General features: G+C 45.0%; 2 protein-coding genes, 1 long non-coding RNA gene and 2 pseudogenes across 6 annotated transcripts in view; 4 read left to right on the forward strand and 1 right to left on the reverse strand.

Annotated features, from left to right (window-relative positions):
• The window catches only part of LOC146187969 (retinol dehydrogenase 13-like), a 14,764-nt pseudogene extending 8,556 nt beyond the window's left edge, over window positions 1–6,208 (forward strand). The window contains exons 4-6 of the transcript XR_014707717.1: window positions 1,561–1,740; window positions 3,594–3,703; window positions 6,041–6,208. The product of XR_014707717.1 is annotated as a retinol dehydrogenase 13-like (transcript). The remainder of the gene's footprint in view (window positions 1–1,560; window positions 1,741–3,593; window positions 3,704–6,040) is intronic.
• A 30,760-nt stretch (window positions 6,209–36,968) lies between these two features.
• Window positions 36,969–43,658, forward strand: LOC146187970 (uncharacterized). Its single transcript, XM_084604966.1, has 7 exons — window positions 36,969–37,040; window positions 39,910–40,104; window positions 40,498–40,869; window positions 41,217–41,436; window positions 41,513–41,673; window positions 42,082–42,178; window positions 43,347–43,658. The coding sequence occupies exons 1-7, from the start codon at window positions 37,007–37,009 to the stop codon at window positions 43,372–43,374; spliced, it is 1,107 nt and encodes a 368-aa protein (XP_084461092.1). The 5' UTR covers window positions 36,969–37,006; the 3' UTR covers window positions 43,375–43,658.
• On the forward strand, window positions 37,035–39,292 carry LOC146187971 (uncharacterized; annotated as a pseudogene).
• A 15,375-nt stretch (window positions 43,659–59,033) lies between the features above and the next one.
• On the reverse strand, window positions 59,034–79,199 carry LOC146187972 (uncharacterized). 3 transcript variants are annotated; one of them, XR_014707168.1, is made up of 4 exons: window positions 79,021–79,199; window positions 78,561–78,670; window positions 71,713–71,824; window positions 59,034–59,239 (listed from the first exon to the last, which is right to left on the reverse strand). It is a non-coding gene; the product is annotated as an uncharacterized LOC146187972 (long non-coding RNA). The 3 variants fall into 3 exon arrangements; XR_014707169.1 differs by having other exon boundaries at window positions 71,713–71,876; XR_014707167.1 differs by lacking the exon at window positions 71,713–71,824.
• Window positions 79,200–115,294: 36,095 nt separating this feature from the next.
• Window positions 115,295–140,067, forward strand: LOC146187973 (uncharacterized). The gene is made up of 7 exons (XM_084604967.1): window positions 115,295–115,491; window positions 126,973–127,173; window positions 128,205–128,405; window positions 130,029–130,292; window positions 131,120–131,245; window positions 138,375–138,846; window positions 139,666–140,067. The coding sequence occupies exons 1-7, from the start codon at window positions 115,310–115,312 to the stop codon at window positions 140,065–140,067; spliced, it is 1,848 nt and encodes a 615-aa protein (XP_084461093.1). The 5' UTR covers window positions 115,295–115,309.
• The last annotated feature ends 4,112 nt before the right edge of the window (window positions 140,068–144,179 follow it).

Genomic DNA, 144,179 nt, shown 5'->3' on the forward strand with positions numbered 1-144,179 from the left:
ACTAGGGATATCGATAAGAAAAGACTGAATGTTGTCTTTAACTGCGATTAATACTCCACCACCTTTTTTGTTCGTTCTATCTTCACGGTAAATTTGAAATTTATTGCTATCTGGCAGAACTTCTTCGCTACTAACGTCAGGGCGCAACCAATTCTCTGTTAAAAGCAGTACGTCGCAGTTGCTATTATCGAGATATGAACATAGTTCAGTGCGTTTAGGGAAAAGCCTACGTATGTTAGTAAATGAGAAAAGGAGCGGAGGACATGGAATGATATCGCTAGTTGGCTGGACTGGGGTATTGATAACTCGATTGGTTTTACGTCGTGGCTAACTTGAAACTTCGGTTACTTGGTTAACATCAGCGTCATAAATATAGACTAAATCGCCCATGCGAAGTTTATCAACACTTAACTTGTAGGCGGTTTTTTTGGACTTCGCAAATTCTAGCAGTTTTTTCCTGGCAGGAGTGTAGGAGAGACTTCCCGGGGGCTCGAAAGGCCACCAAATCTCGTGAAATCAGGCAAATGCTACCCCGTGTTCCAAAGATTTAAAGGGTAATAAGTGTCATGGCACAAATTTAGTTTCCAGGTTACAACTACTATAGCCAGAAAATAGAAAAACGGCTTATCAGTTAATGAGGGCTGAAAGTCGTCACTGCCAAAGCAGTTGATTTGTCCACAGACGCGCTTCAAGAGTTACAAGAAATTGACACAATCGTAGGAGGCAGGCTAGAAAGTACTTTTCCGTCCTGCTGTTTTTATATATCATGCTCTTTCTAAAAAAGAATTGGTTGCTCTTTATACCACAGTAAGACAAGATGGCTATAACAGAAGCTGTCGTGTTGCTTCATATGTATTATCCAGGATAGAATTTCGTTTATTATGTTATGACCGAAGGACCAGTGTTACTGTCATTAAATGATCACTTAACTTATGGCCACGGCCTTATCGCCACTGTCTTTTTGTCATACAATTGCCCAAATCTGCCTTTTTTACAAGATATACTACAAATTTCCTTACTTGCTTGTACACTTCTACCTCCTTCCTATAGAACATCGCGTCGTCATTATAACAGTCTAAGCCTAAGCTTCTACACGGCTCCACTAATGATTTTCATTAATCTTTCCTGCCATCCGCCATTGAACAATGAAATGAGCTGTCTGAAAGGATTGCATCTGAGCGCGATCCGGTTAAATTCAAGAACCTTCTTTTATGTTATTTTACATTTATTCCGACATACAGAGTACGTAGTGCCCGTCACTTTTTAAGAACTGTCTCGCAATTGTGACATATTTCCTAATTGATGAACCCTTAGCTGCAATACAGTGTTCACGTTTTGCTCGTCATATTGCGTGATGGCCAGAGTGTACCTATGATTGTCCACTGTTATGTTGTGCCTTTCCAACATTTGTGTTCGACTTCTTGACTGTCACATACCAAATGTTCCTATTGTTCGTTTTCTGCTCCCCCTTATGTATTGACGCGTGTTAGGGATCATTAAGAGAAGAGAAATGATGATGATGAAAAGTTTTAAATTTTAATAGTATTCAAACATTCCCAGGGCTTATGAAGAGGAGTGCTCCGAGCCGTATTATCAACGTAGGCTCCGCTGCACACTGGTTCGGCACATTTGATGGAGATGTCAGCTTCAAGCGGTATAACCGAAATAGGGTGTACGCGAGCGCAAAGCTGTACTGCATGCTCTTCACAAAGGAGCTGGCTCAGCAACTCGCAGGAAGCGGTAAGCTGATTGTGCTTAATGATTGGATTTCAGAGCATAAAATTGGTTGCATTTTTAAATTATTAAGGAAAGAATTTTTCAGGAACATACGGAATAAGAATTTCTGCTGCTATTCGCATAAAAATAAATTTGTGAAATGTTTGACAAATCTTCGCAAAGGAAAAAGAAAAATAGCCATTCACATTAAAATAAATTTGTGAAATGTTTGACAAATCTTCGCAAAGGAAAAAGAAAAATTGCCATTCACATAAAAATAAATTTGTGAAATGTTTGACAAATCTTCGCAAATGAAAAAGAAAAATAGCCATTCACATTAAAATAAATTTGTGAAATGTTTGACAAATCTTTGCAAAGGAGAAATAAAAAAAAAATAAAACACATGCATGGTCCCTAGAAATATGCGTGGCTGATCAGCCCCGCTATTGGCAGACCGTCATCTTGTTTTTGCTATCCTATCGTTTATTACGCAGAAGGCGCGGTGGCCGGTCATTTACAGGAAACGTAGAGTGTGACTATTTTAAAGCGTGAAAATTGCCGCAAAACTATGACAGTACATTTGCAAGAGAAATCATAACAAAATAAAAAAGCGCACAACCCGGCCCGCACCGAAGGACATAAAAACGGGTTGGCAATTGTGCCTTCTAGCGTGTGGGTAATGTCTGGAGGAAAGCTGCGCCGGCTAGAAAAAGCGCTCTGCGCTTTGGGTGACGCACACACATCGTCAAAGCAGTTATTCCCCGTGCCCACGTCAAGGGCACTGAGCGAGCGTCGGAGGTCAATATCACAGCGCTCTTAGGTGTGAAGAGAAAGAGCGGTTATGTTATTTCCTCGAGTTCATTCCATTTTCTCTTCTCCCACTGCAGGTAGGTTGCCCACCGTTAGTGATCTTGTCGCAGCAGTCTTGTCGATTACTCTCTTGTTTACTGTGTCTGCTGTCGTGTTCATTGCCTTGATCACGATTACTGTCTTTTTTGCTGTTTTTGTTCAGTGTGCTTCCGTCATAGTGCCCTTAGTAGTTGGGGTCTAGCGAGATCAACATGAAATAAAATAATCAAATAGAAAAAGGTCAATATTACTGCATGTGGACGAAACGAAAAACGAATAAAAATACTGGTGTTTACGTGGTGGCAGCTGGCCGCTGCACCCACAATCTGTCGTCATATACCGGGTGGACGCAAACATCGCGTCATCGTTCACTCCTGGACTTTACATCAATTAACCCCTTTTTTGCATTTATTTTACCATACACTTCATCCTCCGTATACTATGATTTTATGGTCCGAGGTAATAAACATCGCAAAAAAAAAAAAAAAAACTCGTTTGTTTTACTTCGAGAAAACGTTCGCGGTGACATCCTTCCCTGTTTAGATCTTTGATTTTTCAACATTGAGACGGCGCGAAACTGCACATGTGCGCATGTGCGAGCGCACATCTAGAATTTATCTGATAGCTGCATCTTGGAAACCTTAAAATCATCAAGATTTTTAACAAGGAAGTTTTTTGCCCAACTTTAATTCTCTTCTAAACTTTCGCATAATCGAACCGCACTGCAATAATATATTATGCACCACTTCTTACTACTGCCTTTGTATCTCAGCTGTTGTCTGAATCGCGCGCTGCTAAAATTACATGAATAAAGCTCTAGCCATCAGCTACAAATATTGGTTGAAAGTCGCTTTCTTGAATTACACTTCTGGATATGAAGCATATAAGTCCTGTCACATTTTTCCGCTGTCTGTATGTTAAAGAACGATAAATTGCCGATATTTGCCTTATTTTTCTGCGTATAATTTTCCTACATATTAACAAAACATTTATGTAATTTTATTTCTTCTTTCAATCCACTGATATAGGAGTGACAGCAAACTGTTGTCATCCAGGAGTCGTGAAGTCCTCTTTTGCGGACCGTTATGGCGACCTCTACACAAGAATGATGAACATTTTCTTGCATGTATTTGGAAAGGTGAGCATCAAAGTGAAATCACAGAATGTGAGGCCACTTTAACATGCCTGATTTGACAGAGGTGATAACAGCCCTAACCGAGAAATTGTCCAAGGGATTGCTGTTGATGGTTAGCGGAAAGAATTGGGATTTGAGCTAAAGCCTTCTTCCCGTCATTTTTTTTTTTTTTTTTGTTGGGGAGTGAAGGGGGTGGCTAACAAAAATTTTCTCTCTCTCTCTATTGAGTTTAGTTAGCAATTTGAAAATGCCTTAAAAGTTTTCCTTAATATTTTGCATGTGCTTTTTCTTATCCGTTACCGTTTTGCGATGTGTGCGTGTGTGCGTGTGCGTGTGTGTGTGTGCGTGTGCGTGTGCGTGTGCGTGTGCGTGTGCGTGTGCGTGTGCGTGTGTGTGTGTGTGTGTGTGTGTGTGTGTGTGTGTGTGTGTGTGTGTGTGTGTGTGTGTGTGTGTGTGTGTGTGCGTGCGTGCGTGCGTGCGTGCGTGCGTGCGCCTACGCGTGGCTCTTTGTGTATGTGCCTGTACGTGCGCTGGTCTCCTATTCTCTGTCCAGTTCCTGGCTTGCTGTTTCCTTTGAAACAGTTGTATCAAACACATGCGAAAAGCTGGCCGCCATTGCTACCTATATCTGCATGTTCAATTAAAGATATTTATAAATACAGGCTTTTTCAGTCACATTGCATTTTGCATTCGACAAAGAGGAAGAATTCGAGTAAATAACTGGCATGAACTTCAATGTCGCTCGTTAACTTAGCGCTCAGGGTGCACGATTACCGTATCTTGTTACAAATTGTTTGATTCATCACTTGCACTGACAATCTAACTTCGGAAAATATAATCTGAACTTGAACTATCGAATGTGCCGTCAACGGTAGCTCCACCCACACATTCGCTATTAAGATCAGCAGAGCTATACCGCACCGTGTCTCATAAAGCCATCTCCTGTGAACTGCGCCAAGGATGCAGTGCTGCATTTGTGCCAGCTCAAAGAGCAGGCTTATTTTGTTCTTTTAGTGTGCTGTAAGCAATCTAATTGTTATTTCTATACGGTGATCTGGGGCACTTCTCCAAATGTGGGAACAACCAAGATATCTTGGAAGCCTAGGTGCCAAACCGTCGCTTGCTAATGTGCACTTAAAATCTGAATCACATGTCGCCATTTCAAACATGATCCTCGATATCACAACACAGGAAATCTCATTCATCAGCTGGAATGCTGTGTAGGTGTCTGCAGCGAATAAGGATATTCATGGCAGTCCTAACAAAACAAACAGCGGTAATTGTAGCGTGATGTAGGACAGTAAGCGGGCGTACCTTTCTCGTGGCCCTTCGAGAAAAAGAGGGGCGCATGAACCTTTGATAGTATATAGGTGCGGTAGCATTTCATATTTTGAGAAGGCTACAAGGCGGTAATAAGGAACGACGTTCTACCCTCGTAACGACCTGACTATTCTTCTGTCTGCGCGTACTTGGCTTGGTTTGTCCCTTGCCGCTAGAGCAATATTTATAGTAACTGAAACTAACTCTTGTCGAAATCAGTACACCATTTTTGAGTTATTGGCTACAATTCGCTGGAAACCATAGAGAATTCTCTTTTTTTTTTGCTGCATTGCCGAAATCTGAACCAATTTTGTTATTATGTTAGTAAACAGGCTACTCTACTAATATCATATGATAGTTTTTGTCGGCGTCGCATCCAGGAGGCTACACTAGTGAAGACAAACTGACGCTAGTGAATATCAATAGACGTTCGCTGAATATCAGCAACCACTTTATTCTGGGGCACTTAATCGGCACGGGCAGGGTTACGGCGCAGAATGAATGCTCTAGTATCCGTATTATTATCTACGCACTGTGACGACCACTGGCAAAAAAAAAGTTAAAGCTCGCGCTTAAATAGTTAAATCTCCTTTATTTCTACGCGCGCTGATACCGAGAACATTGGAGAAGGCTGCCTCTAAACTACGCATTTTGTTCGGAACCATAGTGATTTAAAATAGGCTACTAGAGAAATACGACGCTCCGAGATTAGTAGCTGGTCGGGGGAGTAGAGGCTCCCAAAGGCGTTACCATTATGGGCGCCGCTACACTTATGAAAAAAAAAAATTGATTGCGGTGTGACTTTGCTGCATATTCTGTTTATAAACGCTGCTTGAAAACCACACTTCAGCCCTCCAATCAAAAACAAAATATATTTTACTAAGGCTCATCGTGTTAGGCCTGTTTGTTGGCGAAAAACTTTTATATTGATGGATGAAAAATTATTAGTATACGCGTATGCTTCACCACATGCGGGAATTAGTCAAGGTCTCCAAAGTGCTTCTCCTTTTCTTCCGGTAGAGCGTTGAAGATGGAGCGCAGACGTCGGTGCACCTGGCTGTCTCGGAAGAAGTCGAAGGATTCAGCGGGAAGATGTTCACTGACTGCAAGCCTTTTATAGCGCCAGGAACGGTAGAAGACGCACGGGCACTGTGGAAGATATTTCAGCGAATGACTGGACTCTCTTGACCCGAATTTTGAATTACCTAGTGCCAAAGTTCTTTGTTTACATACTGCGTCTCATTACCAAAGCCGGTTACGTTTCGACTCAAAGTGCTACTGACACTTGTTGGGAGTAAGTGTAAGTCACTCCGTGCAAGTGCTGGCTCTTCAGACGTTATGCGTCCATGGCTACATGCGTGGTTTAAACTTAACAGGGCGGTTTGTTTGTTTGAGCGTTTTGTAGCTGAGCCTGGGCTATTAAATACAAACCGTTCTGTGCGACCCAGAGATATATTCGACCATGGAAGTTTTCTATAGGTATGCCTTAATATGACGCAGCCTTTGTTTTGACATTTCGCCTGAATTAGTATCCTACTTTCCGGGCCGGCCTGCTGTGGAATACGCATGCTTGAGGAACCAGCAAACATTAGCCTGTCTAATTGCGCAAGGCTGCTGCAGAATCTTTGCTTGTAGTTTTCAATCTATCTTCTGATCGCCGGCCTAAAGCATACGAAAGATGACATCACTGGCCATGGTTGCAATTGCTGCGAATACCATCACGTATACATTCAGGCACAGTGCACGTTTACGTGAACGTCTTTGATGCGTCGTCTGGCGCAAGGCATCATCATGACGATAGGTAGGAGGAGGTACATATTACTTAGTAAAGTGAGTGTAATATCTTAATGAATCGGGTATAGGGAGACTCGTCGCGCCGCAATGTTGTATCATCACTATTCCCACGAAGTTCAGTTATGTTGCTCCATCGTGGTGGCGGTGCCTTAGCCGGAGACGGCGTTGTAGTATGGTCTGCTGAGAAAATGGGCGAAGTGAGTCCTGGCGTGGACTTTGCTCCTCGCTTGCTGGCGGAAACATGAGAAAACATTTCGCGCAAGCACGTCCTGTCCCCCATCGTAAAATTTCCTCTCATAGCACGGGCTAACATTCGTAACCTTGCTGGTAGGGGCGACAGCTTCAACTTCTTAGAACACACACACACACACACACACACACACACATATATATATATATATATATATATATATATATATATATATATATATATATATATATATATATATATATATATATATATATATATATATATATATATATATATATATATATATATATATATGCATAACCTGTCTGTGTGTGTTTGCGGTAGGTTTATCTGGCTGAACTTGTGGACATCTATGTTTAGCAATGAGAGTGAGATCCTCTTCTGTTGGTTCCCGTTGACTGAGCAAACGAATTGGCAGCTGAACTTGCAAGTTTTCTTTTGATACACCCATTGAAACATACAAGCTAACACATGAACTGCAACATCGTAAAGCTTTGCCGGAGGTCGCGTTTAGCTGCTAACGCGGTGCATTAGAAAATGAAAAAAAAATTTAGCGACGTATATCTTAGTTCCTAACGCAAAATTTGAGCGCTGCTCATCGGCTGTTTAATCTTTTTCGATAGATTGAGGCAAATATTTCGAGCAAGACATGTATGTACAGTTACAGACAACTTTTTTTTTAATTTTTCACACATATCCCTTCAAGAAACACTCCAATAATAGTTCTTGACTTTCATGAAGGAAGGTTTGTGGTCGGAGAAATGAAGATAGCCATGAAGTTATCGGGAGGTTGCGGGAGGTAGCGCGTGGGCCCATAGCGCCCATAGGAACGTTGCACGGCGAAGAGACAGCAGAGACAGACTGATACCCCTGACGCCGCTAGCGAGTCAAGACAACACGGCTCTGCGTTTCGGCTTGGGATGCAGGCACCGTGGTCCGCTGATAGCGAGCCGATGCTTCAGCAACCGAACACCGTCGCCGCCACGCAGGAAGAAAAAGGGGGGTGGGGGGGGGGGGGTACACACGCGGCGAACAGGGGTGGCAGGATCGCGCGCAGCAATCAGAGAACACGCACGGTTACCGCCACGCAGGAAGAGGGAGGACGCGGGGGCCCAGCTGCGGAGCTGGTTACGAGGGACAACGGCGATGACGCTCCGAAACGCAGGAACGGAAGCGAAAAGCTGCGCTCAAAAAATAATAAATTTGTTGTATCTTGTCAGCGCGCGCTTTGCGGGATACTAGACAGGAGCGCAACCCAAAGCATTTTTTTTTCCTCTGTGCACGTGCACCGCCATCTGCATGCGAGTCCGCGCGAGTAGCGACACGCAAGCCGTGACGTAGACTCATGTGAGGGAAGCGAGTGCGCTTACTGGTGCGTCGTTCGGGGGCGGAGTCCATCGCTCACCGGCCAGTGGAACCAAAGAGCAAGATCCCACGGCGCCGGCAGCGTATTAGCAAACCATATCCCGTAGGAGGACTCGAGCAGACGACGCTCTGGTGATTCCTCTGAGCAGCGTCACCTGGCGACAAATAGTGGATATATTGTCTAAACGAATAAAAACGCGTTTAAAGGCCCGCGTTCTCGTCGGTTTGGTGGCGAAAAAAAAAGTTTGGTGGCGCAATGGTTTAACACGACTCATCTCTGCACTGATGCCACTTAGACATCTGTTCGACTCACGTGTTGCAATTTTTTCTGATTTCTTTTACTGCGAAAGCAAAACTACTTTCACTTTTCAGCCCTTCGCGTAGCGAGGCGGTAGCAAACATTAACCTTTAGCGTGACCTTTGGCGCGCCGCCAAGCAAAGCTGCGCAGAAACAGGGGCCCCAACTCGCGCCGTCAACACGCGAGGAGGTAGCAACCAACCGCGGCCTAATTCCCGCTGCTTCCACGAGAGGCGCTACAGCCGGAGTTACGTCATCCGATCTGCCGCAAAAACAGGGGCCCCAACTCGTGCCGTCGGCTCGCGAGGCAGTAGCTACCAGCCGCGGCCTAACTCCCACTCCCTCCGTGAAGGAGCGCTACAAACGGAGTGACAGAACGAGAACGGAAAAAAAGGGTGGAGGGGTAGGTATGTTGATACACCAGGGAACAAATTGGCAAAGAATTAAATCATCTTGTAAAGAACATATCTGGGTTTCAGGAACAATTGCCGGCATAAGGACAAGGCTAGGGGTAGTTTATTTAGGAACAGGACATCAATGCAGGCAAGAAAACAAGGATCTTGTTGAATGTCTCAGTGAGGATATAAGCCAGTTTGGAAACGGGGCCAGTATTATTCTACTGGGGGACATGAACGGCCACATCGACGATCTGGATGGATACACGGATTGTAACGGGAAGCTAATGCTAGATTTCTGTGAGCGACACGATCTAGTTATAGTAAATAGAGAAACAAAATGCGAAGGCCAAATCACGTGGGAATTCCGCAGCAGGCAGACGACAATTGACTATTGTCTAATGTCGCAGGAAATTTATAGCAAGGTCACAAAAATGGAAATAGACGAAGAAGACGAGTGTAGTCTGGGAAGTGATCATAAACGTATTAGTCTGCAGATGGGGCCCTTGATGAAAAGAAAAATGGAACTTAGACAAAACGTAAACGCAAAATTAAACAACGATAAAATAGCGCAGATAGCAGCAGACATAGAGGAAGCAATAGAGAAAAGCCCCATGGAAGACTGGGATTATGAACAGGTAGAACTACTCATAAGGAGGAAAATTCAAGAGGTTAAAGTAGCAAACTGCTGGAATGGAAAGAGGAAGCCACGGAGCTGGTGGAATAATGAAATCAGGGAAGCTATTGAACAACGATGGGCTGCTTCAAGGGAACACCGAGTGGCAAAGAAAGCACAGGTATCTCAGGAGGAAATCGACCAAAAATGGGAATCATATCGACAAAAGAAACTTCAGGTGCAGGCCCTCGTCCAAAGTAAAATAAGGCAGTCCACCGATCGCTGGATGGCTGACATACACGATGTCTCTAGAGGCGGAGCAAGAAAATTCTGGAACCATATAAGCTGGCTAGGGAAGAAGAATAAAAAAAAGCAGGATCGGACTCAAGATAACGAGGGAAATTGTTTAAAGGGAGACAACGCAGTGAACTAGATTACATAGTTATAGCCGAGTCATTTAAGAGCGACGATAGGGTAATCTCCGCAAATCAGGAAGCAACACAAGGTAGCAGAATACAAAGCAGCTTAGAACTGACCAAACTAAACTGGTAAAAAGGCAGAAAAAAATATTCTTAAAAACACATCTACAGGAATAGATGGAATTCCGATCAAGCTGATTAGTGAACTCGTTCCAAAAAGTAAGGAAACGTTGTTAAAAGCTCTGCAAACAGTCATAACGAATAAGCACATTCCGGACAGCTGGCGGCAGAGTGAAATGAATTTGATTTATAAAGGGAAAGGAGACAGGATGCACATAAAATCCTACAGACCGATTACAATAACATCTGTTATGTGCAGGTTAGCCATGCAGACGGTGAAATTAAAAGTACAAGCATGGGTAGAAAGTAACAAGATACTCGGAGAACTTCAGAACGGCTTTAGAAATGGTAGGCGCTTAGATGATAGCCTGTTCGTGCTTACCCAATGCATCGAAATATCTAGAGTGGAAAATAGACCTTTGTATTTGGCCTTCCTGGACATAAACGGGGCGTACGACAACGTAAGCAGGGAACTCCTGTGGAACGTATTAAAAGAAGAAGGTATCGGTTATGAGATAATAGAGTTCCTACAGGACATTTACCGGGATAACAAAGTAGAAATTACATGGGAAGGAATAAGAAGTGCGGAAGATGTCAAAGTACGCAAAGGATTAAGACAAGGCTGTCCTCTATCATCGCTGCTGTTCGTGCTTTATATGATAAACCTGGAACGGAGGATACAAGAGAGTAATCTAGGTTTTAACCTGTCATAACCTGCCTCCCCGGTTTGATGTATGCAGACGATATTGCGCTGTTAGCTGAGAGTCTGGAAGAATTGCAAACTCCAGTTAAGTATTGCGGAGACGAAGGGGACGCTCTAGGCTTCAGTTTTAGTGCAGTTAAGTCGGGTCTGATGATTTTCAACGGCACAACTGATCAGGGTCTTAAAATACAAGACCATGAAATACCTAAAGTAGCAGAATATAAATATCTGGGGGTACGGGTAAACGAAGGATTGGCATACATTGAAAAGCATGAGCAATCACTTAAAGCCAAAGGGCTAAGGAATGCCGGGACAATGAAGCATAAGGCTTTGTGGGGATACAATAGGTATGAGGTTTTCAGGGATATTTGGAAAGGAATTAGGGTGCCCGGACTTACTTTCGGAAATGCGGCTTTGTGCCTAAAATCAGAGGTACAGTTGACATTAGAAATATATCAGAGATCCGTTGGACGATTAGCACTAGGTGCTCACGGCATAACTACAAATGAGGCTGTACAGGAAGATATGGGCTGGTCATCTTTCGAAGTACGGGAAGCTCAGAGTAAAATATTATATGAGGAACGCCTGGGGAAATTGGACAGTAACAGATGGGCAGCTAAAGTATTTAAATACCTGTACTTAAAAAGCGTTGACTCACAATGGAGGATGGAGGAAAAAAACTAGGAAACTAACTAGTAAGTATGCTTGTCACAAGGACAGACAAATGAAGAGCATTAAGCAACAGGTGAAAAACACAGATGGTAAAAATTGAATAAATTCGATGGAAAAGAAGCAGAGTGTGGAATTATACCGAAAGTGGAAAATGCAGATCAGGAAGGAAGCTTTCTTTGATAACTCAAGAGGCAGTGCCCTACTTTTTGAAGCTAGATCAGGGTGCCTTAGAACACGCCGCTACAAAAAGAAATTTAACAATGGAGATGACGCATGTGTTATGTGGAAACTCCAGTGAAACAATTGACCATATTATACTCGAAGATAATGGTATCCATCCGGAAGTTGATGCAGGCGCAATCACTGTTCCTGAAGCTCTGCGGTTTAGAGATAACAGTGGCCGGGTGAATAAACCGGCGGTGGAAACAAGCAGAAAACGACTGGAAGACTGGTGGCTTAAAAGCAGAGAAGTGACATAATGTTAGTAATGTCGGGACAAAATTTTAATAAATAGAATAATGCTTTAGTTAACCATTCTAAATCAATAATTAAGATATAGGGAGAAAAATGAGCATGATAGCTACTGCTACCACCCCATTTCAAAGGGGGCGCTCCTATATTCCATCCATCTATCCATCCATCCGTCATCACCGAGACTGTTGCGAGACCCTTTAGAACGACGTTTGGGGCGCCGGTTCGGGTACGCCCGTACACACCGAGAGATAAGCCCAATGTTGATCTACGGCCGGGTGGAGCTGCAGTTGTGCCACATGCTCCTAAAGCTAAGAAGAAATATGGGGCTGCAGCCGCAGCTACCGCCGCAGGTGCAGCGTTGGATACTATAGGAGGTGGCCTAGTGGCAGGTGGAACCAACGCAGTCTCCAGGGATGCTTTCATTTCTGGTGGCGTAAAGAATGCCGTTGCAGCCGGTGCCGGAGCGGCAGTTGTACGTTCTACCTTAACCCAAGCAGCACGCCGTCAATGGACCGCCACTGGTCCAATATTGGGATATATTGCTCCCAATATTGGCTTCTGAATGGGGCGCACAAAGAGCAAAGATATATGCCAACCAATTCGATTGGCTCTCCTATCAACACCAGTATTGGCATACTACCTTGTTTACTGGCATTCAATGGCACTCAATGGCTACTCAATATCTTGCACCCAAGCTCACTCACTGGTTGTTGTATCACGGCTATCCCGACAAGCTCACTGGCCATCCAATATCTTGTTTCCATGCTTATTCACTGGATATTTACAACTGGCATCCAGCCAGATTTATCGGCTACCCAATATTTCCAATCAAATCTTGCCCAGTGGTTTTGCATTATTGGCATCCAGCCACAGGAATTGGTAATCCGGTACATTATAGTGCTGAATTTTTCAATAATCAGCACTACGGCTAGTTGCTATTTCGTGCTATGGCTAATAGGCAACTACAAAGCTATCCCATGCGTATGCAGTGCTGATATTTTTCATGTAGCTTTTTATTGAAATAAAGCATGCTGAGAATATCCATGCACAGAAATTAATACAGTTGAAAGGTTCATTGCATGGTGATTTATAAGGTGCGCATGGGTTACAGGGCATGGAAATATTTAGGCAGAACTCTTAGGCTTCAGTGCTCCTGTTTTTGCGTCCATGGCAAGGTGTTCTCAGGTCCCAGGTTGGAGGAAGGCGCTGAGTTCATCGCAGCTTCTTTTGTGGTCGGTTGTAGGGGCAGCAGCTCCCAGCAGCCTTTAAAGATATGAACTTGATCAGCGTGAATAACAATGTATTTCCTTTCGCAGATGGCACCTGGAAATAAAAGTAACATTCATAAATCCCATTAAGAGAGAAAACTTTTGGAAAGTGGAAGTACAGCTAGACCATGGAGTAAAAATTCAAAATAAAGCACCACCTGTTGGCCCTCAGGCAACTTTCTTGTCTGGTGTACTCAGGTTGAAATAAGCTGCATACTCGGCGAGGCCAGCCATATTAACTTGGTTACATTGGTTTCGACATCTGGCAGTGCACGGCTTCTCATGTGGATGTGTTGTTGACGCTGAAAACATAAAACAAATGATTCCGTTATCTATTCATTAAACGGTAGTCAGCGCTTGCCCCCTTCTACTTGTAGTGCCTTTGGGATCGAACACCTGTAGAAGAAAGACGTCGTCATAACTGCATTCTTCAGGTCAATAGCTTTCCTTTGAATAGTTTTCGTTGGGGTAGATTGCCGCAAGAACTAAAGGAAACTACAAAGAAAAAAGAGACGCAAAAAAATGGTATTCGCACTCGGACCGCGGCTGCTAAAATTAGTGTACACCGCATCATTACTGCAAACAGAACATTTTAAAATTTTTAAAAGCTGCAGCCAATTAACGTACTACACAGATGCTTTGGGGTTTGTATGATATATTCAAATTGAAAAGATAAAGAAATCCGTAGCTTAGCATCACGTTTGTTGTGCAAACAAGTTTGTACGTGTGGTAAAGTATAGGAACTATGGTAGCAACTGTAAATAAGAATCCCTTTTTCAGAATTTTTTTTCATAAGGTTCTTCGCGCGGACAGTAGAAGCTCTTGCACAAAGAAGATAAAGTGTCATGTTTCAGGCAAGCCGCTTTTTTCTGCGCGATATAACAATCAATAATTGTGGATAAGTACATTTTTGAAGTTAAAGCGCACAGGAAGACAAACACAAGAGAAGAAGACACAGGACACGCGCTAAACACGTTAGACACGCACTTCTTCCCTTGTGTTTCTCTTCCTGTGCGCTTTAACTTCAGTCTAATTGCAATGCACCATCTAGCCCAACTTCAAGTTTTGTTAAAGTACATTTTTGAACGAAAAGTTTTTTTTTTATTATTTCCGCAAAAATTCAAATTTAGCAGTAGGAATAAGTGCGTCGGCAGATCTTTCCGGACGCTTTTAGTTTTCTACAAGTGATGGTAAAACTGCACCTGCTGGCTATTTTATGACACTTCTACTAATCCGGATTAGCGCAGGAGAAAGATCAAACACGTGAATAAGCTAAAAGTCGTTTAGACCATTCCAAGTGCTCATTCATAACGGCAAATTACAATATTAAATATTCGCTCGCTACTAAAAATCATGTTCCAGAAAGCTCAACTTATCCATGAGTTTTTAATATAGTGTGTAAAAGAAATTGATCACTTCAGACACACAACACGCGCGATGAAGTTGTAACTTGAAAATCACACAAAACACGCATCGTGTTTTACCTCTGCGCCGTAAATTTTGTCTTTGTGACCAGAGTTTATGCATACAAAATAGTGCGCTGAAAATACAGTTCAGAATTGACTAGCGTGTTGCGGTCCAAATGAATGGCTTTCCGTTCTTGCAAGCATCTCGGTTATTGGCATGATGATCAAGGCTGACAACATACAGCACCAAATCATGCAAAAAAAAGGTATCTTACCGTAAGGCTAGCGCAGATTCGCAGACCTCAGTTGCAACAATCCAAAATGAATGTTGCCAGGCAAAGCACATCCCAGTGATCTGATGCTTTATTACACCTGGTAAGAAAAAGTAGCAATCTTACAACGAGACAAAGCACGAAATATCTCAGAAAGCTCAGTTCAGTTATGAACAAACAACTTAAAATGCTGGTGATACTCACAGATATCATCTCTCAGGCATGGTCATTAAAACAAATTGGAACATTCACAAGGCTGGGGTTTTCGGTTCTGCTGTCCAAAGCTGCGGGAGCTCGAGCAGCTCGAGCAGCTCGAGCGGGTGGGGATTGTGTGGACGGCCGGACGTCTCTGAATCAACTGCTTGTGTCGAGTTTCGAGGTACGGTTTGAAGGGGTCAGAGGGGTCGTTGTGTTTTCTCTCTCTCACTCTCTTTTTGTGCTTGTGATCTGCCGAAAGAGGGGGCATAAAGCTCGAAAGGCGGTGAGAGAAATGAAAGAGGTCCCGTAGGACCGCGCGAGCCCAGCAGGCTGGCAGCCAGGAAAGTTGGCTCTCCCCCACCCCTCCCCACGTCCCATCGCCCCTTTCCCCGGACGCCAAGAGTGCCGCCGCGACATTAGGCCGGCATAATTCGTGTCCGGTATCCCCCCCCCCCCAAGAATATCCCACAGATCCTAGAAGAAGAAGTTGGCGGGAAGGAAGGGAAGAGTGCGGGGAAGTAGACGGGGGGGCATTGTGAGCAAGGCATGTCTAGCCGGGAGGAAAGAAAGGGCAGTGAAGGTCGCTGTCCTTCCGGGATGACTGCTTCACGGGGAGAAAAGGCTACAAGACGTGAAGTTGGAAGCGGTTTGGAAAATTGCTTTAGTCAAGGCCCTCGGGCGGAGAGGCGATGAGAGGACGAGAGAATGGAAACCATATGTTCTTTGCGCCAAGCTTGCGAGGAGGAATGCGCAGAGTTTTGCCCTCGGTTTCGCTAAAACAACGAGAGGTGCGTTCGAAGCTCTTTGGTCGCCTCGGTTGCTGGCTCGGTAACGTTTTCAGTGGCGTGATAATTTCGCTACATTTTTTTGTTTATGGGAAATGCGTTTTACCTATGTGTTTCAGTAATAATCACATACGTAAAACAATTTTCAGTTTTCACGGAATCGTTCTCGGTTCGAACAAATGGACATAATTTTTTTTACTAAAGATGGCACACAGGTTCATAGCGGAGTGCTCTTGAAACGTCATCCCGAGCAACTGAGCGATGCAGCAGCCCGCATACTTGCTGTATTCCTATTAAGAAAAAGAAAAGCGAAAGCGACCATAACTACGGGTACTTCAAGGTTAAAATTCCCATGTTATTAAGTTTTATTTTTTCAATTTAGGTAGACGTTTAGAGCAAGAAAAAATCCGCATAGAACTAAGCATGGGCATATAAAGCAGCAAGAGATACAAATACTCGACGAGCTAAGATCTGAAGAACTAAATTGGCAGTAAAGAAAGAATAGAAAGAAAGCAAGAGTCTACATTGAAACTATATCTACTAACTTGGGACAAGGTGTAGTCCTCAGAAAGAAGCGTGGTAAAATTATCTTTCAGCCCGCGGAAGCTGCGCTTGTGAAAGTGGCAGAATATTTCAGAGGAAACCAAATTCTTAATCATGTGTTAGATTCTTCGAGAGTGATGTTCGATAAAAATGCCCCAAAACTGCTTAATAACGCACTCGCATTACTTTTAATATGTATGAATTGCCATTAGCTATCTGGTAGACACGATGGGATAGAATTGTTTAGTTCTCTGGAGGGAAACGCCCTCGGTTCGGTGATTATATGGTTGGATAATAAGGCATAGAATGCCTGAATAATAGTTTCTGATCAGTGCTTAGGAGAACGCTGTCAAAAGCTGTAGTCAAATGCGTGATTATGAGCCATGTATTGCAGCTTTCGAACAAAAATAGCTTCCATAGAAGCATCGTTATTATGCAATTTCAATTTTGTTACCATATATGCTGGCGACACATGAGCGCGCATTCATTGCACTGTAGGTACTTGTTTTAAATTTTTATTTTTTTCGTTTGCCTTGCCACATGTAGCGCTGTTGATTTTTTTTTATTATTTTCCACATGCACACAACGTTTCGGTAGTGTGCGATTTACGTCGCATTGGAATACGAACCATTCCAGTACAGTTCACATTTATTTTCTTGTCAAGTGAATTAGCTATACATAGCGTAGAATATATGTTGCTTGTATTTTTTCTTTGAGCTGAAATGTTTTATGCGCTGCTACACCGATGGCCAAGGTCGTTCAGTCTTTATCTGTCTGTTGCTGAAGCCCACAGCAGAGCGCTAAAGAGTACAGGAATAAGATGCAAATTTGTGTTTAGCAGATATTAGAACTCGAAGGCCTAGAAATCAGCCCAACATATCTGTCTATAAGAACAGCTAGTACTGAGGCGTGGTATAGTCGGTGCTGATGCTGAATGCCGGAAACAGCTACCGTAATGGCGAATAATGCTGTGAGCGTTTGATTGGCTAATGCGATCGATCTCTTCCACCTCTGCTATCGCTTGAACATATGTAGGGTTTCTCTCTATTGCGTAAAACAAGGCGGAAATAATGATGCTACGCGTGCGTGTTTCCAATCATGGACAAACGTTTACAGGATGTGGATTCACCGGATATATTCGATCGTTTCTGCGTTTACTATATAAACGTAGCCACTGGTGTTTGTTCAAGCGACTCACACGTTATGTTGCGTTCTTTGCATTTGAGTATAACTTGTGCTTCTTGATTGCGCAGGAGGCTTTTCGCGGACACGCATCCATTAAACGCTTGCTTGTCAGATGTGTCCTCGAGCGTGTGCGCATGCTTGTGCACTCGTATGCGTATATGTAGGCCCATGGAATGAAATCCCATGCTCGAGAGTTGTTGTCGAGATTTGTTCAGGATCTGTGCACTGATGTGTCTATCACTTTCAATCATCCTGGTTTGACGAGATAAGAAAAGCAAAACGTCTCTACCGGGAATCGGACTCCTAGCCTAGCTAGCGCTTTAACCAACTGCGCTAAACCCTGGATCGCGAAACAAGCAGCATATATAATTCTCCTTGTCTACCGTGATGATAGCGACGAGAATGACGCTGAAATTAGTGATAATGACAATGATGACAGTATCAGTGGTAATGACGCTGCGTTTAGTTGATAAAGATAATGATACGCGATGCACCGTATACAGCAGCATTAATCTCGCCTTCGCAAATTTCTGCAGTGTAGATTCCACGTGCTGTCAGAATTTTTTCAACACTTGACTAAAGTTTGGAACACTATCTGTGTTAGCTACGTCCACGCGTGATCGACATCCGGCCCTCTGGTCTGCAAGAATTGTCTCGAAGACATTATATGCAGAATTTTACATAAAAAAATTATCGTGCCTGAAATCGTAAATAAAAGAGTACTCTACCAAAATTGTCAAATATAATCGCAGGTCATCCGCAACAATTAGTGAATCACGGAAATTATATTCAGAAAAATATATTATACATTTTCCGTGATGGGCGCTTCTGTGCATTTTGTGTGGTCAGCTCAGTCAAACAATTTTAAGACAATCTGACAAAATCATTATATCTCACAAAAGACAAAATCATTATATATATGGTGGCCCAAATTACGTATGGCGTATAAATATCCTCTACAGTTGAACGTAAACTGATGTCCGGGCCAGCGAACAATTTAGTTGGGACGAAATTAGTCCAAAAACAGTTATATTGGGATACATGCACATTGAAAAATGTCTGTGTCGGTAAGAGCTGCTTCTACTGTTTTTTTAGCGCCGCCGCAGCCTGAAATGTGCAATGGTGGCCAGCCATCAAAGCTCGTTAGACAATATTGACTACAAGAAACCGCGATATATACAATATTGGAATGCCACCAAATCTGATGGGACAATATTGACCAATCTTTGTCAAGATATATGTCATCGCTTGTCCTGTCTACCCCGTTTCTTTTGTGTCGTGTTTTTTGCACAAAAAAAACAGAATGCTTAGGCACCAACTAGCCTGCAAAAGCGTACTCACAAGTTATATATTTTATGTTGACAAGCCATCCATATTGGCAGAACATTATTGCCCAACCTATGCCATTAGAATGCAATGCTGGCTAGCCATCACAGTCCATTGAACAATATTGAACAATATAATGCAATATGTATACATTGTTGGCAAGCCGGCTTGACAGGCGGGTCACTATTGACCAATATATGCCAAGATTTATTTACAGCGGACAAGACAACCATAATGGCCAGACAATATTAACCAATGTATGCCATTAATGTGCAATGCTGGCCAGCCATCACAGTCCATCAGACAATATTCACCACTAAAAGCCGATCTGTATACATTGTTGGCATGCCAGCATGACTGTCAGAACAATATTGACCAATGCGTGCCAATATGTATTCAATGTTGACAAGACAGCCATATTTGCAGAACATTATTGCCCAACCTATGCCATGATATGTGCAATGCTGGCCAGCCATCAAGGCTCATTAGACAATATCGACCGCATCATTTCATCAGAGTGGTGGCAACGACACAGGGTTTACAAGGACATCCTCTGGGTGGCATGCGGCAAGGAGAGGCATCGGGTGCAGAGTGGTGCCAAGTTGCGGAACGGAACGCGGAATTCCTCTGGAACTCTGCTCAACCTTGGACACTTGTGAAGAAGCCTCCGCGTAAGGAAGGAAAGCTACTAATTTTGGGAAAACAGCAAGTGCCCGAAAAATACCAGAAGGTTCTGAGACTGGGACCGAAGTTCTGTGTACAGCCGACGCTTGAAAAACTGAAGATAGCTCTTGCAAGGAACATTTCCCGACAGGCTCCGCAGGATGAGCGAACAAGGTGCATTGTTGACTGCGTTGAAGCCGTAAGTTTTAATAAGGGAAAGAGTAACAAGGCTTTTAGCCTATCTCCCTTGGTTAACTTTATGGCGTCCCAAAAACTGAGGGCACTTCTCTCCGATAAAGAAGGGTTTTTCGTGATTATGCCAGATGACATGTTCAAGGAAAAATCGAGACTAGCCATCAACAAGAATTTCAAGCTTGTAGATGCCACGGTAAAAAGAAATAAAACAAAGGCTTTACAGTTCCTGAGCAGTCAGGGACTCGAACGCCTGTATTCCTTAGTAAAAAATGCAAAAATAAATTTTTTAGAAATATTTTTTGCCGCTAAGACGCATAAGCCGGACATTTCATTTCGATGCATTGTTACTGAGAGAAACACATGGCAATTTGCGGTGTCAAAGTTTTTGCAGAAGGGTCTTGGCATGCTGACAGTAGAAGATCCTTTTCGCTTGTCGGATTCCACCGTTCTGTTCGATTACCTGTCGTGTCGCAACCCAGGCTCCTGTAAAGCCTTCAGTATAAACGTTCAAGACCTCTACCATTCGCATCCGCATGAGCATCTCATGGTTTGTGTTCAAAAATGTATAACGGACGACAATGACGAGCAAAACCTCATTCGCTATGTTGGCATTTCTGTGGCATCTTTTCTGGAACTGTTGTCATTATACCTACAATCCACCTTTTTTCAGTTTGAGGGCCAATTGTATTTACAAAAAACAGGCGTGTGCATTGGGTCGAGCGTGGCACCAATTTTAAGTGAAATTTATCTAAGTTATGTTGACAAAGCCATCAATAATAATGTTCCTGCCTTTGTAAAAAAAGTCTTCAGATACGTGGACGATTACCTTCTGTTTGTAGAAGCGCACGACCTTTCAAAGTGCGTCTAATACGTTCAAAAAGTTTTTCAAGACTGCGGTAATGGCCTAAACTTCACATTCGAAACCCCGTCTTGTGATATTCTTCTCTTTCTTAATTTAAGGTTAAATTTAGGGCAAAATCACGTCTGCTGGGCGTTTGCACCAAAATTGAAAAAGCCTTTGCTCAATTTTAAATCTGGCCATTTGAAATTAGTGAAGTGTGGTATAGCTGTGTCATGCATAGGGTCATCAATTGTAAAATCCTGCCACCATGCCATCAAGTATAGCTCCAAAGATCGGATAGACAGATTGAGATCAGCAGGCTTCCCCGATGACGTAATCTTGCTTGCTTGCAACAAGGTCCTGAAAAAAGTAAAGGCCTCTATAATACGAAAGGATCCTGAGACACCCCGTAAAAAGAAAAATATTGCCGTCATACCGTATGTGCGCGGAATTTCGCATCGCCTACGGCAAGTTGGACATAGGTATGGAGTAATGGTCATGTTTTCTGCGCCCATCAAACTTGGCAGCATTTGCGCTAAAGTAGACCGAAAAATAAATGACAAAAAACGACGTGCAGGCCGTGTAGTATGCGAGGTAAAACATAATGTAGCTTTTCTTTCGTGCACAGGAGTGGTATACAGAGTGCCTTTTACTTGCGGAAAAGATTACATTGGTCAGTCAGGAAGGTGTCTTAACATTGGTCAGTCATGAAGGTGTCTTAACATAAGACTAAGAGAACATGAAAACTCCCTAGAAAAAGCCCCGTCATCGAACCTGGCACTATACCACAAGGAATGTAGCCAAAAACCCCCTTCGCACCCTCCTTGCACTCCCCTGTTCAAAGAAACTACAGTGTTGTAGAAACACAGAGAGAAATTAACACGAGAATTAAAAGAGGCCTATATGCGTAAGCACCCCATCTGTTATCATTCATCCCCGAGAAATCTCATATCTTGACGAAACTGGTTAAAGTGAAATGTTGTTTTATCTGCGAACATGCGCACTTGGTTGTCAGAGCATTTTTGTATATATTCGTGTTCTTTCAATAAATCATGCAGTTGATAGTCAGCGCTGTTCCCGTCTACTCGCTTGTCCTAGGTTTGTTGAGCTGTGTACTTTTAAAAAATGATGCACCAACTAGCTCAACTCACAGTTCTTTAGAAACCAAGATATTACAATATTAGGAAGTCGCCAAAGTTGGTTGGACATTATTGACCACTGTATGCCTAGACCAATTCAATATTGAGAAGCTGTTGTTATTGACCGGACAATATTTACCAGGTTATACCATGGTGTGGAAGATATTGGCAAACCATTGTAGCTGGTTGGCCAATAATGACCAGGTAGTCTCATTGTGTATAAAATAATGGCAAGCTGTTCAATATGCATGGCCATTATTGACCGCGTTTAGCCGATTGATTGCCAATAACGGATATGGGTGAAGATCACTGGGCCAATAATGATTATGTTATAGCACGGCTGCACATTATTGGTAGCTCATTGGCACCATTGGGCCACTTGTGGGCCAGTAATCCCCAATATTGGGCCGATGGCTGGTGCTCCCTGGGAACCTCACCCACAACCAAATATATTTATTTATTTATTTTTATTTATATCTTTTTATTTATTTATTTATTTATACATGCTGTCAATCCACTGGGGATTTTAACAGGAAGGGCATTTAGTACAAAGCATATCAGGGTGAAAAGGACTACATGGCTAAAAATGTCATGCAGAGTACCTAGTCTTAAAAGGAACTTAAAAGGTGAAACGATGGGAAAAGAGTGCCACACTTCATTATACAGTTATATACGGAAGATTGCCGACGCCTGGCAAACATGATCCCACTGATAGGTTAGGCATGGTCCACATAGCATCACACAGAAATAATATGAACGAAAAATGCAGCACTAAACATGAAGTTAGCTATTTAGGATGACGTTTGAAATATGTGATAATGACAGGAGGGGATTTTCAACAAGTTTTTCAAAAGTATCTAGTGATATACTATTAGTGATGTGATGATGAATGTTATTCCACTCTCTTACTGCAAGAGGGAAAAAGGAATATTTCAGGCAGCCAGTGCGGAAAGAATATTCTTTCAGTGTTTGGCTATGTTTATGCCTAGTTGGTCTCTCCTCTGAGGTTTTTTATGTACTTAGTTTTATCAAGATTAAGTTGGTTATGCAGCAATTGATAAAGCAGCTTAAGACGTGCAAGTTTGGCTCTATTTTCCAGACTGAGAATGCCGGCGTAAATTAGTAGTTGAGTCGGTGAGTCAGTATACCTCTACCTGTTGAACATAAACTTAACTGCCTTTCTTTGAATGGATTCTAATTTACTTATGAGACATTTCGTGTGAGGAAACCAAGTGACAGTCGTATATTCCAGAACCGACCAAACAAAAGCTTTATTGCAAGTTGTTTTGTTGAAGGCGGGACTTGACGGAGATGTCTTCTGAGAAACAGGAGCCGTTTTAATGCGAATGATGTCACATAGGTGACATGCGATTCCCATCTGAGATCATGTGATATTGTAACACCGAGGTATTTTTAATTGTTAACTCGCGTCAGGGGGGTATCATTCACGATATAGGAATATGAAGACTGATTTTTTTTCTCGTTATTGTTAGAAGAGCAGACTTACTAATATTAAGGTTCATTTTCCAGTCAACACACCACTTGGATACTGCTTCTGCAGCGTACTTTAGGCAAAATGGTCATCGGAAGTATCAATTTCCTGGTAAATTATACAATCATCTGCAAAACATTTATTATTGACATTGACATAAGAGGGTAGATCAATAATAAAAAATAGAAATAACATTGGAGCCAGGATGCTGCCCTGACCCAAGTAGCACAAAATGGGCTATGACGTGGGGGCCCGCGTTGGGCCCGTAAGGGCAGCCCATACGGGCCCCATGCGGGATTTGCAACACGTACCCAGAGGGGCCCCGCATGGGCTGCCCAATTCTGCCGCTATCGGTCCCAATCTGTATCCGTGTGGGCAGCCCAAATAGGGCTGCCCGCATTCAGCCCAGGTAGACGAATGTGGGCAGCACACCAGAATCATTAATGGGTCCCACATTTGTGCAGGCAAGGCAATTTGTGCAGGATGGCAATGCCATCCCATTGATCAAGGTATTAATTTTTAAGTCGATTAATCCCTCCAATACCTGAATTATACAGGCGCGGGATTTGCGAAAGCCAGTCCGTTTTGGGCTGGCCCACGTGCTGCACTGATGGGTTGAATCTGGCATTTTCGGGGCTGCCCAAATTCCTATAATCAATTGTGAAACATTATGCGCTATTTTTTTTCCTTGTATGCGACACTCAGTAACATGAGAGAAATTTATTTCCAACACTACATTAATGTGGGCTGGTCCACATCAACCCCAACATGTTGGTCTGAATATTTATTTCGGTGGTGCGTGTAGAATAGTAATGCCGCAGGACACATTTGGAGGTCGTTCAGTGCATACACGTAAAGCGGAACAGTTACTGTTGCATATTTTCTGTCGACACTGCATAATTAACGTAGTTGTTAGAGTAAAAATAAATAGTCTTTATTCCTTGCTTAGGTATGCTTAGGACAGTTATGTGAAACCTCCAGAAGAGGCAATTAGTAGCCGGTATAACATAATTTACATAAATAAAATGGTGCCTTAAAGATAGGGTGGAGACGTTTCAGAGCGGTAAGCCCGCCTACGGCCAATTTGGGGCCCACTGCGGCATTTCATGGGCCGCCCCAATTGGGCTGATCTTGATTTTACCGCATGGACTACGAATATATATTGCAATTTCCCGCAAGTACCCCAAGAAATACCACTGTGGGCAGCGTGGCGGTGTGGTCGCTTTTCAGCCCGGCCGCAAACCATGCGGGACCTATTCGGTTTTTGCGTGGGAAGCCCCAATCGGACTAGCCCGTCATCTATTTGCTTTAGGCCCACATTTGCATCGTATCTGCCCTAAATTGCCCCGCAAGAGACCGATGCGGGCAGAAGTGGGAAGGAGCAATTGCCTGCCCCGCTACGGCCCACGCGGAAATTATCTAGGTTTTTGGTGGGCAACCCTATTTGGGACAGCCCAGGAATTTTCTGCATGAATTCCAGATTTTCGTCTGACCTTCCCTCAAGTACCCCTCAAGGGTCCCATGTAGGCAATGTGCGGGCATACCCGTATGTAGCCCCGCCGCGGCCCATGCGGGACCTATTCGGCTTTTGAGTGGGCAGCCCCAATTAGATCAGCCCATGCGTTTCCTACACAAAGCCCAAATTTCATTTGCATCGGCCCTAAAATTTCCCAAGCGGGACCCTTGAGGGCCAGATGTGGGAATATGTACTCAGTTAGCCCTTTCCACGCCTATATAATGCCCAAATGGAAAAAACAAGGGCAAGCCCAATTTGGGCTTGCCCGCTTGATCCCTAAAACGGGCCCTCGTGGGTGTTATTGTGGTTGCCCAAGCCCAACTTGCCCATACGGGCCCCCGGTGGGCCATGTAATGTGTGCTACTTGGGGAGGCACTCCTGATGTTACTCGTTCAATTTTAGAGCACTGATTGTTAATCTCAACATATTGTGACCGATCTGTCGAATAGTCTTTAATCCATTTAACAACGTGGCTGCTGCCTAGTGTACTTTCTCATTTATTATTAAGTTTTCTGTGTGAAATGTGGTCAGATGCCTTTGAGAAGTAAAAAGAAATCATATCTACTTGTTCCTGACTGCCGATGCTCAATGATAGGTCATGAATTAGTTCCAAGAGTTGAGTAATAGTGAAAGGCCTTTCCGAAACCCATGCTGGGATGGTGTCAGAATGTGCTGTTGTTCGAGAAATGTGTTTATATGCTTGGTCAAGATGTGTTCGAGAAGTTTACATATTGTGCAAGTTAATGAGATGGGTTTGAAGTTAGAGGGTTCACTCTTGCGTCCACTTTTATGTACAGGAATAATTTCGCGATTTTCCATTCTTGGGGTAAGGTGCTTGTTGATAGGGATTCATTTTATTTATTTATTTATTTTGAACATACTGCAGGCTGAGCGCCCGAGCAGGAGTGGCATACATTTACATAAAAATTCAAAAGAGCATGAAAGCCCAAGGTACAAAACACACCAATACATGGAGTCGCTCAGTTGAAGCGGTTATTACTGCACGTAAAATATAAGCACAACAACCGTAAGAAAAAAAAACTGACAATCAAAACAGACACTCAAGAACTGACAGGAGGCCATATTTCATAAGTCATTACATACAAAATTCAAGCATATTTAAAGACTGGAGGGAAGAAGCAGGCAAACTATTCCAATCTGCAATTGTATTAGGGAAAAAGGAGAACTTGTATAAGTTAGTCCTTGCAAAGTGAGGTGCTAAAGAAAGGGCATGAGAGTGGCGTGTCTGCCTAGTGGTAATAGGGCAAACTTAAGGGCTAGGATCAAGTGCAAGTTTGTTATTAGTAAAATAAATAAAAATTTAAGAAGGAGGAATTTTCTTCTTGCTTGGAGAGTGACAATACCATTTTCTGCCATTAATTCAGATATCGAATCGATGCGACCGTATTTGGAATAAATAAAGCGCACTGCCCGTCTCTGAATGTTTTCAAGAGCATTTATATTGCACATCGTAGGGGGGTTCCACATTGTGCAAGCTTATTTGAGCCTAGGATATGAATAGTATGAATAAATATTTGACGATCCATTCGGCATATCGTTTGAAAAATATGTTTGGTATGTTGTCCGGTCCAGGAGCTTTTTTTCTATCTAGTTTAAGTAAAAGATTCAATATACCTGGTTCGCTTATATTTAAAGAGGCTAGAGGTAACCAATATAAAGGGACTTAGGAGCGAGCTCATCATCATCAACTGTAAAAACAGATTTAAAGTTCTTTTTTATTTATTTATTTTTTTGTCGATATTTATTGCCTGAGGGCATCAGTAGGGTATGATATGAAGGATGAATAAATGATTAAATGAATGGAAAAAGGTTGGCTGATTTTATGAAGTCCAGAAGTGAGCGATGATGAGGTCCCTGCGTCCAAGTGACGTATTAGGCAGGATTGGTTGCTGAAAGGCCAGCTATGCTCAGGTGCCAGATTCGTGTTGGCTTGAGTCCTGGGCAGTCCCACAGAAAGTGGTGGATGTCGGCCTCGACATCTTCGTTGTTACAGATCGAACATCCTGGGCGAGGATATATAAGTGTTGGAAGTATGAGCACGTCCTAGTTACAGCTGGTGTAAGGGCAACACCGACCCGGATCCTCCTAAGCGCAACCTCCTCTGCACGGGTGAGACTTCGGGGAAGGGATATCGCACACAGAAGGATAAGTGCACGTGTGCGGCGCCGGAGGTGCTCCTTTCTTGACAAAAGGAGGGTAGCGTCGTCGACTTCGAGAAGCCGTGGGATTGATGCGTCTTGCTTGACGATGCGGGTTGCAAAATCAGCTTGACTTTGGGAAGGCAGCAGATCTCGTGTGACCCACTCAATGCGCATTGATTGTGGGATGCGCGCCGCAAGCTGGTGGATGTCCTGGCAAATTTTAGGGCAGCGGCTGACACGTCGGAGCAGACGTACTGCTTGAAGTGCGTCAGTGCGGATGACAACGTGGGCTGTAGGGAGCATGGTTATAGATGTCACGGAGCAGAGTGCCTCCTGAACTGCCACAAGCTCCGCGCAGAAAGATGTAAGTGGTTCCGAAAGCTGAAACGTAGTTGTCTGATTCAAGCTAGGTCTCCGTGGACAGTAGATTGCCGTTTTGGCTTCACAGCCTTGCAGGCTTCCATCTACGTACACTACTATGGAATCTTGAGGCAGGTGAGTATCTTGCTCTTCAAATTTCTGGCGTAGCAGCGATGCCGAGTTGGCAGACGTCGGTCTGCGGATGTCAGTTGGCTTGTTATCTCCTAACTGTATAAATATCCAGAGAGGGAGAACTGGCGCAGGTGGCTGAAGAATAATGTGTGACGTTGCATACGCCCTCAGTGCTTGCGTGGAATGCGACAAAGTGACCTTGAGTCCGCGAGCATCACGGCGCTCTTACTTATTCATGCTATTAGCACAGTTAAGATCTTGTTCTTGGGAGTTCTGGTTCTTGTTTTGTTTTTTGGGATTGCGAAAGTTCCAAAATTTCTTGGGCATCTTTTGAGAAAATTAGGTAGAGTATTTGTGAAATAGTTGGTTTTAGCTGAGTTTATCTTTGATTTCAAGTCTCTAATGTCTTCAGCGAGACGACTGGCATAAATCACGTCTCGTGTTATCCAAGGGTTGTGTTTTCTGGTTAGTTTTGTTTTCGTCGGTACGTAATTCTGAATACAGAAGAAAACAGCTTGAATCTGCACCATAGAGATTCAATATTTGCCGAAGGCTGATTGGACATTTCTTCAAATGCCGTGGATTCATAAATAAGGTGATCGAGGATATTCGAATCTTTAGCATGACTATAATCATGATAGATAATTTTAGACTTAGTGGGAGGCTCTGTGTTATAAATAGGAAGCGTGCATAGGACTAATTTGTGGTCAGATATGCCATCAATATATTAGAGTTCTTCCTGGTCTGCTTAAAAGTGACAACTGAAAAATATTAGGACAAGAATATTGGATGTTCTTCATTGTACACGTGTAGGCTTATTTACTACCTGACAAAGATCATATTAGAGTTCTTCCTGGTCTGCTTAAAAGTGACTACTGAAAAATATTAGGACAAGAATATTGGATGTTCTTCATTGTACACGTGTAGGCTTATTTACTACCTGACGAAGATCAAATTGAAGCATAGCATCTAGAATTATTTCGGAACCAGGAGAGTGAAACTGTAAGGATTGCCAGTTTATATCTGGCAGATTGAAATGTCCTGATAAGATTAGTCTAGAGCCTAGAACATGGCGTTGCTGTAATCATACAAGGATGACATTGAGAAATGGTCGGATGAAGGAGTACGACAGACACACCCCCTATGATAACGTGAGAGCTAAATTCAATTTGCAAAAGATTGCCTCGCCTCAGCACCCTGAACATCCGGCATTACAGAGAAGTGAATTTTTGTGTTTTTAGAATAGCTACACCACCGCCACGTGTAGGCCTATCCTTGCGTATGATTACGTAATCTGGAGGTGTAATCTCGCCATCCAAGATATCGGTTGAAAACCAAGTTTCTGTTATTGCCATAAAGTCTGGCTCAATTCCAACAAGCAGTGATTCGATCCAATCTGTTTTGTTCAAAATGCTGCGGACATTAGCATTTGCGGAAGTTATATGCGGCGTTGTGGTTTCCGCCTGGAAAGTGGTTTCAGTGCCTCGCCTGGAGGATTTTCTGTTTTTTTTTTTGGCTGTCTGAAATGCTACGATGGGACACTTCGCCTTCCCAATCATCCGTGCTTTTTTGGTTGTCTGGACAGCTAAGATGAGTTACAAGGACTCCACAATCATTTGTGTCATCCCAGGGGTATAACTGGCCATTTAGACACAATTTATCATAAACTAGGGACATTTTGTCTCCTTGTTCTTTAATCGATTTTGCCCATTTCCACAACATTTTTCTTACTTCTCTCACCCGAGCTGAGAAGTCCTCGCCTATTGCGCAGTTAGAGCCCTTCAATATGTGAGTGTTTTTTAACACTTTTACTTTGTCTCGGTAGTCTAGCAGTTTAAGTATTATGGGCCTAGTTTTATCCGTCGCTGGCCGTCCTAACCTATGAATTCGTTCTATGCTAACATGTTCGATTTTAAGAATGTCCTTCAAAATTGTTTCATTCATTAGTTCATCAAGGGAAGCAGTATTTTCCTCTGGATCTTCTTGAACACCGTACACTAATAGATTGGATCTTCGAGAACGGTTTTCCAAGTCCTCCACTCTAGATTCAAGAGAAGATACAACGTTTTGTAGGTTAGCAACCTCATCCATACAGTTTAATGTTTTGCTGTCAAGAATAGCTAGAGTTTCCAACTTCGCGTCGATGGATGCTAAGCGTCTATCCTTTAATATCCTCAGCAATCTTTTGTATTTGGTGCGCGAGTTGGGCGAGGTCGGATCCCGGGTTGTTTTCAACATCACCGGACAGCAGTAATATATTCATAATGATACTGGCTAACAAATCAACACACACAGCAGCCCAGGGCACCGCAGCACAACCAAATGCGGGTCGCTCGAACGATAGCATTTTCCATAACATTTTCTCACCTGCGTGAAAAAGACGAGGGGGTTAGCGATCCGCATTCTGGTCGTGCCACCGTGCCCATTGGCCCATGGAAGATTCAGCTCCGGTTTTATCCTCCGAATTTGCAGTTCCTCCACTAGGGTAGCACCGTTGACGCCGACTGAAGCAAAGACAGAGCGGCCTTGTCTGCAGTTCCAACAATCCGGAATCGGGGGCGTATTCCGCACGTGGAAACTTTGATTACAGATCAGCTGTTTCGCCTCTATCGATGGCTGTGGTCGGCCATGTCCCGCTGGCGTCGGCAGCAAGATTGCAAATAACTGCGTGAAAAAGACAAGGGGGTTAGCGAGCCGCATTCTGCTCGTGCCACCGTGCCCATATCGTTGCAGCCACGGCACTCCTTGCCTCGCTACTAGGGATACATAGAATAACCAGAGAGTACCCCGCAATAAACAATAGTTGAACCATACGCCGTGGCCAGAGTAAATCACTGCATACCCATAAGCATAACCACAAGAACCCCAACCAGCTACACCACCAGCTGAACCTAGGCGTAACCATAGCTATTTCTTTCGCAATTACCAGGCTTAACCAAGCTAAGCCACTGCCAATTTTTCGAATTGCCTTCACCGTAATTATATTATGCCTTTAGTGAGTGTATGTTACCTTTAGGTGCGTTCACAGACACCTTTAAGCAACGATCGGTGTGACAACAGTTACACTAAGCAGTTACCTTCCCCCATGATCATTTCCTGCCTTAGTGAGTGTATGTTACCTTTAGCTTGCTTTCAGAGACATCTTTCAGCAACAATCGCCGTTTACAGTGGGTATATGTTTCCTTTAGCTTGCGTTCAGAGAGATCTTTCAGCAAAAATCGCCGTTTAACTCCCAGAGAGCGTCATTTGCTTCAGTGCGCCTACGGGGTATGGTTTAGCAATGCGCGCGTCGGCCACCTGATTTCGGGGAGTAGCGGCACCATTAACTCGCCTCCGTCGACGGAGAAGGGAAAACCAGGCAGTGAAAATGAGCACCATTCTCGCTTTGCTGGGTTTTACGCTCTGCCGGCGGCTGTGTTCCGATGGAGGCAAAACGGAGAGACGTCCATATAAACTCCCTTGATGGGGCTGGAACAGGTCGGCTACCAACGCTTTCGGCGGGGGCTAGCCTGCCACCGAATTTTTATCTGTTGAAGGCCGTCATTGCACCCGCCACCGCTTAGGTGGTGGATTACGGCCGTTGTTGCGGCGTGCGTCTTTCGCTCCCTCTTCCTTTTCTTTCTTCTCTATTTTTCCTTCTGTCTGCACGAGGCAGCGGAGGTGGCTCAGCTACAGAGACAGTAGCAGGCCCGTGCATTTTCTTTTCCTTCTTCCTACAAACACAACAACAACAACATGTAATATGCAATGTAAGTGCGCGTTAAAGATCCCCAGGTGGGTTAAATTACTCCGCAGTCCTTCACTATGGCTCCTCTTCCTCCCTTTCTACTTTCTCTTCCACCTTCCTCCCTTCCGTTACAGTGCGGGTCAGATGTCCCAGAGCCTGTGACAGATACGGCGCCTTTCCTTTCCTGTGAATCCCCCGACATTTATCAAAGCCTCCATTTATACGCGCGACGCTATCTCCTCGCATATGCGCAGTAGCGCGCGTCTCTTCTGCGCCGGAAGTGGTGGCGTCGGTGGAGCGACGTCACCCGATACCTGACGTCACCCGATTCCTCACAGCCGCGGCAAGCGGCGACGGCGAGGCTTGCCAGCTGCGAGCAGTGACGTCACTCGCTCCTCGAGCATGCTCAGTACGGTCGCCTCAGAACCACGCGAAGCCAGCGAGAGTACGGCCAGTGCAGCTCACGCCACAAAACACAAGGATGTGTCACCGCACCAAACACCTCCTAGGAGGTGTTGCCCTACCCCGCAGCTCACTCGAGAGGGAGGGTGAGACGGCATAGCGTGTCACTGATTTAAAAAAAAGTGTGTCACTAGAGTTACTATATTGTGCTACATGCAAAAGGCGCTGCTGCGGCAAAAATAGAAAGAAAAACATAAACATTGGGTGTCACCCGTTAATAATTAGGACGTTTGGTGCAATCAAGCACAGAGGACGGAGAATGAGTTGGAAGAGTTTACGAAGAGGTCGTAAACGGTGTAACAGCAGAGCGACAGCGAGAGGTACTGCGTTGAAGCGGTTGTGGAGGTCCATAAGGAGTGCTATGTGTTAGCATTAGGCAGTTCAGATAGAAGATGAATCTCAAGGAGATTATTGCGTTGGGCCTAGAGAAAGGTCTTAAAGGAGCTGAACTGCGGGAATGGGTGGACGGAATGGGCGGAATGGGAATGGGAAAGGGAGGTTTTAGAACAGGCTAAGAAGGAAAGAGAAGAGGCTGAGAAAGAAAGAGAGAGGCAAAGAGAAGAACGAGAGAAAGAACGGCTCATGAAGCAGGCCGGAAAAGAGAGAGAAGGGAAATAGCGTAGGCTTGAGAAAGAAAGAGAGTACTTAAAAGAGAGAAATATCCTTCTGAAGAAGCTGACTGAAGTTCAGCGGTTGAAAGGCATCAGCGAGCCTCTGGAGGTTACCTTTCCTGGCATTAGAAGGTATAGCGAACCGAGCGATTCATTGACACCCACAGGTGCTGTAGAAACTAGCTCCAGCAGCCAGAATGAGGCTGTAGAACAGCGTGTTCCTGCCGCAGAAATTTTAAAAGACTTTACGGCAGCTAAAATTTCTCAGGAAAATGAGATTGTGCCCTCCGAGACGACAGGTTGCACAGATGCTGCAAAGGAAGTTGTCGAACCAGAAGGGTCATGCATGTGCTCTTCGCTTCAAGAGGAAGCGCAATATTCCAGCTCCACGTCTGGTTGTATGACTCACGCAAAGGAAGAGCTGTCGAATAACAGCGATCCCGAAAGCTCAGATGGAGCTGAAACGGAAGACAGCAATTCTTCCACGAATGCAAGAACCGGCTTCAAGGAACAGTTCGACTGACGAGGAGGCTCTACTCATTGAGGAGGACGAAATATTTCCCTCTGTTGGGAATGACAGTGCAGATAAGGAACAGAAACCGCCAAAGACATGACTGCACTGCAATGAAGGAATTCACGGAAACCTTTAAGGAAGAATAATTAATTAAAAGTGAGGAGAATGAGTCTCCAGTTAAATATGAGCACTACTTCAAGACGGTATGGCTGAAGGCCGCAAAGAAAAGAAAGAAAGTCGAAAAACTCAAGGGAGAACAAATTGATTCTCAACGAGAAGCTCCGTCCAGACAACAATGTCCTGACTATGCGAGGGCAGCCGGAGCAAACCTGCCTCGGCCAGCTTGGCGGATGAAAGTAAGAAAGAAGAGAAAAGAATCCAAACCTGCCAAGTCAGGCAAAGTCGACAGGGAAATGTCCCATAGAAAAGGAAGGAAGAAGCGGCTGAACGACTGGACGCGCAAGCGCATGGGGAGCCGCCCAGACCGAGAAAGAATGAGACGGCCTGCTCGAAACGCCGCTAGGGAAGCTAGCGTTAGATCTGGCCTAACTTCCGATCGGGAAGCAGAACTCAGGAGTAGAGACCGGAGCGAGAACAACTCGCGATTGGAAAGGCTCTATAGTAAACGGGAAAAAAGAGCCGAACTCGCGAGAGGAAGAAACGACAGATTCTAGTAAAAAGAGAACACGCTTACCTGAAAGTTGGAGAAGAACTGATACGTTCCAAGAAGGTGCATCCCGAGTGTGGAAATATAGGCGAAAGCATGACTTAGGTTTGTGTGCTTCTCATTTGGATATTTGTGTGTTTCTATGTCATTGATTTTTGGCATGTATATTGACAACAGGGAATTATGTTTGCGTAAATCATGGCATTGATGTGTGAATTTTGTAATGTGTTATTACAGTTTGCGAAATTTGTGCAATGTGTGTGATGTGGACATTTGCCCCATATAATTTGTGAGCGCATGCATGTGCGCCCGATGTTCGTGGGTATTGTGAATATTGTGGGACAATATACTTTAAAGGAGGGGCAGTGCCACGAAATCGGCGCACATCTTTATTAAGCTGGCGTGGCGCGAGGCCTGCGCGTCGCCGCATGGTACCTTCCACAAGATTCCAGAAAAACCTTCCCCGCGCGAGAGAGCGCGTAGCTTTGTACGCGTCGCCATCGCCCTCTTTCTCACAACCCGGCGATGAAGGTGACTCACCAGTTTGGAAAACGCCAGACGTCTCTAGAACAATCTACGGGACCTAGCCAATGACGACGCGCGGCTCGACGGGAGGAAGAGAGAGCGCTCTAACCAGCAAAGCTACGTGTGTGTGCGCGCTAGCTTTAGCACGTTTTAACAGACAGACGCGGCGCGCCCTATTTAAAGAGACCGCGCCGCTTGTGCAGTCAGTCAGTCAGTGGTTGTGGCGTGTTTGCCAGTGCTTCGACTGGACTCCCGGGGATCACCTGCTGCTGGCAAGCCCACGGACCTGCGACCGAGCGGCGCTCGTCTTGCATGGCGGCCACATCATGACTCTTGAGGCGCCGGACTGCAACACTGCCCGGTGAAAAATTTGGTGTTTGTTTTTGTGACTCTCTCGTGTTTGATCTGTTGTAATACCTCTGTAATTGCATGCTTAGCGTTTGTTTTTCTGTGAACCTCTCGTCTGTGCAATTTTAGTGTTTGTGTATTCCTCTGTATCGTCTCTTGCTGTGTATAAAGTTTGTTTGTTACCTCTGACTCCGAACCTTACTCTGGCTTGAACCGGCGACAGCTGGCACAAAACGGCCACCCTCTTCTGTCACTACACGGTGGTTGAATTCCGGCTGAGTTTGCCACGCAGGTCGAGGGCATCTCCTTTGTGACCGGAACAGCTACCCCCACTAACTCTAAGGGTGTCTGGGAGTGTGCGCACCGTTAAGGGCGCATCGTTTATAATACCCTCTAATTGTTAACTGATGACATCGGGCCAAGATTGAGATGGAGACGGGTGACAGAAAAGAAGAAAAAAATTACAAGGGTTCAACGCTGCTGAACCAAATATTGCGCTAAAGCATTAGCTGCGGGTAACCGAACGTTCTTCTTCTCTCTTTTTTTCTTCCTCAGCCCACATATAAAGCCCCGCTTTAACCGAGCCGTATGAAGGTGCCTTAGTGGTCTATAGGGGTAACGTGAATGGCAGGGTCCTAGCAGGTTGATTCTGACATAACCGTTCCATGTGAAACGAGAGACCCAAGTTGGCAGATCCTGCCAGCCCGCACCCTAATTTCACGTGGGGTGTTGCCTCACAGCGTTACGTGGATAAGACGTGGCTACCGGACGCGCTTCGCTGAAGGCTCGAAACTTATAGTATTGTTTTCGCAATAAAAAAAGAGAAGCTGGAGGATGGGGAAACACCGGGGATGATGATAAGCTCTTTATTCACTCCCAAAATAGGGGAACCAGCCGGAAGCCTGGTTGCACTGCTTAGAGGTCAGCAGGGATCCCTTGGGACTCTGCGGCCTCCAATGCGCGCAAAATGAGCTGGCGCTGTTGGGCGAGCTCGGTGATACGCTGGAGGGACTCCCACGCATCCACTGTAGCTGAATTGTCTGCGTTGTGTCGTGCACATGTCCAGGCAAAGCGAAACGTTGAACGCAACTATGCCCCGCCGGGGTGGTGCAGTGGTATGACGCCTGACTACTGTGCCGGAGTTCCCGGGTTGCGTATTGCCAAACCATATCCCGTAGGCGCACTAGAGCAGACTACGCTCTCAGCGAGCTAAACGGCGATTGTTGCTGAAAGGTCTCCCTGAACGCAACCTAAAGGTATCATACACTCACTGTAAACGATGATTGTTGCTGAATGTCTCTGAACGCAACCTAAAGGTAACATGCACTCACTAAAGGCAGGGAATAATTACGTTAAGAGAAGTGAAAAAAAAAATTCAGAAAAAATATCACAACACAGAAGTCGAACAGATGTTTCAGTGGCATCAGTGCAGAGGTGGGTGGCGTCAATCCAGCGCGCCACAAAAGCGACGGGATCATCGGCCTTTAAATGCGTTATTATTCGTTCAGACAATATATCCACAATTTGTTGTTATGTGGCGTTGCTCAGAGGAATCACGCGCCAGAGCGTCGTCTGCTCGAGTGCTCCTACGGGATATGGTTTGGTAATAAGCTCCCGGGTTCGCACCCAACCAAAGCGGCTGCGTTTCGATGGAGGCGAAACGAAGTGGCGTCCGTACGTTTGCTGTGCGATGTCAGCGCACGTTAAAGATCCCCAGCTGGTCGAAATTACTCCGTAGGCCTCCACTACAGCTCCTCTTCCTGTCTTTCCACTTTTCACTCTCATCTTCTTCCCTTCCCTTACGACGCACCCTAGTAGCACAATATGTTTCTGCAACATTGCAGCAACATTGTCAATGTTGTACAATGTTGCGATAACATTGGACTACATTTATCCAGCATAATGCGAAAACTTTCAACATTCGATAACGTTGCTGTAATGTTAACAAGTAACATGCTGGCAATGTTGCTCTAAAGTGGTCTTTCCACACTGCAGCAATATTGTCAAATGATGTATAAATGTTGAACCACATACGATGGCATTGATATAGCATTTACTTTATAGGCTAACTGTCGTTCTTTCAGACTACTTCTACAGCCCAAGCAGAAAAGCCGGTATTAGGTCACTCCACTGACCTTGTCACTTCCCCGCATGACAATGTTTATTTATTTTCTACATTGATTGCAATCTTGCATGTCATCATGCGATGAACAGTACAAGTGTACTTACCTTTTTACACTGAGATAGAAATATATATATATATGTATATATATATATATATATATATCTGTAATATATTTAGGCTGCTGAAATTGCATTATCTGTCAATTAAACATGCGGACTAAAATTATAACTGCTGAAGAAATTTAGTTTTGGTTTCACTGATGCCCCGCAGCCTAATGGTCATAAATATCGTCGCGAATCCAAATCAAGTTAAATCGCGGCCGCGCCGAGAGCTAGTCCTGCCAAACCGCGTGTCAGCGACAGTCGCGGCCGGCGAATTCTTCACGTGTGTTTCCATAGTCTTCTTGCAGTCGCCGTTCTCTTGCTGCTGTGTCTCATTTCACAAGAATTCAGCTGAAATGACGGAGGCCTGCACAGAGGATAACATCAGTGGTGAGTGTTTTCTGACCTACGTTGTTGAGCTGTGCACGTGTTGGCTGGCACAAAGCCAGTAGTGCATATATGCATGTGTTACCCATGCCCTTTGTGATAATTTATGAAAGTGCTACATTCGTTGTATCATGAAGAGAGTGAAGTTTTCACTAAGCGAAGTGTCGATCCGGCAACGACGCCGAAGAATAGCAGAGGCTGTTAATGACGAATTAGAAAACTGTTCGGCAGATGTCAGTCCTGATAATGGTAGTGACAGCAGATTGTGCGCAACAGGAGAACTGGATCAAGATGCGTTTTCACTGCATAACGTAATTTTATCCTCTTTATCAGTGCCAGCGGAGGATACAGATGAAAGCCGTAGTTCTCACTTGTCGGATTTTGGCCCCGCTAGCAGTGTCTCTGACATAGGTAGTGCAACGTCAGAGTTGTCGCGGATTTTTGGCAATGACGAGTTGGTGGAGTATGAAGATAGGATGACAGCGGAGTCTGGTGCCGCTACTCAGTGTATAGAGAAGGACTTGCGTGTATGGGCTATTAATAGTCAATTGCCTGCTTCACACCTTAATTCTCTGCTTAACGTGTTGAAGCCATACCATCCAGAGTTACCCACGTATGCTAGAACGTTAATAAAGACGCCGAGGCATACTGATCCATCAGTGATGGCCAATGGTCATTACCACTACTTTGGGATTTCTTGTTCTCTGGAAGAACATGTTGCGCTTGTTCCTGCAGATTGTCAGACATTGTCACTCATTGTGAACGTAGACGGCCTGCCGATCTCCAGCAGCTCGAGAAGGCAATTCTGGCCGATTCTCGTGCTTGTGAAGGAAAGCTCGCAATCCTCTCCATTTGTTGCTGCTCTTTATGAGGGTGACAGCAAGCCAGGGGATGTGAGCGTTTACCTAAGAGATTTTGTCTCCGAAATGAGGAAGCTGCTTGATGAGGGCCTTATATGCAATGGAAAGGTCTATGCTGCGAAAATCCACGCATTTGTGTGTGATGCCCCAGCAAGGGCTTACATAAAATGCATCAAGGGCCACACAGCCTATTTTGGATGTGAAAGGTGCACTAAAAAGGGTGCATACTCTGCACTTGACAGGAAAATAATTTTTGATTCTCATGACAGTCCTTTGCGCACTGATCAAGCTTTCAGAAGCTTTGCCCAGGAACATCACCACCATAGCGAGTCTCCACTACAGTGCTTAGGTGTTGGGATGGTCACACAGTTCCCACTAGACTATATGCACCTAGTTTGTTTGGGAGTAATGAAGAAACTACTAATTTGTTACTGGGCATCTAAAAAGCCGTCAGCTTCAAAGATGTCATCACAGTCAAAGCTTCATGTATCTACAATGCTTTGCTAGTTTTGGTTTATATGTTCCAAGTGACATGAAACGTAGGCCACGTTCACTGCAATTTTTAGAGCAATGGAAAGCTGTTGAGTTTAGGAACTTTCTACTCTACTACGGGCCCCTTGTCCTGAAAGGAAATTTGGAAAGGAAGTATTACGACCATTTTATGAAGCTTAGTGCTGCTATCGCCATCCTTGCATGCCCAGATTACACAGTGCAAAATGTGGACTTGGCGGAGAACCTTCTTCAAGAGTTTGTTACTGAGGCTGGCTCCCTATATGGAAAGGAGATCTATGTTTATAACATGCACTCATTGTTGCACCTAGCTGATGACGCCATAAGATTTGGCCCTCTTGATGACTTTTCAGCCTTCGTTTTTGAAAACTTCCTCTATAAACTGAAGACCCTAGTAAGGACAAAGGCTCGAGCTCTTCAGCAGGTTATCAGGCGCCTCAGTGAGAAACGCCTCATTGGTAATGTTTCCACAGGCTCTCTCAATTCATATCCTAGGCTGTCAGGAGAGCACTCAAATGGACCTGCGCCACCAGGATTTCATGGCAGACAGTACTCTTTGCTAGAGTTCGAAGGAACTGTGCTAAAGCTTGGCAGGCTGGATAATTGTGTCAGCTTAAGGAGGGTCACATTGTATTAGTGACTAACATGTTGCAATCGGTGTCAGGGGCCAGCATCTGCGGCCATTATTTCAAAACTTTGGCTGACTTGTATTCACGTCCATTGCCATCGTCAGAGCTCCTGGTTTTTGCTGCCAAAGATCTTTCACAAGATCTGTCTGTGTTGCCTATTGATGAAATCAGAAATAAATGCATGTGCTTGCCAAGTGGAAGAGATAATTATGCAGTGTTTCCTCTTCTGCACAAATGCCATGATTTAGTCCACTGAGATGAATGGGCTAAAGGAGGCAAGTATAGGCTATACTGGTATACTTGTCATATTTGAACTGTTCATTTCATTGCACTTGCTCTTCTCAAGGTCACGTGATTGAATCCTTGCCATAGTGGCTGCATTTTGATGGAGTGAAAATGCCCGTGTTCTGTGTTATGTCAGTGTATGTAAAAGAACCCTGAATGTCACAAAATTGGCAGCTTTTCACTTTTGTGTCCCTCAAAGTCCATGTGCAGGTTCAGAATGTTAAACCTCAGATTGTGTCATATCGTTACCTGCAGTACAAGCGTAGCAGTTGCATTGTGGAATAATGGGGAAGGCAATATTTTCAGAGATTACTAGTTGATTTCATAATATATAAACCTTGTCTGTCAGGAAAGGGAAGCCACATTAATTGACCAAGAGTGATGCGAGAAGGTATTAAGGCGAGTTTAAGGATGGGAAAAAAATTATAATGGAGGGCTACTGATAAATTTCAACCACCCGTGGTTATTTAACCTGCACTGACATTCCACACCACATACATGTTTTTCGCATTTCATCTTAATCAAACTGCACCCACCATGGCAACGATTCCATCGTGCTAATTCAATTTTTTTGTTTTATAATTTCAGGGGAGAAGACGTACAGCATAGTTCTTTTTGAAGATGAAGATGGAGTTTCAGTTGTGCCCACTTCGTGGATCTCGGAAAATATAGTTAGGTGGCCACCATTCAAGAGCACCGCAAAGATAACTGCTGCCATCAAAGAGCGACAACCACCATCAAGTGACTGGAAAAGCTACGGATGCCGAGTGTTGTGGACATGTGGTAGGCTTCTCACCTAAGTTTCTAAAAATGTGCACATTGGTAACTTAAGTTCAAGCACATCAGTAAGGTCAGTGAATTTGTGGCAGTATTATTAGCTAAAATTTGGGTTTGAAGTTTATCTTCTTTGAACCTTATAATTAGGTATCTGCATTCTTTTTTACTCTTAGTACCAGAACTGTTGCTTTTGGGTCAAGAGTAATGGAGGCGGTCAATATTAAGTAGATGAATACACTAAGTATATCAATTTTTACAGGTCATTTTGGTGTTATACTGCTATTTCTTTCATCACTCACAGTGCTAAACAGATGTGTACATATTCTGTTCATCAACTTTTTACAAGTAGTGCTTTGCATTTCATTTCTTTTTTAAGGAAAATAATATATTTTTTTTCAGGCAGCTATGAAAGTGCAAGGCTGAAAGAGCAGCAGGCAGAATTCACGTCAGATCTTGCCTCAGACGCTGAAGTAACTCGGCAAAGACGGAAGAGGCGGCCACCGGCGCATCTGGAGTCTTCAGATGAAGATAGCATTGCCTTTCCTGATGAACCTCTAGTTGTACCTCTACAAGGAGGCTGCTTTAATTCTTCACAGAAAACTGCGAGGTTCGTTTCAAGGCCAACACTACCAAAAATTTTAAATTCTTCAAACTTCAAGCCCCAGCCATTTGCCTCACAGGGTCATCAGATACAAACAGCCTTACCTAGCCAGGAAGGACCATTAGATAAGGACAGTTCTTTTGCCGAAAAAAGGAAGCTTGACCAGAATGGTAGGTACTGCTGTAAGCCTTTGGAATAATTTAGTATGCTTGTGATATGAGTTGCAGGTGGTCGCAAGAGTTTGTCCATTGAAGTTATCTGTGATGTTTCTGCATGGCTATCTTATATTGGATATGTGCAGTGTTATCATGCACCTTCATAGTTAAGCTCTTTGCAGAACATTGGTTTAAAAAAGAAAAGGCAAGAATGTTTTATTTAACTGCTAGTACTGTTTCTTAGGCGTCTTGCTTTGCTGCAGAAAGAATGAAAACACTGCTTATGTTATTGCTTACAGAAGACAAACCATTACGGTGAAATGTTTAACTTCGTCAAGTTACTTTTCTATTCTTTGTTTTAGCCGTGCTTGCAAAGTTGCTCAAGGAAATGAAGGATATAAGAGCCAAGATAGATGGTCTCGAAAGAGCCGTGCAAAGGGTGGAGCACGCTATCACCCACAATAAACAACCAGGTGTAGAACCTGTCAATAGTGCCATCCTCGAGTTACTTCCTCTGTTAACTCATCAGAGTCTAGAGGAACTGGAGCGGCAGCTTCATGACCCCAAAAACAGGACAGACCTCATAAGTTATTTTTTTTTCCAGTACACACGCATGAAATTTTATGTGAATGCTAACCACTATTTGTCTTCATTTCTAGATTGCCCATTTCTCTCGAGTTGGTGGGACATCTGTCCAAGACTCAGTGCGCCAAATCATGCGCAGGTACATGTGCGACACATTGGCCCAGGACTTCTCTCTAACAGGGAGAAAAGGAAAAAGGCTATTTGTTGGGCTACACCTGCTCCAAGTCCTCACAGGTGCCACATTATAGCTCTCATGTGTAGCATGCATATGCACATTTGCAGTTCAGCATGCCATGCTTTCTAGCTGTCAGTTCACAGATGCATAGCTCTAAAGCACTGAATGAATTCCCTATGTAAGGAACATATGCAGTATAATTTTATATTGCTAGCATAGGCTTTTCCTAGCCTGCTATAACTTTGCTGGTTTTGTCGTTTTGCCCATTTTAGGCGATTATTATGTACTAAAACGAAATAATTTGCAGCACTAGGTACAAGCCTCATTTAAATGCAGTGTGATGAGGCCATTGTCCTGCAACAGTCATGAGGTTTTCTATTAGATTCTTAGTCTAACCCACTTCCCCAAACCAACTAGTGTAGCCTTGTCTTTAATGATTCATTCATTGTTTTTTTATTGTTTTTCAGAAACTCTGAAGATTAATTTTGCACAGGTCACAGAATCGCAAATACATCTTTCTATTGCCGACTGGCTGCGTTATGCACCATCAAGACAGAAGAAGCGGTGAGAGACAGTTCAGTACTTTAATGATTAGCAGTTATATATACATAATTTAAAGGATCCAACACTAGATATTCCTTAATAAATACATGCAGTAATGCGCGCATTACTGGAGCTTAAATTTTAACCTGTGGTTTGAAGTCTAGGGCAGACGAAACCGGAAGTATTAGTTAATTTGAAGGGTACTTCAGTGCAAGTGTATGTTTATTTTATTTTTACCCATCTTTCATATTTTTGAGCAGTGCCAACAGCCTGCACTTGAAATTGACGCTGCTCCATCATGCCTAGTAGTTAAGTCTATGCCCTCTCATTTCTAATTATGCATACTCCTATAGCCAACTTTAATGGGACTGTGCAATGGTTTGCACCAAGGGTAAGAAAAGTGAAATATTTATTGGTATCCAATTGCCCTTCATCATCAGCTTGACTATACTCACTGCTGGGCGAAGGCCTCTTCCATGTTCCTCCAATTAACTCTGTCCAGTGCTAGCTGTATCCATTTTACCTCTCCGCCCATTATCATTCCACAAAAGTTCGTGGTTTAGCTTATCTAGCACAGGAAGTATTCTTCCTGTGCTAGATAAGCTAACTTAGTAACTTTGCCTTTCACAGCAATGAGGCATAGACCACAGGCTGGTTCTGCCCTTTTCGTTTGGTTCAATTTTTTTGGCCGTCTGCCATAGCACAATTGAGGGAAGACAGAGAGTGATGTGCTATCACTTCCAGCCGGCTGCGCCTTCATCTCCAAGCATCCTTGTGATTTTAAGCGTCAGTAGCCATCCCCATGGCTGACACCAGTAGGTCCACTTGTCTTAAGGCAGGATTTGAGTGAGACAGCAGCACTGGCCATCGCTGTGAGGCGGTGGAATGTGAATTAATATTTGTAAATTATTCGCTTACATTTGAGGCCTTTTAGATGGCATGAAAGGTAAATGTTTTTATGTAATTATGCATTTTTAGTTACTTTCAGAATGGTTTGTTGCACAGGTCTTTAGGATATGCACATGGTGCCTGGGAAGGGCAGTTTTTTCTCTATTTTGGTTTGAGCCAACCGATTGGACATAAATTTTCTGTACAGAGCTGTCCATGTCTGTGTCATAGAGCAGAGTAAAAATTTTGTAATTAGAGATGTGCCCACCAAGATGCTAAGCTTAGCAATTTTTTATTTCAGGGATGCAGCTTCACTTCTAACATCATGATTTGGAGGAGACCCTCATCGTGACCAGCCAGAGGCTACCAGGGCACAATCTAGACATACTAAACTGTTCAGTGCAATGGCACATGGCCAAAGAAGGGAAGGATTAAACTAGTCGTAATGACTCTACTGTTATAATGCATCTGCTTGATTCTGAATACTGAACTAGGCTGTACTCCTACTTTGTATATTTGTGTCAAGTTTCTGTACAAAATAGTGATATACTGTGCTATAGTGTTTGTGTAAATAGTTTACTAAAGTGTTTTATATTTACAAATGCAAGTTGAGGGGTGGGGGTGCATTTTCATGTCATGCTAATGTGCCCAGTAACTGTTCAAAACATTATCTCTGGCTCTTGTTCCTGAGTAGCCTGTGTGCTGTTTTGTAGCTTTGTTGCAGGTTACTTTATAAAGTAATTAAATAAAATAAATCTTGTCTGTGAAATGTAGGCCCATGTGGCACATTTTTCAACCTGTGCCAATGTGCCTGTGTAAATGTTGAGTATGTTATATATCTGCTTCGTTTTTCTGAATAGGCTGTACTGCTGTTTTATATTTTGTTGCAAGTTTCTGCAATTAATAAATAACTGAAGTATCATGTTGGTAAAACTCAAGTTGAGTAACTGTTGACATTTGTGCTTCCTGTTCTTGAGTAGCCAAATCGGCTGTGTGCTATTCTGCATGATTGTTGCAAGCTTCTGCATAAAACGATTCTTTTGAAGTAAATGTTTTACATTTGTGAAATTAGCTCCTGTATGTCAAGCTAATGAGTATGCTGGAATCTGAAGCTTGCTGTTAGGCTAATTGAATGAATTCTTGACAAATAAAATAGCGCTAAAAACAATTGATGGTTATTTGTAATGCACAAGCATATATATAAATCATTCTAATTGCCAGAATAACCACTTTCAGGGCCATTTTCAGGTCACAGCAGCTTACAGTATCTAAATGAGCGCTAGTACAGAGCTGATGAATATTACATTTAAGGTCATATTCAGAGCAAGCAGCTTGAAACGTAGGGAAAAACTGTGTTGACCAGTGCAGCCTTCTAGGTATTCATACTCCGCTGCACCGCACTGCCGTATGGCAACGAATAATGTTCAGTTGTTCATTCTTGCGACCTTAAGCTACCATAACCATTGTGGTGCGACGATACCATTGCACATGGTTCAGCCTTTCACGAGATAATTTTATTGAACAGCAAGCATTGATAGCTAGTGGCCATCAATGCAGTGGAATATTTATGTTACTTGGAATGCTGCCTGAAAGTTTCTGAAACATTACAATAGCTTTGCAGCTATATTGCACTAACGTTGTCATGGGAATGTTGCATGTGTGCGAATAAAACGTTGTACTATTATTAAGAAAATGTTGCAGCCATGTTGCATTAATATCATCATCAGAAGTGGCTTTAACATTGACTAAAGGTTGTTGTAACATTGGTGCAATGTTGCTGCAATGTTGTCTTATGTATGTTGCATTAACGTGGCAAAAAGAGGACACTAGCCACGTTAAGGCAATGTTGAAAGCAAACATTGCGGCCACATTGAGGCAACAAAGTGTGCTACTAGGGCGGTTGAGGTGTCAATAGAACAAGTGTGACAAATACTGTGTAGTTCCCTTCCTGTGAACGAATTATTATTATTATTGAACGCAGCTATGCCGCCGCCGCCCCCACGAAGCCGGATGCAGCCCGTATCAGGTGTCTGGACGCGCGCTCACCTGGAGATGCAGATGCGACAACTGAATGCCACATGTTAAAAGCCGCAACGGCCGCTGGCAGCAGCGCAAACATGATTCCAGACCGTGTGGCGCCCTTTCTCTCATACACATCAAAGCGGCGTTTCGAACTTGTTCCACGAAAAATGGCGGCTCCCTCCCCCCAAACAGAAAAAGCATGGTGCTAGAAGTGCTGCGGAAGGAAGACAGATGAAAAGGGGAAATGATAGATAAAGACGCAAATATGTGATCAAATAAAGCATGGCGTCAAACGAACGGACCACGCTACGGCTGCGCGAGCCGCACACTTTGCCAGTTTCAAACTTTTGTCTTTTTTATTTACATTTCACATTCAGTACCTTGACTAATCTAAAAAATTTCTTCCTGTCGTTTATAGATTTTTTATTACGCTTAAAGGTGCGATGACAGGTCGTGCGACGTATTGCCATTTTATACTTCTGTGAATAATATACATGTCCATGATGTTCTTCGCAAAGTTTTAGTGTCGAGCGCACGTCGGATATTACAAATAAAAATGCGATAGAAATCGGAATCGAGAAGGTCTCCCACGACCATCATTTTGAAATGCTTGTGCGACGTCAGACGAGAATACGAAAATTAAAGGACATGTCTCGTTTTCCTTTTTTTTTGGTGGACGATAGACACGGTGGTAGAGTCATATGCAGATGTGGTTGATGAAGACGTTATCGCACGAAAGTGATATAAAGTAACGCACGTTTTCTTGAGCAAAAGCCGCACGGTCACAGTGCATCTCGTTCGGAGAAGACAGATAAGCGCATTCGAATTGCGTTAGGTTTTGCGATGACGGGACTGAAGCGGCGGCGGCAGCGCATGCTTTCGTGCGCTAGCCGTGGCCGCACTGAACATTGTTTTGCAAACATACTTTACCACCCGAATATAATTAAGTTTGACTAACAGGCGCATATAACAGCGAGGCAAGAGGCATCGCTTCGTCCAAATGTTTTGTCTGCAACTTTATTCTCGCAAGGTATGCTCCCGTGTCAACGTATGCTTGTTTGAGATTTCCTCTTAGTTTTTGTACTGAAAGAGCGACGGGCAATAGAACAGCAATCATCAACACAATGCTAACCCATCGCCGCGCACATGACAGAAGGAAACATTGAATGAACATGTGCCTTTTTATATGCGGGGGGTGGGGGGAGGGGGCGCATGTTGGTTAACAAGCTAACTCTCATAACCTAAGAATAATATACTTCTGATTGTATGCATAAATACACTTCGGATTTCTACAACTTCGAATGATCAGCAGGGAAATGTCTGGTATCCTTATTACTCCGTTTTCTCCCTATCCTCTCTCTTTCTCCTTTTTTATTTGTACGTATTCTGACAACCTCATTGTCCACAGTTTAGCCACGTGCCTTAGTATGCTTACTAATTCGAAGAATGGTGATGCACTTTTGATCAGACGCGGGCTCCGTAGGATTCTCGATAATGTAGCGCCACCGCGCGTTATTAATATTTTTATTTTAAACCAGTTCTAATCTGCATCATGACGAATGTGTGACTGCATGAGTGTTACCTATATTAGTTAGTTTTAGTTTATCATTAGATGGTCACCATCATAAGTACTGAGACTGATATATCTAGGACACAAATATAGGGCACTGCCTGTAACTTAGTTTGTTGGGCTTATGAGCCCGTGCTGTTAAGCCCATCTTGCCTTTTTCATCAGCTCACTCCAAGCAGGCGAAGAGAGAAATTGTACATACTGTTTTTAGCAACACAGTGAACAAATCCTATGAACACATGTTGGAGCATAGCTTCAGCAACCAAGTAGACCACCTGGCAAAGGCTGGCTACCCGTCTGAATTCTTAGTTTCCGTGGCAGGAAGCCTACAGAAAAAGTTAAAATGAAAGGAAAAAGTGAATGTATGAAAGAGAAGCAGAAAAGAAAGATTGTTGTGTTGCCATATCTTCACAAAGTGTCGCACAATCTAAAAATAATTGGCAAACATGTAAGAATGTAAATTCAGAGAATAAAGAATCGCGCAAGTGCCCGATAAAGCACGCTAAACAATTCGTGCCTTGCCAGAAAGGGGTGGTATATTCGCTGCCACTGTCTTGTGGTAAGCGATACATCGGCCTAACTGGCCGCTGTATTAACGAAAGACTCAAAGAGCATGAGTATAAAGGTCACGTGTCGCTATCACTGGCCACGTGGCGAAACACTGCAGGCACTGCAAAGACAATGACGATGATACCAACGTCTGTGCGCCAAACTATAAGGAATGTACAGTGTTAGGAAAGAACAGTGACTCGCTAGCAAGGGAGATAATAGAAGCTCACTTAATAGGACGGCTCTCGGAAGAATGCATCAGTGTTTCATCTGTCGCGTTGTCAGAAAAAGAAAGACGGTACCTTGATTGCGAATATTGACAGGTGCCTACTAACTGATTGTGTTGTATTCACTCGTATGTGATTTGTATGGTGATACGTGCCTGGTATACTAGTATGTCATTCACGCATGTACGTGTGGACTGTATTCTTTCTGACCTCCAGTGAGGTATTTATACCTGCTGGCATCCAACAAAACTTTAGTTGTGAGTCAGCGCCGTGTGGTGTCCGTCTTTCATCTCTGTCCTGTCGTTTGCGCTGTAGTTATGGATCATCAAAAACACCAACTAGCCCAACAAATGCTTTTGTCGGAGGTGGACGCAATTCTTTCCTCTTTAGCGCCCTCACAACATCCTCTAAAAAGAAGTTGTGAAGGAAATGTATGGCTCAATAAAACTTGTTGCTGGGCTAGATCATGTTTGTGTCCCTTCCTCCCTCCTTTTAATCTACCTTTTTATTTTAGGAATGTATGACCCGATCTGGCGTCATAAAAAGAGACAGATGTCCTCAGATCTATGGGGAAGTACTTTGTACTAGGGGCAAATATTCTTAGATTTAGGGAGAAATATTTTAAACCTAGGGACAAAAAAGTGTACCTGGGGACTGTTTGTCTGTAGGTGACCGTCACGCCACGGGTAATGCACAAAAAGATATGAGCTAGATATATGACGTCAATGTACATTCATGCCTTTCGTGTAAATACGATTGAATTAGAGTTTCAAATAAACGTCGCAACCAACGTATGCCATTTGAATTTGTCACGCAGTAGAAGAGGATCTCAGAGTAACATTGACGGTATCAAAACAGCATGGAATGCAGTTTTTGGCTTTGCGTGACAGCTGTTGAGGAATCCGGTTTGATGATGATGATGATGAAAACGTTTATTGAAAGCCACATTGGTTTAGATTAGGGGAAGGTTGATCGGGTCCATAGTCCGGAACACCGTTGGTAAAAGCCGCTACCCGTGCTCTTTTCACGAGGGCTCGTTGTTCCTTGAGGTCCGAGCTGGACAGGGCCGCCTCCTAGCCATCCCACATTGGCTGATTTATGAGTCAATACTGGTATTTTGTTTACGATCCCATACCATATGGTATACGTTAGCCTTCTGGCCACAACATTTGCACTACGTCGAAAAGGACTTGGCTCAATGGCGTGAAGTGTTGCTGGACTATTAAATGACAGTTTGTAACCTTCGAAAGTGACACTCTTCTGATTTACTAAGACCCTTAGTGGGCTTCGGGAATGTCTGCCTTTCAAGGCGCAAATGCTGTAATATCTCTTAATATGTTGGTAACGGAGAGGGGGAGCCTAAATCAGCAAGGGAGGACGTAGAAGGATTCCTGGGAAGAAAAGCTCGGGCCGAAGCGTGTGGGTGCTCGTTTCTTTCAACTCCCTGGGGACCTGGTACCCATATTAGCTCCTTCCAGGCAGGTGAAGTCCTAAATTGACTCAAAATTTTGTGAGCCAGCAGCGTGATCTTGCCACGCATATAGTTTCTATAAGCTGCCTAGGTATCTGTAACTATGTATTTCGATGCGGAGTGCATTGCGGCTATGGCTATCGCCACTTCCTCCATAGCTTGCGTATCCCCGTTACGAACTGAAAGCCCGTCCGCGACCTGCATTTGGTGCACCACTGATATTGTTGATATCCCCGCAACAGGACCTTATGCGACCACGAAGAAGGCTCCTTCTTCTCTTGAATGATATTTGTTCATCCCCCCCAACTTGCTTCTCGCCACTCTTCCAGCAAGATGATGCTCTGGGTGCATGTTTTTGTGGAGCGGAAGCGTAAGGAACGCTGCTCAACCGAATATGGTGCGAAGGCATTAGCTGCGGGTGACCGCGCGTTCTCTTCTTCTCTCTTCGTATTCGTCTTCGTCTTCTTCACGGCTGTTCAAGGTCATTCGTGACTGCGGCCACGGACTACACGACGAACCGAAACCTGGCATAGTATTGCTTTCGCAATAAAAATCACCATTTCGTACCATGATCGGAACAGATGTGAAAAGAAGTGCAAGGTGAAATAAAATCTGGCGTATCCGATCACAACTCTCTTTGCATAGCCCGAATGATCTGCGCGCGTGTCACCTTGCCAAAGGAAAGGTTTCAGCAAAACGTGGTGTTTGTGTTCTGTGTCGGTGGGAGATATCACGATGACGCTCATAGTTGTAGCGGTCGCTCATTTAGAAGTGGTCTTGCAGTCCCAGAGCAAGGTATTCGCTTGCTGAGCTTACACACAGATCCCGACATGTAGATTGTGGCATGTATACAGTGTATCTCATTTTGTAATGGCTCGCTCCGCCCTTTTGAATAAAAGGGTTCCGTTACCTTCGGAAGCATCAAGGCTAGAACGTCGCTTACCACCTAACGGCTGCAATTCGTCTTATTGCGGTGGCGGCGGCGTGTACTGCCATACCGGTTTGGTTGGTCCGCAACCATACCAACCCTGAAACGCGCAGTATGCATGATTAAACTCTCAATCTGTTGAAACCGCAATGGGGCAAAACACAGCCCGCTAACCACAGCGGGGCACCTTCTAGGTAAGTAAATTTCCATTTTTCACGGTTTTGTTATGCAAAACTTCATGCCCAATAGAAACTCAGGTGATGAGGAATGCTAGAGTCGAGGGTTTCGGAATATTCATTCACTCGATGCTCTTAAACGTGATCTGACGTCCGAATGTAAACGATGGGATTTCATCTCCGTTGCACAGCCGCCATAGCTGCTGGGTTTGCGCCCCTGTCCTCGGGTTCAGAAGTCTAACCTTTGATTGACGGCAGCTTCCACATTACTTCTATTTCCGAAGGAAATATGGGAATACTAGAAGATAAGTGTTAAAATCAAGTGCCTTCAAGAATACCCGTACGGCTCTTGAGAAAACGCAAAGATATCTTGCAGCCATTTTGAAAGCAGTGTCTTGGCGCGCTGCCATGTAGCTCTGGACGACTCCGGCACCGCGGCAACCGTGAGGAATAACCAAGGGATATCTGACATTCAAAAATACGAGGGAACGCTCTTGATAGTTTATATTAAAAGGGAAGCGTACGCTTAAGCCCAGATTTTAAAAGGCTGTCAACCTCAGTGAGGATGCCCTAAAGAGCAGCGTGTCTTCCTTCAGTAAATCAGTAAATGCGCTTGAAGTAAATAGCGCTTAGTGAGGCGTATAAAAAATTTCACCAAAGAATGGCACGCTGCTGTTAAACCGTTTTCACCGAAGTAAGAAGCCTTTTAATGTTTGACCCTTCAGCGCTGCCTTAAGTACATAACAGTGTAGCCGCTTGTGGTACCTGAAAGTGCTTTTGCACTGCAAAACCAAGCGAAGACGCTCAGGTTACTGGCGAACTTTCTTTAAAGGCTCCACTTGCGATAAGCCGGTTATAGGGCTTTTGTCGGGGTGTAGACCAGGAATCCCACATGAAATAGGGCCATTTCAGTTTGGATCAGTCTAGGATCCCCCCCCCCCCCTCATACGACGGTCTTGAGGCTGCGCCTGGACGACACTGCGGTGATCCGGTGCTTGAGGTGGGAGGTAATGACATAGCGGCAGCCAGCGCTGACGATGAAGGTTTACGCGGCGAGCTCAATATACGAGCCATCTTCGAATTTTCATGCAGTTGCCCCTCGTGACGTGAGGCTGGGTCAACCACCTCTAGCGCATCGTTTTTTTCCTCTCTACCCCACTGTCCGTCTGCCGCTTTCCTTGTCACCTCGGGTCTTTTCTTCCCGTTCTCGGAACCCTCGCCATCCTCGCAACAGCGCCCGTGTATCCGTCATTAGCACGTCGTCACCGCATTCTAGCGCGTCGTTCATCGACCCTTCTTTCCCACTGGTTTTCGGACAATAGGCGACAGGAGCAGGAAAAAATGTGAAGACGTTGGTGGCTCCCGGCTCACCGCACACCGCGGATCTCAAGTTCTGGCCCAGGCTGCTAGCCGTCACAATCTGTCACCATAGGTTTTTCGAGAAAATAAACACCTTTGTTTTAAGTCTGTACCGCGCCACATCAATTTTATGCCCATACGTCGGTGACCCTGAGCTGTGTGCGCACTGCCACGAAAGCACATCACATATGAGTTCAGCCACATCATCGTTCATACAAGAAGTCACATCAATTCTTATGTCCATACGTGGTTCACCCTGAACTGTATGCGCACTATCACGAGAGCACATCACAGATGAGTTCAGCAGCAGCATCGTACATATGAGTCGTCCGTATTTCACGCACAACAGCGAGGTCATGCAGCTCCATAACATCTGTTGACAATCAACTGGCTCCATTTGGTTTGGTTTGGTTTGGTTTGTGGGGTTTAACTTCCCAAAGCGACTCAGGCTCTGAGAGACGCCGTAGTTGAGGACTATAGAAATTTCGACCACCTGGGATTCTTTAACGTGCACTGAGATCGCACAGCACACGGGCGCCTTGCTTTTCGCCTCAATCAAAAAGCGGCCGCCGAGAACAGGATTTAAACCCGCATCCTTGGGAACAAAAATCGAGCGCTGCGACCACTGCGCCACCCCGGTGGGGTCAACAGGCTCGACTGGCGACTATTTTACCATGAACTAAAAGATGCGTGTACACGTTTTTCTCTTTAGCAAACCATTGCAACGGATACGCAGTATCATTCAGGTTGATATTCTCATGATTATAGTACTCAGTTCATACCATTCATAGAGTACAAGAATAAAGCTTAGACAACTGAACAGTATTCAAAAAAGGGTATCATACTATGTTTTTTATATAGATGAAACTTGAATAGCAGGCTCACAGCGTTATCAATTAAGACGCATGATTGTATATATCCTACACATTGGGATGCACAATCAGCTCACGGTGTGGCTCTGCCGGTAGTTCGGAATTTTCATCCCTGTTCTCACCCGGCGACTGTGACCCTGCGGCCTGTGAATTATCCACGTCACCCTCGGCAGTGCTGCAGGGTTGGATATCACTGTCTTCAGCATTTTGTGGCGGTAAATATTGAGCGTGTGTCAGAATGCCGTGAGCAATTTCGGGATCTATATAGCTGATTGCCGCAGGTATCATTAAGTTATTGTAGTCATTGCTACTGTTCTGGGCTGGTACGGTCTTTGTGCCAGCATCAATTTTTTTTTTGTTTTGAATCACTTTGACTGACCCTTACTTTGTAGTGCTTCAGTCTGTTCGCATGCACAGTGAAAGTTGGGTGCCTTCCCTCACAGTTACGAACCCGAAATATTACGGGGCTATAGTGTTTCGCGATGCGGTAAGGACTCTTCAATTTTGGCGCCAGTTTATGCGACAGCCCCCTTTCACTGTGCTCAACTTTGAGCAAGACCCGATCTCCGGCCATGAACCCTGCTTCTGCAGTTTTTCCGGACCGTGGAGGCGGAAGCTACGTTTTCGCCATTTCGTGAGATAGCTGCAGTCACAACGACTGCCCTGCCCGATAATCGTCCATGACGGGGTACTTGGGACCCCCACACTCCTCAAATGCCTATTACGACTTGTCTTGGTCTCGGCCATACATTGGGAAAAAGGCATCTCATGAGTGCTTTTGAGGACGGCGGTGTTGTATTCGAAAATTACATACGGGATCCACTAATCCCAACCACTCTGATCGCGTTCCACAACATGCGACAGCAGCTGCTTCTGAGTCTGCTTCCACTGCCCCATTGCACACTGGGTTGTATGCTGTTGTTTTCAGCTTTTTGACCTTTGGAAGCTCACACACTTCTACCATAACCATGGAAGTGAAATTACTCCATTGGTCTGTAAGTAACTGTTTGGGCACACCGTGGCGCAAAACGACTCTATCAACAAAACTCTGTCACTTTTGGCGCCTTCTGATCACTCATTAGAAGGGGTTCCGCGAATTTGGACAGGTTATCGGAGAACACTGGCACGTACAGGGGCGGACATAAGTAAATATAGCATGCTTTTAGTTAAAATTACAATAACGCCTTCTGTGGCCGCCCAAGCGCCGCCCAAGCCATCCCAGGCAGCCCAAGCTATCGGCCCAATATTGGGGATTGATTGGGGATTACTGGCCCACAAGTGGCCCAATGGTGCCAATGCGCTACCAATAATGCGCAGCCATGCTATAACATTATCATTATTGGCCCCGTGAACTTCACCCATATCCGTTATTGGCATTCAAACGGCTTACAGCGGTCAATAATGCCCATGCATATTGAACCGCTTGCCATTATTGTATACACAATGAGACAACCTGGTCATTACTGGCCAACCAGCTACTATCGCTTGCCAATATCTTCTACACCATGGTATAACCTGGTAAATATTGTCCGATCAATAACAACGACTTCTCAATATAAGAATATATCTAGGCATACAGTGGTCAATAATGTCCAACCTTCTTTGGCGGCTTCCTAACATTGTAATATGTTGGTTTCTACTGGTCGATATTGTCTAGTGAGCCTTGATGGCTGGCCAGCATTGCACATACCATGGCATAGATTGGGCAATAATGTTCTGCCAATATGGCTTTCTTGTCAACATTGAATATGTATTGGCATGCATTGGTCAATATTGTTCTGACAGTCATGGTGGCCTGCCAACAATGTATACAGATTGGCTTGTAGTGGTCAGTATTGTTTGATGGACTGTGATGGCTAACCAGCATCGGACATATGATGACATAGCTCTGTTAATATTGTCCGGCCTTTATGGTCGTCTTGTTAACATTGAATATATCTTGGCATGCATTGGTCAATATTGCCCCACCAGCTTTGGTGGCATACCAACATTTCATATATCTTGGTTTATAGTGGTAAATATTATCTAATGAGCTTTGATGGCTGACCAGCATTGCACATATAATGGCATAAATTGGTTAATATTGTGCATTCATTATGGTTGTCTTGTCAGCTATAAATAAATCTTGGCATATATTGGTCAATAGTGACCCGACTGTCAAGGCGGCCTGCCAACATTGTATACATATTGCATTTTATTGTTCAATATTATTCGATGGACTGTGATGGCCAGCCAGCATTGCACCCTAATGGCATAGGTTGTGCAATAATGTTCTGTCAATATGGATGGTTTGTCAACATGGAATATATCTTGACATAGATGGGTAAATATTGTATATATCATGGTTTCTAGTAGTAAATATTGTCTAACAAGCTTTGATGGCTGGTCACCATTGCACATTTCAGGCTTCGGCGGCGCGAAAAAAAACAGTAGAAGCTGCTCTGACTGACACAGACATTTTTCAATGTGCATGTATCCCAATATAACTGTTTTTGGACTAATTTCGTCCCAACTAAATTTTTCGCTGGCCCGGACATCAGTTTACATTCAACTGTAGAAGATATTCATACGCCATACATAATTTGGGCCACCAAATTAAGGAGACTGCAGCCATGATATTAGGAGACCCCTGCTTCTGGGAAAGAGAGCAATGGTTAGCCTTGACCGCCTAGTAAAGAGCAGAGATATTAGTCTGCCAACCAAGATCCGTATAACTCGTGCTATGGTCTTTCCAGTTGTGATGTATGGATGCGAGAGTTGGACTGTGAAAAAGGCTGACCACCGAAGAATTGACACGTTTGAATTGTGGTCCTGGCGAAGACTCTTGAGAGTTCCTTGGACTGCCAGAAGATCAAATCAGTCGATATTGTCGACCATAAACCCTGACTGCTCATTGGAGGGTCAAATTCTAAAGTTAAAGCTCAGCTACCTTGGTCATCTGATGAGAGGGGAGGAGTCGCTGGAGAAATATTTGATGCTTGGAAAGGTTGAGGGCCAACGGAGAAGGGATAGGCAGCGAACACGATGGTTAGATGGCATCCTCGAGGCACTGCAGATGAAGTTATGTGATGTTAGGAAGATAGTGAGAGACCGGAAAGCGTGGCGTGACATGTTCCATAGGGTCACGAAAAGTCGGACACGACTTAACGACTGAACTGAACTGATATATAATGTTTGTTGGGATAAATGTACTGACTGGCTTAAAATTATTTAACTGAGCTGACCACACAAAATGCACAGAAGCGCCCATCACGGAAAAATGTAGAATATATTTTTATGAATATATTTTCCGTGATTCACTAATTGTTGCGGACGATCTGCGATTATATTTGACAATTTTGTAGAGTACTCTTTTTACAATTCTAGGCACGAATAATTGTGTAAAATTCTGCATATAATATCTTCGAGACAATTCCTGCTGACTAGAGGGACGGATGTCGATCACGCGTGGACGTAGCTAACACAGATAGTGTTCCAAACTTTAGCCAAGTGTTGAAAAAATTCTGACAGCACGTGGAATCTACACTGCAGAAATTTGCAGAGGTGAGAATAATGATTCTGCATACGGTGCATCACGTATCATTATCGTTATCAACTAAACGCAGCGTCATTACCATTGCAAAATAACGGCTTGAGAGGCTAGTTGGTGCATCATCGTATTCAGATATGTGGCGCAAACAAAGACAAACACAGGAGAAGATCCACAACACACGCGCACACTACCAACTGTAAGAAGAACCGGAAAACACTTCCTCTTCTACACTCAGGCACGTCTCAACTTCTTCTTCTTCTCATCTCCCTCTTCTTTGCCAAGGGGAAAATGTCACACTCTTCCTCGCACACCATAACCTTGTCCAAACATGGCGGTGACCAATCTCTTCTTTCTTTTCTTCTATTCTTTCTCTTCTTTACCAAGGGGAAAGTGACACTTTCTTCCTCTCAGCCCAAAAAACATCAACCAAACATGACAGTCACAAATTCTATACTGTCTTGTAAATCCACACCACTGCATTGCCCAGTAACTCCTACCACACTGGACAGGTAAATATCCCCACATAGTCACAAATCATACACTAAAAACACCACCACACAAATACAGCAAATACAGTAGGACATGTCCATCTACACACCATAACTTAAGTAGTCCCTATCTATTGAGAAACTATATCTTGCCAACATCTAAGAAGCCACGAGGCCCATGTACTTAAGGGGGAAAAAATTCTGCAAACTCCCATGGCCCCAAAAACGTAAGATGAGTCCAAGAATAACAACTTTAGGCCAAGAATAACAGCTTGAGGCCCGATAATAATCTCATTCTTTGCATAACTCAAGAGAATTGCTCAATAAAATTAAATTCTTTTCTACGTAAACTCAACGAAGCTTCACTAATGCATCTTTCATTCTTCTTCTGTATCCAATACGCCTCTAAAATTTCGCGTGCCATCTTATCCCGACTCTTGCCTAATATGTTTAACCTACTAAACAACGGCTCACACTTGCACTTTTGGCAGTGCAAGGCTAAATTTGACCCTTTGCCATTTTCTATGGACTTCTCATGTTCCCTCATTCTATCATTAATACATCTTCCTGTTTGCCCAATATATAGATTACCGCACGTCAGAGGAACCTCATAAATCCCCCCCACGCGACATCCAATAAAACTCTTAACATGCTTCTTATCGCATTGCCCTTTGTTTTTTCTCCCTTTTTCTCACCCACCCCTTGGCAAAGAAGAGGGAGATGAGAAGAAGAAGAAGTTGAGACGTGCCTGAGTGTAGAAGAGGAAGTGTTTTCCGGTTCTTCTTACAGTTGGTAGTGTGTGCGTGTGTTGTGGATCTTCTCCTGTGTTTGTCTTTGTTTGCGCCACATATCTGAATACGATCATTACCATTGATACTGACATAATTTTCATTACCACTAATTGCGGCCTCATTCTCGTCGCTATCATCACGGTAGACAAGGAGAATTATATATGCTGCTTGTTTCGCGATCCAGGGTTTAGCGCAGTTGGTTAAAGCGCTAGCTAGGCTAGGAGTCCGATTCCCGGTAGAGACGATTTGCTTTTCTTATCTCGTCAAACCAGGATGATTTAAAGTGATAGACACATCAGTGCACGGATCCTGAACACATCTCGGCAACAACTCTCGCGCATGGAATTTCGTTCCATGGGCCTATATATACGCATACGAGTGCACAAGCATACGCACACGCTCGAGCACACATCTGACAAGCAAAAGATTAATAGATCCGTGTCCGCGAAAAAAGCTCCTGCGCAGTCAAGAAACTCAAGGTACTCAAATTCAAAGAACGCAACAGAACGTGTGAGTCGCTTGAACAAACACCAGTGGCTACGTTTGGATAGTAAACGCAGAAGCGATCGAATATATTTGGTGAATCCACATCCTGTAAACGTTTGTCTATGATTGGAAACACGCACGCCCAGCGTCATTATTTCCGCCTTTTTTACGCGATAGAAACATTACATATGTTCAAGCGATAGCAGAGGTGGAAAAGATCGATCGGGCTACCCGATCAAACACTCACTGCATGATTCGCCATTACGCTAACTGTTTCCGGCATTCAGCATCAGCACCGACTATACCACGCCTCAGTACTAGCTGCTCTTATAGACAGATATGTTGGGTTGCTTTCAAGGCCTTCGAGGTCTAATATCTACTAAACACAAATTTGCAACTTATTCCTGTACTCTTTAGCGCTCTGCTGTGGGCTTCAGCAACAGACAGATAAAGACTGAACGAGTTAGGCCATCGGTGTAGCAGCGCATAAAATATTTCAGCTCAAAGAAAAAATAGAATCAACGTATATACTACATTATGTCTAGCTAATTCACTTGACAAGAAAATAAATCTGAACTGTACTGGAATGGTTCGTATTCTAATTCGACGTAAATCGCACTCTGCGGAACGTTGTGTGCATGTGGAAGATAATAAAAAAAATCAACAGCACGTACATGTGGCAAGGCAAACGAAAAAAAATAAAAATTTAAAAGAATTACCTACACTGCAATGAATGCGCGCTCACGTGTCGCCAGCATATATGGTAACAAAATTGAAATTGCATAATAACGATGCTCTCTTGGAAGTGATTTTTGTTCGAAAGTTGCAATACATGGCTCATAATGATGCATTTGAATACGGCTTTTGACAGCGTTCTCCTAAGCACTGATCAAAAACTATACTTCAGGCATTCTACACTCTAAGAACAGAAGGAGTACTAGCACTCCATTTGGAGGAGTTTTCGCTTGTCCCATATACGACTCCTTTTTCCAGAGTAAAAGAACTCTCCCTAGCTATAGAGTAATCGGACTCCACTGATGGAGTACTGCGCTACTCCTGTGAATAGAGTAAAGGCACTCCTCCGAAAGGAGTAAAACTACACACTGTAGTAGCGTCCTACAACTCTTCCAGGAGGAGTTCAAGGACTCCACTGATAAGAGTGCCTGTACTCCTTGAAGGAGAGTTTTATTTTACTCCTTCTGATGAAATTTCATGGCCGGTTTTACATATCCTACCATTTTTAAAACCAGTTGCAGCCATATGTTTTGTAGGACTCACTTTGGCCATACCTTCCTCTGGAAAATGGTGCACAGCATTTCCACTACACACTGTTCAATGGTGAATGAACAAATTTTGCTTCGCTGTACAAACTTCAATATTTGTGACCAAATTTTTTCCGCACTTCTTGCACCATACACACAACAGTCTGTGATGTGAAATCGGTGCTTCAATAAATAGGGATGCAAAAGCATGCTGATGACAGCTTTTATTTTCTCACAATTGCTGTGCATGCCAGCAATTCATTTGGGATGTGCTCTTTGAGGTCTAGGCCCATCAGTGTTTTCGACACCACAGTCTACTTGGCATTAGATGCCCAGAACACTGCTACAAGCCAAGTGATCTTGTGAGCAAAGTTTTAACCAAGTGATCCTGCCGCTCGACCACATCGCAGCTTGCCGAGCCGAGTGAAGCCGCTCAAGATATCCTTGCATTTTCCAGGTGCCTGCATATAGAATAAAAACAATGCAAGGAAGGTTAAAGCAAACTATTATAAGCAACTATACATACTCCTAATCTCAAGTTTTCATTTTAACCTACAGCTAATGCAACCAAACAAAACTTGGTGTGAAGGCCTGGGGTCGCCACCTAGGTATGCCGTAGCAGTGGCACATCATGACCAAGTGTAGACTTTTCATTCCAAATCATTAAACAAAGCTAGTGATCTAGAAATCCACATACCTCGTTTATTCTGACTGCCAGTTTGCTATACCTCAAGTGGGAATACCACTATGCTAGTCCCTCAGAGGCTAAACACAAGCCTGGCCTGCTCTGGACCATTTGTTGCTCGAGAATTGGCTATGGATGTAGAACACATGCAGCTGTACTGGCGAACCTCCACTCCCTCTGGAGTTTACTGAGGCTGCTTCTGCAGAGTGGCATCCATCTACAGCTAAAAACAGCGCTGCAGAATCTGAATTGGAGTAATGCAAAAGCACGGAATCTGCTGTTGGTTGCTTCTGGTTGCTTAATTCACTTATTGTTTACCCATTTTATTTGTTACTTTCAAATTGTGCACCAATCCCTTCCTATGCCCTTCTTCAGCTAGACTTCCGGTTTGTTGTGTGACGTCACAGCCTCTAGCTCACATTATCCACTTGTTTATTCATTTTAGTCTTTGGTACTTTCAAATTGCACAATCCCTTCCTATGCCCTTTTTTAGCTCTATTTCCAGTTGCGTGACGTCACACCTTTGACGCCACTCTAATTGACTGCCTTAACTACTTTAGTCTTTGATACTTTGAAATTGCATGCTAATCCCTTCATATGCCCTTTTTTAGCTCCACTTCAGGTTGTGATGTCACTTCCTTGAAGTCACCTTAATTCACTGGTTTAATCATTTTAGTATTTGATACATTCAAATGTGGCGCCAAGCCATTAGCTAATGAGACTATTTTTGCCTTTACTGTTTCATTTTTTGCCTCTAATTAATTACATAATTACCTTAATGGCCTAATGTTTTTGCACACATTACATCACCCTCTATCGATTAACACCACTCATTAACCTCTACAATTTCTCAATCACTCACAATTGCTACGGACAAGATTTTGCATGGTTTGCCTTTAATTAATTACCTTATAGGCCTAATTATTATTTCGGACACAACACTACGTCACCCTCTATCAATTGGACCACTCATTAACCTCTACCACTTCTCAATTACTCACAACTGCTGCAGAGAACTTTTACATTTTTTGCCTGTAATTAATTACCTAACTAGCTTACTGGCCTATTTTTTGACAGCAACATTATGTCAGCCTCTATTGATTGACACCACTCATTAACCTCTCACGTTTCTTAATTATTCGCAACTGCTGCGGACACGATTTTGCGGGTGCGGTCTACGGATAGAAATCTGTGAACATAGCGAAGTAACGCTTTCTTGTTAATAACTTGAATGAATCCTTGAGTTTAGTTATATTTAGAATCCAGGTGAAGAAGACTTTTGTGTCAAATATCAGGAAGGTCATAAAGGCACGTTCGGTGTGATGACTGCTCCTGAACCAGGCTAGCTTCAGCGATATAGTGAATAAAATCATGAAGCAGATATTGCAGTTTCTTGTTTTTCATGCCAACCATGACCTATACTGATTTCTGACACAGCCATTGCTATGGCGTTGAAATTGAAACAGATGATGGGAGAGATTGTATTATTTAGCAGCCATAAACAAATACTATGTGGTAATCCATGTATAGTCATGCACACTGTTACAAAGACAACACACAAAAAAATCGGGGGCACTTTAAACTCTACCTTAAGTGTATGATGGAGCACATTGGGACTTCCGTGTGGATTCTCGTTCATGTACAGACACTTCACTACAGGCTAAATGAGTAACCCCACAATTTATTCTGTTATGTTGTGCATACTCATTAACGCAGTTGTAAGCCATCACATTATGTTAGACCACATAAAGATATAGAGACATGCTTTAACCAAGCCATTTGAACCTGCCTGAGTCACCTGGGGATGCCTGGTTGACTGGATCCAAAGAGCCTTGGATCCAGTCACTCCGGCACATTTAATGGCTTGGTTAAAGCCAGAATTCCTATCTGCCAACTTAGCCGTGTCATGTAGACTCGTGACGTGCACAACCACTGAGCAGTGTCCAGCCATGTCACCAGCCAACCACCACCTGCTAGAGATATGCCCATGATTTTTGCTCAAAATGCCTATATCAGACTATATCCAGAATAAAGCCATGAATGCTGTGGCATTATTATGGTGTCTATACAATTTTAAGTTAATACTGCTACTCAGGCAAGACCATGACAACGTAAATTTTGAAGTGACGCTGCTTTTGTAGTAATGAAATCTATCAAATGACAAATTACATAAGGAAAGCCAGCAGCCAGCGAAACTAGAGAGAGCATAGAGCAACGTTTCCAATTTTTATTCATATTTGTCTTGTTTGTACCTACTGGCAGCCAGACATGCCAGGATTATTTTATGCGCGCTGCAGTCCTCCAACTAGCAGACAATGAAGAGGTGATATGGAAGTGAGAAATTTATGCACTATTTTTAAACTGACTAGAAGGACAAGGGAGTATCATGCGACATTTCTTTTATCCGAGGGCATCATAGGTGCTCTTAGCTGATCCATGGTGCCCACCTATGGTATCTTTTTCTTTGTCAGCTGTCACTGCTTATATACGTATAATTTGCATGTGGCACTCTTTCCCACCAGGCAACTGACAACTGCAGATTTCTATTTCATAATGAACTCACTGAACTCGGATTTCCTATATATCTTTGATCTGTCAAGTGCATAGCCTCGGCTTATTTTATGGTACCATTTAATGACCTTCTCGAGTGTGACAGCAGATCATAGCCCTCAGTACATGCTCATGCATGCGCATTCATGCAAGCATATCGTCAGTGTGTGAAGCACAATCTGAGTGTGTGGTATTTTATTTTTCAATGCAGTGGAAATGAGGACATGCTCTGGTAATAGCTCAGATATATTTGAGATGTACCACATGCATGCACTATCATGTTTCACTTCAGTTATCAAAAAGCAACGTTTCTCAAATGGTAGTCACGATTTTAGGAGTCCACAAAACATATGTTAAAAAAATTGAAAGGTCATGCAATAGCTTTGACCTAGCTAGACACAGCTTTAAATGGCTAAAAGGGTGCAGGTTTAAAGCTGGTTTTAGTTTCTCAAAGCTCAACATAAAAGGAGTGCGGAAACAGGGAGCATGAGAGAGAGAGCATCAATGGAATTTGTCGATGCCAGCATCGGTGATGCTCGAACTTTGGCTCCATTGCTGGATGGGAATGCAGTGCAGTCTTCGGAATCTATGTGGGGAAAGAGGACACTATGTGGTAGAGCTGACACGACAGTTTTTCTGTTGCATGCCGTCATCCATGCATAACGTCGATAAGAATATTTTTAATATGCAAGCGCCTCTACCATAAATAAAACTTAAGCTGCACACCGCAGGTTTGAATTCTTTATGCAATTGGGGCTGGTACAAAAGCAGCCAATGGTGTGTGCTGTGCCATCACTGTGGAGAAACCGCAAGCATGACCAACGTGACAGTCCTTGCTTGTTGGTGTCCATTCATGATGGTTCACACGGGGAAGATTGGGAACGAATAAAGTGATAGATAGTGCATGCATTGGTCATTTCTCAAATATTTGAGTGTTTTCCAAAACACGTCCTTTTTCCACTTTGCAGAAAAATGAAATGAAGATGTGAAAAATGAGTGCACTCATGATACTAATGTACATGTACGGATTAATGTGCCTTCCTGACTAAGCACGGGGAGCTGCAATCCGCGCTAATGCTCGAGTATGGACTTGAGAGATCAAACGCATTTTACAAATCAATCGGCTTAATGCGCATAGTATGACGCAAACATCTGCACTTTTAAATGGTTAGAAGAGATATGTTGCGCCACATACACAAAATAAGTAAACAATGGCAATGGAAAGACACGCATGATGTCCATCACGAGTGGCAGAAATAAGCACTATCCTTGAGATTGTACGATATGTCGTGTTCAATGAAGTACCGCACACGCTCACCACTTCCATATCACCTCTGTCGTCTGCTAGCTACCCAAGCGCAGCCCGCACTAAATCGTCCTTGTGAAAGTCTGGCATGTAAAAGTCTGGCATTCAGCAGCATATCGTCGAGAAAAAATGAACGCATTCTGGAGCAACTAAAAGTACCCCCCCCCCCCTACACACATAAAAATGCAAGAGCTGGCTCCACGCTCGGGCGCCCCTTAGGCTAATGAGTTAACATGAGTGCAGTCAAAAGGTAGCACGTATGCGGAAACTAACAATAAAAAAGTAGAGTAAGTGTGACAAATCTCTCTTAAACGTAATTTATAATCATTATTTTACCTGTTTTTGCTGTGCTTTTTGTCATTTATTTTTAATGTGACAGTATTGAAGGCCCCATTCTCCCCAAAACCTTGCATTATTGTTGACAATGTCGTGAGCAAATAGTCATAAGCAGGGTTCTAGCATTTGGTAGTAAGCAGGTGACATTTTTGTGGGTCAGGCATTAAGTTTGTGTGGCATCATGAGGCCGCATGAGATGCCGAATTGCTAGGAGCTCCTTACGATTGAAAAGTGAGATGGCAATCAAGCCCCTCCGAGTCGCACTTTTGTACAATGTTGTTAAAGCAAGTACATATATATCTATATCAGGTTGTCTTTCAGATAATGTGGTAGCTTATCACTGTATGCTAATAAATGTTTGAAATAAATGGATCAGTTACGAAGCAACTAGCAGCATACCCTTAAAGGCAGACTTTAGGTATCCCTGCAGGTTTTAAAGTTAGGTTTAATTTATTTTTCCGGGATTTCTTAACACCTGCTTCCCTTCCGGACTTTGTTTCCATTGTAGCACCGCGTCGATTTAAGCTGGTCTCTGTTCCTGCAAGGGTGGAAAAATGAGCTAGCTGGTAGTTCATCTGTGGGAAAAAAAAACAGCACACTCTTGAGACAAGGACAAAGCGCTGTGTTGTCATCTCTTTCTTTGTCAATGTCTTAGGAATGCGGTTTATTTTTTTCCCAAGCTCTCTATTCTTACTGAGTTTTTTCATTCCACCCCAGATGCATTACCTACAGCAATGAAGAAGATGAATTTGTTTATGCATTATCGCCTACTGTTGTTTTTATTTTTTTTAAACCTAATTTAACAGCTGTCACATGTGTGTGTATTCGATATGTCAGACTAAAGAGAAAATCCTCGACAGCTTGGTACCAGTGAGTACTTATGGAACTTGTTGGTACTAGTTTCACTACTTTTTTGTAGCTCTGAAGTAGAGCCCACCTATATTGGCCTCAGCTATAACAAATGCTTATTGTGAACGAGGGTGGAGCTACTGTCAAAATATGTGTTTATAGCCTTGAGTTTGAGACAAAAAGAACTACGGAGGTCCCCCTGCTTTGTTATAACGAACAACAATGCACCATACAGTCACCCTACTGTCAAAACATGCATGAAGATCAGAGTACATCGTAACTACCATTATCATCCTCAAAGAAAGTGTCGAGCATGTAAAAAACACTGCAAGAAACAATAAATCAGAAGCACTAGTAAAGTTAACCACTGCCCGAGCACATGCTTACAGGCTACAAGGTCAATCACTTGGTCCGTCAGTGTGCCGGTTAGGCAAAACTTCTTAAGTGTGAGCAGAATCAGGGTAGCAGCAGCTTCACTTATGCCATTCTACACTGGCAGTGATCAACCACTAACAGGGCTTTAAGAAGTTTGAATACGAGCCACGAAGTATGCTTTGTTAGCCGAACTGGTCACATGACAATGCGTCACCTGCCCAACTGGATCTGCACCTTCTTAATTACTGGAGCGTGCAGATAGCACACAGAGCAAATAATCTGCACCTCTCCTTTGTAGGTAGAGCAGTGCACACTCATCAATTGAAACTAGACAGCAGCCGATGGTGTTATGCTAAAGAGCCACTTCCTACCAGGCTTGTTGGTATGTGCAGATCTACTTGTGCAGAAAGGTTGCTTCAAAAGTAGAGCAACGGCGACTGGGTATCAGTTTATTTAAAGCTCGATGTGCAGCTAGAATGCTTTAAACAAAAACTATGCGTACAATTGATGTTCTGCATGCACATGTGCTTGGTTAGCCTTTAACTGTTGAGGGTTGATGACAAAAACACCGACCCACCTTACCACCAGCTGTCGTGAACACCTCAACTGCTTTATTATTGCATTCCTAAAGCGGCACACCCACAACCAATGACTGCATCAGGCGCCTGAATGCTTGGATATCTGACTTTATTCGTATTTAACAGTAAACAAAAAGACAATGTGAAGGTGTATGTATCCATAGATAGCTCTGTTGCTGACTTTCAGTGGTCAGTTTAAAGAATGTGTAAAGGGCAGTACTTTTCCACGTGCGTATGTCCATAAAATTTAGTAAGGGTTGCATTTTTCATTCAGAACTGATACTGGTGTCTTTCTAATGCACTGTTAATGTGTGGTAAAAACTGCAGATTCAGTTCTTACAAAATTGATACAGTCATGTGATTTATTCCCCAGCAGATGGCTGCGGTTTCACCCCCAGAGCTCATATATGGCAATTTTGCAGTGATCTTAACTGAAGGTGTAAGGAAATAGCCTCATGAAAAGGCAAGCAATTGGCTGAAAGAGCATAAACAAGACCACTGTAAAGGCAAATTGCTTTACGTTGCTAGTGGGGACGCAATAAGTATGCTTATTACGGTTGCCTGTGCATAGTGTCACTTTCCCTAGTAGTCTGAAATAACAGACGGATGCATTGCTACAGGCAGACAACAGATATCTTTCAGCAGGGTGGCAAGAAGGGAGAGGTAGATTGCAGACTATCTTTGCATAATGCAGTCTAGCACTTTGCCGAGTGTAAATAATACTGAGAAAGGGCAACCCTTTTATGCAATACATTTTCTCAAAAAGCCTAAACGACCTGATCATCCATACTAAGGAAATATAGAGTGCCTTTTACACTCGACTAAGGGCTACATTTATGTATGAGCCACTTCTTGTAAATTTAGAACCTGTTATTTGGAAGGAAATGGAATCTGCATAGTGCAGTGGCACTGCATACACCCTGAGGTACTGCCCCTGCCTGTTGCCATCATTATCATAGTCTAGCTCTGTGGCATATAAAGAACAATTCAGACACATCTGTACTTTGCGCATGGCAGCAGTCAACCACGTAATGACACCATGAGGTTAGCTTGGAGTGTCACTTTAGCCTGTCTGTCTGCGTATTTTCAAATCTTTGCATGTGATGTCCCCAGATGCTGTTGTTGTTCAAAGGTTCAAATATATGAATATTTGGGATGCAGAGCCTGTAATTGATTACTTCATATACCAGGGAGATGAGGAGCCAGGTTTTAGTACTGCAGACAACAATAGCAAGAAACAAGAATAAGAGCTGGGGCGGCCCTTACCCCATCGGTAACGTGCCGATGGGAATCTTAAGAAGACATCGGACCCGTCACATGCCCGAAGTGTTCCACACCAGCTGCAGAAGTGGATGTTCGCCACCTGCTGTGCACTTGTGCAGGGACCATCAAGGACAGATTCTGCAGGAAGTAGGACTAACTGCAACAAGGAAAGAGGACTTCTCCAAATGGCTCACCGACAACGATAAGAGCAAGAGCCTTCTTCAGTTACTTATGGAAAACAATTTAGATGGATTTTTATAATATGCCTTATGGCGAGCTTGCGGAATGAAAAAAACCTAAATGTATGTGCAACTAGCCAGATATAGCATCATACTGTATTGCACAGCTGATTCCACCGAATATATTTGCAAAATTGACTGATAATTGCTACTTTCATGCAAGATCCACACACTGCCAAAATAATAAAAAAATGTTATATCTAGCAGAGTGTAAAAGTTTTAGGACTGCCACCACTTCCTTTTTTGCATGATGCTTGCCATACCAAATTCAGTAAGCACCCTGACCCTGTCAAGCTAACGTCTAAGCTCTCTGGAGTGCTTATGTTCTTTTGACCGAGTCATTGGTTGTGGATAAGCCGCTGTAGCAACGCAATAATATAGTAATCGAGGTGTTCACAACAGCTGGTGGTAGGTAGGCTGGCATTCTTGTCATTGATCCTGAATAGTCAAAGATACTGCAGCAATGCTACCAAGCACATGTGCATGCAGAACATACATTATACATGTAATCTTTGTGTAATGCACTCCACCAGCCCAACAACCTTTAAGAAAGGTGATATCGGATCGCTGTTGCTTGAACCACAAAGCAACCTTTCCGCTCAATTACGCCTGCACAAACTAATAACACACTGCTCTACCTACATAAGAAAGGTGCAGACTATTTGCTATGTACTACCTACACTCTGCAGTAGTGGAGAAGGCAGAGATCCAACTAAGAAGGTGATGCATTGCAATGTGACCAGTTGGACCAACACAGCATACTGCGTGACAAGTATTCAAACTAATTAAAACCCTGTCAGTGGTTCATTTCCTGGCAGTGTAGAGAAGCTGCTGCTACCCTAATTCTGCTCACACATCAGCCCTTACACACATACACACTGAGTGGCTGACCTCGTAGCCTGTGGGTATGTGGTCGGGCGGCAGTTAACTTCACTAGCAATACCTACCGCCTTATTGTTTCTGCATACTAGACACTTTCTTTGAGAGTGATAACGGAAGGTAGGATATGCTCTTATGTTCATGCATGTTTTGACAGCGGGATGACTTTACGGTGCATTGTTGTTCAATATAACAAAGCAGGGCAACCTCGGTCGTTCTTTTTATCTAAAACACAGGGCTATAGACATATGAAAAAAAAATAATACCACAACATTAAGTGATAAGGCATAAACAAAGAGGCATGTCCTTCTTCATTACTGTAGGTCATGCATCTGAGGTGAAATGAAAAAGCTCAGTAAGAACAGAGAGCTTGAGAAAAAATAACAGCGCATTTTTGAGACATGAACAAAAAATGACAACACAGCTCTTTGTCGAGTGTGCAATCATTTTTTCCTTTCCCAATATGAACCAGCAACTAGCCCGTTCTTCCACCCTTGCGAGAAATGAGACTACCTTAAATTCACACGATTATAAATGAAAACCAAATCCGGAAGGAAAACAGGTGCTAAAAACAGCCCTCGGATAAATAAATTAAAATTAAGACCTGGAGGGATACTTAAAGTCTGCCTTTAAGGGCATAATGTGGTAGTGTGACTGTCTCCAGTCTGCATTTCTACAAGGTGACCCTCCTTTTCGTACCTGCATACTGCTATTCGCTTCGTCACTGATCCATTTATTTCAAACATTCATTAGCATACAGTGATAAGCTACCACATTATCTGAAAGACAACCTGACATAGATATATATATACCTGCTTTAGCAACATTGTACAAAAGTGCGACTCGGAAGGGCTTGGTTGCCATCTCATCCTTCAATCATAAGGAGCTCCAGGCAATTTGGCATCTCATGCGGCCTCATGGTGACACACAAACTAACACCAAAAATCAATGCCTGACCAAAAAAATGTCACCTGCTTATTACCAAATGCTAGAACCCTGCTCATGACTTTTTGCTCACGACGTTGCCAACAACAATGCAAGATTTTGGGGAAACGGGGCCTTCAATACTGTCACATCAAAAATAAATGACCAAAAACACAGCAAACACAGGTAAAATAACGAACATAAATTACATTTAAGAGACATTTGTCACGCTTACTCTTTTTTATCGTTAGTTTCCGCATACGCGCCGCCTTGTCACTGGGCTTAAGTTATTAGCCTAAGGGGCGCCCGAGCGTGGAGCCAGCTCTTACATTTTTCTGCGTGTATGGGGGGGGGGGGGGGGTTCATTTTTTCTCTGATGATATGCCGCTGGATGCCACACTCGCACAAGGATGATTTAGTGTGGGTTGCGCTTGGGCAGCTAGCAGACGACAGAGGTTATATGGAAGTGGTATGTGCGGTACTTCAGTGAACACGACATTTCGTACAATCTCAAGGATAGTGCTTATTTCTGCCAGTCGTGGTGGACATCTTGTCTTTCCACTGCCATTGCTTACTTATTTTGTGTATGTGGGGCAACATATCTCTTCTCACCCTTTACAAGTACAGATGTTTGCATCATACTATGCTCATTAAATCGATTTATTTGCAAAATACGTTTCATCTCTCAAGTCCGTACTCAGCTTATTTTACTTGACTTGCTGTTTGAGGACCTTCTCGAGCATTGCCGTAGGTTACAACTCCCAGTACGTACTCGAGAAGGCACTTTAATAAGTGCATGTACCGTGTTTGCCAAAAGTAACCAGGCTGCATGTTTTGCTTCTTGCTTGTATTCTGAAGCTAACATGGATCCCCTGAGGATCATAACTTTTTGGTAAGTGAAGACAGGAGCTCTCATTTATTTTGCACCAACTTACAGCATCAGAAGTTTTATGAATTCTCTGCTAAATGACTGAGAAGCGGAACACGCAGCCTGGTTACTTCTGGCAAAGACAGTGCATCAGTATCATGAGTGCATTAATTTTTCACGTCTTCATTTCATTTTTCTGCACAGTGAAAAAAGGAAGTGTTTTCGGAAACACTCAGAAATATTTGAGAAATGCCAAATGCATGCACTATCTATCACCTTATTTTTTCCCAATCTTCCCCGTGTGAGCCATCATGCATGGAAAACAACGTGCAAGGCCGTACTGCCACGCTGGTCATGCTAGCAGTTGTTCCCCACAATGAAGGCATAGCACACACCATTGGCTGCTTTTGTACCAGCCCCAATTGCATAATGAATTCAAATCAGAGGTGTGCTGCTAAAGTTTTATTAAAGTAGAGGCGCTTTCATATTAAAAACATTCTTATTACTGCGGACAGGAGACTATGCATTGAGACGTCGTCTGAAATGCAGGCTGCAATATCAAAGGACATTTTTTTTTCTTTGCAGTAAGGGGGGGGGGAGGGAGGGAGGGAGTTGATTGACTCAGTGGCCGACCTTCAGACGAAAGCGCTTGATGAAGATGCTACTGCACAAAAGCAATATAGAATAAGGCATGTTTTCTACAGCATAAGGCACGGTCACAGTCACCTTATCAGCTTTAGCTTATCGACGCATGATTTTTCGCATTACACTGGCGACGACGCCAGCACGACCAGCGGTCACCTATCACCGTAGTGTGAGGTTTTCGGCCCCGCGACACCGACGGAACTGATCAACGGAAGGTCGTCAAGAGGTACTGCTTTGTTTAAAAGTTTTGTCTGCTCCTTTAATGTTGCAAGGTATGCTCTCGCCTCAAGGTAATGCTTGCTTACTCTTAGTTTTTGGACCGAAAGAGCAACGGCAATACCTCAGCAATCGGGAACATAATGCTAAACCCTCCCCACTTTCGTGGCGCGGGTACACGGCGGGAAGAAACGGACAAGTACCTTTTTATATGCGTGAGCGCTTGTTGCTAAAACAAGCTAAATCTCACAGCGTAAGAATAATATGCTTCTGATTGTATGCTGAATTATACAGCATGAGCCCGTCCATTTCAGCCTCCTCGGCAATCTCTAGACGAAGCCCAAAACAAGTCCGAGGATGACTACAGTCGCATATTATAGTAAAGGCTTTTCAAAGAAAAGAGAATATGCGAATAAAATATTTTTGCTGAAAAAAAAAAAAATCTGTGACCACCATCCAAGCATGAATGCAAAAGTGCTGCCTACATAGCCTACATCGCGAATAGCAGACGACATGGGTATGATATCTCATGACGTCAGCGGCCAATGGTTGCCAGACCAGAAAGCCAATTTCAGTAATAATAAAAATTATTTTTAAAACTATCTGCTGCAACGAATGAGCTCAAATTTTGAGGATTTATAATTTAACGTGTGAGGAGTGAAATGCAATAACTAGTTTATGCTCAGTTGTTAGCTGTCGTGACCACCTTAATGAATCAAGTGAAACGTGATAGTGCATGCATGCGTTACATCTTAAAATATTTCTGAGCAATTACCAAAGTATGTCCTTTCCACTGCGCTACAAAAGTAAATACCGAACACTTGGACCGTGTGTCGCATGCTGACGATATACTTGCATGAATGCGCATGCCTGAGTGCACAGGGAATTGAGGTCTGCTCTCACGCTCGAGAAGGTCCTCGAAAAATGCTGTAAAATAAGTTGATGCTAGAACATGACAGATCAAATATAATTTGCAAATCCGAACTCATTAAGCTCAATATGGAACGAACATCTGATCTTGTAAATTATGTGATGGGAGACAATGTCACACACATACAAAATATGTATGCGGCGACAGTAAAGATGTAATAAATGAGCACTGCAGATCAGCTGAAATGAGCACATGCCTGCACATTATTAAAGACACCCTAAAAACAAAAGGAAATTTCACCCGAAGCTCTGCGGTCCTAGTCAATAAAAACAGCCGCAGACATTCCTCACCTCCCCATCACCTCTCCGTTGTTTGCTAGTTGGATGCGAGCAGCCAACATAAAATCATCCTGGCAAGTCTAGCCGCCAGCAGGTAGCCCGGAACTGTCCACCTGGAGAAAGACTAACGCCAGAGCAACCCTAGTAAACAAATGGCTGGGCTGTACTCAGGCAACCTGCGGACAGTGGATAATCTAAGAGGCCCCCTGATATACACAATAACAGTCAAGGAAAGAGTACATATCATCAAATATAAAGCAAAGTCGACTAGTGTATTACAAAAAAAACAGCATTGAAGAACTGTGATTGAGTCCCCTTGAGTACAATTACATGTTTGGGAACAGAACAGATACAGTGACTTATAAACAAGAATTACCGATTCTAATGTGCTGCCAAGCAGAAGCACACCTGCTAGAACTGCACAAGATCAACCAGTTCACTAATTATTGCCATTACTTAACAACACAAGACAGTGACAACAAAATTATTAAATCAAGCATTGGCTGGAAGGAAGTGCTTGAGAACTCTACGCTCAATCAGTGTCACATGCTGCATGGTAGCAATAGCAATAAATCAGTTGTCAAAATAAGGTAGTGATCCATATTATGCAATTACCTACACAGATCATTCTCTCAAGATTAAATAAGGAGTGCAACAATTAACACACACATAGCGTGGAAGGTAATAGTAGACCTGTAGTAACAGCACTTAGCCACAAAGTGATTGGTCAAGAGGTTGTACATGGGTTGAATAGCATGCCCACATCTGCTACACTGTTCTTTAAGGATGTTACTCCACATTAGCACACTTCAGATGAACAGGCAGCATGAGTAGACAAACGGCCTTGCTCATATTTTATGTTCTGAAGACTGTCCTATGCAGCAAACAATTGAAGAAATGCAATTTAAACACTGGCCAAACACACCCATTTATGGATCGTTCATTTCTCACTTTCTGATGTGAATGCTTTTTCGATCTGTAAAATGGACAGTTATCAACATGCATTGCTTAGAGCTTCAGCTTGGCTACGGACCTATAAGGCTGCCGCGATACCTCAAGCGACAAGATTCTGAATTAGAGGGATGTCACTGAACAGCGCACTACAGAAAAGCAACTGGAGTGGCTGAGGCTTCAGAGGGCATAATCATACATACTTACCGGGATGAAGACCAAATCAAAGATGCTTCCCACTATCTCACCAAAAAGCAACCAAAAAGAATTTACAAATTGTTGCCTCTGTTAGTGACAGCCTGTTCATAACAGGGGGTGAGATAAGGGCTGCCCTGAGCCTTAATGTGTCAGATAAATTTATTAGGCAAAGGCGTGACAAAGCAGGATTCAGATAGGATGGCTACACAAAAGCCCTAACTTTAAGGCAGTACTGGGTGGGCCTAGAAACAAAAAGAGTGCTGCCTAGTTGCTAAAAAGTAAATGATTATATTTTTGTCTTTTGACCTGTGGCTTGCTTTCTTATATACCATGCTTGTTTTGCTGCCAAGGCTGTAACTTTCATTAAATACTGCTATTTTAAGGTATGATCCCCTTTATGTCAATGGCCTCAGGCCAAGCACTCAAAAATCCTTAAACATGTGAAGAGGGGGGGGGGGGGTTACCACAAAGACAGCCTCTCACCTCTTCCCTGCATTGATGGTCAGCTGAGCTCCCAAGCTGATTTTGTAATCATTGCCACCAGCTCCTTTCTCACCTGCTAGAAGGACCTTGCAAGGATAGAAAAAGTTGTCGGGCTAATGGTGTTGATTCATGATTCACAGTGCTTAATTAACCACACGGACAGAGTAAACACATAAAAGACAAACACAGGCTCTGAACTTTAACCTTATTCTGGAACCACCGATACTCTGCTTATATACCCATAAAGGCACCGACTAGTGGTGATTTTTTATACTTGTGACAAATAAAAACAAAAAGAAGTACCGTAAGAGCAAACCCGAACAAGGGGAGAACAAAATAGGCAAATCATTTTTTAAGCCGCCAACACGTGGAACAACGGACTAATAACAGCAAAAAAAAAGAAAAAGAAATGCAATAGTAACAGAAAATGGGTAACAGAGATAAGCTAACAATTAACACAGCAAAACGCACGAGATGAAGTACACTAAAACTGAAAGAAAGGATGCATGACAAGAAAGATTAAGCCAACAATTGACTGCTAAAGGCAGAAGATGAGCACTAAATAGCTAAAACAAAGCAAATGAAGGAAATGCTCATGAGCAACAAGGGTGAAGTCCACAAATAAATTGCGAAAGGATGAAGATGAGGTGCATAAAACGAAACAATAAAGATAAAATGTCAAGAAATGAATTCAACAAATGTTATAAAGCTAAAACCAGGCTAGATTAGAGAAGTCCATAAAGAAAGGCAATCATTTTTTCCAAGAGTCAAATGGAGGGGGTGCTAACACAATCATCCTTGAGCCTCAAAATCTTGGCAGCTTTAACTATTTCATGTGTCAGCTTATACCGATGTGTTTTTAACAGTTTTCTTTTTCGAAGATTGGGTGGCATGGCTTCTTTGAGTCAGTTCCTGCAGGGGACGGGCAGATTCCTGGGGGATATACCTGATAAGTCATTTTAATGCTCCATTAGCCTTCATCGGCCAGTTTGGTCCATGTATAGCTTACGGCAAGTGAAAGGCTTAGAGTGAGCGCCTTCCGCACGTGCTGCTAAGGGTTTTCTGTGCTACTTAGTGCGGCCTCTTTCTTATTTATTTTTTTGCTTTTCTTTTTCATTAACGATTCACCAAAGCTGCAATAGTTGCTCGGGGGCAGAAAACAACGTCAACTCCTGCTTTCTTTTCACTCGTAATAAAGTTGTGGGAAATTTGGTGCATTTAAGGAATACCTGCAACATTATCACGTTGCCTATGTGCTTCAACCAGTGGTTCAGTTTTTTGCACTTGGTGTTTTTAAGCACTTTTTCTGCGACAGTGGAAAGGACTTGTAACAGGTACCCTGATTGCGTGAGCCTGCATACCTTTTCAAGAAGCTTTCTTGCAATTTGTGCTCGCATGACTTGTTCAAGGCATTGGCAAGGGCAGACTGGATGATATTTCTTCTAACCAGCTTTGAACGAGCGGAGTTATATGATAGGAAGGGCTTGTGCCCCTTGGTTCAAATGCCCAGCTCACGTGACTGGGTGTAAAGATGCTTAGTTCCAGGAAGCATATGGAATCATTGTCTGGCATTTCTTGCTTTAATTCAAGGGGAGCCAGGATGCTCTTAAAGACACTCAAAACTTCAGGTACTTCATGAAAAAAGGTTTCTACGTCACGGTCTAAATTAACTAAGAAGTCGTCCCCAAAGCGGAAAATTTTTTGAATTTGTGAGTTTTCAAAGTGATTCCTGAGACTACTGTCATGCATAATTAAGAACAGATCACTGAGCACGGGAGTAAGTAATACATGATATGATGCAGATCTCATGCTTTTGGATAAGGTGTGAATCATTCCTTTCTGCAAATGTTTATTTTAGATACACAGAAAGCAATTCTAAGAGACCATCTACAGAGACACCACACTCACTTTGGGAGGATATGGTTCCATGTCTGTCAATAGCTTTGCGAGCGCATTTCATGAGGTCCATCTTGAGGTAAAGAATAAAACAAGCCTTTTGCATTTATAGAAAAGGCATGATAGGCTTTGTTTCTTTTCCCATTCAAAAACCTAATGACTACATCTGCATTCTTTACCAGAAAGGGATCATCGATAGAAAGCAATTTCAGGTTGCCATGCAAATACATAGTGACGTCTTTCTACCAGATATACCTCTCGTGCCCTCTGTGCGTTATTGTTTCGGAGGATACCTGGCAGACAGACGTCGCTATGTATTTGCAAGGCAACCAGAAATTGCTTTCTATCGATGACACCTTTCTGGTAAAGAATGCAGATGAAATCATTAGGTCTTTGAACTGGAATAGAAAGAAAGCCTACCGTGTTTTTTCTACAGATGTTAAAAATTACTTTATTCTATACCTCAAGATGGGCGACCTCATGAAATGCGTTCGTGAAGCTATCGACAAACCTGGAGCCGTATCCTTCCAGAATGAGTGTGGTGTCTCTGTAGATGGTTTCTTGGCTATGCTTTCTGTGTACCTAAAATCAACATTTGTAGAATGGAATGGTTTACACTTTATCCAAAGTCACAGGATCTGCATTGGATCATGTATTGCCCCATTATCAGTGATCTGTTCTTAGCTATGCATGACAGAAGTCTCAGGAACCATTTCAAACACTAACAAGTTAAAAATATTTTCTGCTTTGTGGATGATTTTTTAGTTCTTTTCGACTGTGACAAGGAAGCCCTTTTTTTTCATGAAGTACCTGAAATTTTTAGTTTCCTTAAGAGTGCCCTGGCTCCCCTTAAATTTATGCACGAAATGCCGGACAATGATTCCATGCACATCCTGGAACTAAGAATCTTCTTTACACCCAGTTATGTGTGCCGGGCATTTGGACCAAGGGGAAACAATCCATTCCTAACATGCAACTCCGCTCGTTCCAAAGCTGGTCAAAAGAAATATCATCCAGTCTGCCCTTGTCAACGCCTTGAACAAGTCATGCGAGCACAAATTGCAAGAAAGCTTCTTGAAAAAGATATGCAGGCTCACGCAATCAGGGTACCCATTACAAGTCCTCTCCACTGTCGCAGAAAAAGTGCTGAAAAACACCAAGTGCAAAAACACAACCACTGGCTGAAGTGCACAGGCCGCACAAAAAGGTAGCAGTGATTCGTTGCATGCACCAAATTTCCCACAACCTTACGATGAGTGAAAAGAAAGCTGGAGTTGACGTTCTTTTCTGCCCCTGAGCAACTATTGCAGCTTTCGTGGATCATTAATGACAAAGAAAAGATGCCGCATGAAGAAGCACAGAAAACCTTTAGCAGCATGTGCAGAAGGCGGTCACTCTAAGCCTTTCACTTGCCGTAAGGTATACATGGACAAACAAGCCGATGCATCAATAAAAGGCTAATAGAGCATTAAAATGACTTCTCAGGTATATCCCCCAGGAATCAGCCCGTCCACTGCAGGAACTGACTCAAAGAAGCCGTGCCACCCGATCTTTGAAAAAAAAAAAGCAGTGTTAAAAACACATTGGTAAAGCTGACACATGAAATATTCGAAGCTGCCAAGATTTTGAGGCTCAAGGATGATTGTGTTAGCACCCCCTCCATTTCACTTTTGGAAAAAGAGATTGCCTTTCTTTATGGACTTCTCTAATCTTAGCTGGTTTTAGCTTTGTTACATTTGTTGAATTCATTTCTTGACATTTTATCTTTCTTGTTTGGTTTTATGCACCTCATCTTCATCATTTCGCTATGTTATTTGCTGACTTCACCCTTGTTGATCATGCGCGTTTCGTTCATTTGCTTTGGTTTAGCTATTTAGTACTGCTTGTGTTCTGCATTTGGCAATGTCAATTGTTGGCGTCATTGTCGTTGTTCATGACTTTTTTTTTCAGTTTTAGTTTACTTCATCTTATGCGTTTTGCTGTGCTAATTGTTAGCTTTACCTCTGCTATCCATTTTCTGCTCCCCTTCCACATTTGTATTTTTTTTGTACTTATTAGTCCACTTTTCATGTGTTGGCGGCTTAAAAGATAACTTGCCTATTTCGTTCTCTCCTCATTCGGGTTTGCCCTTTCGGTACTTCTTTTGGTTTTTATTTGTCACATTAGTTTTTGTTGCCACAAGTGTCAAAAATCGCCACTTGTCTGTGCCTTTATGGGTATATAAGCAGAGTATTAGTGGTTACAGAATAAAATTGAAGTTCAGCACCTGTGTTCGCCATTTATGTGTTCTTTACTCTGGCCGTGTGGTTAAGCGCTGTCATTCATGGCTTACAAGAATGGGCATTTTCTGCCGCAGCATTCTTTCCCTATCCTCACGGCGCACATTGTGAAAGTACACCTTGAAAAGCTTTATAGCCCATTACACTAGCTTGGCTTCCTAAGGTCGCTGATATTTCAGGCATTAAAAGCCAATTTGCAAAAAATGGTCCTGCACACTGCAAATTCTGATGAGTTATGGAAGGCCATCAAAAGTGCGTGGAAAGAGCTGAAGCAGATGCAACACTGTCGTGCCAGTGCTCTATGACTCCTTGCCATGCCAAGTCTGCTGTCATAGAGCTTGGCAATGACTTCCTCAGCTACTCAACTTCCTGTGTGCAGTCAACATTGGTCCCCACCCTCATTTTCTTTTTTTTTGTGTGTGTGTGTTTCAGCAAGCACGCAGCAGGTCACTGAAATGTTTCCAGATTTTTTTTTTAGATGTAGGTCATTTTGCATTATTTTGCACAGCAACAAAGAATATTTTTTATGACTCGACAATTAATTCGTGAGCCATTCTTAGCAGCTTCTCTTTCTTATGAGCATGACCTAAATAGCAACTTTACTTTTTTGAGGTTTCAAAGTGGCTTTATAACAGCATGTCCATGCTGCAGCTATAAAAAAAGTATGCATACTGTTTATAAGTGACTTTTCTGCAGAAGAAAAAAGTATGCCAGGAGGTGAAAAATGAACAATTCATTTTCTTCGGATTAACTCACGGTTACTTCCTTGATTGGCTGCTACACAGGACACTAATCTTCAGAACATAAAGTGCAAGCAAACACATTCGCATACTCAAGCTGCTTGCCCATCTGAAGTGCCCTAATATGCAATGACGTCCTTAGAGATAACAGCCTAGGAGACCATGGCAACAGCTGACCGCACTTTGTGGACATGTGCTTAGCCTAAGGCCGCGGTTCCTCCACTTGTACAGCATAGGTAGGCAAATAAAGCATTTATCACCATTAATCATGGTAGTGCCTTTTGAGAATCATGTGACGGAAGAACACACTTACGAGCTTAATGCTGTTCACGGGACGCCTTTAGCAACCAAGCAAGCATCCACCCTGAGCAAGCAGCTGTCTTCCAGGAGAACATTTTCAAAAACGTCTATGTCAGTGTACACCTGGAAGTGCAAGGAACAAAACTGTAATGCCTCACTCAACCGGACGTAAACGTGACTGCCGATGCATATTTGTGATGATAAAAAATGGAAGTTATTAAAGTATGTATGCACAAGAACACATACTTCTGTGTCTACGGCAGGAAATTAGCGGTTACAGCACTGCCAAAACAAATAGCGCCTACGCGCCTCCCATGTTCGAACAAGCGACAATGCCACTGCTCCCAGTACAAGAAAATAGCGCTTGGTAAAACTGAGGCTTCAAAATATGTGCTAATGAACAGAAGTCTACACGCTTTTGCGCGTATTTTAAACTTGCAGTTGCGGAAAAAAAATATAGAAGCGAACATTACCTGAATGACTCCATTATTGTCCGGAGACCGTTGATGCCGTTGGCGAGCGAGCATTGAAAGCAAGTTGTAGGTCATATCCTGTGTGCGCGCTGCAAATGGTGACCACTGCGAAGGCTTGAGGCTTGCGATGCATTTCATAATGATATAACAAGGTAGTTTAAGAGGTCAAGCCGGCGGTAATAAAGGATTGCTAAGCGCAGTACGATGCAACTGACAGGCTGCAAGAAAAAACAACGCACAGCTAACGCAGCGCTTGAACTGAACAAGGAGAGCAACAGTTGCGCAACGCAAAAAAAAAGAAGAAGAGGGAGCATGAGTTTGATAACTATCAAGTATTTGTAAATGCATAAATTATTTTCAAATAATAAAGTTCATTTGTGAAGTTAGTGGTCGTAGGTTATTCATTTCTTCAGGTAACTTTGGTTTGAGAAGTTGACAGTTTCGTAGTTGAAAACAGTAGCAGACGACACGCCTGGAAGCCTTTACCCTTGATAGCTGATTACTACTATTTAATGCGGTATCACGCAGACAGGAGGAAAAAATGAAAAAGAAGCCTGCTTCAATGTCAAATACGGACACTTGTGCTGCACGAGCAACAATCGAAACATGTGTGGTACGGAAAGTTATAATTTCTTTATCGCAGGAGTAAAACAACCTTTAACGCTATCTAAATCTGCAGGAGTAGAATGTTCACTTTACTCATTTTTTCTTGGAAGATTGAAAGGCCATTTTACTCTTCATCGCATATGGCAGGAGTAAAGTGAGATCTGCAGGAGTAATTAGGCTGTTTGACTCTTGAAATAAGAGTACCAGTTCTTAGAGTGATATGCCTTATTATCCAACCATACAATCACCGCACCGAAGGCGTTTCCCTCCAGAGAACTAAACAATTCTATCCCATCGTGTCAACCAGGTAGCTAATGGCAACTCATATATATTAAAAGTAACGCGAGTGCGTTATTTAAGCAGTTTTGGGGCATTTTTAGAGAACACACTCTCGAAGAATTTAACACATCATTGAGAATTAGGTTTCCTCTCTGTAATATTCTGCCGCTTTGACAAGCACAGCTTCCGCAGGCTGAAAGATGATTTTACCGCGCTTCTTTTTGAGGACTATACCTTGTCCCAAGTTCGTAGATATAGTTTCAATGTTGACCCTTGCCTTCTTTTTATTTTTTGTTTATTGCCAATTTAGTTCAGATCTTAGCTCGTCGAGTATTTTGTATTTCTTGCTGCTTCATATGCCTACGCTTAGTTTCATGCGGATTTTTTCTAACTCTAAACGTCGACCTGATTTGAAAAAAAAAATAAAAATTAATAACATGGGAATTTTAACCTTGATGTACCCGTAGTTATGGTCGTTTTCGCTTTCCTTTTTCTTAATAGGAATACAGCAAGTATGCGGGCTGCTGCATCGCTCAGTTGCGCGTCATGACGTTTCAAGAGCACTCCGTCATGAACCTGTGTGCCATCTTTAGTAAAAATATTACGTCCATTTGTTGGAACCGAGAACGATTCCGTGAAAACTGAAGATTGTTTTACGTATGTGATTATTACTGAAACACATAGTTAAAACGCATTTTGCAATAACAAAAAAAAATGTAGCGAAAATATCGTGCCACTGAAAACGTTACCAAGCCAACAGTCGAGGCGACCAAAGAGCTCCGTTCGCATTCTTCGAAGCCGAGGGCAAATCTCTGCGCATTCCTCATTACAAGCTTGGCGAAAAGAACATATGGTTTCCATTCTCTAGTCCTTTCGTCGCCTCTCCGCCGGAGGGCCTCGACTAAAGCAATCTTCCAAACCGCTTTCAAATTCACATCTTGTAGCCTTTTCTCCTCTCGAAGCAGTCATCGCGGAAGGACAGTTTCTTTCTTCCCGGCTAGGCATGGGTTGTTCACAATGCCCCCCACTCTACTCCCCCACACTCTTCCCTTCCTTCCCGCCAACTTCTTCTTCTAGGATCTGTGGGATATACTTGAGGTGGGGGGGGGGGGGGATACCGGACGCGGGTTACGCCGGCCTAATGTCGCGGCGGCACTCTTGGCGTCCGGGGGAAGGGTAGATGGGACGTGGGGAGGGGTGGGGGGGAGCCAACTTTCCTGGCCGGCAGCCTTCTGGCCTCGCGCGGCCCTACGGGACCTCTTTCATTTCTCTCACCGCCTTTCGAGCTTTATGCCTCCTCTTTCGACAGATCTCAAGCAAAAAAAAAAAAAAACAGAGAGAGAGAGAGAGAGAGTGAAAACAAAACGACCCTTCTGCCCCCTTCCAACCATGCCTCGAAGCTCGACACAAACGGCTGATTCAGAGGCGTCCGGCCGGCCACACAATCCCCACCCGCTTGAGCTGCTCGAGCTCCCGCAGCTTTGGACAGAAGAACCGAAAAACCAAGCATTGTGAAAGTTCCAATTCGTTTTAATGACCATGCCTGAAAGAGGATATCTGTGAGTACCACCAGCCTTTTAAGTTGTTTGTTCCTAACTGAGCTTTCTGAAATTATTTCTTGCTTTGTCTCGTCGTAAGATCGCTATTTTTTTTTTACCAGGTGTAATAAAGCATCAGATCACTGGGATGTACTTTGCGTGGCAACATTCATTTTCTATTGTTGCAACTGAGGTCTTGGAATCTGCGCTAGCCGTACGGTATGATACCTTTTCTTTGCATGATTTGGTGCTGTATGCGGTCAGCCTTGATCATCATGTCAATAACCGATATGCTTGCGAAAACGGAAAGCCATTTATTTCGACCGCACCACGCCAGTCAATTCTGAACGAACTGTATTTTCAGCGCACTATTTTGTATGCATAAACTTTGGTCACAAAGACCAAATTTACGGCGCAGAGGTGGCCAATTTGTATTGCAAAAGAAAAATGTGGCCTTGTAAAACATGATGCGTGTTTTGTGTGATTTTCAGGTTACAACTTCATCGCGCGTGTTGTGTGTCTGAAGTGATCAATTTCTTTTACATAGTATATTCAAAACTAATGGTTAAGTTGAACTTTCTGGAACATGATTTTTAGTTGCGAGCGAATATTTAATATTGTAATTTGCCGTTATGAATGCGCGTTTGGAATTGTTTAAACGATGTGTAGCTTATTCACGTGTTTGATCTTTCTCCTGCGCTAATCCCGAGTAGTAGAAGTGTCATAAAATAGCCAGCAGGTGCAGTTTTACTATCACTTTTAGAAAACTAAAAGCGTCCGCAAAGAAGATCTCCCGACGCACTTATTCTTTCTGCTAAATTTGATTTTTTGCGGAAATAATAAAAAATACTTTTCGTTCAAAAATGCACTCATCCACAATTATAGATTCTTATATCTTCCTGCTAAGGTGGCTTCATCGCTCCTCTGAAAATTCTTGCCGTCCTTGTAAGTGGCTGTCCTTTCTCCAGAGAAGTGGATCCTCTACTTTCGAGGAAGCTCCAGACGTCCTCTCGGCGTCAGGTTGCGAGAACTCCAGCGCATGCTACCCTTGCATGAGTGCAGCTCAGGTCGGCACGGAGGCTAGGCCTAGTGCTGCCGCTGCCACGCTGGCAGAGGTAGCTTCGTCGGAGTTGCTCGCTGCAACTCCTGCCCTGCCGTCGACACTTCAAACTGACCATCGGCCTCAGGCCCAGCTTAGTGCTCCCGGTTCTTCAGCACCAGCGTCCGTTCAGCCTTCCCAAAATGCACAACAGCCCTTAAATGACCTGTTCTCTGGGCCGAGCACGGCTATGGCCACCCAGTTAACACGCCGAGATGGACATCCAACAGTGCGACATGACGAGACGTGCTCTCCAATGGACTTGTCGGCACCACCATCCGTGTCAACGAGCACCCGTGCCCCTCAGAAGCGTCCTTCGGAAGATAATCAACCGAATTCGTCCTCGGCAAGTGGTGGCTATCAAGGAAAGCGCTCCTGTTTAACTATCGAAAACCAGGTTGTACCTACACCGGGATCAACCTCTTATAAAGTGGCGATTAAATCTCTAGCCAACAAAAGCCTTACCGGTATACCAAACAGGATAATCCAGGCTAACTTGGACGCGTGTCTCGGAACCAGAGGTTTTCGGGGCTTCACGGCAAGGAAGAAGTCAAACACTATAGCTGTGTGGCTCCCGACACTTACTGCGTTGGAACGTATCCAAACGCTTAGTTGTATTTCAGTCACAAGTGATATCTCAGTGCCTGTGCAAGTCTATCTAGTTGAAGGCTCCGACTTGCAGCGTTGCGTCGTTTACAACGTCGACATAAACGAAGATCAAGTCAACCTTCAACGTGAGCTGTACTGCCCAACGCACCGAGTCATACAAGCCCGAAACATAGGGAAGGGGCGTTCCTGCATGACTACCTTGCAAGGCCCTCCGACACTCCCAGCCTGTCTGTACTACTACGGCTGCATATTAAGGCCACGGCCGTATAAACCCAGTGTGGTATACTGTTACAACTGTTTCCGGGCAGGGCACATGCGCAAGTCTTGTCCTTTTGCTACTGCCGATGAAGGTGCGTCTGGAGGAAATGTAACGTACCGATGCGGCCTCTGCAAATCGGATGACCACGAAATAACATCTCCAAGTTGTCCGACAAAGCCAAAGGCAACGCAGAAGGCTCGCCTTCGGAACGCTAAGCATTGGCCAATAGAAGACATGAAACCAGTGCAGACATCCAATCGCTTTGCAGCTCTCCAGTGGGATGATGACGAGTGGCCAGAGCTTCCTGAGCCCGCTTCGAATGCACCTCTAGCTAAGATAAATTCTAACGATACGGTGCTCAAAAAACGCCATCGACAACAGCCAATACAGCAGCGTACTGATATACCAGACGACGATATGGCTGTACTGGATGAGAAAACCAATCGTCTCGTAGCAGAGGTCTCTAAACTCCGACAACACCGTGAACTGCTTGTTCGACGTCGGCGAGCTGCAGAAGTAACCGCCAAATCTAGCAATTGCACAGCACCGCCGCCTTCATCTCGCGCAACAGGGCCATTTTCTGCCTCTTCCCAGTGTACCACAACATCCAATGATAACTCTGCAACATCGCTGCTCCGCTATATGGTCAACCGGTTGTCCAACCTGACATCTGTGATACTACAGCGCTTAGACTAGCACATGAAAATGGCAAAATCCGGTCGTCCTGGTGTTCTACAGAGGAACTGTAGAGGCATTTCCACGAAGGGGGCCGAGCTCAAGACCCGACTGCGATTTAACAAGCTTCGGGTGTGGGCTATGTTACTTCAAAAACGAACGCCTTGCCATCCATTCCGGGCTTCAGCGGCTACACATGTCTCCTTCAATGACCGACCGTAGCGTGCAGACTGCTTCTCCCCCGGGAAAAGCGGCGGTATATGTGGAAACGCGTATTCCTCATGTGCGCCTTTCCCTCGAAAACTGGTGCACATCATACCAATAGGTAGCAGCAGTTGCTGCGAAATTTCTGAAAGGAACCGTTGTTCTTGTTTCATATTACGTTCGACCAGCTGGAGGCGCACCTTCCTGTATTAATCTTGGCTGGTTATTAAGTGTTCTTCGGCAATACTGTGATCAACTGGGACAGCTTTCGCTCATGTCTCGACAGTATGTCTCCAGCTTCGCCATCTCTCCTTGTTGACCGTATACAAAGAGCACTAAACAGTGCTACGACTACTACCTGGATTGATTTAGGTCGACCGGCACCAGATCTTGGCCTGCTTAACTTGTGGGCAGCCCGCCGTCAACCTGAACTGGCTGCTACGCGAGACCCTACTTCGGGGCAGGCACGTACACGACTGAATTATCTTACTGCGAAGGCTCGGAGATATGAACGCGATCTCTCGCGACGCCAGTGGCATGCATGGTGTGAACAATTCTCTGATAAATCTTCGAACGCCTCATTCTGGCGAACGTTTCGTGCAATGGAATTACACGGTCGTCGTTCTACTGACGCAGCAGCAACAACATGATTTGCGGCTAATCTGTCGCCGGGCGATTTCGCCAAAGAAGCTGCTCGAAACTTTTTCCCAAAATACGATATACTGCCTCCTTCAGCTGCAAATCCTAATTTGGCAGGTATCCCTGCAGTCGCATGTAAACTACCATCTGCTGCCGACGCAGATGGAATTGCGAGCCCCTTTTCGAAGTCTGAGCTGCTGGCTGCAATTGACGATGCGAAACGGAAAACAGCGCCCGGCCTGGACAAAATTCAGTATGAAGCTTACAAGAATCTCAGTACTGCTGCACTTCCTGAACTGCTAGACACCATAAACAAAGTGTCGCGTGATGGTGTCGTACCCGAGAGTTGGAAAACCGCTGTCGTGACCCCTATTCCCAAACCTGGGAAGCCTCCAACAGACCTCGCCAACTTACGACCAGTCTCCTTAACATGAACGCTTTGCAAGCTTGCAGAGAAAATGCTAGCTACGCGGCTTTCTTGGTGGCTTGAACAGCACGGTTTTTATCACCCTGCTCAAATTGGATTTCGTCCATACTTAGGTACAGAGGACGGGTTGGCTGTCTTGACATCAGCAGTTGTGTCATCTACCCGCAGCCGCAATGTACGTACCATATTAGCAATGGACGTTGAAAAGGCATATGACAACATCAGTCATGCTGCAATCCTGAATGCCATTGGCATGTTTCATCTCCCTCCGAGAGTACGCACTTTTGTCGCATCATCTTTGGACGGAAGAAAATTTGCAATACGCCTCAAGGTGACACAGTTGGTTCATTCGTTTCACTACGTAGCGTGCCCCAGGGATCAGTATTGTCTCCGACGTTGTTAAATATTACTTTCATTCCATTGGCGTGGCGCTTACATGATATCCCTGAAATCAAGTTTTTGCAATACGCAGATGATATCACGTTATGGAGAACTCACCATTATTTTTTCACTCAAGACGCCGCCGTTCAGTCAGCATTAGACGTCACCTGTGATTACGCATCCTCCATTGGCCTTCAACTTTCTGTGTGTAAAACTTCATACACGTCAGTCGCTAACCGCTGGGACGCCGTAAACTTACCTCAAATCCAATTCGCCTCTCTCTATCAGGCACCCCAATACAAGAAAGTTCGAGCCTGAAAATTCTGGGCTTAGCAATTCACCAATCAGGATCAGCGACTGCTTGGCTTTCTCAGGCAAAAAAGCAAGCGCTTCAAACTATGAGTTTAATAAGAAGAATTGCACCTAAAACTGGTGGCGCTGGCTCGTCTGTTGCACGCCAGTTAGTGAGGATGGGCGGTTCTGCAGCCACGTATTGTTTATCAGGCCCAGTTCCAGCATCTTACAAGGCCACAATGGGATCGCCTTGAAGCCGTAAATCGAGAAGCTATGAGGACCATAGCATGCCTTCCACGAATCACATCGGTCGTAGCGTTACAGTAGAATGCGCAGCTCAATACCATCGATGAACTGGTGCAGCAGCGTCGTGATGCTCCCAGACTCAAGGCCACTTTGTCACATTCCACGCAACCACTGAGGGCGTATGCAACGTCGCACATTATTCTTGAGCCACCTGCGCCAGTTCTCCCTCCCTGAAAAATTTTTCAGTTAGGAAACAACAAGCCAACTGATATCCGCAGACCAAAGTCTGCTAACTCGGCATTGTTGCTTCGCCAGAAGTTTGAAGAGCAAGATACTCACCTGCCTCAAGATTCCATAGTAGTGTACGTGGATTGAAGCCTGCAAGGCTGTGAAGCCAAAACGGCAATCTACTGTCCACGGAGACCTAGCCTGAATCAGACCAATACGTTTCAACTTTCGGAACCACTTACATCTTTCTGCGGTGAGCTCGTGGCAATTCAGGAGGCACTCTGCTCCGTGGCTTACATAACCATGCTCCCTACAGCCCACGTTGTCATCCGCACTGACGCACTTCTAGCAGTACGTCTGCTCCGACGGGTCAGCCGCTGCCCTAGAATTTGCCAAGACATCCACCAGCTTGCGGCGCGCATCCCACAGTCAATACGCATTGAGTGGTCCCACGGGATCCTGCTGCCTTCCCAAAGTCAAGCTGACTTAGCAACCCGCCTCGTGAACCAAGACGCATGAATCCCACGGCTTCTCGAAGTAGACGACGCTACCCTCCTTTTGTCAAGAAAGGAGCACCTCCGGCGCCGCACACGTGCACTTATCCCTCCGTGTGCGATATCCCTTCCCCGCGGTCCCACCCGTGCAGAGGAGGTTGCGCTTAGGAGGATCCGGGTAGGTGTTGCCCTTCCCAGGTAGCACAGAATGTGGGGCCCCAGTAGGTCCGATGTAGGCAAGTGGGGCTGGGGCAACCATCATAAAACCTGCATCGGTCCCCGATGGGGCAAATGTGGGCAAGCCCCATTTGGGCTTGCCCCTGCTCCTCCTGCATGGGTCCCATAGCGACGTTTCTAGGGCTAATGCAGAGCACATTCCTGCATCCAGACCACAAGGGTCCCTTGCCGGATATTTGAGGGCAATCCAACCTAAATGTGGGCTTTTTATGGGAAAGCCCTCATAGATCCGAAGTGAGGCCGCCCCCATTAAATCTTTGTGGGACCAACATCGGCCGTAGTGGGGCAAGAAAACGGACATACCCACATGCTGCCCAAATCGGCCCCTTGTAGGTTACTTGAGGGCAGGTGAAATATGAATAAGGGCTCAATTTGGGCAAGCCCTCGTGAAGCCCAAATGAGGCAGCCTTAGCTAAACCGCTTTAGGTCCCACATAGGCTGTAATGGGGCTGGAAGGCGGGCGTACCCGCATGGTACCAAAATCGGTCCTTTGTGGGGGCTTTGAAGGCCCGTGCAACAGCAGGTGGGCTCTAGGTTCAAAAACAACGTCCAGCCGAATTGGGGCTGCCCACATAAAGCTGCTTTATATCCCACATGGGCCGCAATGGGGCTTGAAGGCGGGAGGGCCCGCATGATACCAAAATTGGTCCCTTGTGGGGAATTTGAAGGCACGTGCAATAGCAAGTGGGCTTTAGGTTCAAAACCAACACCCAGCCCAATTGGGGCTGCCCACACAAAACCGCTGTAGGTCCCACATCGGCCGTAATGGGGCTAGAAGGCGTGCGTGCAATTGCGTAATCATTGTTTCCAACTTTTATTTGCATTAGATGTTGCCGCAAATTACTTTTATAGATGATTTGTATAACATTTGTGGCCATGTTTAGTCGATTAAAAATTTACATGGCTTTAGTTCTCGCGCTCGTGCAAATTGCGCTACATATACTAAAACAAACTGATTGCTAACTGTTGCCTCTTATGTGGTTGCTTTGGACAGCCTGCAACTCGCAGTACAATATTACTGTTCAGAACACACATCTCCATAGCCTGAACAAGATGTACATGAAGTCATTTCGGCTAGATGAATGTTATGAATTATTGTAAAATTTAATATTGTGGCTGTTTAGAAAGTGCAGACATGTATAAAGTAATTACTTAATTATGTGCCTAAATATTGATTGGGAAAACTTGGACTAGGGCTTTCCATCAATTTCCTACGTCGGCCCCCTATGAGAATAATGTGGGCAAGCCCAAGTGTGGCTAGCGCTATACAACCCGCATTGGTCCTATGTCATTATCTGAGGGGCTAACTGAAATAAAAAAAAATGTTCCTCCAAAGCGGCTGCCCAAATCGGTCCAAAGTAGGACCATCGCGGGGAGTTGGCGGGATGTACCCTTTTAACAATGCCGGAAAAATGTGGGCAGCCCCGCAAGGGCTGCCTGCATCGGCCCCTAGTGGGGCCAATTGGGGCTTTGTCGACAGCCCGCTTCGGGCCTACGTCGGCCCCTCTTGCAGCACCCACACTGAGCCCACCGGGGCTGTCCTGCATTGCCTACATCGGGCCCACCGGGGCCCACCCTTCATAGCCCACTTTGTGCTACCTGGGTTACACCAGCTGTCACTAGGAAGTGGTCATACTTCCAGCACTTATATCCCCGCCCAGGGTGCCCGATCTGTAAAAACGAAGGTATTGAGGCTGACGTCCACCACTTGCTGTGGGACAACCCAGCACTCAAACCAACCCGAATCCGGCACCTGAGCAAAGCTGGCCTTTCAGAAACCAATCCTGCTTCATACGTCACTTGGACGCAGGGACCTCATCATCGCTCACTTCTGGACTTCATAAAATCAGCCAACCGTTTTCTAATAATTTAATCATTTATTCATCCTTCATCTCATAACCTATTGATACCCTGAGGCAATAAATATCGATTAAAAAAAAAGGGGGGGGGGGGGCTTGCCTGAAACATGACAGTGTATCTTCTACGTGCAACAGCTTCTACTATCCGCGCGAAGAACTGTAATAAAAAAAAAATCTGAAAAGGGGATTCTTATTTACTGTTGCTACCATAGTTCTTATACTTTACCACACGTACAAACTTGTTCCCACAACAAACGTAATGCTAAGCTACGGATTTCTTTATTTTTTCAATTTGAGTAAATCATAAAAACTCCAAAGCATCTTTGTCGTACGTTGCTTTGGCTGCAGCTTTGACAAATTTTAAAATGGTCTGCTTGCAGTAATGATGCAGTGTACACTAATTTTAGCTGCCGCGGTCGGAGTGCGACTGCCATTTTTTGTTTCTCTTTTTTCTTTTGTAGTTTCTTTTAGTTCTTGCGGCAAGCTATCCTAACGAAAACTATTCAAAGGAAAGCTATTGATTTGAAGCATGCAGTTATGACGACGTCTTTCTTCTACAGGTGTTCGATCACAAAAGCACTACAAGTAGAAGGGGGCAAGTACTGACTACCGTTTAACGAATAGATAACAGTAAATATCATTATAACGCGGTAGCGTTTATGAGCTCGTGACGCAGAAAAGCCGGTGTCGTCGGCGGCGTTGGCCGTGAGCGATAAATCCCGGCATGCACTTCATAAATTTTTAAAAGGCAACTTCCAAGATGGGCTGGGTGGGAATCGAACCAGGGTCTACGGAGTGTGAGACGGAGACGCTACCACTCAGCCACGAGTTCGATGCTTGAAAGCGGTACAAAAGCGCTTCTAGTGAATGCGGTGTTGCCTTAGAAACGCGCCGTAGAATGGTATACTGCGGTGTATATCGGTAATTATGAGCATGTTACTTACAGAAGTCGCAGTTACACGAGTAGCGAAGTACGTTTCCGCTACATTTCTTCAGCGCTCTGCGCACATGCAGAGCCATCTTGCGGCAAACACAGAAGAACCCCTCCTCGCAATGTGAGGCGCTGCCCCGACACGTGGCGCGCCACTCGCCCCTGACGCTATCGCGTTCCACTCTTGAAGGCGAAGCTTAAGCGTCCTCCAAATTTTGTTTTAGTTTCCAACGTCAACAACGCATCCCCATGGGAAGCCGTGCACTGCCAGATGTCGCAATTAATGTAACCAAGTTAATATGGCCGGCCTCACCGAGTATGCAGCTTATTTCAACCTGAGTAAACCAGACAAGAAAGTTGTCTGAGGGCCAACAGGTGGTGCTTTATTTTGCATTTTTACTCCACGGTCTAGCTATACTTTCACTTTCCAAAAGTTTTCTCTCTTAATGGGATTTATGAATGTTGCTTTTATTTCCAGGTGCCATTTGCGAAAGGAAATACATTGTTATGCACGCTGATCAAGTCCATATCTTTAAAGGCTGCTGGGAGCTGCTGCCCCTACAATCGACCACAAAAGAAGCTGCGATGAACTCAGCGCCTTCCTCCAACCTGGGACATGAGAACACCTTGCCAAGGGACGCAAAAACAGGAGCACTGAAGTCTAAGAGTTCTGCCTAAATATTTCCATGCCCTGTAACCCATGTGCACCTAATAAATCACCATGCAATGAACCTTTCAACTGTATTATTTTCTGTGCATGGATATTCTCAGCATGCTTTATTTGAATAAAAAGCTACATGAAAAATATCAGCACTGCATACGCATGGGATGGCTTTGTAGTTGCCTATTAGCCATAGCACGAAATAGCAACTAGCCGTAGTGCTGATTATTGAAACATTCAGCACTATAATGTTCCGGATTTCCAATTGCTCTGGCCGGATGCCAATAATGCAAAACCACTGGGCAAGATTGGATTGGAAATATTGGGTAGCCGATAAATATGGCTGGATGCCAGTTGTAAATATCCAGTGAATAAGCATGGAAACAAGGTATTGGATGGCCAGTGAGCTTGGCGGGATAGCCGTGATACAACAACCAGTGAGTGAGCTTGGGTGGAAGATATTGAGTAGCCATTGAGTGCCATTGAATGCCAGTAAACAAGGTAGCATGCCAATACTGGTTTTGATAGAAGAGCCAGTCAAATTGGTTGGCATATATCTTGGATCTTTGTGCGCCCCAATCAGACGCCATAATTGACCAATATTGGGACCAATATATCCCAATATCGGACCAGTGGCGGTCCATTGATGGCGTGCTGCTTGGCATCAGATACTGAAGGCCGCCCAGCGGTCTTTTTCGGACGTGCTCAACCGTCACTCTAGGAAAGCCGAAAGCAGTGGCTGCGGTTCTGTTCTTTTCAATGCTCCCGCCTATGTTTTCTGTTTTGAATAGCAGCATAAATGCTACTTCTACATTACAAGCAACAACATGATGAAGCTGCAGGCCCACAGGGGTAGCTATAATGTAGGCATACACGCTCTAGGTACTTGCTACAAACAAACGCTAAAGAGCCAGCTGCAATGTTGAGCCAAGTTTCACTGTTGGCATGCTTCATCGGCAGATACATAGTTACACTAGAGGAATTCGCAGCCCATTCGATTAGTAATCTTTATTTAAGCATGCATCTGCATTGCAAGTACCTTCAATCTTTGCATACTGAGACACCTCAACCCAAATCGACAATTTGCTGATCCCGCCCCGGCATATTGCGAGTACAGCGTTCTTATATATTGCGTCCCTGCCGAACTAAGGATGTGTCTGTTACATGTCGACTATGAGCGAAAAGTGCAGGTAGAGCAATAAAATTGCAAGGTCGTATATTTAGGGGAATTCCTAAGGCGGTGGAGATTTGTAAACAGAGAGCAATTGCTCATTGACATCCAGCCAAGCGCAGCCATACGGCTACAAAGGAAAGCTGTACAGCTTTCTCAGAAACTTCGTAAAGTACAACTCGCCCAGGTCCGGGGATTAAACCCCGGACTACCGCTTTCCTGGGGCTGTCGCTCTACCAACTGAACTGACCAGAACGGTCAGCAGAACAGTTGGGCGAGCGCGAATTAATTAATAAGTCAAATCGCGAATTGTTCTGCTCGAATATTTAGGGAAATCCCCTAAAGTGGTGTAGATTTCCAATAGGGGAGCAATTACTCATTGACATCCGCCCAAGCGCAGCCATACGGCTAAAAAGGAAAGCTATAGAGCTTTTTCAGGAACTTCGTATTTCAAGAAACAAAATTGTCCTGGTACGAGGATTGAACTCTGGACCACCGAGGAGATTTTGATTCATGACCTTTTCCCAAGAATTTTACTCCAGAAGAGCCGAGCACCAGGGCAGGGGAAATATTGCACCCTTTCGAAAACCGTTGGGTACCCAGCGGTACCAAGGGATAGAACCTTGTACCTCCCGATTATAAGGCAGATGCTCTACGACAATGCCACTGCTTCGGTTATTGCAACTAAATTAGGATAAGTAGTGAGAAAAGAAAGTGAAATAATTTCGGCCGGGGGTGAGGTCGAACTATTAGCTGCGAAGCGGACAAGCTGCTTTATAGGTCGCCAAGGTTCTTTGGTTCAAGCTAAATGAAAGTTTACCTAGTGAATGCTCAGTGGGAGCGGAACTTTACAACGCTATAGTGTTCTACTGAAACTCGAACATAAGTGCTCGTATGTGTAGGCATCCTGCATCGAATTAACCGATTTCCTAAACAAGATCGTACTGATGACATGTTTCATAGCCTGTAAAAGGACGAAACACGATAATTGGAGTGCCTGAAGTCTTCCCTTGCAAAGCTTTAAATAAACAACTTCCAAAAGCATAGTGATAGCACTACTAGAATGGGGACATCCATGGGTCTTAACAGGACATGCAGATAATCGCTGGTAGACCCCGAATTCATCCGGGAACGTCCATACACGTTACTTTGGACGCGGTCTCTGTATACGCGCCGGTCCTCATTATGCACCTGGCGATCTAAAGAGGACTGGGCAGAGATCTCGTGGCTATGGTTAATCTTGCTCTTTAGGAGACATTTTAAATTGTTAAAGCAGCGCAAGTCACCTTAAAATTTAGGAAGATTTTATGCAACCATGTTTGTAGCGGATATTTATGAAATCATGCATACAAAGCCGCCGTTTGCAGTGAGACCAGCGTGTTTAAAAAAAAGCGTTGGCATTGCCAGCTGTGTGACATTCCAACACTTTAAGCTGTCGACTTCAAGTCCACATGGAAAACTGCGGCCAGTCACACCTCCAAAAGCCCCGTGTGAGCAAGTTGGCATTGGCCTTCTTAGACCTTTCCCACGGTCCTCTAAGTAAACCAATGGATTCTTGCGTGCGTGGATTACTTAACCCGCTATTGTGAGACAGCCGTGGCACCATCCGCTACTGCGTCTGAAGTATCTAATTTTTTACTTCGATTCGTCATTCTTCAGCACGGCCCTCCTGCAGTCATTATTAGTGACCGTGGACGCCAATTCACCGCGGACATTGGTCGAAAAACTTCTTCGCCTCAATGCCTGCAGTTTTCGCCACTCCACGCCATAACATCCCCAAACGAACGGTGTAGTCGAACGAACTAATAGGACGCTCACAACCATGTTGGCTATGTACGTCGCTGCAGATCATAAGGACTGGGATGGCATTCTACCGTTCATTACTCATGCATACAACACAGCGCAACATGAGACAATAGGCTACAGCCCCTTCTACCTTCTCTATGCTTGCACGCCTCGCTGTGGCCTCGACACCATACTGCCATTTTTTATTCATGACGAACCTTCTCTTGCCCCCACACTCTGCAGAGCTGAAGAAGCTCTGCTGTCACTGCTGAACTGCTGTCCCACTACACCGGACCGTTTGTTGTCTTAGAGCGCATCAGTGATCTGAACTACGTTATAGCACGCATAACTGCGTATGGTCGACGGTCGCGGCAGTCTCAGGTGGTGCATGTAGCCCGCCTCAAGCGATTTCATTCTAGAGGAGGAGGAGGAAGAACATTTATTTCCGCCGAATATGGCGCGGCAGCCACCTCCGGGTACGCACGCAGGCGTCCGGGGAGGCAGTCTGTCGCACCGCGGCCGGAGGACATCCGGCCTTGTCTAGGAGAAGAGGTCTTCAGCCTCGGCCGCCAGGCGGACGGCGAATCGCTGAGTTTTTCGTCGGAGCTTCTTAGCGTGGTCTCCCATTCATCGCTATTTTTAATCGCGTTGCGCCCTGGGGCACGAACGCATCTCCATATTATGTGATTTAATGTTGCCACGTGGCCGCAAAATTTACAAATTTCGGTTTCTGCACCATCCCTCTTCCGCCCTCTGGCACCCGTCCAACTCCTCCATAGGGGCGAAACGAAATTTCGAGCTTCGAGGCTTCTCCAGTCGTATGATTCCTTTTTACTCAGGGATCTATCCGGTGGCGGATATATCCTCCGGTCTTTCTTCAGGTTGTCGGTTACATCCCTAAACGCACTAATACATTTTTGCTTTTATGATGTTGTGGAGGCGTCCGCAGCACCCCGAGGTAGCGAGCAGCGGGCGAGCATGTGGGCAGCCTCGTTGCCGGCGAGACAGGCGTGTGCTGGGGTCCAGATTATGGTCACGCGTTCGGCGAGAGACAACTCGTTCAGAAATTTTGCAACACGATTGCTGACTCTACCCTTGATAAAATTCCTAACCGCCACTTTGCTATCGCGATGACGTGTTTCACGCCTGGTCGTGCAATGGCAATGGCTATTGCAATCTCCTCCGCCTCTACCGGCGGTAGACTTCGGTTTCTTTCGATTCCTATGGCGATCCCGGTGTCTAATAGGGTGACCAAGGTTACGTCGCCTTCTTTCACGATCGCTGCATCGGTGTAGGCGACCGATCCCGGCGGCAGTTTGTGCAAGTTTTTAGTGAGGTGCTTAGCTCTGCTTTTCCTCCTCCCCTCGTCGTGTACGGGGTGCATGTTCTTCGGTATGGGCGAGACGTATAGATGCGTTCTGATTTCTCGATCTATGTTTTCTCTGACACTTTCGCCTTCCCCGGGTGCTAGTAGGTTTACCCAGTCGAGGATTAGTCTACCCGCCGCCGTTCCTGCGAGTCGCTCTCTCTGGGACAGCCTGACCGCCACAGCTAGCTCTTTCCACTCATTATGCAACCCCATTTTCTCTAGAATGTCATTCCAGAGGATTTATGTAACTCGCCCGACGGGCTTGGTCTGCGAGGAGGGAAATGTCACGCGCCTTCGCAGAACGTCGACGGAAGAAGAAGAAGAACGGTCGGGTAGATCGGTGAAAAAGGAGGAAGAGCAAGGGCAGAAAGGATTAAACCAAGTTTGTACGCTTCGCATTAGTCCTCTTTGGACAGATCCTTCTAAATAAACCCCTCAGTGCGTACAAAGCACGTAACAATATGTTCGTATAGCGTAAAAAATTGATATACATTTGTAATATCTGAATACATGCCATTTAGCCACTATCATGTGGATTCTGTGTAAGCAGTAACAGCTACGTAAAAAACATGCGGAAGAGTTTGGCAGCATTTTAACACACGTCACAGATCGCAATGCGTCGATGAGCCCCAGCCGACAAGCACGCGTAAAGTTTAGACTGGTGTAGGAGCTTCGCCAAAACGTCACAATGGCTACGGAACGACCAAAGAGGAATGGGGATACTGCAGTATTTAGTCCAGGAAGCCCAAATCAGTGCCTGTCGCAAAATAAACACAAGAGCTCATGCACGGCAGCTGCGACATGAACGCATAAGAAGTCAAGGCTTTCTTTAGGTTATGCACAAATGACCTCCCCGCAGGATAAATATCATGCCATGGCGCAGTTACTTGCGTATAAAGAGTCACAGTGGTGCAACATTTTGCATAAAGAAGTCTTACTTGAGCCTATGCAGAACTGGAGAAAGGTTAACTGGTCGACCCACTAAAATCAAAATGATTTAACGTCAATAGATTATGTAGGTGGCACCGAAAACATCCCGAGAAACACTCGGTTTGTAAAGGCCAGTGCCGCTATTAAAAAATTTTGATACGTGATAATGAAAAAAGCGTTTACAAGAGGCACAAACTCAATGTCATACAATGTCGAGACGGTTATCTAGTCATTCACAATGCAATGTAACGCAAGAAATGGATAACGCGGGCAATAAAGTTCGTACAAAAGATCGTGAAACGAAAGTATACTTCAGATACCAAGGTAATTGAACAAAAATATTAATGTATGGGAGAGTAGCGCAACATCATAATTCGTGCGTAAACGTAAACCAAATCGCAGCTTGAAGAATATGCTGTTTTGTGTTTTTGGACAAACTAGAAAAATTCTTAATAAAGTGGCGCCCTCGATTTTTTCTCTGTATGGTATACAGTTGCAAGATGACCACCCTCCATAGTAATTTTACAAGACACTGGTGAAGTGTCTGGAGGAGGGGGTCAGTGCGTGCGCCAATACTGAGCAGAAAGCAGCGCACACAGTCTTTATTTTGTTGTAAAGAAAGTGGAGCAATATTCGGCCCCGTAGTGTTTAATCACACTGTGAAAAACGGTATTTCAGAAGTGAAAGAAAGACGGAGATATAGATTAACAACTTAATTTAAACGAGTAAAAAAGAAGCTTACTTCTCGACTAGCGCAAAAGCGCTAACAACTAATTGTCCCGCTGCTTCCGACTGCATTTCACAATGACTGAGAAATACTTGGTGATGACGACAGACTCAGCAGGCCAGTCAACGGCGCTAGCTGTATACAGTTATGACCGTGCATCGTCCGCACTTGCGCGCTCTATTGTTCGCCTGTGGGCATGGATATGTGCTGTGGATATGTGCTGTTGGTGCAAGGGCGCTAAGTGAGCCTGTTTCCATGAATCCTTTTGTGTGAGCCTGTTTTGCTTTGTTGAGGCCCTGCAAATGCCAAATTGGCCCTGTCAAGGGAACGTCTAGAAAAATACAAAGAAATGTCGCCCTGTGGGAAATAGCCGGAAGTGCTTTCGTTCAATTGTTCACCCTTCCTGTCGAGAAGCGCTATGGTCAAGTGAGGAATGCCTATTGTCCAAAGGAGACGACATCCGCTGACATACAGGACAAAAGGAGCATGACGCATACGGCCATTAGAGGAATTCCCGGGAATGCAGGAAAGATTTGCAATTGCCGGAAAAGGGACAATGCTGGGAGCAGTATGTGGCGCGCACGTGCACTTGGGTTTCTGAGAAGGAAATCCACTTACCGGAACCAGCATATCGGATCTTTGCTGAAGAATAGAAATGTGCCTCCTCCCCGTTCCCCAGCTCTTCCCGCCAACAAGTGACCACGCCCAACGAAACAATGCCGGACCAGTCAGTGCATCAGACCATCAGTGCAGTGATGTGTTCGATTGATGCCGAGATCTGAGGGGCGTGCCCTGGAACTGGTTGGTCAGCATCTTCAGAGAGGGGCTGGACATAGGGGGTTTTAAGGACGTTGCAGAGCACGAAATGACGCTCTGAGCCCTGGGTAAACGGCTCATCCAGACGCTTCTCGCTATGAACTCTTAACGCTTGCCATTTTGCTGATATACCCTTATTTTCATGTAAATACGTTTTCTCAAAGTGCCATTAAACCTGCTTGTATATATTTTGCCAACTCCGAAGATTCAATCCTTCATCAACCCGGAGTCTCTGCACGCTACCAAGTGAAGGCCGGGTCGACTTAGTCCCAGCGTCACGACAATACTCACAGAAGAACAAATAACATAAATATAAATACGGAAAATAACGTTATTACCACATTGCGGGCTATTGGTTGATCATCACAAGGTAAAACAGTGCAAAACCGCGCATAGGACGCAGAAAGGTGAGACGAACACAGGCGCTGACTGACAACTAGTTGTCAGTCAGCTCCTCTGTTCGTCTCACCTTTCTGCATCCTGTGTGTGGTTTTGCGCTGTTTTACCTTGCGGAAAATACCATATAACGCGAACAGACCTCCCGCGAACTACAGCAACCCAGCAGCGCAAATATATGCACAGCAATGAGAAGGCGCCATGGACGTACTTATACTAGTAATACTCTTTGAAAGGTTACGTATACTTGCGCGAAGAACACGGGACACAAAAAGGCACACATACGACATGTATGGAGCACAACTTCCAACTGGTTTAATTTCGAGAAGGCCGATACATTTCAACCGGCGCTGTGCAAACACAAGGTTAACAAAAAAAAAATGAACGCACTGCTCATGTAGCGTCCCGCCGCCAAGTGTTCCACCAGATAGCAAACGTGTAAAACTCATATAGTTGGATACAATATTTAAATACAAGAAAAGACCACGACACGGATAAAAGGGAAGATGAAGCATGAAGTGAACGATTAACAAATAAGATTTCTTAGCATGCAGATGATAAAAATTAAGCGCAATTTTCTTAATATAAACAGCAAAAGGAGCAAGGTTTTAAATATATTAAAAGCCTAAATGGGGTTTTTGCATTCACTAGTATGCATTCACTAGTATGCATTCACTAATATGCATTCACTAGCCACGGGAAGTTTCTAACCATGAATTGTGCATCTAAGTAAGAGCTTGGGAACAGTGATGGACGCAAAGGTTACGTTAAGTTCGGCATACTGCAGTAAATCAGTAACTAAGGTTGGGTGATCGCGGTATAGGGCACGTCCAAATGTTTGCGTAACTACTGGAACACCACTGCATACGGTTTATCTTGCTATTGCGTAACTTCAATTTTTACAACCAAGAGTTCTATAAGGTGCTTTACAAGGAAATAACACGTATGTGCGGCGAAAAATGCAGGAAAGAATATATGACAAAATAACGCGTACAAGCCAAAACAAAATATCCACAGGATACCCTTTCAAAAACATATAAATCAATGACAACTCTGGATAATCTCTTGTGCACGCGGTAAGGAATGAGGCTATGAGGTGAGAATTCAGATATACCTGTGACATAGGGCACCAGTTTGAAGCATAGTGAAGCTGTTAAATTAATTAAACACGGGCTTGGGGAACGTTAATTTGTTCATTGCGTTTTATATCAGACCCATCAGCTCCATCTTTACTGTGCGCTCATGACATATGAAATGACTTGAAAAATTAAACGCCTCGAATATACCTGCACTCTACAAGTGCTACAGGATTACGTCATCATCAGAGTATTTCCTCGACTATACTGAAGAGCGAATAGTTGCAGAAGTTAGAGAATTAATGACGAGGCACCTCAATTGCTACACACACTTTCACATCGAAATAGCAAACACAATAAAAAGCAGCCTTTTATTTCAAATTCAGCTTCCATGATTGTGTCGTCTACGCTTAGAGCACGCACATCATACGCACAGTTTTTTAGTAACAAAGGCAAATAAATCGAGACAAATAAATTCTGTGGTGATGAGCTCACTGTAAATCACATTTTACCATATACACGAAACTCGAAGACTAGAGTGAAATGTTTTTATTTATTTTGCAATCAGCGCATCCCATCCCATCCCATCCAGCACTGATTTTAGGAGAACATGCACTTGTTAATTTTAACATGGAGGAAGGAAAAACGCAAGATGTGCCGTGACGTAACTCTTCTGAAGGCGGCATGCATGGCCGCGCCGCTACCGGACGCTACAATGTCTCTTCTTCTCCTTTACTATAGTGCTCTAGAATATTGGGCAGTGTGACGACCGCGCGCGAAATGCATAGGAGCGGGGGGCCGCTTTTGCGATGACGGAGGCGCCGCAGCGCAGAGGGCGCCACCAGCAACTGGTGTGTCAGCCGTCCGAGCGCCCGCGTATGCGCGCTGCGCGGCGGGGCGGATCAGTACGTTCTTTTTCGCTTGTGCCTCGTCTCGATCTGCTAGTGTCAACATTTTACAAATATGCCGACTAACGCTCGTCTAATATATTTTCCATTTTGGCCGTCGGCAACACCTCGGGGAAGCAACATGACAGTAGTTGGGCTATAGTGCTCTTGGGCTCCGAAGAAAACAGCTTGCAGAGGAGCGCGCGCACGAGTTCAGACTCGCATAGCACGCGGTTCATTCGCCGTACAGCTTGAGTTAGCATTCCTAAAGCACCTAATTCGCGTTTTGGAATGTAGTCGTTTTGAAAAGGGCGGTGTGGAGCCAGGATGTATGAAGAAGTCAAAACGTGCAACACATGCGTTCGAGCGCTGAATAAATACAGCTGGTCATCAGTAAACAATTATAAAAGTCCAAAATGGTATATTCCGTTGATTGACATGCAAACCATGCCGACTACATTGCGTCACCTGAAAACACTAGAAAAGTCGGCATTGCAGATCGATTGAATTAAATATAAAGTATCCCGCTGAAGGTATACATGATAGCAAGGAGATAAAAAACGAACGACAAGCAGGTAAACAGGCTATTGAATTACAGAACACAGTGGGTCTGGAAACGTGGAAGAAGTAGGAGGTAAAGACTGCAAAAAAAAAAAGAAAAGTGTCGCCTAACAGGGAGAGAGAAAGGGGTGTGTGGGAGGCATGCGGCATCGCGAATAGAGTGACCGTGAAGGTGAAGAAAGGGTTGAAATTTTTGTGCGGCACGGCAAACGTACGACTCAGAAAGCGGACAATTAAAAATAGAGACATATGAAAGGCAATAAATAAAAACGGAAACGGCAGAGCTTAAAAACCAATTGAAGCCATGGGAAGACGAAAGCAGTGCACAAACAATTAAGCTACAATTCGGGCGTGCAATCGAACGCGTGTAGAGGTATGACTGTCGATATTTAGGAGTCAACAAATTAGTGAAAGTGTACGTTAATCTAAGGACAAACCTTTTTTTTTTTCTTTCAATACACTAGAATTTCTTGTAACGGATGGCTTTAAATATCCGGAGATGCGTGTTTACTTAAGACGTTTAATCTCAATGCGTTATAGCTTGACGGTAACTCAATTGTCCCAGAAAATGTTTTCATTCTAAGTAGTTTGTTTTATTCTGCGTGCTCAAGCAACAGGCAATATGCAAGTGATTCTTACCCCCAGAAAATCGCTCTAGGGATGTTGTGGTGCACATACAAAATGAAAAAGAAAAATAATAGCTTTGAAAAAAACAAACGACGCATAGAGGACGCAGATGCTATAGTATGCGCGTAATTCGCTGCCGCTAGACCATTATTATAACGTCAAAACGTTTAGTTTACTATATGGCGGGGTTTTCGATCAGCTTTTAACACGCTGCGAAAGAGAGGTTGTAAGACCGGCACTCGGTTTCTCACCATGAACAAAAGCTGCGCAATAGGCTCGAAGCTAGGTCACAGTTTGCCCAACAATTTGACTCGAGTGGTCTTTCTGGACTCCTGCGCAATTCATATTTTGCAACATTCCTGTAGAGTGTTGAAGCTGAAACATTTTATCTGCTTGGAACAGAAAGCTTACACTTGAAGTAATGAAATTTCATGTGCTTTTGCGGCTTCGCTTTTTGCGAAGTCAAAGAAACGCGACAACAGTTCCCAAAGGAAAATATAATTAAATTTCCTTGGAAGTATTTCACGTGTAATATCAACCTTGTTATAATTTTCTTAGGGAAACAATTATAGCCTGATTAGTTCTGTAAAGAGTAGTCGCCAAGTCGCCCCATTGTAGTCCTTTAACCAGTACATTCGATTACTCATATTTCGTACCACACACTCGAAAATAAACACGCATTAGTGTCCGAATTTGAATTTAACCTTACATTAATTACTTGCTTATTGGATGCTCCTCATTTGTTTCGCATTTTTCCGTTTTCTTTCGGTGCGCGACAAGAACCGCAGTACTTGCCAAGGTGACACGCAATTATTAGTGTTTTTTTTTTATTTGCTCTGTACATCTACCATTGATATACTATTAAACGTCCACACTCAAGTGCCCACTATAACCGCATTCCTTCGTAAGTGACTGGTTTAATTTTTCGTATTTTATTTGAAGCATTGCCCTAGCTGTACTTGACTTTTTTTTTTTTTTTTTTTTCATCTGTACAACTGTTTCACCCTTTTGTGAGCGGCACGTAAACAATTGTCCGTGACACATGTTTGGTTTGGTTTGTGGGGTTTAACGTCCCAAAGCGACTCAGGCTATGAGAGATGCCGTAGTGGAGGACTCCGGAAATTTCGACCACCTGGGGTTCTTTAACGTGCACTGGCATCGCACAGCACACGGGCGCCTTGCTTTTCGCCTCCACGGAAAAGCGGCCGCCGAGGCCGGGACTCGATCCCGCATCCTTGGGAACAGTAGCCGAGCGCCGTAACCACTGCGCCACCCCGGCGAGGCCCGTGACATATGCATTTGTTAATCGCTAACAAAAAAATAAATCCTTGAGTGGCGTATATGTTCATTTATTTTCGCCGGTACCCAGTGCAATGCTTCAATTTATATGGTTAAGAATAAATATATTTTGCTCGCGCACTGTAATTTGTGTAAGCGGTGATTAAGGTGCAGAAAGAACACCAATTAAGGAGATAAATTACAAATTGCTGATGATTTAAGATAAACGTTCAGTCATATATTGATAAGCGCAAGCTACAAAATATAAGCAGGTGTTCGTAAAAGATTCGCAAAGAGCCCTCATAAAGCTCAATTAAGCATTGATTCTCACGTATACTGTTTTCCTCCGCGTATAATACCGCTCCTTACGGGAAGAACGAATACAAAAGTCCACGATTCGTTGGAAACAATGCTTACAAATATCTCATCTGACGATTTGTGGCTGTCCGCAGGAGTAAAAAACGTTGAAAGAGATTCAAATAGCGATTCAAACATCGCACGCAGCTCTGAAGGAATACCAAAGCGTGCAAGGCGTCTCCACGGAGATGTAAAGGAATTGCATGGATCAGTTTAAGCCCCTGGAATAAGTAGTCTCTTTATTAAATACTGCACCAATGGCGTAGCGTTGGAAAATAGCTCCAAACAGAACCGCACCGCTCATCTGTACCTCCGCTGTCCTCGCAGCGGCTACGCGCCGAGCGCCGAACGTGGCACCCCTGTTGCAGGTCGCGCCCTCTCGCGGAAGTCGGTTCTTGTCATCGCAAAAGCGGCCCGCTCTCCGGCGCCGGTCGTCACACTGCCCAATATTCTAGAGCACTATACCTTTACCCTCCGCATTTTCTTTCTCCGAGACACTCACGTAACTCGGGTCGTTAGCAACGCTGTTGCTAGGGGCCCGAGTTTTCATAGCAACAGTGATGCCGCTGCTAATGGCCCGACTTGGCTAACCCTAAATTTTGGCGTCTCACTTCCGCCCCTCCCGCCACACTTTCTCCAATGCATTAGGAATGGCAACGGCCTCTCCTTAGTTGTTTCGTTCCTACAATATGTTTCACAACTTTTAGCGTTTCTGAAGAAATCAAGGTCTTTATCTAAACAAAAGTAATCTCAACACCTAACCATATGTTTGCCACATGATAGCCGTAGTTGCTTATGCGCCATAAAACCCCATATAACCAATTTATCAAATTTCTGTACTCCTGTCCCTTTTGTCATGGTCTACCTGTGGTGCCTTCTTCCTCCTTACACAGAACTGCTTAGAACAAATTAATTCGACAATTAGAATACCGAGAGAAACGGTGATACTGAAGCAACTACCACAGTGATCATCAGTTTTTTTTTTCTGTTTCTGATGCACTAGAGGAACATTTATGCTGCGGTGTCAGTTGATGTCACAAGGGCCGAAAGGGTTAGGAAATTCAAAATGAGTCATTGATCCATTGAACCATTGAATTGAACATTAAAATACGATGTTTGAAGGCGTCAAAATGCTCAAAATAGAAACCTGGTGTATTTTGCTGCTAATCATTGGTTTATAAAACATAAACATTATGAAAATTAAAACAATTTAAGAAGCAAACTAGTGTAATATACCGTCCTTGTGTGTGAAATGCTATCGCGTCATACCCATAATAGTGGAGCTTTCCAAAGAAACATACCACGAGTTGAGGAGCATATACATATACATATACATAGGAGCATATATATATTGCGTAGTCATGTCTTATAGTACCACTCACATCACACGTTTTTCATAATGGTTACTTATGAGTCGTAGTCACAATGCAACGTAGCATGCTTCCGCTCTTCTCTTTAAAAACTAACTTGCTGTGAGGTGTAGTGCCTTTAGAATCATTACGCGCAATTTGTAGTCATAGTCATACCTTACGATTCGTAGTCATAATGAAAAGTAGCATGTCTCAGCACTGCGTACTGCGAGCTGTGGAGCGTCTACAAATATTACACATAGCCTTGACTCATAGACATTATCATGACTCATGACACATGCACATAAAGCAAATTAGCAGTACTCAGCCCCTTTCAGTCATCATCAGCCTGACTATATCCGCAGCAGGGTAAGTCACCTCGCCCGCACCTCGCCCATATCGCTCCAATTAACCCAGTCCTGTACCAGCTGCGTTCATTGGATCACTGAAAACTTCCTTATCGCATCTGTCTTTCTGTCACGCCTCGCTACACTGGTTTCACTTGGAATCCAGTCTGTCACCCTTTGGGAGCAGCTGTTATCTTGCCTTCGCATTACACGTCCTGCCAATACTCATTTCAACCAGAATGTCATCAACTCGCATTTGTTCCCTCACCCGCATTGCACGCTTCCAGTCTGGTAACCTACCTGTCAATTTCCATTGCCAGCATTCTGCATTGTCCTCAGTTAGTTGAAGCTGTGGCGTACAAGAACCAGACTGAAAACTGTCTAGCATCCATAACAAATATTGACTCTTCCCACTCTACCAAGCGAGAGCGGGGCAATGCTCTTCTGGCGTTTGGTCCAGCAGCCGCAGCATTCTTTGTATCCCGCTTGGCCAGCATACGCTGGAGTGTGTCGCTGTCTTCAGCACGAGCACCACGGCGTGCAGAGGCACGATAAAATCCCTTTTCGTTGACTCCACGTTGCCGCCCCATAGGTGCACCTGGAAATTTCAGCTGCTGTATACTTTCATCTTGCGGAATACTGGCAAGCTACTATGTATGATCTGAGAATGTTTGCTAAGTACATTTTATCCAAATTTGTTTCTCAGAGTCATTTCCCTTTCGCTGTCCTGATCTGCGGCCATACCTATCCTTAGGAGATGTATTTTCTTACAAATTGCTGCGCCTCGTTACCTATTTTAAACAGTTGTTCTTTTCCGAGAGTGCTGAACATTACTACCATATTTGAATTATCTTCTGCTTATTAATTTTAGGTTTGCCACTTTACTATAAAATGTTCACCATCCTTTGCAATTCCTGCACAGAACTACATAGCAAGGCAAATTCCACCAGCAAATTTCTGAAATACCCAAGTATTTCCAGCAACACTTCTTCTGGTTTCCAACCGGAATAAGGAGACATGCACGCCGGAGTGCACGGACCTAGGTACCTGCGTACAATAACCTCCTCTGATTTCCAAATCAAAGTTCTATCTCTCGCACAAAGCACACAAAACGGAGAAAAGTAAACACTGCCAACCCAGGCACTCTCTCGCCTCGTCCCAGGAGGCGCATTTCACGAAGCGGCAGAGCATTTCTGAAGCACGGATCAAGCTCTCCGACGAGGAGGGGTTGCCCATTGTGTTACCTCGAGGGCAGCAAGCCCACTTTCGGCCATGTGTCTCCTTAGTGGAAGCCTTAGTCACCAAGACACACATGATGAGCGCAGGTTCGTAACGCTGAATAAACAGATACTCATCATAACACAGATACTCGTCAGCATACACTCGTAAGGCATCACGTTACACTAAAAACCACGCGATATACATCTAAACGTTTGTTGATTGTCATGACGTACACAAAGGTATTTTGCGGCCAAGTCAGTGGTATTCTGTCAGTCTCGCAAGTCGAAGATCATGGGTTCGAGGCATGTAGTTTCACAATAGCGAGAGATGAGGCTGTCGGGCCGAAGCTTTAATCACCGTGGATACCCAAGACATTCCAAAAGGTAAGGCATCGAATTCAGCTTGTTCACTGTTTTTTCTATATAGATTGAATTTTCTGGTTCTTCAGTTTCGTTTCATTGATGCTTGGTGCGGTTTCGCGTGGTGTAAGTATCAAGCCACGCACTCAGTTCGTTTAAGATCCGAAACATCCAAAGGCTGCCATGACTGCATTGCAAAGATTTTAGTCACCGTACAAAATTCGCAGTTACAGTAACGGCGCTTCCGTATTAGAAAATTTGTAATCCTTTTCTTTTTGCTGCTGCGCAGCCCGTCGATTGCTCAACGCGAAGGCATGCAAAACCTTCCTTTCTTGTGCTTCTGGCCAGAACCGCCTATATTTTCTTTGCTCGGTCAATCGCTCCGGAGCAGCCGTTCGAGATTGCTATCTGAAACTTCTGGCTGCAAGCACCAATTCGCCTGGCGCAATCGAAACTAGGCATTTGCCTCGATGAAGCGATTTTCCGCCTTAAAGGCGCGCGTATCGCTAGACTCCCGTTTTATGTACTGCGTTTACCAACATGGCGATATTCGCTGGATGTTCTTGATGAGGATGATGACGATGTATTGGTGTCCGGCCCCTTTACAAGGGGCGGACACAAATGATGAGTCCTTCCCGGTAGCTAAAGAAAGAAATATTGCAAATAGAAAGGAAACATTTGCAGGGAAAAAGCGAATTATAGAAGGAAAGCACGAAAAAAAAAACATCGTGCAGTGTGTCACTGTTTAGACCGCTAGCGCAAACTAGTCATAGTGGTCCCCCACTCAGATATTCGTTTCTTGGTAGCAGCTACAGTGCTGTTCCCTTGTTGGGTGCGACAGCCGCCCCTCATCGCGGAGAAACGCCTTACTCATTCATTCATAGCTGTGATCACCGAGTTTCATCTCTCGACACGACGTGGTGCTTGCAACCTGGCCAAACCACTGGCCTATCTAACACTCGGTACAAGAGGCGGTCCGCGAAAGGCATTTAGTTAGCTTTCTACTAACGGCGCGCCAGCAAGGAGCAACACAAGCAGTAGAGGGACTTCTTTCTGCGGAGGCGCTTGGCACTAAGCGCTTGATTTGTGTGAATATATGATGTTCGAGTGCTTTGAACGAGTCCTTTAGGCTAGAGGGACTTCCCCTTGTAGCCCCGCACTTCGATTTCTGACGTCAGGAGCGCAAGAGAAAGATACCTTGTTCTTGCATGGCGCCTAGCCGTGAATTCAGCAATGATTATAAATCAATATTTACCAGTGGGCGCATAATTATGCTGCTTTGTCAGAGACAAAAGTACAAAAATATTTAAGACTGCTCATCAAACTATTCTGCATAGAATGCGCGTGTCGATTTTGCCCATTGCTATAACCCGGTCGGCTAAAATGACATTTCTTTTTGGCAACGGTTCTTTGTCAAACGAGGCAATCTATCACGGGAGTTTCCTGAGGTGCTGTCTGCATCACTGCTTGAGCAGACGACATGTCTCTCTGTATTAAGAAATTCAGTAGTTTTATTGCGTTAGCAATACTCCGCCAGGTTTCAACCCGTCGCGTCGTTCTGGGAAGGGCCACGTTTGACCTTGAGCCGCAGCCGAGCCGTATGAACGTGCCTTAGTGGAATATATAGGGGTAACGTGAATGCCAGGGTCCTGGCAGGCTGATTCTGACATAACCGTCCCATGTGAAACGAGGGACCCAAGTTGGCAGCTCCGGCCAGCCCACATATAAAGCCCCGCTCTAACCAATCTAATGGCTTCTAATGGCGTCTTGGCTAATGGCATGCCCAACCGATCTAAGAAACAGTTGGTCTTGCGTACTGGAGACTTCAACAAAGACACCAGAGGAGAAAATGCTTTCATTGAAGCGGTGAAGACAAGGTATCTGCTACAGTTAAGCCATCTTCAACCGAGAAGTACACCGCAGTGGGGAAACAGTTTGGACCTTGTGTTATACAGACCTGCAGCAGAAGACGGACATGCGATTAAACAAATTGAAACAAAGCCTCATTACTTTACGAACCACCGTAGTGTGTTCATTGAAGTTAATAAAGGCAAAGAAGACTACTCGTTCCTTTGTGCGCCATGTCTTTACTCATAGCTAAACATCACAAGCAACATCATGAGGTACACTACATGCTGGACCATAAGCGCAGCTAGGGAGGTGTTGCTAACGCAGTTCAACCCCGTTTAACCATAGCTAAACCACAGCCAATTTTTTTTACAGTAATAAGCCGCGCGAAACCTTTTGTTTGTTTTTAATTAGGCGTTTAACCAAGTAAAGCAGGCGTATTTGAATTTCGAAGTGTTTTGTTGCTGAAGGAGGTCGCTAGATTTCAACGCGCGTGCCACGTCTGCGTAGGAACGCTAGCAGAATCATCGGAAGTTTAGAGTCGTAAATGGCGTGCCAGTGAAGCACTAATATTTCTTGCGCTGTGGTATTGAACGCGACGGTCGGCATCCTTCGATCTCGGCGCCTATGAACAGGAATTAATCATATGGGAGTATGTTCAGAGAGTACGATCGATGAACTGGAGCGGTGTTTTGTTCAATATTTATTTACTAATTTATTCATTCATTATTTCATAAATCTTTATTCATGAAGATGACCTGCGGCCTAGAGGAGAAAGGTATGGGTTAGGTGAGGTTGGGGGTGCCAGACTCCGACATGAAGTATAGCAGGGCACTAAGATTGCGCTTGGCGTCGGTACTGGGCCGTCCAATCTCCGTACGCGTGAATGTGATGAGCAGATGTGTAACGGGCGCGTAGGCTCGCCGTGCCAGGACAGGCCCAGATTAAGTGCTGCAGGTCACTGGAGTCAGCAGGGCAGTTGGGGCACCCGATCCTGGGTCGGCTATATCGGCTCAGGATGTCCGGTGTGTACGCTGCACCGGCTCGCGCCTTGTGAACAAAACAATGTTTTGTTTGGTTTACCGAAGGGAAACAAAACAATGTTTTTTTTCTCACTTCGGCGCGTGCTTCAGTGACTTTACAGCAGGTGGCTGCTGGAAAGCGTTCGAGTAGCCTCATTTGCGCCGTCAGTGCATATGTTCTTTGTATAGGCCGAGGCGGCAAACGAAAATTAAAAACAAAAAAGTACGTTTTTTGTTCGTGCTGCGTATGTACACTGACGTGTCGTAGAGGAGAAGATCGGATTAATCAGATGCACGGCATAGTAAAGAAAAATGCGCGTTCTTGTGAATTATTTTCTGCGTGATTAATTTCGGCAAAGCTGTAATTCTGGGTCGGGCAAAACGAATCCGCATTAGCAAACGATGGCAGTTAAACTTTTCTACTATTTACAATTCCCGGACGCTGCTAAAATGCTCTATTTTATGCGCTAACAAATTTTTAAACGAATATTCCATTTAAAACGTTTGCGTGACATAAGGCAAAAAATGCTTTGGCTGTTAGCTATATTTCGAGGCGTGAAGAAAAAGCACTCTCTCATCACTGGCAAATTCGGTGCTGGTTTACACCTATCTGCGTTTGTGCTCAGGTATAGTGCTCTTCTTGGGCTCCAAGATTACCCCGGAAGGAGACTGCAGCCATGAAATTAGGAGACGTCTACTTCTGGGAAAGAGAGCCATGGCTAGCCTTGACCGCCTAGTAAAGAGCAGAGACATTAGTCTGCCAACCAAGATCCGTATAACTCGTGCTATGATATTTCCAGTTGTGATGTATGGATGGCAGAGTTGGACTGTGAAGAAGCCTGACCGCCGAAGAATTGACGCGTTTGAAGTGTGGTGCTGGCGGAGAATCTTGAGAGTTCCTTGGACGGCCAGAAGATCAAATCAGTCGATATTGTCGACCATAAACCCTGACTGCTCATTGGAGGGTCAAACTCTAAAGTTAAAGCTCAGCTACCTTGGTCATCTGATTAGAAGAGAGGAGTCACTGGAGAAAGATTTTATGTTGGGAAAGGTTGAGGGTCACCGCAGAAGGGGTAGGCAGCGAACGCGATGGTTAGATGGCATCCTCGAGGCGCTGCAGGTGTATGTGATGTTAGAAAGACAGTGAGAGACCGGAAAGCGTGGCGTGATATGGTCCATAGGGTCACGAAGAGTCGGACACGACTGAACGACTGAACTGAAATGAATTGTAATGAAGAATAGGCTGGTTTCGCTTAAGCCAAATTTATTCGGGGGAAAACGTTTTCTTACTCCGTACGTATTTAACAAAAATTTACTGTTCTGCAAGCGCTATTACATTTTGGGGCCAAGCCAGGTAACTAGCCCTGTCATCGCAGCGTTTCCACGATGGATGAAGTTCCCCTTGAAGAAGCTGGCATAGGTGGTGTCGCCTGCCTTCGCTCTGGGAAATATTTAAACCTATATGTGTTTGAGGTAGTGTGTTGTGCTCTCAAAACATGGGCCATCGCTCCGAAAACACTTAAAATTCCTTAAGAGCATAATTTCCTTACAAAGGTGAAGAATGTGAGACAGAGACATGCTGCGAAGGATCTCTTAACTATTTCTAGCAAAGGTTTTTTTTTTCAATCACATTGTGTTATCGCCATTTAAGAACATATATTTCTTCTCCTGGTTTTCTATGTCATGGCGCCAGGAGCTTGAAGGAAAAGAAAGGCAACCAATCCTTCACGCGCCTCGCGTGAGCATGACCCGACGTGAAGGCACCGCGTGCTCATCTCGCCTGGTTCAGGAGAAGAAAAAGTGAAAGCGACGAAGTCACGACCTCATCCACTGCCGACCACTGCCTGACCTTTTGCCGTTTACCCAAGGGCAGAACACCTTAATCCACTCAAGCCCATCGTGGAAACGGCGATTTCATTGAGGGGCCCGCAACTGGCGGAAGAGTTACAGGCTGAGTGAAATACCTGACGATACCATCCTGCACCAGCTACTGAAGAAGCATTAAGCGTCAACCGTGCTATGAGCAACAAGGTTCCTCACCCTCGTCATCACTATGGGGAGGGCCAGATCCTTTCTTGCGGAACGGCATCCCCTACTGGCTCCAAGGAGAGTCATCGAAACCTTCGCCACACCTTGCCCATGGCTAAGGGTACGGTGCCGATGGCGACCGCTCTAAGCAGTGACAACGCTTTAAAGATACCGCACCAGCATTTAGCGACGGGTAGAAAAAGTGCTTCACCGACTGGCTCGCTCCACCACTCGCCGGCACTGAGAAAAGGAGAGGATGCCAACAGCAGTCTTAGACCGGAAAATTCGAGCAAACTGGTTGCAGCAGGATGCGTGGCTGCTACTGCGAGCCCGTCTCCGGGTGGTGGTCGGAAGGCTCATCCCCCAATGGCTCGTGGAGTTGCAGCCTTGGATAGGAAGTTCATGGAGCGCCTGCAGTCTCTAGTGAGTGTTTTCCTGCGTGCCACCGCAGCGCTATGCACCGCAAGTTTCGTTTAACGAATGCACAGGTAGATATGTTGGTTTATGCACCAACTATTCGTAGGATTCTCTGCTCAAGCCCGGGATTGCTGACATCGGAAACATTAGGTTGGTTGGTTTCTCGGTTTTAACGTCCCAAAGCGACTCAGGCTATAAGAGATGCCGCGCCGTAGTGGAGGACTCGGGAAATTTCGACTATCTGGGGTTCTTTAACGTGCACTCACATCGCACAGCATACGGCAATTTGCTTTTCGCCTCCATCGAAAAGCGACCGCCGCGTCCTGGATTCGAGCTCCAATCCTTGGGCACAGTAGTCGAGCTCGTGTGTCCTATGTGCCTTCATTTTGTCCTCGTCCTTCTCTGCGCTGTATTTTTCCATCATGAATAACCAACACGCCCAGACTGCTACGGTATTGAGTAGTCGAGCACTCCAACTACTGTACCGCGGTTTAAAAACCTTACGCTAATCGAGCCGTCTTTGATAAAGTGCACAGCATGTCGTTATGTGCTTGATGTACATAAAGCAGCTTGAACGGAGTTTCTGCATAAACAATTGTACCGGAACGGCGGGCCGGACAGAATCCATACAAGGGCGCTAGAGGCCCAGAGAAGCACGACCGGCAGCGGCTATTCTTCTTCGTGATATCCCTCGTGCTCGCTCCCCGCGCTCCCTCCGCGCTTCTCGTCGGCGCAGGGCACTAGACCGGCGTAGGTCGTACGCCGTGCCTAAAGTCCTGCAACCTTATAGTTTTCTTCGGTGTTTATTGTTATTTATTATGGGGGGGGGGGGGAGGGGGCAATATAGCACGCTAAATTATGTACCAGCTTTCAGCTACGACTGTCTATGATTTTCGTCCTACCAGCGCCAGTGCCATCATCACCTGTCCCATTGCGTCTATCCAAGCGTGGAATAATTGGAGCCGTATTTTTCTAGTTCCAAGATGCGTTTAAGAAAGAGTCTCAACATTGTTATCATTCTGTAAATGGTCCTATCTACATTCAGAATGCGACGCAGCTACTCGGTTTTTTGGGCGCAATGTGAGCCTGCTTCTTAGAGTGGCATCAGTGTTGGAGGCTATTGGATCTTGTGCACATAAACTAGCGGCAATTTTATTGTGAGGGAAAATGTGGGCTGGTAAGCACATGTTGAAGAAGGCAATAAAACGTCGTGAAGCTAGACGGGACACGTGAAGGGCAGACACATGCGCTACGCGTGTGTCAGTCCTGCACGTGTCCCGTCTAGCCTCACGACGTTTTAATCTCTTCTTCAAGTTTATTGCTTATTTTTTTTCGACACGTATTCTTTCGCCTTCATATCTATGGCATTTCGTTGTGTTATATAGAAGAAAAACTTAAACCACGTTTTTTAAAGGTGAGCTTGGTATAGCGTGTTTTACAACTTTAAAAACAACTTTTTCACCGCCATATGCGCAAAACAAAAGCAGATAAATACGGGAATTCAGTTTTCCGAGCTTTCCACGAGGCTAACTTTGAGTTCTGTACATTCTATTTACGTGCAGCCCACCACAAGAAAGTTTGCGCTGTTAATTTGCACTCGTCTTTCCTGTGTGCATGTTTCTCTCTCGCGACAATCATGTCTAAAGTATTGCGCCAACTAGGCCAGTATCGCGTATTACGTGTACCTTAGGGGAACTTAAAACCATGTTACTAATAGAGGAATTCAGTTAGGCAGAAACTTACTAGCGTAGATGTATGCCGGTTTACCAGAAGCTCACTGGTCACGCCCTGTGACAGGTGCCCGCCAAGGTATGGCCACTGTACCTGTATAGGAAGCATAGAGTAAACCGGTATACATCTATGCTAGTATGTTTCCTGGATGCTGAATCCCTTTCCTACCTCTCGTGCGTAGTTCAGCCTTCATACGCTAACCTCTTCGAAACGCAGGCAGCGAACGTCGCCGATAGCGGCACTACGAAGAACGATTCGCAACGGTATGACTTCCAGTGGAAGGCAGTCGCTGTGTGCATCGCTGTCGCGATCGCAGCGTTCGCCATCATGGCGGTCCTTTTGGTGCGGTGGTGGTCGTTCGGGCCGCAGATGCTGCAGCGCATTCCCGCGTGCGACACATCTGGATGCAAGCAAGTGGCCGCCGAGATCCTGAGCCGCCTGAACCACAGCATTCATCCCTGTGATGACATCCAGGCCCATGTATGCGGTCCCATTAGGTGGGAGAGTGAGCTGGTCACCGACACTGCCGCAGACATGACGAGCCTGTGGCAAAAGCGTGGCGCCGCGTACCTCGAGTCGAAAAGGAGGCCCCAAGGTGCGTCGTGTGGTTCTCTTTAAGCATATATATACATAGAACAGGGCGATTGGATTTCTTTTAGTGACCTCGCTCAAAGATTTATCACTGATCTCCCATAGCTCTTGACGAAATATAATAGCGCACAAGAAGAGACACACAAGTTAAGAAGACACAGGAGCGCGTGAACTGTGGCTTCTTCACTTTTATGTGTCTTCCTGTGCTCAATTACCATTCGTCAAGTTGAAATGCACCATCTAGCCCATCTTCCTGTTTTGTTAAACCTATAGCTTTGTTCATGAGATGTCCAGAGTTCGAATTGTCAGGAGTGGAGGCACAGCAGTTGCCTTTGTCGCCTGCTCAGCCCGGATGCCCTTAATGAATTGTGGCCGCATTACAGCGACGCAAAACTCGAAACCAGCTCGCATGCTGTGCGGTGTGAGGCAATTTATCCCACGTATCCAAATCAATAACAATCGCCCAAAAGTTTGTTATTCGCCGATTTAGAATACCATATGTTAGACTTGAGGTAATGCTTGTGACTACTTCGTTGTTTGTCTATAGTCAATATAAAAAATAGCAAGAACCGCTCAGTGTTCGAGACACTTCATCCGCCCCCTGCTTTTAGTAGCAGAGCAATAGGTTGCAGATGACTACGGCATTGTGACTCTTGTATTTTTAATTCATTCAAATAACTCCAAGAGTATCTGTCACACAAGCAGTAAAAGGGAGTGTGCTTGAACCAGATGAATTTGAGCGAATAAAATGCATAGACTGGCGAACTTTGGGCGCTGAAAAAAAGCTGTCAAGCGATGATTTTGAAAGGCTAAATAACTGCTGAAACGAAGCAATGGTCGGGTGACAGTTACCGACAGTGATTCTAAAAATGCCGATGCATACCAGGTAACTTTTTTGAAAAGCAAGGAGCAAGCATTTGATGCAACACAGCAGAGATGCGAAAAGAAATACTTTTCATATTCGCTGCAACCGCGGGATGAGCTAAAGTAATGGAAAGATTGTGAAAAGCTATATTTTGAAAAGCAAAGTAGAAGCGGAGCAGCCTACTATAACATCCTAATACCAACATCGAAACATTTTTGAACTTTAAAAGGTGCAGCGCTGTCCCAAGGCTAACGCCTCATGAGTACAGCAGCACTTCGTCACCGTGGAACATCCATCGTCGTACAAATGAAATTTGTTTGGCGTAGAAATGCGGATGCTCTGTTCTTTTGAGGCCGCAGCGCGCGGTAGCCCTCACAGTGCTCAGGATTCTGCTGCAGCGGTTTGTGGCTTTCGGACCGCATTTCTCTTTTTCACTTTCTTATATGCTTATCTTGCATTTTACACAATGCGGGTAGCCAACCGAAAATTGCTGATTGTTAACCGCCATTACCCCTGTCTCGCAGTTATTCCAGTAGGGTGTTAGCCCGAGGACATTCCAGCACCTTTTTTGCACAAAAGAAATGTAAAAATGTTTAGTGTGTAACAACGTACTGAAACATCAGACATGTACAAAGAGACGGACATGTCAGTTATATCAGTGCACCCTCAAGCCAAAGAATCATTTGATTATATTTTGACTGCTCACTTTGTTAAAAACTTAGCGTCGGAGCTCTTTATTGCTGTGGGCCGTATGAAAATTTGATAATTGTTAGAAATCACTGCTTTTGCATAATCCTCGTCGAAAAAGCCTGACAACTTACGCTGGAGTGGCTCTGCAGCGGCCTTCGCCCTCTACGAGGCGTGCATGAGCCCGTGCGAGGAGACCATCTTGGAGCTGAAGGCCTTCATGAGGGAGCGTCACCTACGCTGGCCAGAGTACGGCTCGATGGGCAAGGACGCCTTGTACGTGCTATTGGACTTGCTCATCAACTGGGGCGTCCCGTTCTGGTTCGAGATGAGCCTACGGCTACTACCCAACGAAACCAGGTGCGTTAGTATCTGTTGGCTTTGGCAGTGCTATCGTTACTTGGACTCACAGTGAAAAGATCCTGAGAGCTTCTGCGGCAAATACATCATTTCCACTGCCGTGACGCTTAGGCTAGCTCGAACCCGGATTCCACTGGTTAGCACGCGTACTCTTCGGTTTGAGAAAATACTTGAAAATTATTTATTTATTGGAAAAGTCGGACTAGCATAAATACAAGTTATATAAAAATTTCTTTACATGATGAAATCCTTCGAAGATAACATGAGATGAGTTGAAGATTGATTCAATTAGCATCGGAATGAGGTATGAGCCTTTTTCTCAGGTCCTAGAGCCGAATACAAGTCGAGACGAGAATCTTTCCCGTGGCTCGGAGCATCCTTATTCACCAAACCTCCTTCTTCAAGCCCTTCATGGTCAGCTACTCTTTTGGTACGGCGAGAAATAAAATACAGGTCATATCGCTCAAGATCCTCAGCATCACTGCAACGATGGAGTGATATACGGGCTGGCACAGTATTGCTCGATTAAGCGGGGTCTCTCATTGTCCTCTCATAGACCGTGGGAATGGTAAAAGGGGAAGGAACACCGCTTTTGCAGAGGAGCAACCTTTTACCAGGTTGATTTCTTAATTCACGGGAACATGTGCCACTAGTGACTCCGTGAACGCCTGCTCCCAAACACGGCTGGATTTAAATACATAAGGTATAGTAACATTCTCTTCGATGTCTGGGTGTTCGCTCGTGGATGGGAGAGGCTTCTAAGAAGGTACTCAGCAGACGGTGCGGATCAACTTAGCAAAACAGACATGTATTTGCTTGCTTTCAACACAAAACAACACCCAGAAAAACACTTTAGCTGTGACGCAGTACGCCACAACGTACTAGTATACCGTGCACGGTACACTCACGGCTCGCAAGCCGTTAAAAGCGGGCCAGGCGCGCACCGCTGCCCGTAAATACGCGGAGCTCTCGGGCGACCGCAGGAGCTTCAAATAACGCGAGTGCTTACACTCGCGGCTACTTTCAAACTCGAGTTCCCTCCCCACCGAAGCGAAGCCCCTGACGCGCAGCGCGCCCTCTCTCTATTTTACAAGCCGTGTCACTCGTGTACGTTTTGCTTTCATGCGGCAGACAGCCGAGATCACCGCCTCTCCCCGCGGGGGCATTGCCCGCCGCTAGTCATGTTTAGTCTGGCGGCCCTCTTCCAGCAGATTCCGTTCTTTGCAGACACATGCGAAACCGGAGAGCGATGCATTTCTGCTGTCCCGGTTCTCTGTCTCCGGAGCAATGCAGCTGTTGAATACGGGTTTCAAATACGCGCATCGGGTCCGGCTCGGCGGGGGAGGGGAGAATCTCCCATTGCCGAGACGCCGACATCACTACAGGTATGATGGAGTTCGAAGACAGACTCCTCCCGCACCACTAATATATCGCAGGTAGAGAAAAATGGCCAGTTGGCGAGATAAATGTCCTTTGGGCAATCGTTTTTATTGCGTAAGCAATACTACGCCAAGTCTAACCGCTCGTCTCTGTGTGACGTGTCCGTGTTCGTGGTCCCTCATGAAAAAGTCAGCCTGCCATGACGGTTGAATTCACGTTACCCAAATGCCTCGGGCAGGAGCTGCCAACTCGGGTCGCTTCTTTCATACGGAAGGGTGATATCGGATCCGGCCTGCAAGAACTGTTCGCATTTTCGTTACCCCTAAGACACGCAGGCACGCAGAGATGCTTCCGCCGTTGCTTTCGCAATTCAGCTTGGGTTCAGTTCAGTTCCGTTCAGTTCAGTTGTTCAGTCGTATCCGACTCTTCGTGACCCTATGAGCCATATCACGCCACGCTTTCCGGTCTCCCACTGTCTGCCTAACATCACATATCTTCATCTGCAGCGCCTCGAGGATGCCATCTAACCATCGCGCCCGCTGCCTACCCCTTCCCCGGTAATCCTCAATCATTCCGAGCATCAAAGTTTTCTCCAGCGACTCCTCTCTTCTCATCAGATCACCAAAGGAGCTGAGCTTTAACTTTAGACTTTGACCCTCCAATGAGCAGTCAGGGTTTATCGTCGACAATATCGACTGATTTGATCTTCTGGCCGTCCAAGGAACTTTCAAAAGTCTCTGCCAGCACCACAATTCAAACGCGTCAATTCTTCAGCGGTCAGCCTTCTTCACAGTCCAACTCTCGCTTCCATACATCCCAACACGAAAAACCATAGCACGAGTTATACGGATCTTGGTTGGCAGTCTGATGTCTCTGGTCTTTGCAAGGCGGTCAAGGTTAGTCATGGCTAGCTAGGGTTAACCAGAGCTAAACCACAACAAATTTTTGATTAGAAGTTCTTAAATAAGTGGGGGAACGCTACTCAGCGAACCCACAGCCGAGGACGCAAGTCCGGGGAGACCCCACGTATCTCCCCTGGGAAGTAGTGGAAGGGATAGGTTATAGGGGAAAGGGAAGTAGGAATGAAGATAGGGTTACAGGAATTCTGGGGGTAATGGGGTAAGCATAGCATTTTGACGGAAAATTTGAGTCGATCTCCCTTTCAGACCTTCGTAGAGGGCGAGCACTTGCTCTTAGCTGAATGTGCGGCCCTCGGCCTAAAGCTCATTCCTCCACCTCAAGGTGTTTGCGGGTTTCCGGAGCTTGCCGGAGTTACCAGCGTAGGCTGGTAACTCAGGCAAGAGCGGCAGCCCAAGCCACTGGGGTTTTGAAATGAAGACTCCACTCACTGCCCCCCCCCCTTTTTTTTCTTATTTTTCTTTTTTATTTTGAAATAAAGTTTTCTCTCTCTCTCTCTCCGGAGCTTGAGACAGGTTCCCTTTATAAAACCACTTTTGAGATTCCCCATCCCCCAAGCCCGGTTCCATCACCCCGACTCTACTTGAGGTACTAGATAGGTGGACTTCGCTTAGCGTTCATCCCTACTCCTAGGTACTAGGCAAGTGGCCAGATTTTCGTCTTTGGCACAGACCGATGAATACTCTTCCGCGATGTTCACTGGACATTGCATGTAGGATGGTATAGCATGCAGGGTGGACAATCCTGAAGTCCCATCGGTAGCTACACGCTTATGTCCCCTCATAGTGCTCTAGGGCCTTACATCTTTCAGATGATGCTCCCTCGTTAGCACTTGGCCAATTGTTCGCCGGGCTACTAACCGTTTCCGAGGTCGGTGTCCCGCCTTTCCTGAGTCCCTACTTGTACCGGTCGCTTTCAGGGCATTACCTAGAGCTTTAGCACTGTTCTGTACACCTATTTCCTCTCGGCACCCTTTCGGAGTGTGTACTTAACCTTTAGGCCTTTCCGTATTAGGCGTTTCACCTCTTTTTCACCAGTATTTACCCAAGTTTCAGTGTTACTAGCTTTTAGCTATTCTCTATCGTCGTTTTCTCTCTTTCAAGTTAAATGCAAGTTCTCCAGAACCCAAGCTTGGTTCGCCAAAACCGCCAGGCTTCCATCGAGGCACCGTTCTCTTCGGCAACAAAAACCAACGCGTTGGCTGCTGGGTAATGCCTCTCAGCATGAGGGCAGCTAGCTGTGTTTCCTAACCGTACTCAGCAGCTACGTCACCGTTCTCTAGGCGGCGGCTAGGGATTTCCCTCGGCCTGCCGACCAACCTGTATACTGAAAAAGAGCATCAGAAATCAGCTAGCCGCGTTTCCCTACGTACTCCACAGTGGACGGGGCGTTCCCGTGTCCTGCCGACCGGCTCTATTACTGAACTCAATAAAGCATCGGAAATCCGTTAGCCGCGTTTCCTTGCGTACTGCGCAGCTGATATGTATTATTTAACTTTGAAGCCCTTGTTGGATTCCTCAAAAAGCACAACCCAAGCATGTGTGTTGGCTTCAGCATGGACTTCAAGGATTTATATTACAGCCTCGCCCATGATTGCCTGCTTAAACGTGTTCAAATGTGCATCACTGAGGACAATAATGAACATCATTTCATTGACGCCACGGGTGTAAGTGTTGGAAAGTTCATCGAAATTGTGAGGTTCTACCTGCAGTCCACCTTCATAGGCTGGAAGGACTAGCTGTATACGCAGAAGGCCGGAGTATGTATTGGGTCGAGTGTTGCACCGGTCTTGCGTGACATCTTCTTAATGCACGTGGACAGACACCTGAAGGATAACTTGAAGGGCCTACATCATTCCACCTTTAGTTATGTGGACGACTTTTTAGTATTCACAGACCGTGAAGGATTCAATCAAAGAATGAGGAACATTACTGAAGTTTTTACTGAGTGTGGATCTCTACTGGAGTTTAGTGTTGAAGAACCAGTGGACGATCGGTTACAGTTTTTTCGTTTATTGATTCAGTTCGGTCAGGACCATGTTTGTTGGGAATACAACCCGAGATCGGTGAAGCCCTTGCTAAGTTCCAGTTCGGGGTATTCGAAATTAGTGAAAAATGGGATGATCAATACATGCTTTTAAATGTGTTGAAGAAATCTTGCTACCACGGCATGGGCAAAAGTTTTGAACGGCAATTGACAGGAATTGCAAAGGCCGATTATCGGTATTCGGTTATTAATGAGGCATGTTGTCGTTTACTGGAGAGTCTTAAAAGAACAGTAAGGCAGAAATCTCAGCCCTGCACGGGTGAGAAGAAGAGGAAGATGCAGTGGTACCTTATGTGCATAGGATTTCTCATGGCCTAAAGAATGTGTTGATGGTACATTGACCGCCCCGCTCAAGATGAAGAAAATTGGCCCGCCTATTCAAAGGGAACGAGAATCAAAGAAGCAGGAATGTAGGGCTAAACATAAAGACCCATGTCAGCTGCAAGACTGGTGTCGTGTACAGGTGTCCAATCTCTTGTGGAGCCTGTTATATAGGACAAACAGGGCGGTGTATTAACAAGAGGCTACAAGAACGCTGAAACAACTTGGAAAGGGGCAAGGACAAAACATTTCTGGTCTTCCATTGCCATTCCTGTGAGACAGTGAAGAAGAAGTGTGCTCCCCTATTTGATCAGGTTAGAATTTTGTAACGGCACAAAGAAAAGCTGACGAGAGAACTGGATGAAGCATATTTTATTTCAAGGGACATTAAGTGCGTAAGCATGGCTTCTCTTGCTCTTTCAAGCAAAGAAATTTCTTTTTCTGAGTGACTGTTTAGCAGATGAACCCAGGGGTGTTTCACGCGAAAGCTTCGTTTTCGTCAAAGTTTTTGTCTGGGTCTTGAAGTAAGAGTTGAGGCTGAGTTGTGAGTGAGCGCTTGTTCTGTAACTTCCTTTTATCTTGTCTTGTGTCTTCCTGTTCGCGCTGTTTTTATTAGCAATGAATGCTTTTGACTAAACCTAGCTGGCCAGTCGGCGTGCCGCCAACACGCAAGCGGCACACTGCACATTACTAAGAATTATAGCAGCATTTGCGTATTTCATAACGCCAACGCATCGCATTTATCCACTCTGCTTCTTGGGGTGGCTTGTAGTGTTCTTTACAGGTATATGGACCGTATTTGATTCAAACTATTTATTCTTCATTGACTGTGATTCTGGTTCATTTGAATCACTGGCCAATAACACAATAAAGGTCGTACGCACAGGCTTTTCGCCACTAGTTATTACGCGTGAATTGCCATCAGAAGGCAGTATCCGGTTTCTTGACATCAACCTTTTATTTCAGGACGATCAGATTTACTGGAAATATCAGCCACGCGCCAATAAGCCACTGCTCCCGTATCATTCTGCGCCCTCTAAACTTGTCCAGAGGGGAACTGCAAAGTTATGCCTCTTCAATGCCATTAAGAAGTCGTCCCTCAGCTGATGGCAACAAGTTTTGCTGAACAAGTACAGAGGCTAACTGATGCCGGGTTTCCCATGCATGTCCTTACAAGTATTTCTGAAATCCTTTTAAGGCAGGTCTGTTCACCTCTAGATGTTCCTCTTCCTCTTTCCGCAAATAAGCAAAAAATTGCTGTTGTTCCGTACATTCACGGCTTCTCCCATCGCTTGAAAAAGATTGGACAAAGGGCCAATGTAAAAGTCGTTTTTTCAGCTCCTGAAAAGCTGCAGAAACTCTGCAAGTGGCCCTGCAAAAAAGGACGGTTGTACTACAAAGCATGTGAAAAAGTTCGTTGAATGTAAGGAATCAATTGTGTATAACATTCCATTGACATGCGGAAAGAAATATATTAGTCAGAGTGGAAGGTTCCTGAATGAACGCCTTCATGAACATCGCTACAATGTTAAAAAAAAAAAGAAGTGGTTTTCCTGATATGCACTGCAGACACTGTGTAGATTGCGAACCTGTCTTTGAGGCAAGCAAGGTCATGACGAAAAACCCTAGCAAACTCACCCGCGAAATCATCGAAGCTGACGCCATAGATAGCCTAGGTGACATGTGTATTGCAAAACCGCCTGTAGGTTTATAGCAAAAAGAGCCTAATTATCTGAGAAACCATTGATATCTGTTGATCCTCCTGTCTGCGTACTACGTCTGCGCAGTGCATTGCCACGCCGTGTATATTTACTACCCTAGGGTCCGCAATAAACCGTTGCAAGTTTGCGCTCGTGGGTGTTCTTGCTTCTTCCTTGTCCTGTCTTTGCGCTATTTTTGTTGACATGTGTTACCAACAAGCTCAAAGTACCGCCTTAATAGCAAAAAAGACAAACACCGCCAAGAAGACAACACGACACAAGCGTTCAATCGCAACTGAATTATTTATTCGAAAAACAGCATTAACAACACAGGGAGGATACAAAGAAAGCAAAATCCGATACCGCATCACGGATCCTAATCAGGGCATGAAAACACGCGCAAGATAAATCCTTGATAGCAGTGATGACTTCACAAGAGAACATGACATGGCTGAGCATTGATCCGTTGACGGGGTGATTGACTTCACGATACGACCTGACATTACGTAGATCACAGATGCGCTGGTCACGTAATGTTTCCGATAGTGGCGGCTAGCTCGGCGTCAGTTGGCAGCCGCGCTTGGCTGCCTGCAGTCGTACTTATACAGCACAGCGCATGAGTTTGGGCCGGAGTCAGCGCCGGCCTTGTTAGTCGCGGTGGAAGCACTACGAAGGTTTAATCGAGAAATTATCATAAGTGCTAGAAAGAGAAAATAAATGGCAACAAGTCTATCGGGTTGTAATGACGAAAACCGGCATCTGTAACGCTTGTTCTGCCCCGAAGCGGTGGTACAGTGGTAAGACGCCCACTACTGTGCCGGAGTTCTCTGGTTCGATCCCGACCACCGGCGGCAGTTCCTTTGCAAAGCTGCCCTTCCGGAAGACTGGAAGACGGCCATTTAGACCAAACCTTTTCCCCGGAACGTGACGCCTCGCAAGGACGAGAGGCGCACCGCGCGGGTCAAAGCCATAGCCCGGAAGCTGGAAGAGAACCCCAGGGTCCTCTGTGCGTATGCTCGCTCCGAAAACACAGTGCCCGTGCAGCGGTGGTGGTTACATCAAAAGACAGGCTGATCGTCAACGCGTGCTTAAAGACAACAGACTCTGCAGTTGCCGAAGAAGCCGCCGTGGCCCTCGCACTCGCACAGTCGAGCGTGGAAACCATGGCCACCGACTCAAAGACAGCCTAAGCTTCCGCAAAGGAGTAAGCCACCGGGAAGAGCCATAGAGCTCGTGTAGGTCCCGGCTCACTCGCAGGTAGCAGGCAACACCATCGCCGACTACCATGCCCGAAAAATGTCAATCTGAGTCGAACACGAGCCGGAAGAGCTACCGCATCCGGTTACCAGCTTTCGGGAGATTACCCGGGTGTACCGAGAAGAAAGGTGCACACTGCCAGAACCGCACCCAAAACTTACCAGGCAACAGCAAACGATCCTGCGTCGAGCGCAGGCGGGATTGATTGCACATCCCGTACTAATGAACCGCATGTACCCTGCGGAACACTATATTCTCTGTAATTTTTGCAAAAAAGAAAAGGGCCCCCTGCCGCACGTTTTGGCAGAATGCACAAAACTCAGGACACCCCTCCTCCCCTACCCGCAACTACCCACAATCCCCAACCCCTTGAGCGATGGGAGACATTGTATCCAGCCCCGCCCTATCAATGCAGCTCGCACTGACGGAAAGGGGCCAGGAGCTGTTGGCAACATATGGGTCTCACAACTAGGGAAGCACCCCGTCTGGTGCCTGCCTACTCCACCCATTTATTTCGGGTCAAATAAATGTTGATTCATCATTATCTGCGTTTCGATGGAGGCAAAACGAAGTGGCGTTCGTATGCTGTGAGATGTCAGTGCACGTTAAAGATCACCAGGTGGTCGAAATTACTTCGGTATTCTCCACTAGGACCCCGATTGCTCTCATTCCGCTTTCACTCCCATCTTCATCCCTTGCCTTACGGCGTGGTCTGGTGCCCACAGTATAAGTGCGACAAATACTGCGCCTTTCCTGTGAACATATTATTATTGCGAAAGTAATATTACGCCAGGTCGCTGCCTGCCGCGTGCGTGTCCGTGGTCCCTCATAACAAATCAGCCTGCCAGAACCATTTGCATTCTCGTTACCCCTATTACTCGCAGACACACAGGGGAATAATGTAGCAGGCAAAAGAAGCTTCCGCCGTTGCTTTCGCAATTCAACTAGAATTAACCAAAGCTAAACCACAAATATTTTTTTATTATTAATATTATTAACGCTCCTTCTAATGCTGTTGAAATTTAATTTCAAAATGAGTGGTGTTCTCGTAATTTTTATTTCCAGATGTAAGTGGCTGCATGCAGCCGCGGCGAAGACTATGCGATATCCGTTAAGAAATTAAATAAAGAGTTGTTCTGCGAATTCTGCCATATGCGATAAAAACTTGTCTTGACCATTCACAATCGAATCTAATGCGTGAATGGTGCAGGAACGAAGGGCTAGCGTGAGGTCACCTGTTGACTTGGAGAAATTTCCTGGTCCCCAAACTTGAACTATTTTTACTGCATCATTTGGTCACTTTGAAGAGGACTGGTATCTTCATCTACGAGGCCGTTATTGTAGAGGGCAACTGTGCTACGCACACCCTTTGTAAAAAGTTAAAGGCAGGGGTTTGCGTCTGACAAATCTGTACAGATCTTAATGCATTCACAGAGTGTCGAATCTGCTGAAAATATTATAGACCTTGGTCCTCCCTCTCCCATCAATTGCACTTTCACAAATGCTACTGGAGCCGCACTACATGCCTTAAAACATATCCCTGGGCTGTAAACATGACAAATGTTGCACGTGCTGAGCTCCTATAAACCAGGTTCTTCGCATTAGGCGATGTTTCCTCAGCTACTAACCAGCACAGTGTTTCGGTACCCATTTTGGTAAGTGTGCGTTATCTTATGCTAATACGCCTATCAGTGCCCCGAACACATGTGAAACGAATATTATTTATTTGATTGACAATGCCCTGAAATGCACATTGCTCACATTTTCTCAGTCCTCTCGTCGCTGCAGAGTATGGTATAACAAATTCATCATAATAAACAATTTCCCCAACATATTCCACGAAGCACAATTGCAATGTCGCCGAGCGGCATTGAAAAGATCTCGTTAGGCCATTTAGAGCGAACGTTAGTCCTATAGCAAAAGCTATCTCAACTTTCAGTTGGCATATCATTATGCAGCAAAGACGTCGCAATCTTTCCTGTTTAGGCCTGAGTTGGATATCAGAGATTAATCGTTATGACAATTAAAAGCGACCGCAGGTACTGAATTCTGATCATGCAGTCATATTTAGCTCATAGTCTTCCTTTTATCCGCAAGGTGGAGGCTGGAAAAAATAAACGATAGGGGAGTAAAAACGTTCATTCTGCATATTTACGAGCTATACTCTGCAGTTCTGAAATGTCTTGGCTAGACTGTTGTTGATAGATATCTCCCTTGTGATGACTTCCGGGGAAAGGCATGGTAACGAAAAATTGCGGTGTTATAAACATCCCTTGAACATAGTGATTCGAGCGAAAGCGTATAGAATAGCCTCAATATCTCACCACCTTTTCCATCCGCGGACACCACTAAATGCCGAAAACTTGTACCTAATCAGGTCAAGGTCACGTTATTATTTTTTCTGCGGGTTTTGGGGAAGAGAAGGCGCCTTACAGTTTCGCGTGGATACAACAGAACTGTGGACGTCTATACTTAATCATGTTAAGATCAAACTACCTTCTTCGAGGTCAAACCCCTGGTTAAGTCAAGGTCACATTTTGATATTTTTTTTAAGTTAGGTTTTGGAGAAAGCTAGGCACAATTACATTAGGGCGGACTCCACAGAATGATAGAGCCCTACACTTAGTCAGGTCAAGGTCACCTCGCATTTTGGAATTTCAATTACATACATTGCTTTACAGGAAAAGGAAGGCGCAGTATCTGTCGCACTGATACTGTGGGCACCTAAACCGCGACAAAAAGAAAGGCATGAAGCAAATCGAGTGCCGTCGGCTCCACGCGCCGCACGTGCGAAAAAACGTTGTAACACTGGAGTTTTACAGATATAAAAAGCATTACGCAATACACGAGCAAAAACCTACCCGTTTGTGCATTAGCCTATAATAAAAATGAAAAAGAATAATAAATGGTGTAGAAACGATACAAAGTGGGGAGTCTAATGGGCATATGGGATTAAGAAGTAGAACTGTGGCCAGTGGATACAGGCGATGTTAATTAAAGGCCATTACGAGAAAATTCGCCCCAAATGCCATGTTAGTAAGAGTAAGTTTCTGACAATATTTTCGTGCAGTACAGGGCATTAATTACAAAGCAGCGCACCAGGACTTCGTACAGACAAAGAAAAAGCACGACCTTTCTGTCTGCGCGTGGTGCTAGTGCAGTGCGCCCTAATTAATGGCAGACTAACTAGCACTGTCATCCGCTTTACAGTACACTCCAGTCCGTCGTACTTCTAGACGATCGCAGGAGCCGATGAAGTAGGGCAGGTTATCTCCCTCAGTTTTAATTGACCCTAATTTCCACAAGCAAAATACTGCTACATCTGCGTTGTGTGCACAGATATGTTCAAGCAATCACAGATTTTCTAAGAGTGTGTCGATCCCAGCACTGTTTTTTTTTTCTTTTGTTTTTTGTTTCAGGCGAGCTTCGTCTCCCTCACGAATAAAATTGTACGGTTTTGAGCTATGGAGTATTCAGCGAGCTTAGCTTATATTTGGAAACTATGCGAGGTAACGGGTAGTGCGCTATTTTATGTGCGCATATATTTCTGCCAGTACAAACACCAGACTAATTTCAAGCAGAAATAAGGGCTACTACACCTGCGGAAAAAAGTGCTGCTTTCAAGACGCTTCGTTTATTTACTTGCAAAGGCCTGAAATTTCGACGCCGCAATTTTCTTCAATCATTACAGTTTTTATGAGACTTAGCGCACATCTGCATATAATAACAGGTAATGTTTTTCTCAGAAAAGCAGAAAAATATTTATTTTCAAGGGAGCCAATCAATAGCTAAAAAATAAACAGTACACCAATCAGCGCACCAAACTAAATTGAGACTCTGCTTTCATTCTGTCCGCCAGGTACAGCCTGTACATCAACCGCGTCAATATAAACAAGTGGCGCCGCCAGCGACAGGTCTCCGCTGACCAAGGTCTACTGACGCAGTACGCGACGCAGTTTTACGCCATCTTCGGTGCTAGCCAGGGCGCCCGCTCCCTCATCCCGAAGCTGCTGAAATGGGAGAAGGAAATTCACGCCATCATCGACCCTCCCGAAAACGAGTTTGTATATATAATACAGCGCATTGACCTTGTCATGTGTTCTTCGCACTCAGGAAAACTTGTACTGTGAGACAAACCAGCTGTGTGAAAAACCGGGTACGTCTTGTATATTAGGCGAGTACATAGTAGTGTACGACATAGCCTAAACGTTAAAGAGAACAATGAGCCAATATTTTAATATCACGTTCGAGTGAGAACAGGAGCTTCAGCAACAGCTGATTTCCTTATATTGAAAGGGTAGTGTGTCACTGCAGTCTAAGCTTTACTGGAGACTAAGTTTCGCTCTGCCATGCATCAGCATTCCATGGCTTTCATATGTTGCGTCACCTTTCAGTGAATAGGCTTCTCACTGGTATCAGGAAACATGGTTCCGGAGCTATTCGAGCCTGCATCAAATGCGTTACTGCTTGTGTCAATTTCTTATCTCTGAAAGCCGTGATTAGGCTTTTTGAATACCACCGCAGTCGATAGCTTTGAGAAATACAATCCGTCATGAATGAATACGAGAAGCCGACTAGCTGTGCATCGCGGCAGGAAGTTCAGAGGAAAGCTCTCGCTTGTTACACAATGGTAAAGTGACACGGTAAGGACCGGATACTAATTTAAGACTTCTGTTTATAATATGCTTTGAAGCAGGGGAAAAAACATTAACTACGGTACTCCTAAATAGGTGAGCCCTGAAAATGTCAGGAAAACAACTACTATTTTCAAGAATATTTGTTTGGTCCATGATATCTTGCACTCGGTCTTTAAAAGATGAGCATTTGACGCAAATATACGTAGCCTACATACTATAGTACATTAGATCCTTTCAAGCTTGACTCCAAATAAACCAGCCAGACTGTAGCAACTTTACTTGTCTCATCCCAATTTTTTTTTTTATTGTTTTAAGCACATCGGGTCCTGAAGAGCTATGCCGCTAGCACAGGCAGGCGTTAAAAGCAAGAATGGTGGCGTTGTTATGAAAGTTTCAGCTTAAAATGTCACAAGCCCTTTTGCGCTTTCAATTCCTCTATGTTTGTGCTCCGCAGGGAAACGCACAGCAAGGGCCCCACTATTCTTCGATTGCCGCTGAGGGTCGCGGCCGCTTTCACGCCAAGCATCCCCACCGACAAGTGGCTGCTTTACCTGAACGAGCATCTGCACCCGTACCGCTTTGAGGCCAACGACAGCATACTGGTCGACGACCTCAGTTTCACCGCCATGATGTCAGAACTGTTCCAGCGCTACAGGTGGGTAGCCCTGCACATCGCGAACGGGAGATTTACGACATGCTTAAATGTTCGGCAAAATCTTCCTGAATCAGCCTAAGCCCCATGTGGGAATAAATCTAAAAATAACAACACCTACCCAGAGCCAGCCTAACGGTGGATGAATATGAACATTGCGTTGTTTTATAAAGATCGAAAAATAACAACAGTTTGAATGAGTATGCAAAAATAAGAAGTTTCTTTTCTTTACCTTCTCCGTTTCCCTAAATGCAATTACATAATGGCATACGTGGGATCACCAATGCCCTCGCCCCGTATTCACTACGAAGTAAAAAAAAAAAAGTGAACATGCAGCAGCTATTCGTTAAGGCGATGCCAGTGTGTGTGCCATTAGCCGCCACTCCTCAGTGGTGACCACATGCCACATAAAGCTGGGGAAGCGGAATTTTTCCTGCTGTAGGGGAGCGCGTGCAGGCCGTGAGAGCATAATTTTAGCGAGGTGTAGTTTGGTAAAAAGGTGCATTTGCGCAGAGAATGATCTATGCAAGAACAAGGCACATTGGTGAAGAACTTCCCGAAGAAATATCCCCAACGCGCACATTTCACACGCATACTTTTTGCGTGACTGACGCTACCTGCACACCAAATTACAGAATGCATGTGCGATGATGTCGTGCTTCTTTAGGATAACAGCTTATGGGGCGAGTTGGTGCATAATACCCAGAGCAGCAGCGCAACGCCTGTATTGTGGTTCTCTCTGCGTGTTTGTCTACCTTGCGCCGCATTTCTGGCTATCGTGCTTCCTTAACTGCGCAGATGGCAAGGAGTTGATGTTTAAAATTCGAATTCCTTATCAAAATTTCTCTGTGTTTTGATTGCTCACTTTAGTCGCTGTTGCTGGAATTATTCACTCAGGCCAGCGGATGCGAAGAATCGAATAGGAATCACTAGAATACTGATGTCCGGCGTAGCACTGTTGCGTATATATGTCGTACCGTCAGCTAAGTTTGCATGAATACAAAACACTAGGAGTGGTGAAATATTGTGAAAAGAGAGCGCCCGAATAACGGCAACCTGATTGGCGTCGGTGTCCATATGGTTAACATATCATTCACCTATATAACAAATAAAAATGTGCAGATTTATCAAACAAAACGCAAGTCACACTGACTCAGTTTTCATAACTTGTTTTGTACAAAATGGTACCCAATAATTGAAGGTCATCGTATTTTGCTTATATAATCGATTCTTCCCACTCTCCTGTTAGACAAAAATGTTCATCCTCAGTTGGTGGGATTTTAATTTCTTTTTGAAACACCTCTTTGAGGCTCTACTGCAAGCCATTTCCAAAACACAGAAGGCGGTATCTTCTTATTTCTTTACCTTTTTTTAGACCCTACGTAGACGGTTCTAGATCAAATAAAGTGCGGCTGCCTGCATTGACAAAAAAAAAGTGAAAGTTTTTAAACTTGCATACAAGTGCACGTTTACATAAGCTATTCCCAGAATACTCTGCCTCAAAGTCAGCTCAATGATGTCATTGGGGCGTCCCTTCTAAGTCATGCAAATTTCCGTAGCGCTTTCATGCTGCAATGATTAGCGGGCACCGTCGCCACCAGTGCTTACCAGTCGTCTCTAATGCAGCGACGAAGACATGCTGTACACGCTAGGTTGGTGGTTCGTGCAACAGTTCACGGTCATCACCTCACTGGACGGCGGTGTCGCCTCTTACGGCAGCGTGGCGCTGGCCCAGGTTAACCGTCCCGGAGACTGCTACGCTCTCGCCGAAAGCCGCTTCATGCAACAGCTGTTCCTCGAGAGGGCGCGGGAGACACTTGGGGCAGCAGGAATGCGTCAAGCGGAAGAGGTTCTCGAAGGGATTCGCAACACCACAATTTCAATGCTTGAGTAAGTTCGAAAACATCGGCGGAAGCACGAACCATAGGCACAATATTGGTGCTGTGTTCCTACTGTTCCATTCAACATAGGAGCAGTGCGTTTCCAGCAGATTCAATATTGTACCAATGGCTTGCAGTACTTGGAACTTGTGCCTGCTTGTAGCCTGTACATTATTTCATTGACACAGAAGGATTGTTTATAGCAGACGAATGTTGTTGGAGAGCAGACGATTCCAAATCTTATATTGGGAAATTAGAGCTCTTTAGAAGCAATACATGCTTTCAAGCACATCGGGAGGCGTAATGGAACGATAACAGACAGCAGGTAGTGCGTGACGGAGAGTGGCACCATAATGGCGCACGATATTGCTTCAATATCCCACTGCTGCAGCTTTCTAGAAGCGCCTGTGCACTTCTATGCACCAACCACACTGTGCGTGCTTTTATAAGTGACATTAATGAGATTATTCAATAAGCTATCCCGTAGCACATGTATGTCAATTTATTCAAATATTCGAACAGGGCATGCTGTTCAATATCGTTGATGCAGAGAATTAATCACACTCATTTAAATCATGATTCATAGAATTGCGTTTGGTGCTCATTGGCCCAAGATGCCTTTGCGCCATAAAACAAATCTGTCCACCGCTACGATTATTAGAAGTCCGTATAGATTCTAAACCTTGCTGCTGCATATATCCTTGCTAATGATAATATAGTTCGGCAAAATCCAACCCATAGCATTTGTGACTTTCCGGAACTGCCGTAATGGTTGCTGTTGCAAAGCACACAGTGTAAACCTGATGATGGCTGCAATTGTCGTAATCACCCTCGCAGGTCGCTAGCCTGGATGGATGAGAAGGGTCGCAAAGAAGCCGCTGCTATCGTGGCGGCCACCCGTTTCCAGGCCTGGCAGTCCGATATTGCGGATAGCCGAACCAATAGCTGGAGCCTTCTTGCAAAGTGAGCGCTGCTAAGTGATCATAACAAAAAAAAAGTAGAGGTTCATGTTTGAAGAAAAGCGCAATGCACACAAGCACACTATGCAAGAAGAGCGACGAGCAGAGCGCCGCGCTTGCACTGATCTTAAAAAAAGATGCTTCACCAACTAGCCTGCCAAGAGCATGCTGTGGACGTTCAACTATTATTGAACCAAGTTTAACGAGCATTAGCCAGCAGCCGCAGTCGCTACTTCCGTTCCAACTTGGCTTGCTTCTACGCTTAGTGATCGTCTCACCAGCTTGGTGGGCTAGTCTAACTTCCCCTGCAATGGTCTGGCAGCCTAACTATGGCTGCGGTTTGTCTTTATCGGGATGGCTTACGTGCATGAGATACGTGCCTAGGTAAAATAAATGAGTGGCGCAAATAGGACTTATCGAGACTACGATGTTCACAGCACAGCTCGAGAATGTTTTGCAGTTGGAACTTGATTATGAGGAGAGATGTTTATGGCATAGGGCGAAAGGGTGTTGCAGTTTTTATCGACTGTGGCGTATCATATTGCTCTCGTGCACGGTGACATAACGATGATGCTGTTTGATGCACAGCGCGTGATGAAGACGACGGTGTTTTCTGCGCACTTCAAGAGGAAACACGTAGCGCCGTCTGTGGAACGCATGAGGTAGTAGGTCCAGGAACGCGAAATTCCAAGATGAACGCGGTTGACCTGACGCGCTGAAACTCTCCTTGATCTTTTTTTTCAGATTCAGCCATTGCTGCACAACATCACAATCAAGAGAGCTTATCAGGTCCATGGAGAGATACACCCCCTCCAATATTTCTCCACTTGCCTTCTTTTCCTCTTGATCTACTACCACCTTATCTATGCATCTTTCGTATTCTCCTCTATCTTTCTGGCTCTGTTAGCCTCTGATACAGTAAGCCTCTCTTAGAATTAGCGTCGTTACGTTAGTAGGTCACCGCTTACGTTCCCTTCGTGTTTCGGACGCTCTCGGCTGATGTGGTGACAGCTGGATTACGTGCATCGTAGCATTGCACGGTATTGCAGGTGAAAGAGTTTCCCATGGTTGGCTAAGGACGAATAGGTTTTACCTAGGAAACCCATATGCCGTTCAAATCTTGCGACTTACCCTTAACACACACTCCCTACTTGATGAGTTGGTCTTTCTCAGGCTTCAGCAATAAGAGCAACAGGCGGACACATTAATTACCGCTGCATTTACTTGTTGTATCGCGCTATGCGTGTTTCCACAGATGATGTCGTGCATTCTGGCACTAGCGATCGATCCAATTTAACCGTCCAGCTTCCAGCACCCTAATTCGAAGAAACAAAGATGGGCAAAGCACGGAATAGCCGTCCTTTCCAACTAACGCCAACTATAAATAGAGCCGCCAGCAATGAAGTGGAGACAGAGTGCAGAATATGGAATATCATCCAACTATCCAGAGCACTTTGGAAATTGAACTAAGAAGTTGCCATACTTGATGGCTTGAGCGGAGAAGGCGTGTGTTTTAAACTGTTCACTATCGGATCCCTTATGAGACACACGCGATGCTCATTTTAATCGCGCTTGTAAATAGAACAAACGCTCAAAATTACATATTTGACGACATTTTTGGCAGTCACGTATACCTAGATTACTGCCACTCGTGTCGTAATCTAACGCCTTCGCATTTCCATGTTGAGCAGTGAGATGACCAGTTCCCTCAGAAAGTTCATATTTGCCTTGCATGCCTGCAAGCATCCAGGTTGGTGAATGATAGTGCAAGGTTTTGTCGAGATAAGTTGGGTGCACTTAGCTTAAATTGCCTGATAGCTATGCTGTTCTATGGGCAACGAAATTTGTATGGTATGTGTATCATTTCATGTCTAGCCGAAGTGAAACGCGGTCGCAGCCAGTGAACAGTGAACGAAAGGCTTTATTCAGCAAGTGTTCTTATAGCGCACTCCGTGCGTAAGAGGGAGAGGGCGGCTTGGCCGCTGGCTCATGCGTGCGTCACCTACTGAAGATACGATACAGTATGAAATGATTGATGTGTCCTGTTGCTTCTTGGAGAGAACGCCGCCAAATCTACAGGATTGATTTAGCTGTGCTTCCTTCCTACAGGGAAAATTTAGACAAGAAACAGCGCCGCTGGTTTTCGAGGCTGGGCAGTCATGCAAAGGTAGACATCTTTATTAATGCGAGCACGCGACTCCTTGTCGAGACCTGTGCATGCATAATGAAGTGATGTACAAATAAGCACTACACACTAAACACGAGTCCACCCAAGCCGGAGTAAATCCATGGCTTGTCCTCTAACGTCCTCCCTAAACGAGGTTCGATTTAGAACGCTGGATTTTGGCAAAATTCCACCCTCCCCACCTCCGAAAAAAAGAAAGAAAATAAAAACGAAGCACTTGCTGATGGCTGCGGGAATTCATTTGGGGTAGATTTTCACTCCCAAATATGCGAAGCCCTCACGGTTGGTATTGGGAGCAGATGCTCACTGAAAAAATACGTACATTTGCGGCTAATCTGAGACGTTTTTACCGCGGCCTTTACCAATGCTATTAGGTTCGATTGAATTTTGCAATTACACAGCGCTCACCGCCGTCACGTGTAACGGTTCGTTTCTGTCGAGTAGGGGATACGCTGGTACATGACGACTTCGTGTGTGAACGGCGCCACGATCTCTCCCCACCGACTTCCTCAAAGAGGCAGCGACCCGATACGCTTGACCTTTGGCGTTCTCACCCTGTTCGTAAACTATAGGCGGAACTGTGCTCACTCGGCGGCGAACCATGGGGGCAGGAGTGCGCGCAGCAACCGAACACGAGGAAAGGAAGAGGCGGAAGCGGGGGGGGGGGGGGGGGGGGGGGTGTAGCCGGAGTCAGCGCTAGCAGCGGCTGACTGATGCCGCTAACGCCGCTAGCAAGTCAAGGCAACGTGACTGCGTGGAACACCGTCGCCACCATGCAGAAAGACGAGGAGGGGTCCCCCCCATTTTCCTGCGTCGCGGCGAGGGTGCTCTCCGGTTACCGAAACGCCGGCTGATCACGGTGCGTGCATCCCGTTCTCAGTCGCTTCACTCGCAAGTGGCGTCAGCGGCATCAGTCAGTTGCTGTTAACTGTTTGTCCCGCAACGTTCCTATGGGCCCACGCGCTGCCTCCGACAACCTCCGACAACCTCCTGATTACTTAATTGCTCTCTTCATTCCTCCGACCACAAAGTTTCTTTCATAACAGGCAAGAACTGTTAGTGGAGTGTTTCTTGAAGGAATACGCGTGAAAAATTAAAAAAAAAGGTTGTCTGTAATTGTACATGCGTGTCTTGCTCGAACTTTTTGCCTCGATCTATCGAGCTGCGCTGAAATTTTGCATTAGGAAGTAACGTAATCGTCAGCAACTTTTTTTCAGCACGAATATTTTGTTCGCATATTGTTTTCTTTCACAAGCCATCATTACATTACGCGACCTCATTGATCCTCTGACATGTTTAGAGCTCCATTTATAGATTGTCAAGGCGGCTGAAATCGATGTGCTTATGCTGTACTATTTAAGCATAGAATCTGAAGCATATTGTAACGGGCTGCAAGGAAGATAAATATAGCTATGCAATAGGCGATATGCGATGATTTCCGTAGTTTTATACACCGCTTTGTTGATATCGCCTCCATGGTGACAAGTTTGTTAAACAAAGGCATTTCTTTCGAGTGGACATCGGAATGTGAGGCCCCCGTTCGTCAGCTCAAGTTTCTGTTGACATCGCACCCTATTCTACGCCCCTTCAATACTGCAACGCCGACAGAAATTCATGCGAATGCGAGTGGTGTTGGCATTGAGGCTATCTTGAGTCAGCGCTGCAATAAGCAAGAACATGCTATTGTATACGCCAGCTGTACTTTAAGCAAGTCCGAGTGGAACTACACTGTTACTGAGCAGGAATGTCAAGCAGTGGTATTCGCATCTAGCGGTTTCTGTCGTACTTACAAGATCACCCATTCATCATTGTAACCGACCACCACTCTCTCTGCTGGCTCATGAACTTTCGGGATCCCAATGGGCGTCTCGCATGATGGGCCCTTCATCTACAGGAGTACACCTACGAGGTGGTGTATAAGAGCGGCTGACGCCATGCCGACGCAGACTGTCTCTCACGCCTTCCCCTAGACAGCTGTGAGGGCGACGCGACAACTTCGACGACTAATTTCGGTTGCGGTTACAGAGTTTCCGGACCTTCAAGTGTTTAAATCAGAACAGCAAATGGATCCGGGTCTGATCCCTCCCTACAACGCCCCGCAGACCTGTCGGGATACCGGCCATTTTTGTGTACGGGATGGTGTCCTGTGAAAGAGGAACTATTCTTCGTGCAGTGGACCCGCGTGTACTACTTGTAGTTCCCGAAACCTCTATTCGTCTGTTTTGCGCATACTCCACGACACTCCCACTTCTGGTCATCCCCGATCGGCTCGGATGCTCCGGCGAGCCCAAAAACGGTTTTAATGTCCTAAAATGCGATCGCCCATTGACAGATATGTGACCAGTTGCCCACAGCTGCCGCCCCGCTCGCACGACAAGGTCACATCGACGCTTCCCGCTAAATGTGCACGCGCTTTGTGATGTAAGCAGTAATCGATTTTGGGTCAATACTGCCAGAACTACACTCGATGGCCATATGCAACCGCTACACCTCGTGAATACGCGCTCCGAAATGGCCGAAACTGTAGACCCGAACCCCGTGTACTCGCGCTAGGCTTACTCGTCACGGAACAGACCGGCAGTGTTACGCCGTCTAATATTCCTCGTCAAGGTCATTGCTGATGAGAAGGGGGAACATATAAAGTATAGCTGCTCGTTTTTCTTTTTCTAACGCGGTTATACTGACAAAAGAATCAGGTGTCAAGTTCTCGCTCGGCCTCCAATCCGACCAGAACAGATCGGGCGACCGACCGCTGATCAGTTTCGCCGGCGTCGCGAGACCAAAAGCCTCACACTACGGTGATATGTGACCATTGGTCGTGCTGGCGTCGTCGCCAGTGTAATGCGACAGATCAGCGCGTCGATAACCTAAGGAACCTAACCGTGCAGCCCACTGACTGTCACCGTGCGCCTTATGCTGAAGAAAACATTCGTTACTCTATATCGCTTTCGTGCGATAACGTCTTCATCAAGCACTTTTGCATAAGGGACGACAACTTGGCTATCGTCCACAAAAAAACGAATAAAAAGAGACATGCCCTTTGACATTGCAGCCTGAGGCGCGCTCTGCCGCTTATCCTCTTCTGACGTCACACGAGCATTTTAAAATGGCGGTCACTCTCGGTGCGAGAAACCTATATTGCTTTTTTGTATTATGCACCACGCACTAGACACATCCGAGTAGAATAACAGACCGGTAATTATTCACAGAAGTATAAAACGGCAATACATCGAACGACCATGTCATAGCCCCTTTAAGAGCTGTCATGTCAAGGCAGAAATACTCTGCAGGTCAGGAGCGCGACAAATCGCGGACTAGAACTTGTATCGGTCAGAGCGAAGCAAAAGTCAACACACAGCTCACGACGTCCACTCAAGTGAACAACTCGCGCAGGCGTCTTTTCATTCTCAGTCGTACTTGCAAGCCGTAGGAGGCTACGCGAAGGTACCGTCGCTCACGTATCCATTTCAACGGTGGCCGCAGGGAATTCGGACGATTAACCGAGCTCGCATTACAGGAGCAGTTTGAGAACTTTAGGCCTACTTCGCGGATTTATGACTAGCAGCTTATCGGTATCGCTCAAGACAAAAGTATACAACAGTTGCATCTTACCTGTACTCACCTATGGGGTTGAAACGTGGAGGCTAACCAAGAGAGTTCTACTTAAGTTGAGGACAACGCAGGGGGCTATGTAACGAAACATGGTAGGGGTAACAGTAAGACATAAGAAACGTGCAGAGTGGGTAAGAGAAATAACTCAAGTTACGAACATTCTAGTGCAAATCAAGAAGAAATGGCATCGGCAGGACATGTAGTGCGAAGAGAGGATAAGAGATGGTCGCTTAGGGTAACAAACTAGATTCCGGGGGAAGGAAAGCGTAGAAGGGGGCGACAGAAAGTTAGGTGGGCAGATGAGGTTAAGAAGTTCGCAGAAGTCAAGTGGATGCAGCTAGCACAGAACCAGATAGGAGTGGCCTTCGCCCTGCAGTGGGTATAGCCAGCCTGATGATGATGATGATGATGGCGACAATGATGAGGCCTATACCTCTACGCAGCGTTTGCTTCATTCGGTGTAACACGATCCTTAGCGTCATTCGCGCAGGTGTCTTTGCACACTGTCTCAGGTCGAACTCGTTGGATGAAGCACGTTAACTGCTTCAACAGAGGCTGCAGTCAAACCTTGCAGCCGGTCGGGATCCATTCAGCGGCGCAATTCGAGATGTTAGACATGCCTCCAAGGAGGTTTCACGTTTTTACCGTCGGCCTCGCTCGGCGCGCAACACGATGCTTGCGCCGTCTGCGGTTAGGAGCATCTCTTGCCCGAAACAAAACCTGCCGTTTCGAAAGCGAAACTGATAAAACAAATACGTAAATAAGCGTACTTCCCACTGACGTATGCTTACGGAACACAGCGCGGCACATCGGCCTTTATTCATCTCAACTGCCATATGTTCTTTTTTAACACACCATTAGATATGTGGATTCAGAGCTCCGTCCAACCTCCGTCAGAGCTCCGCGGTAGACAAGATAAAGTTACTTCGGGGTTCACGAGATTTTGTGCTCCGTTTTAATCGTAATTCGTTCCGATGGTACAAATTTAAAGAGCGGATGGCTGCTGTTAGGGCTCCCTTTTGGTGTATTCAGTTCTTAAGGTGTAGTTGTTTTGAATTGCCAGTATCCCAACTGTCACAAAACTTGTCGCTTACTATTACTTGCCATTTGTGTGGACCACATTCGCGTTCGCGCCGAGGAATTTCGGAGGTTCGCTCAATTCATCGCCATCTGGGCGTTGGAACACCGCGGTGCTTTCTACCGCGCGAATTTTGCCGGAGAAGGGTGCCTATATTCTGCGCTAACGAACTTCATCTCTGCATTTCTTTCATGTGTAGCATTGAATATTTAGACAATTTCTCGTGCGAAATTGGAATGTCCATCTTTATAACTGCAGGAAAGCACCAGGTGACGACTACCGTGGGCTGAGACAGACTCTACTAGCCGGAGCTAGCAATCAGAGAGGCTACATCGAAAAGAGGACATCTCACGGGCCTCCTCTGGACGTCAAGTACTCGAACCCTATAGGTCGGCGAGGTCGCGTAAGCGTGGCATCTGAACAACGCGGCAAATACGGCACACTAAATCACCGGGTCCTGTCGACGCACACAACAGTCGTACAGGGCTGGATCAAGGCGGCCGTGATGTACAAGAGCCGGGTCGCCAATTGGCCCTTAGACGACACGTTTCAGCACCGGCACCTGTCGTACGCCCAGCTGGCGCACTATGATTACTGGTGGAACTCGCTGTTTCTCCACATGGGCGCCTTCGCCGAGCCTCTCTTCTTCATGGACTCCCCGCGGTCGGTCAACTACGCAGGGCTGGGATTCATGGTGGCCAGGCACCTGGCGAAGGCCTTCGATTCCAAGGTTTTTCTTGCAAAAAGATTGCGCTGCGGACGATAAGCTTTGCTATTTAGCTTTTCTCGCAATTTGTAGCATTAATAACACGTACCCTGAAAATGGCAGACGTCATGCTGCCAATAACCTTGGATGAGTGACTAGAAGTTAGAAATTAGAAGTTAGAAGAGTTCGGACCAACTGGATTAAGGACGGAAGCTGCGTGTTGTAGCTCTATTTTTTTACGCAACCCACTTGACATCTTGTTCACAGTGGCCTACAGCTTTCTGTTTATCGCTATGATGTTTGCTAGCGTGGATCTCCACGATGGTGTATGAAATTACGGAAGTGAAAACTGCACTTTGATAAAATCGAAACGCAAATGATGGCGTTGTCAATATGTGGTCCTATCGGGTATAGAATCTCGAGAAGTCTAAAGTAATCCTATGTTTCGCTCACTATTCGTCTCCTTCCCCCCCCCCTCCTCCTCTTTCTGCTTGTTTTCATCTTCCTTGAGTAACTCAGTTACTGCGTTTGATCTTTGTTGTAAGCAGTTTAGAATAATAGTTTGTTCTGCTTATTTGCTTCCACTGGATTGTGCTAGCTCAAGCTCATGATAATCTGGAATATACTGCTAGCATGAGCTACGAATAAGTTTAAACAAAAAGGAAAGGTCAGTGCAAACTGGAGCTTATAAATCGCGAAAGGTTTTTGATAGATTCATTGGCAATTATATTTTGTTGTGATTGCAGTGCTTAATGTCCTATCACAAAACTAACACTGCTCAGAAGTGCATATGTATGTTAAGATAACCAACTTTTATTTCCTGCTCCGCTTCCCTTAACGCAGCGAGGAATTTGGCTCGACCTCAACCGCAAGACATGGGGGCACACCTGGATTTCTCAAGAAAGCCGCTCGTTCTACGAGCTAAAAATAGCCTGTGTTGGCGGTAGCGAACGCATTTTGAACCACATAATTGGGCTGGAGGTAACGCATGCCGCCGCATTTGGTACAAACGTTGGAGGAGTAACAAATCCTGAAACAGAAGATCTGCATTTCTCTCTTCCCGGTCTGAGCAACACCTATAGCGCAGAGATGGTGTTTTTCCTGACCTATTGCCGAGCCACTTGCGGGTCGATGGTCGGCTGCGGGGACGTCCTCAGAAGAGTGGATCGTTTCGGAAAGGCCTTCAGGTGCCACAAAGACTCACCGATGACATCATCTCCCAAGTGTTCCTTTTTTAGACACTGAAGGAGCATTTTTTGAGAATTTTCCCTTTTGTGCTTCAGTAGCGTTGTTTTTCTGCCTTTGTATCATTTATTCTCGAATTTGTTTTTAGAATAGTTCTAGTTAAATGGGCTCAGAATTCACAAACTTGCATCCAGCAACACTGACTGTTACTTATTTTCTAATCTGGGACTGCATGAGTGCGCCTGAGACTTGTTGTAGTGTTTTTCAATATTTCGAGCCATAATCATGTGGACGAACAATAATCCCTCCAGCACGAATGAATTGCAGGTAGGCAAGGAAGGCTAGAAGATTCTTCTCATTATGAGATGACAAGCAAGGAAACCTTTGCTCTTCGGCCAGCAATGTCGTATTGAAATTGGAAGTAGGTATTGAAATCATAGGCGTGTCGACGCCCGACGTCCTAATTTTAGTTAATGAAATGCAGCGTAATAGAGCGATACAAATGACTTGAAAACACCCTAATACTGTACCATAAGCACAACTGCACCTGTGTTTTTTGAGACCTAATTTTTATTGCTGGTTCAACATCGCAGCTTGAGACATTCGGCGTGTAATCGGCACCCTTGCGGCAAATGCTGGGTGCTGAACAAGAACTGCCTCTGCCTAGGACTTTGCCTGGATGATAGCTTGTGCTGTACATGTGGATTTTCTGCCACTGTGCTTCTTTTCTTGCATTTGACTAGTTTTATGGCCATGACCTACTGACCGCCAATTTAATGTTTGAAGAATTATATCAGACATGTTCGCCATCGCAAATGATTTTGGGCTGATTTCACTGGCCCACTACAAAGGTTGGATCATGTGAGATTTCAAAAACGTAAACGACATTGAAATATCCGTATGAATCAAATGAAATCAAAGAAACGACGATTGCTATTCGTATTGAAATATTTTGGCACCACGATAATTCTGACCGATTTGTTTTCAGAAAACGAAATGCGCTAATTAACCGCACACTTAAAACTTGAGAAGCGTAAAATTTTAGAAGCAGGTTTTGCTTGTTTGCTTGACAAACGAGAACGTAGGCAGAAACTGCTCCAAAATTTATATTCTCAGACTAAACGTTGGTTGAAAAGTTGATCAGCGCCCTTTTTATTATTAAATCTCCCCTTTAAAATCTGCCCTTGAGTTTTTAAGATCCATACCACATTTCCAACATCCACTTCCGTTTTTAGCCTGTAAAAGGAAAAGCTCTCGGCTGGATCACCACGACGCTAAGGTAGGTTACCTCCGTTGTCTCAGGTTGTATTCCTCTCCAATAACTTCTACGTAGGCCATGAGACAATGTGAAAAGATTACAAGGGTTCAACGCTGCTGAACAAAATATTGAGCGAAAGCATAACCAGCAGGTGACCGAGCGTTCTCTTCTCTTTTTCTTTTTCCTCAGCCCACATATAAAGCTCAGTTTTAATCAAGCCGTATGAACGTGCCTTAGTGGCCTATAGGAGTAAGCCCCATGTGAAACGAGAGACCCAAGTTGCCATCTCCTGCCAGCCGCTTAAGTTCGTAGCCCAGCTCTCACCGTAGTGTCACGTGGGGTGTGGCGTCACAGCATCAAGTGGGTAATACGTGCCTACCGGCCGCGCTGCGCCAAAGGCTCGAAACCTACAGTAGTATTGCTTTCGCAATGAAAAAATACAATAAAATACAAAAAAATCGTTATGGCAATCACATGTCCTCGAAGCAGCCGTCAAACTAACACGATATTGACTGGTGTAAGGCCGCGGTGGCCCTTTAATGTTTCGGCGCGCGCGGCGCAGAGAACGGCGATGGAATGTTCTCCAAGCTACGAGAAAGCGACGCGACCGATTACCTCATCTCGGCCACCGCGCTGCGCCTCCTCGACCTCGTCGTGGTGGTGGTGGTGACTATGGTTTATTTTTTTTGGGGAGGGGGTACTGGTCACGTCTTATGTTAGCCATCTTTGTGGCATCACTCTTGGTGACCAGGGGGAAGGGGGAATTGGGATTAGGGGAAGGTTGGGGAGGGGAAGGTTGCTGACGCCGCATATGTCGCCGCCATTTCCGCACGAAGCACTATGGGCCCATGCAGGCCTACAGAACAGAGCTGAGGCCAGACTCCTCCAGATAAATCAGGAGGAGCCGGTGAGCAGAAAGTTGGTTCCGAGCTGGGAAGAGCAATTGCCCTTCCGTATCAGCAGGGAGACCAAGATTCCGATAGCCATTCAGAAGTTTCTGGCGATGGCCAGCGGAGGCTGGACACACGAGGAGCAAGTGTCCCAGTGTGCCAGTATTGCCGCAAGAGGGACAGGCTGGGCTGGGAGCTCGGCCACAGGCATACATGCGGGACGGAGTCCACGTGCAGCCTATTCGAAGTCGTAGGAGGAGGGATTTGTCCTTCCGTGAAAGTTTGTCAGAGAGCCGTTGGAGATGTTCACCAGCGGCAATACGACGGTCAGGATGAAAAGACCTTATCGACCTTCTCAAGAGGGGTCTTGAAAAGTCAAAAGGTGTGACAGCCTCAGTGACTGGGGCGCCGTTGTCGTGCGCCGCTTTGGCCAAGGCATCCGCCTCTTCATTGCCCTGGACTCCAGTATGTCCTGGAACCCAATGTAGGGCCAGTTGATACCCTGAGTCCTGAAGGGCTAGGAGACGGGCTCGGAGAATGTTCACCGAGAGGTTGGTGCCGTGGTAGATAGTCAGGAGCTGCAGAGCAGATCTGGAGTCGCACAGAACATTCACAGGTCCAGGAGGGACACTGGAAGCGATGAACTGTGCGGCTAGGTGTAGACCGGCCAGCTCAGCAGCTGTTGAACTGGCAGGGAATGACAGGCGGCAGGACCTAGACTGGTCTAGCTGCGGTGCTGTCATAGCAGCAGCTGCTTGGAAGGTAGCGGGTCGAACCGAGCCATCCGTAAAGAGGAGTGTAGATCCTCTACACTCCTCAAGGAGGGCTGCAGTTGTCTGCTGGAAGGCAGCTGCTGGGGTGTGACGTTTGGTGTGACCATCCGTATCCAAAAAGACAGGAATTGGGGGTCGACTGGGTGGAGGGGGTAGGACTGAGAAACCTGGGACAGGGCCGATGATTTCTCTGTACACTGTATACAGCTTACCCATACGAGAATGGGATTTGCTGTGCAGCCGTGCTAGGAGTGAGGCACCATCTGGAGCATGGCTGAGACGATCAATGTGGGTCAGTCCCCTCTGGGCGAGGAGAAGATCCAGTGGGTAGATACCAGCTTCCGCAAGGGTAGCGGGAATCTGTGAGGATTGAGGGACTCCGAGGAATCTTCTAATCCAGCGCCTTCGAATCGTGTCGAGACGAATGACTCGAGTCGACCGAAGGGAGACGAAGGGGAGGGCATAAAGGATGACCGAAGTCGCCGCTGCCTCGAAGAGCTTGATTGCCCAAGTGGAAGAGCAACCATTGCCATTTGCAAGGAGACGCTGGACTGCTCTTCCCACACGATCAAGATGGGGAATGAGGGCTTTGTCAGCTGGGATCCAGGTGAGACGGTCGTCAATTGTGAGACCTAGGTATTTCACCTGGCGTTTCCATGGAAGAGGGGTTCCTTCAATATGCAAAGTTGCAAGACGGCGGGAACTCCGTGCTCCTCTGGGATGGTAGACGAGGGCCTCAGACTTAGTAGCCGAGAGGGTCAATCCCTTAGATGATAGGAAGTACTGGACGCCGTCCAGTGCCTGTTGCATAGCCTTCCTAGCGGAGACAATACGTCTCTTTGGAGCTCGGATCCAGAGGGCTATGTCATCTGCATAGATGGAGCAGGAAACTTTGTGGATTCTGATCTGCTGAACAAACTTCGGCAGGCCAGCTAGGACGAGGTTGAACAGCCAAGGACTGAGGACTGATCCTTGGGGAACCCCAGATGTAACAGGACGAGGAGAGCTAAGTGTTTGCCCAACTCTAACTTGGAAGGTGCGATTGGAGAGGAATGCCGAGACAAAGCGACGCAGTTTCCCAGTGACTCCAAGGGCATCCAGAGCCTGCTCAATGATGGTATGGGGCAGGTTGTCAAAAGCGGACTGGACATCCAGAAGAACCAGGAAGACAACATCGCCCGCATATTTGGCTTCCTCAAGGGTGGAGACCACATCCGCTATAGAGTCTGCAGTACAGCGGTGCTTCCGAAA

The sequence above is a fragment of the Amblyomma maculatum genome, chromosome 5, assembly GCF_055883805.1.
Source record: "Amblyomma maculatum isolate TAMU_Amacu chromosome 5, ASM5588380v1, whole genome shotgun sequence".
Lineage (NCBI taxonomy): Eukaryota > Metazoa > Arthropoda > Arachnida > Ixodida > Ixodidae > Amblyomma > Amblyomma maculatum.

Coding starts and splice junctions, on each gene's coding strand:
- LOC146187970 (XM_084604966.1), top strand. CDS start 37,007: ATGACGGAGGCCTGCACAGAGGATAACATCAGTG. Junction 40,105..40,497: donor CCGAGTGTTGTGGACATGTG/GTAGGCTTCTCA, acceptor ATTTTTTTTCAG/GCAGCTATGAAAGTGCAAGG. Junction 42,179..43,346: donor CCATCAAGACAGAAGAAGCG/GTGAGAGACAGT, acceptor TTTTTATTTCAG/GGATGCAGCTTCACTTCTAA.
- LOC146187973 (XM_084604967.1), top strand. CDS start 115,310: ATGAGCCCGTGCGAGGAGACCATCTTGGAGCTGAAGGCCTTCATGAGG. Junction 128,406..130,028: donor GAACTGTTCCAGCGCTACAG/GTGGGTAGCCCT, acceptor TCTCTAATGCAG/CGACGAAGACATGCTGTACA. Junction 138,847..139,665: donor CGAAGGCCTTCGATTCCAAG/GTTTTTCTTGCA, acceptor CCCTTAACGCAG/CGAGGAATTTGGCTCGACCT.